General features: G+C 45.7%; 1 protein-coding gene across 1 annotated transcript; it reads left to right on the forward strand.

Moving 5' to 3' along the window:
- Positions 1–32,933: 32,933 nt before the first annotated feature.
- Positions 32,934–90,316, forward strand: LOC147633228 (ferredoxin-thioredoxin reductase catalytic chain, chloroplastic-like). The gene is made up of 6 exons (XM_086806240.1): positions 32,934–33,131; positions 33,682–33,791; positions 68,302–68,351; positions 68,469–68,540; positions 89,676–89,736; positions 89,885–90,316. Exons 1-6 carry the CDS (start codon positions 33,020–33,022, stop codon positions 89,927–89,929), a joined length of 450 nt encoding a protein of 149 aa, XP_086662366.1. The 5' UTR covers positions 32,934–33,019; the 3' UTR covers positions 89,930–90,316.
- The last annotated feature ends 14,276 nt before the right edge of the window (positions 90,317–104,592 follow it).

Raw genomic sequence — 104,592 nt, forward strand, 5'->3', positions numbered from 1 at the left:
TGCTAGGTGAAGGTCAAATGTAAGTTAGCAATGGTAAAGACAAAGGCTCAAAAGAACATTGACAACTTGGTCAAGACAAGAACCTTAAAAAAAAGCATTGACAATTGTGAAATTCTCTTACCTACGAACTTTAATATCTCGATACATCTATAGATTCTTGTTGTATGTCATTGCCATATCATGTCATTTTATCATGTGTTATATGGCCATGTATCTTATACATCATGTGTAATACATATCAATCAAAAGAGTAATGGTTTTTCTACTAGTCTTACACCATATATCATGTCTAATATATATCAATCAAGACAATATTGTGTTTTGCTACTACACAAGTGCATGTGAGGTGATGATTATAAAATCTAGAAACAGACATTTGTCCCATTCGCCATGCAAAATATATCAAATTTTATGTTTAAGGGTCATGTGTCATCACGTATAATGTGTCATATGCTATGTATCAAGTATCATGTGTTATCATGTATAATGTGTTATATGCCATGTATCAAGTATCATGTTCCCATGCCATTTGCTGTGTGTGACATAATGTTTAATTTTGTATGCCATGTATTATAATAAGTATTATTTGCCATAGCTCATGTGTCATGTTGCATTAAAATCTAAGAATGATTTTCTTTCTATGGGTTGTTGCTCATTATGATTGATAAATTTTGAAAATTAACACTTTCTTACTGGGTCATCTTCTTAAGTTGTGTGCCATAAATCAAGCAACATTTCATGTGGTTTTTTGTGTGTTAAAATATGTATAAATTGAAAAAATGTTGAAGTAATCAAAGTGATACCTACATCTTTACACACCTTTTTTTGTTGCTTAAAATAACACAATTTATCACAGTGAAAATGGATCAAAGCATGTTGAAGGTCTACACTACTTCACAAATATATTTATTAGAACGATGCCTCTTGAGTTCCTAAAACTAATCTTGTAAAGAAAAAGCCACTTTTGTGCCTTTTGGAGACTTTTTTTTAAAAAAAAATCTTTAAGTATATTGTTTCAAAGATATTCCTAATACTCAGACATTGCTTGAAAAAATGTATCATGCCAAAAATAATTAAATAGTCTTCCATGGTCATCATTTATTTGCTTTTTGCAAGAAAGATCTAGTTTTATGTTCTACTTTGAAAATGCCTTAAATAAAAATTTATACACTACACATGCAATACAAAAATACTTGTGTGTATTTAGTCCATTAGCATATACCTTCTATCCACTAAATATTTTTTTTATACACATCTCCTTGAAGATAATAAGGTTATTACAATATTTTATGCTATTTTTAGTAATTTCAAAAATATATATTTGTGGGGTGTATTTTGTTTGGAAACTTTTAGCATAGGTAGAGACATGCTACTAAACATTGTGAAAAACGTTCATGGAATTCTAAGTTGATTTTCCATTTCATTTCTTTAAAATTCATAAATTAGCATTGAGCCATTTTTTGCAGGACTATAAAGAGCTCAAAAGCTAGAGTAGTGTTCCAATAGTAGAAGTGTTATTATTTTTATAAGTGTAAAGCTTTGATCACTTCAAAAACTAATGCAATCCACCTTCAAAGACAACTTGATACATGTAATTATCTATTAATTAACCACTTTTGTAGTTTTGTGCTAATTTTGTATCACTCAATGGTTTCCACCAACCCTGCTGTACCTAGCCCTAGCTATTCTCTTACACAATATAGAACTATTTGGCATTTATGAGTTACCATTTAAACCTAATCTTAGTTCTCAAGAAAAATTTACCTTTTAATGACTTGCATATAGTTATTTGACTATTGTTTATGTAAGCACCAAACCCCCCGCCTCCCATGCCCCCCCTTCGCGCTCCCAAAAAACACGCGCACACACACACACACAGACACTTGCTTGCACAAATACGCACACGCCTAGGCGCACACACGTACAGATTCTCTCTCTCTCTCTCTCTCTCTCTCTCTCTAACTTGGACATTTATATATTTGTATTGCTATAAATTAATATCTTTCTAATTCAATTATATGTCTCACTTAAACTAATACCTGCTTTATTATTCATATTAAATGCACATAAATTTATATACTAATAAGTACACACACACACACACGCATACACACGCATACATGCATGTGCGTGTGCTCCCCAACCCCAAAACTCTCTCTCTCTCTCTCACTCCTCAATACAAGCATGCAACATATAAGTATAGAGAAGGCACAAGTGCTAGAATGCTCTCTCTCAATCTCTCTCTCAAGACAAAAGCAAGAACTCTCATAGCACAAAGGGGGATTGTGTCCATTCATTTATGAGAAAATGCCTTATATACAATTGGCCTTATTCACACATGGGCATCCAAAACTTACTTAACTAAGGCCTTGGGTGGTCAATATCTCATAATGTACAACTTTTATAGTGCCTTTGCATGACACTTATTAATGTCCTCAAATGGAGGAACATATTTGTTAATCCAAAATGGGATTAACATAGTCATCAAACTCGTGGGACGACAAAAGTTTCGGCTTAACTGAAGCTTTTTCAGGGTTCTTCTAAATGCAACATGTGATCTCCAGAACCCAGTGTCGACCATATCCTCGAATGTGACATGTATATATGATGGTAGACACCTTAGGCGATGATAATATAACATCATGCCTCTATCACTTGGTCCTTGATTCATGTCAAATTGCAGCTAATCAGTACCATATCCATCATATCTTTCTTTGGGTTGATCTATCAAGACCACAAGCAATTTTAGGAATCGAACACTAGCTACAATTGCCGAGTCCGAAATAGGGCACCATGCATGTATCCAATTCAGCATTTTCTTTCTTTGCTCTCCTATATCTGTAAATGTTGCTGGCATGAATACAGGGAAGTTGTAACAGACATGTGAATCTCTTTGCTTTACCTCTTGAAATTCTAATGGTGTCCACCTTCTCTTCAGTGGCATCATGTACAAAGTATCTACTCTTTGTGTTGGTGGTGCACACATATATTGATGGCTATATTTTGGAATTGTAAGGTACTCTTTCCTCCAATCCGGCTGTATACCGAAATTCTCCAGTTTACGGTTGGCATGATCTGTGATAATTCTTGTGTGGACTGGATTAGCCTTCCTCCACCTGCAGAAGCAGTAAATATAACTGATCATAAATGTAACAATCCTTATTTCCAGCAGATCTGCCAAATGTGGATTTGCAAACTTTGTGTGTCGTGCCACATTGGACCATAACATGCCCTCTTCAGCCAAAGGTAGTAGCTCTTCTAATTCTGGTCTTGGTGCTCAGAGAGGGTACGGTACATACTGCTACGTCGTTGGTGTGACATCTAAGTAAGCTTTGGGTAGAATCCACCGAGTAGGTTCAAAGGGTGTTATTTGCATTAACACCTTGAACATGAGCTTTGGTTTGAGTAGCGAATTCCCAGCTCTTATGAAACCTTCGTACCTTGCAACAAACAAGGACTCAAGAATAGAATCATCAGTAAATGGCTCAATTGTATCTTGTGGTAGAGTGTGACTAACCTCTTGAGTTGGCCGTGGTGGAGACGAGTCAAGTGCCGGCAGCAGCTCCTCGGGGGCCAGAGTGTTAGTGGGATGAAGGGATAAACTGGATGCTTCTTCTTAACCTTCTCCTAAACTAGGGGGTGGGTGGCTGGGTTGTGGAGCTTCATAAAGTCTTGTAGCTCAGTGATATCATTTGGAGATATGTTAGGATACTCAATATGTGTTTTATCAAAATTATAGAGTACGGTGGTTAACATAGCTTCTAGATGCTTGTGGATATTTTAATATAGTTTGAGAATACCAAAAGGATGATATAATGAGGACTTACATAGATTTAAATGCTGGTGAGCATTATATACCTTTAACCACCAATGGCTTATGATCCATTGATAACTTTGAGCTACAACCTCGTAGTTGGCCGATGGTTCAAAAATATCATCTGGAACAAATATGTCTAATTTATTGACGCTATTGTCTAGGATGTCGGAGTTTTGTAGCACCCGACACCAACTACTACGAAGGTTGAGCACAATGGGGTGCAAAGGATAAAAGTAAATATCTTTAGGATCAGTTAGTACTAAGTCCCCCCGAAAAATTTCCATGATGATGGTAGGATCAGCATCACGTTCTGTGTTTTGTTTAATTAGTGTTAGTTCTCCTAGGCTCAAGTCATCAAATAGGTTTATATCATATTAAAGCAGAGAGAGGGTTAGTGTAGACAAAAAGAGAGTCAAAGTTTGAGGAGGGGCCCGAGGAGTTACTGGCATGAACCTATCTCTGAGGCTCGCTCAAGGAGTAGTCCATCTCGTCTATTGGTTCTTGTCATTGGCTGCGTTCTTGGATAGCCAGCTCGTGTTCCAACTCGTCTATTGGTTCTTGTCGTTGGCTGCGTTCTTGGATAGCCAGCTGGCGTTCCAACTCTTGTATTCGCGAGTCCTTGGTGGTGAGAAGGTCGAAAATAGCGGTTTCTCTTACCATCCTTGCAGCATCAAGCTCTTCAAAGCGCCTTGTTACTTCTTCTTGTGCTCGTCTCCCTCCCTTGAGCCTTTGTAATCTTGTGAAATCTTTCTGCGGCCAAATTTTGACTTTCTCAAAGAAGCTGCTATGTTATTTGCACCACACCTTCTTGGTGTGTAGCCATCATTTTCTACATTTTGGACTTATTGGTGCTAATGGTCTCATTGAGTGCTCTAATCGTTTCTGCATTTGCTTTGTTGCTTTGTTCCCTTTCTTATTGTAATTGTAGCACTCTTTGTTCAGCTTCATTCAGAGTTAAGGATAGTGAATGTAGTTGTCCTTGTAGCTCTTCTTCCTTGGCTTGGGAGGTGTGCTTTAGCTCCTGTAGTTGTTGAGCATGGATAGCCACTTCTTCTTTGTTATGTGTAACTTCCTTTTGAAGTTTCTCCTTGGCTTGTTCCCAGCTACACTGTCAAATCTGTATTCTCTTTTATCTTTTGAACAATGGTTTGGCTCAGAACAAGATTGTTGTTTTCTAGTGCTTTAGTATATGGCTTCCTGCTCCTCGGCCACCTTTAAGCTCTTCAAGATAACATCCTTGTGGGTTGCTTCTGCTTCTGATGTTAGGTGCTCTTGCAATGTCTGAACTTGATTGGTAGCCTCTTGAATCTGCTTCCATCATAACGTTGCATTGCGGTTATGAAGCATGTGGGTTGTGAGGAGATGGCATCACCATACACGTTGCTCTTGCTCCCAAAGGGAAGCACTTGTTGTTGTAGCCCCTTCCAGTCTAGCATGTGGCAAGTTCAAGAGTTTGTCCAGTCCTTCCACATTCTTATGAAAGAATCTTTCATAATCCAAATTATGGGAGGAAGAATGTCTCTGGTATGTCCTCCTCATCCTCCCACATGTTGCCTTTTACTAGGACTTGGTGTCTCTTCAGCCCTTGGTTGTTTTCCTGTATCTAGTGGCTCTTCTGTGAGTCGTGCTAGGATGATGTGGCTTCTTCATGTCCTTGGGGCTCTGCTTCTAGCAATGCTTCCAGTTCAGACTCTTTCTGCGGCCTAGCAGAAGCAAGTGTATCTGACATCGTTGAATTCTTGAGGGGAGAAAGATTCTTGAATATTAGTTGTGCCGAACTTTGAGGAGGAGTGAGATGATGTACTTCCGTCCTCTCTTAAGGTGCTGTCAAGATGATGCTTGCTTCCTGCTACCCTAGTAATTCTTGGTATGATGCAATTTCTTGGGCTACCTCAGCCTCGATCCTTTGTGTCTCTTCAACGACATCCGATATAATGCCTCTCAGTTTTCTTCTTTCTCCCTTTCTTGATCTCCTTCATGATCTCTTTTGTTTCCATTAATACGACCTGTTCTTCCTGCATTTCTTCAGTAGAGTAAGTGGTGGTAGTTCTGTCAGTACTACTAAGTAGTGCCAGTTGCATCCTTTCTTCTGGTTCCGGATCTGGAAGAGGCCTCTGAGCTACATAATTCAGCACCTGTGTCATTAGGTACGGGTTGCAGATCTTTGACTGGTGGGCCTTTAGATAATTTTGAAGAAGCAAGCATAAGTGAAATCTGGGAGCAAGAACAAAACATCTGGCGGTGCCACCTCCTCACAACACACATGCTCCACGACCGTAACGTCGCTCTTTGGAAATAGGTTAACGATGCATGCACATAAGTGCAAACATTAAAAGACCACTTGGCAGCAGCTGAAGCTACCCATAAGGATGTAATCATGAAGAGCTTGAAGGCCACGGAGGAGCAAGAGAATAGGTATAAAGCCCTGGAAAGCAATAACATGGTCCCCAGCCAAACAATTGTGCAAAAATCAAGAAAATTGTGGACCTCAAGGCAACATTAGAACAAGCTAAGGAGCAGCTTCAAAAAGAGGTCACCCACACCAATGAGCTCACTACACTTCATGCCCAGCAAATACAGGAGCTCCAAACCAATGCCAAGGCCAAAGAAGAAGACTTGCAAAGCCAAATCCAATAGCTAACCTCACAGCTAAAGGCAGCAGAGGAGAGGGCAACTCATTTACAGCAAGAGCGGGAACAAACAAACAAGGCCCATGTAGAAAAGATTAAAACACTTAATGACACAATAAGTGCAAGCCAAGCCAAAGTACAAAGAAAAGAGTTGGCACACCAAGAGGCAATGGTGCAACTTACACAACAACTACATACATTCAGAGGCTGGCTACCCAAAGGCTCCAACAAATCACCGAAGCTCAAGAAAGAGAAGCAACGGCCAGCGTGCCCAAGAGGACGCAACCAGAAGATTCGAGGAATTAGATGCTGCAAGGATGGTCCAAGAAATGGTAATTTCAAACCTCCTTAGCAACACTAACTCCCGATTACAAGAGTTAGAGCGTCAACTGGCAATCCAAGATCAAAGTCAGCCGGAGATTAATGATGATCTTCGCCTCCTCCTTGAGCGTGCCTCCGAGTTGGGTCAGCTGCTGCCAATAACTCCTCGGGCCCCTCCTCAAACTCTCACCTTGTTTTTGTTTACACTAACACTCTCTTTACTTCAGTATGACATAAATCTATCTGAAGATATAGGCCTAGGAGAACTAACCCTAATTAAATAAAATACTGAAAGAGATGCTAACCCTACCATAATAATGGGAATTTTGCGGGGAGACTTAGTATTAACTAATCCACAAGACATCGTCTTCTACCCTTTACATCCTATAGTGCTAAACCTTCGTAGTTGGTGTCGCGTCCTCCAAAATTCAGAAATTCTGGACAATAGTGTCGAAAAATTAGACATGTTTGTCCCAAATGACATCCTGAGACACCAGCCAACTATGAGGTAGTAGCACATAGTTACCAATGGATCATGGGTGGCTTGAAGTATATAGCACTCACCAGCATCTAAATTTATGTGAGTCCACTTTATATCATCCTTTTGGCATTCTAAAACTCTACTCTAATATCTACAAGCACTTAGAAGCCATGCTAACAGATGTACAATACAATTTTGATGCTACCCACATTGAAATCCCACTATCAATTCCGAAGAGATTTCGAAATTACAAGAATTTATTAAGCCTCACAAGCCTAGCCACCCACCCCTAGCACAGGTCAAGGTCAAGAAGAATCCTCTTTCTCATCTTCAAAATCAACTTACCCTGTCTATTCTAATGTCGCTAGTAAGCTACTTAACCCCTATCCTAACATGCCACCTTCTAACACATCTCAAAAGCTGACTACATTTTCTCAACATTCAATCCTCCAGAAATAGATTATCCCACTAGCGCTCTTGCCCCCGAGGAGATACTGGCACCTCACCCGTCTCCACAATGGCACTCTCAAGAGGTACGACATCCTATCCCGCAGGATAATATTGAGGCATTCACTAATGACACCATTTTGGAATCTTTGTCAGGTGCAGAGTACGAGGGTTTATTCGTGCGGGCAACCCTCTTTTGAAGACAAAACTAATGTTCAAGGTCCTCATGCAGATCATTCCATTTGAGCCAACTAGATGAATCATTCCAGAAGCTTACTCTAAGATCACCCCAACAAAACAACGCAATGTGCCATATCCTCTCCGAGTTCCATGCCCTGATTTAGAAGAATTAATTCCTTTGGCTAGAGAGGGCATATTATGGGCGAATGTGGCTAAGCACACAAAGTTGGCAAACCCCCAGTTAGCTGATATGCTGAAATAAGGATCGTTACATTCATGATCAGCTCTACTGCTTCCACAAGTGAAGGAAGGCACACCCTGTACACACAAGAGGCGGCTATGCCACCATAGTCTCCTATGAAGGGCAACCCAAATTGAAAGATTTTAGTATACAACCAGACTGGCGGAAGGAGTGCTTGACAATTTTGGAATACATCCAGGTCTATATGGGCACAACCAACACAGCAGGTTGATCCTTTATACATGCCAGTAAAGAGAAGATGGACACCGCTGGAATTTCAGAGGAAGACAAAAATCGCGACTTACATTTTGCTAAAACTTCCCAATCTTCATGCCAGCAACATTTACAAACATACAGAAGCAAAGACAGCAAATGCTTACATGAATACAGGCATGGCGCAAAATTCCAAACCCAGCAATTGTGGCTAGCGTCAGATTTTTAAAATTGTTGGTGGTGCTGATTGATCAACCCAAGGAGCCCTACGATGGCTATGAACTTGAACAATTGAAGTTCAACATGAACCAAGGGCCATCCGACAGGGGCATCATGCTCTACTATCACCAACGCATGGAGATGTCTTCTGGGCTACATCCATGTAACATTCGAAGACATGGTGGATACAAGATTTTGGCTATCCCACTCAGCATTCCGACGAACACTTAGAAAGCTTCAGTTCAGAAGAAATTTCTATCGACATGAGTTCGGTTACCAGGTCTTTAGACCTCGGTAACAGGTTCTGCGGACAGAACCTACATTAGGAAGGGGGGATGTTAATCCTATTTCGAATTAATAAACATGATCCTCCAATTGAGGACATTAATAAGTGTCATGAAATGGCACTATAAAAGTTGTACATTATGAGATATCGACCGCCCAAGGCCTAATTAAGTAAGTTTTGAGCGCCCAAGTATGAATAAGGGCCAAATGTATATAAGGCATTTTTTGATAATGAAAAGACACAATCCCCTTTCTACTATAGAGAGCTCTTCCTTGTGTCTTGAGAGAGAGAGAGAGAGAGAGAGAGAGAGCATTCTATCATTATTCCTCTTCTATGCTTGTGTGATTCATGCTTGTGTGGAAGAGTGAGAGAGAGTGATTGCCTTATGATGATGCGACAGTGTGAGCGACTCTACATGACAGCGTGGAGGTGGATCTTGGAGCTTAACAAGTGAGCTTAGAGGCCTCAAGGGACTCAAGTTTGAAGCATTGGTAAGTGCCCTATGACAGTTATGATCTATTGCTCATCCTTTAGGTGAATGCATTGAGTTCCCTCTTGGAGGTGTGGTAGCCCATAATAGGTGTTGTGAGAGGATGCTTCCTATTAAGTATGATATTGCTACTTGGAGGACAAAAAATGGGGCTTAGATTTTATTAGCCCTATTAGTCTTGCTGCATGTGGCGGCACACAAGCATGCTTCATCATTTTGTTGCCACAAATTATGTGACCAAATGGGCTGAAGCAAGAGCTTCATGAAAAGTGGATGCCATGGCGACTGCTAAGTTTCTCTATGAGAACATCATTACCCACTTTAATTATCATTTTGAGCTAGTGAGTGACCAAAGGAAACACTTTATAAATGATGTAATCCAACAACCCACCACAATGCTCTTAATCTCACACCCGCAAGTCCACACCTTACTACTCGCAAAGCAAATGGTCAAGCAGCTGAGAGCACCAACAAAGTCCTCATTTCCATATTTAGAAGTTCAATTCTCCCCAAACCTGTAGACCTCTCTTATTTATAGAACGTATGCCCATGTCAAAAATTATACTTGACATGCAGGTCTTAATCAGCAGTGCTCATCCTTTCTTTTAGTCACATAACCACTTGAGTTTGTGCTTTAAGGATTCCTAGGCTCTTCAAATTCTCCTCATCCCCTATAATGTGTGCTAAAATTGGCATTTAACATCGATAACTAAGGAAGGCCTTTTTAAGCCTCAGCTAGTGGAGGTAGAAGCCCAGCCCTGCCTTGCTAGGCCACCTTCTCCCCCCTCCTCCCCCCTCCAACCCATCGCACCTAAGTCCTCTCTCTCTCTCTCTCTCTCTCTCTCTCTCTCTCTCTCTCTCTCTCTCTCTCTCTCTCTCTCTCTGATTCCAAAAGATTTTTTCCTTCGGGACAATCTTCTTTCCAAGCTCCCCCCATCTAGACTGGAGGATCACAGAATAGATCACCTTTTAACTGCATCTTCCTGGCCTTGGTACTTGTGTTATACACCTACCAAGTTAACCTATGCAATGCACATGGACATGCTAATCCTAGGGCTAAATCCCTCATTTGCAGTAGTAAATAAAACATAAGATTTTGGAGCATTAGCAAAACTGGAAGGCATGGTTGTGGACCAAGACTCCTATTGGCTAACATATGAGCATCTGACTAGGTAGCTGATGTCAGTAGTAGCAATATGATTATTTCATGTCCATGGTGTTAAAATATGTGCATCTCTATATGTGGGAAACAAGTTTTGTATAAAGGGCGTGGCCCATTTATTGTAGTCGTGGCTGATTTATTTACAATCGGCCAGGTGCATGGAGCTAGTCGGCCAACTCCCACTCTTGCATATATAAGGCCTCTCTCCCACTATTGTAATCATTCATTCCCAGCACATTTGTATTGACGCCCATCTGGTTACTACCCCTTCTAACCTCTTTGCTATAATAATTGAACTTGATTATTGCCTACTCTCTCTCTCTCTCTCTTTCTAATTCTCTTCTTTGTCTATTGTGAACACTTTCAGCGCAGGAGAACCTCTTTAGTTATACAGATAGTTTCTCTCAATGTGCTTCCAGTCAGAGGAGACTTGTGGTACGGGAGAGAGGGACCAGCTCCTCATGTCTAGTGCATAGGACATGTGTTAGAGTTCCAAGCATAATAATCTGGCATGTAAAGGTCATTTTGACAGCTATGGATCGGTTGTGTTCCAGATTCACTACTTGGTGTAGAAAAAGATATGGACTCAGTGTGTTTCAAGTTCATTGATTCAAGGTTTTAAGGGACATGATGTGTTCATAGTTCATTGTTGAGGTGAATGGAGTTCACTGCACACTAGTGTGGGAATTCGGAGCCAAGCAGATTTGTTTGATGTTCAAGGTGTGGCATTTGTGTTTTGAAGAGACAGGTTGGCAAGTGCATCTTCCACGGTGTATTCAGTATCCGGCTAATACTAGAGTGTCCATGGGTGCATCTTCTTGGCATTGGAGACTTCAAGGTTGAGTGGCATATGACAGGTGACCTCAAAACTCTAAAATGTATGTATAACATTTCAAGTAAGTGGTGGTGGTGGAGCTGGGAATCTTAGAGGCTAAACTGCCTTTCGAAGCACATACAATTCTAGATTTGTTAATACATCTTCATTCTTAAACACTTTGAAGATGGCTTGTAAATTAACATGATCTTTCACATTGAAGGCTTCCCCAGCACACAATTGTGACAAAATAGATAAGTGGGTCCCATCACCCAATTCTATGCTAGCATCCAAGCTGTGCCACAAAGTAGACACGATTAATTCAAATAACATAAACCCAACAATTAACACACAAGAAAAGAGACATTTAACATTGAGACTATGATGGCACCGAAAGTAAGATAGTATGCATATTCGTGTTTTTGGTAGACCATTAGGGACTTCTTTACTTGGTCAGTAAGCCTTGCGCTATGGGTGGGATAACCCGATGGCTCCTGATCTTGCTAGAGTTTGATTTCATGATGGATCGTGATCCTAACATGTGTATGCCAATCACTTGTCATGCATCCCTAATGGAGAACTGCCCAATCAGGGGTGAAGGATGAACTATCTAATGCCCCATTATTCAAACTCTACATTGTTTTAGAATGGGCCGAAGAGATTGCCCAATACTTGGCTAATGGTTTTTCGTAAGAGAGACTCCTAAATCGAGATAGATCATGACACCTTATCAAAATGATAGCCCTTTACCAATGGATTGTGGGGCAATTATACAAGTTAAGCTAAGAGGGAATGCGCAGAAGAGATTGTCTAGTATTTGGCTAAGATGGAGTGGGTCAAAGAGATTTCCCAATGTTTGGCTAACAGTTTTTCCCAAGAGAGACCCCTCGATCGAGCATGAAACCTTATAAAAAATACAACCCCTTACCAATTTTTTGCAGGGCAATTGTACGACATTAGGCCTATTTATATGCAAATAAATCTATGTTTGTGTGTGTGTGTGTGTGTGTGTGTGTGTGTGAGAGAGAGAGAGAGAGAGAGAGAGAGAGAGAGAAGGGAGAAGGGGGAAGAAGAGAGGAGGGAGAAAAATAAAATGCATGGTTAGAGAGTGAGAGAAGGTGAGAGAGAGAGATATAGAGAGAATGATAGAGAGAGATAAATAGGGAGAGAGATACAAAGAGAGAGAGAGAGATACAAAGAGAGAGAGAGAGAGAGAGAGAGAGAGAGAGAGAGAGAGAGAGAGAGAGTGTGTGTGTGTGTGTGGACATAAGAGAGAGGGAGAGAGGGAGAGGAAGAGAGGTGGCGAGGCATGGTTTTGGTCTATACACCAACTTGGATTTGACTTTCGAGGGTGTAGTTATTGCGAGGGTTCGAGGCATAGGTTTCTTTGATTTCGGCACCCAGATGTGGGGATATCCTTTGTAGAATCCTTGTTCTTCTAACAATTTTATCCATCCCATTAGAGGCACCTCCTACTATGGAAGGGTTAGTCACATCCCCTACACATTAGTAGGTCCAAGCCCCTACACATTAGTAGGTCCAAAGCCCCTCTCTAAGAGTGATTTTACAAGCCAATTGAGTGTGAATATTGTATGAGGGACATAGCATGTCTCACTTCTTTCTTATCCTCAAAATTTTAGTCCTGATAAGCTCTCATTTATAAGAAAATTCTCCACTTTGGAGAGACTTTATGAGAGTCGATGTGATTGGGAACCTAAAAGCCCACACACCTAAACTTAAAGAGAAGGAGGATGAGCCGTCCCACATTGAGATCTTATACCCATGACAAAAGGAAAACCAAAAGTGCCCATGAATAAGATGGGATTGAAATGAATTCCATGTTACCTATTGTTTGTTGTGAATGAATGACAATCTCTACAATCTTGGATGGTGGTGTTGAAGTCAACATAATCACCAAGGATTGCTAGGAGAACTGGGAAAGCCCACCACACTCATAAGCACAAGCCTCATGGTCAAGCTTGCCGATGGCAATGCAACTAAACCTCTGGGCATCCTTCAGGATGCAAAGATTAAGAACTTCGGGCTAAGCTTCCACACATCCGCCGAGGTGATGGATTTTCAGAGAAGAGGGTCATACACTCAGATTCTCGGAAGGCCTTACGAGAGAGAGGTAAGGCTGGTCCACGATTGGGAAGCCGATCACATTTATTGCTTTCTTGTATGCTATTGGATTCATGCATGCTCGATGGATGCTTGCTTGAATAGGTTGTATATTTTCCTCTTCCATTAGCTTCTTTTTCCCTCACCTTTTTTCTTTCTCAATGGATGCTTTCTTGGATAGGTTTACTTGTACATTTTCCTCTTCCATTAGCTTCTTCTTCGCCTACCTTTTATGAGAGAGGGCCATCACCAAGGACCATCTCTTGTTACCTCCATCTAGGCATACGGAGCTCTCCCTCCACCCCATTGGCAAAGGAGCATTCCGGTGTGACAAAAGAGTGAGGATGTGATGGACGAGCTAGCGCACCCACATTGGGAAGTTACATTTGTAGCTCTAAGGCAAGACCCATCACACGTGCTTTGGTACGACTAAGGTAAGGTCTTGACTTAAACAATAGTGGGGATGAGATGGACTACCTCTGTCAACTAATGGATCCTGCTTGGATGTTCCGTGTGCATGGATTAGGTCCGTGTTAGTGTGTGCACAATCGTTTTGTGTGAATTGTAATTCCAAGGAAGAGGGCTGGATGTAGTAGAAGATAGAACTCAATGAGAATGGAAGGGGTCTACATGAGAATGGAAGGGGTCTACATGAGAAGAATGATCACAATGCACATAATGGGGATACAAGGTTAGTGGTGGTGAGCCATATGTGAGATTAGAATGGCCTTGGTGCACTTAAGCATGTTCAAGAAGAATGGGTGGGCTAGATGTAGCAAAGGATAGAACTCAATGAGAATGGATAGGGTCTACATGAGAAGAATGATCGCAATGTAGATAGTGGGGGCACAAGGTTAGTGGTGGGCCATATTGAGAGCTTAAAAGGTCAGTTGTGTAGAAAGTGGGGGTACAAGGTTAGTGATGGGTTGTATGTGATCTTACAATGGCCTTGTACACTTAAGCATGTTCAAGAAGAATGGGTGGGTTGGTTAGGTTCATAACATAGATGTGTGCATGCTTCGGTGTGGGGTTTTGGACTTTTTGGTTAGAAGCCCTTGCTTTTGGATTATTTGGGCATACATCTACAAATGATCCCATATTTACCTTCCATGATGGTGGGGGATTTGTCTATCCACTCAGGTGGTGGGGAGCCAATATAAGTAGTAAAGGAGGGCTTAGAGAATTCTTACCACACTTACCATACCACACTTACCAGTATAGCATGAAGAGGGTTTCTTTGTGGTGTATTTACCATGTCGTTGATGCTTGTTGAATGCTTAGGTGGTGTTATATTCTTCTTCTCGGCTTCTTGGTGGTGGTGGGCAACTTGGGATTTTCTAGTGATTGGATTGGGTCGATCGATTGGTTTGTGTATTCTTTGTTAGTTGCCTGTTCGTTTTGCTAATGTTGTCAACTTTTGCTTGCCGTCTCATCAATGCTTGCCGAATGCTTAGGTGGTGTTGTATTCTTCTTCTCGACTTCTTGGTGGAGGTGGTAGGCGACTTGGGATTTGCTAGTAGATGGATTGGGTCGTCATATTGGTTTGTGCATTCTTTGTTAGTTATGTTTGCTTTGCTGGTGTTGTCGACTTTCTTTGCTTTTGGTCATGACTCATCTTATTAAGTTCCTCAAGTCTTCAACTTGGATTTGTGTGTGGTTGGCCTCTTTGCCCTTAGGATTTTATTCACCGATTTGTTCTTTTTGTGTGGTTCCAACCTTGATTATGGATTGCTTGCTTGTTGGCATCCTTGTGTTAGTTTTGCACGATTCCTCAATTGTGGCTTTGCCTTCCAGCAATACAGTTGCATTACAAGTTGTTCCTCTTTTCATTTGCACTCTCTTATTATGGTTGTGCTAGATTTTTAGTTGTGGCTTTTATTTTTGTGTGGATTTAATGGGTGTCTACTTGGGGGTGTTATTTCTCTCTCTCTCTCTCTCTCTCTCTCTCTCTCTCTCTCTCTCTCGGCGTTCTATCAAGCATCCTATATGGTCTTTTAAGAAACTATATAACCCAAGGTAAATATGTTTAAGCCTATATCAATTGATGATACTATTGCTTTAGCTCATGATGTAGAAAGAAAGAAAGGCTTAAATAAGCATGCTCGCCAATTCTTCTTATCTAAATGCCAATTCTTGGGCTTCACAATAATCAATAACCTTTTCCTCATCCCTTCATGCTCCTATTAGATCTCGTTCTTTTAATGTTTTAATATAACTAGGAAGCCTTGGGTAGGAAATAGCAATGCACTCACTCCTCTTGTTCAAAATGTAAAGAACTCTAATGATAAAAGCAATGTAATTTACCCCAAGCTAGTTCAACACTAATATTGCCAAAAAGCCTTGCCCTGTGTGCTACAAGTGCAACCAATCGGGCCACTTTGATGTCGATGTTGAAAGAATTCTAAACCACCAGTCGCTCAACTTCACAACATTGAAGAAACATCCATAGCAATGATGGTGGTGACTATGTAGATTGCTCTTAGGGTACGCTACACTACATGATGGCGATAATGGAGACCAAAGGGATATGTCATATAACCTATTTTTGCTTATTTATTGATTAAAATGAAGACGAATCAATGATAATGATGTAATAGTGGTACATAAAGATAGGAGTGTACACCCAAATTTTCATTTATGAAAGTGTTGTTAAGACAAAGCTACAATTAGAGATGCAACTAGCTTTTTATAATGAAATGACGTCATAGTATTGCAAGATGATAGGAGTCCTAACAATTTCATTTCTAAACATGTAGTTAAGAAGTTGCAATTAAAGATGCATCCATCTTTTTATAAGGTCAAGTCTACATTTTAAGGTATACATTATCATGCCACTAACGAGGTTTGTCAATTAGAAATCATGGTAATTGTAGCCATATTTGGTAGTGATGTGTGTGAACACACTAGGACCAGCCGGGACACTTTTTCCCTCTTTAGGAGGTTTTTCCCCCCGCGCTAGTATACACCCATCTTGGAGTATACTTATCATCTTTTGTACAACACACATTCATTATCTATCTATCATCGTATTGTGTGATCCCTTGAGCTCTTCCATTGTGTGTGTGTGTGCGTGTGCGTGTGCGTGTGCGCGTGCACGTGCACGTGCGCATTCCTGCAACCCTATTTCCAACATTTGGTATCAGAGCATACACTCCTCACCCCTGTATTGTTGTGCCTACCCTTCACCCAAGTTGCATGTCTTCTTGAATCGGATCAAGGAGCCCTTCTGGGAGAAGAAAGAGAACCGTGAAGTGTGAAATACTTTGTACTACAGTTTTGTGGCCATAATTTCGTTCGAAGCGTGTTTTGGGGATCGTTTGCACGATTTTTGGTTTTTTGCATACAACTTTGGGGACCGAATTTGCACTATCTTCATCAAATCTGGAGTAGTTTTGTCAAATCTACTACAAACGGGTGTGTAGATACACAAGAAAGTATCAACAGACTCTCACCACACCGGATCTAGTCTACAAGCTACACTTCAGCGACATCGATCTCCATAGCTTACAAGTAAAATTTCTACTCACTTTGCTCTGTATTTCTTTCATACACCTTGCAGGTCTCCATTGTCAGCTAATAAGGCCACATCAAAGGAGCACTCGGTACTTTGCACGTTATGTGATTACTTTCTTGGGTATTATCAAATAGCAGACAGTGATGTATTTCTTCAGATGTTATCAGTAGCAATTGAGGATAAGCATGATGGGACCAACTACTCATTATGGTCCTATATGATGTGGCATGTATTAGTAGCCCAAAGGGCTATGGAATGTTGAGGTTAGTATTGAGAAACATCCTAGTTCCTCTAATGAACACGATGCAGAAGGCACATTTGCAAGTACCAACTCATTTTCACATGGTGCATTACCACGTTATAGCATACCTCCTACATAGGAGCAAATAAAGTGAGATAGAAGAGATGCACAAGCACATGTGTTACTTGCTTTGTCAGTAAAGAGGAGATCATTCCTCACATTCGATCATGTAGGACTGCTAAACATGCTTGGGATACACTTACGTCTTTGTACTAGGTACATAATGAAGCACGTGTTGCCTATATATGCAAGCAAGTAGAGTCAGAGCATATGGATAAGGGAGACTCCATGGACAGTTTCTTTATAAAAATAAATGATTTTAAGGAGCAGTTGGCTAGTGTTGATGAAATATATCATGACAGTTCATTGTTGCCTAAATGCATTGCCAAACTCGTATCAAGGTTTTGCTTCTACCATCAGACTCATGTGATGAAAGGCAATTCAAATGCCTTGAAGTGTGAGGAGTTGGTTTATGTGTTTGCAAGAAGAAAAATCTGGGCAAAACATACATGTCACGCGTATAGGAGATCAAGCTTTTGTTACTAGTCAACAAAGAGACAAAGATAAATCCTTTCCTCATGGTAGTTACAAACCGAAATCAGAGTCATCGGGCAAGCCTACAGACAAGGAAGGTGACAAGCCAAAGAAAAATACCAAATGTAACTATTGTAGGAAACCTAGTCACTACATTAATACTCCATTAATGAGTGTAGGAAACAACTGGAGAAGAAGAAAAAGAAAGACTCAGATATGGTTGTAATAGCTGATGCATCAGCATCTAATGTAGAAAACAAAGAATCTGCTAATTGTGCACATGATGATTGGGCTTTCATTGTGCAATGTAATTTTATGACCCTTCGCATAAGGATGTATGCATGGCTATTATTTACAGATGTACATGTGTGGTATTTTAATAGTGGTGCTAGTAAGCACATTACTTCTCATCGCAGTTTGTTCTCATCACTTGAACCTACTCCATGAGACAACACTGTAACATGTGCAAACAACTCCTCATATCTTATAAAAGAAATTGGTAAAATTGTTCTCACTGTAGGCAAATGGTGGAACAATCATGCTTTCAGATGTATCATATGTACCAAGGATCAAGAAGAACTTGTTATCTGTCTTTGTCCATTACCAAGGCTGGCTTAGTGGTTCGGTTTGAGGATGACGGATGTATTGTTCATGATTGCAATGATGTGGCAAGACAACTATTTGGTGCTTTATCTCATGGTCTTTACGTGCTAGATACATATGAAAGACAAAGACATGCTATATGTACAGTTTCTACCACAAAGGCAATGGGTGATGCTAAGCTGTGGCATGCATGCTTTGGTCACTTGAACTTTGGTAGCTTGCTGCATTTTCATAAAAATGACATTGTGTCTAATCTACCACATTTTGAAGCCCCTATCAAACATGTTTGTAAGAGTTGTATTCTTGGAAAAATACAATGGGCATCATTTCCCAAAGATGATTCAATTAGAGCTATCCAAAAATTGTAGCTTATACACAACAATGTATGTGGTCCTATTAGGACACTATCTATTGGGAGCTACCTCTATTTTATCACATTCATTGATGATTATTTTAGACATACCTAGGTATATCCATTGAAACAGAAATAAAAGGTTTTTATGTGCCTTAGGCACTTTGCTGTTATGGTTCAAAATGCTTCTACATGTAAGATTGGTACCCTGCGTATTGATTAAGGGGGGGAGTATATGTTTAAGGAGTTTCATGCATACATGGTTGATCATGGGATAAAACACCAATGTATTGTGCCATGTACACCTCAGTAAAACAGTGTATCCAAATGTAAAAACGGGTCTTTCATGGAGATGGCACATTGTATGGTCAAAAGTCAGGAGTTACCTCATGGTTTTTGGCTAGAGGCAGTCATGTGTGTAATATATGTTTTGAATAGGTCTCCTACAAAGACTTTGCATACAATTATGCCTTTTGAACTTTGGAATGGAAAAAAGCCCTTTGTGGCTCACTTACGCATTTTTTTTTGTCTTGCTTATGCACTTTATGCTTGCCTGAGCGACTTCGCCAGCAAGGTTGATGATAAGGCTGTTAAATGTATTTTTGTGGGATACAGCTCGAAAAGTAAGGGATACCGTCTTTATCATCCTGCTACCAAATGGATTCTTGTGAATATAGATGTTGTATTCATGGAAGATGCAATTTAGCCCTTGCTTTCATGTAAAAAAATAGCAAAATGTATGCTCGCAGGACATATTCGACACTCTCTTTCCATTGTTCAATGCAAGACACATCGATATAGAGCATTTGGGTAATCCAAGGAATGCTGAAAATCAGCCCACACAGGTTATGTCACGTAGGCTGTAATGCCTGTGACCGACGGCGGCAGACCGGATGGCCATGTCCGGGGTTCAGTGGGAGAGGACGCCCATGCAGAGTCATGGGCGGCCAGGCTAGTGTGGACGGCAGGCCACACACTATATAGCCTGGGGGATGAGGGGCAATCCTCATTCTTCCTCTATGGTTGGGTGGTGAGCCAGAGGCCGTCCCCTCTTGTGGTAACGCCCGTAGAGCGGCGTTACGGATATCTAACACTGGTATCAGAGCATGGTTCGAGGGGATCGTGAGAGTCCGCGCGTGAACGGGGGACCGGAGCCCACTCGATGGTTTTCAACCATTCATCTTCTCACCTTATCTCCACAAGGGAGTGTGTGGAGGGAGGCGGCCAAGATTTTGAAGGGAAGAACTCTTTCTCTCTCTCTCTCTCTCTCTCTCTCTCTCTCTCCCCATCACACACAGTAAGTCTCCACGCAGGTGAATGGCTGCGAAGGAATCGTTGAATCCTCTGTGTGGAAGGGGGGGCGCAGACCCGAAAGCTTTGAAACACACGACTGTGTGTGGGGGTGGGGCGGCGAAAACCAACGCTAAATTAACTCTGCGTTGTGTGGGGGGGCGAGACCAGCCCCACGAAACGCCACCAGCAACATGCCGATGTCCGACAAGAGCAGCTCACGCGGAATGTCCAGGCGGCAGCACACAGTACCGACATAGTGAAGCTCCACAAGGAGAGCATAGGTGTCCAGGAAAGAGCAGCGCGGGGCTCGTGTGTAGGGGGTGAAGGCCAGCCCAGGCCCGACGACCTGTGTAGAGAGCGGGGGGCGCCTTTGCTTGTGCGACCTGGCCTGCGTAGCCAGCCAGGCCAGCCAGTGGGGCGGCGCCGGCCAGCCAACGGCGGGGGCAGCCAAAGCAGCCACAACGGCCAGCCACCAACGACCAGCTAACGACCAGCCAAACAACTAGCAGGCGGCCACCAACGACTAGAAGAAATTTTAAAAAAATATTTATTTTTTTTAAAAAAATATTTTCATTATTCATTTTTATGAAATTAAAAATGAGAAATTTAAACGGATCCTCTCTCTCGACTGGGGAGGAGGGATAATCCCCACAAGAAATAATCCCGGGCGGCAAGGCACAGCCTCTCGATAATTTTAATTTTGTTATGAGTTGCAAGCATTATTTTTTTTCTCTCGGATCGGAGAATCCCGGAGTAGCGTCCTTGTAGAGGCTCGCAGTGCAACGCAAATCGACAGGCGACCGTAAAGGGGGGTGACTATTTTCTCTCCACCACTGCTCATTTTATTAGCGTTTTTTTTAGTAATTTCCGAGTTCTCGCATTATTTTTTGCAAGAGTTAAAAATGTCTGCTAGGCGTAGTGTGTCCCCACCGCCTTCTACTTCTCTAGGTTTTTCCAGTCACTTGTCCTCGGTCGTCGCGGGTTTAACCCCGACCGAAGTCAGGCCGTACACACCTGACCGTTGTTCGGTCCGGAGTGCGCTTGTCGATCACGCGTGATCCGCCAGCGCCCTCCTCGTCTATTGACCCGCCTTAGGACCCAGCGAGCCCGCAGCGGCCGCATTGGCAGATGACCCCTTTCTGGCCAACGAGCCAGAGGACATGAACACCGACGTCGTCGAGGGGACCGAGGAGGACCTCTTGGATTATGACGACAATGACTATGACCTATTGGACCCTGCTGATGTCCTGACAGAGATGGAGCTCTCTAGTGGACTGTTTAAATATCTTAATGCCAAACTGAACACTATGGGTAAAGTCCAGGCTGATTTAGTCACTCACGATGCTACATAGCATCTCCACACGGTTAGATGCACTAACAGCTGCCTCGGCTAGTACTCCAACTCCTCGTGGTAGCCGAGCTCCTGCGGCACGGGTGAGCGTAGCCTCGCCAGTAATTGCAGGAGTACAGGCCGATGCGCCTGCGGGGCCGTCCGTAGCGACAGCTTCGTCGTTGTTAAAAGACTTAAAGCCGCCTAGTTTTGGTGGCGAGGAAAAGAAACAAGGACTCAGTCAATATGTTTCTAGCGAAGTGGTCAGATTTGCACGCGCTGCGACAGCAGCCTAGCCGTATACAGCCCGTATAGAGGCTAGCCTCTCATTAACCGGCAAAGCATACAAGTGGTGGATGAGTTTGACAACTCGCCCTGCCACTTGGACGAAATTTGAAACAATGTTTCGAAAAGAATTTTTACCTGTTAATGAGGCAGAGAGAAGCTGGTAGTTATGGGACAAGTACTCGATGGAGAATAAATCCCTAACTCAGTACATCTCAAACTACAGGGAGATAGTACTCAAGCTAAAGGGAATCGATGCATTCCAGACATTGCGAGGCTTTAAGAGAGGCCTCAAAGATGATTACCTTGAGTATGTAGAGCCCTTACAGCCTAAAGACTTAGCAGAGGCAATTCAATATGCGCAGATATTTGATGACATCAAGCGCCGTAGTGCGCGTGGTGGTTCTAGCAGGGCCGAGGGTAGTGAAAAGAGGAGGTCAGGCCTCAAAAGAAAAGGGTTCCGCAGTGATAAACAAGGGGATAGGACGGACCAAGAAGGACAGGGTGGTCATTGGTCTAAAAAACCGCGACCATCCAGGAAGAAAAGAGACACCGAAATCCAAAAGAAAGAGCAGTATATTAAAGCGCGAAAGGAAAATCGCTGCTTTAATTGCAATGAAGTAGGGCACACGAAGGTTGAGTGTCCAAAGCCTAAAGCCAGCACGAGTGGCAACGAGCCCAAAAAAGATGGTAAATCTTCTAGGCAGTTGCATACAATGCAAAGACTACCTCTCAGTTCCGCAGAGTTCAGAGAGGTGACAGTGTGTCATTGTGATGAGCATCACGCTTGTTCAGTGACACCAGCGATGTGGCAGCCTACTGTAGGTCCGCATGACATGGTGCGCATGTATGGCACCATAGGTGGCCGTAGAGTCACAGTTTTTATTGATGATGGAGCTAGCCACAACTTCTTGAACTACTCGTTAGTCAAGAAGTTGGGGTTGACTGAGACCCGAAGTGATCATGAGTATACTGTTGGCCTAGCCAATGGATATGACAAAACGGTATGGAATACCGTAGTATTGGGGGTCCCATTATCTATGCAGGACTACGAGGCTCCGCTTGACTTTCAGGTCATGCACTTAGCCAGAGCAGACGTATATCTAGGCAGGGAGTGGCTGTATGGCTTGGGCCCTAGTCTAGCTCGGAATTACTTACATAATACGCTATGTTTTGAGCACGGAGGTAGAGTCATCACCCTGCAGGGCGACCGTACTATCCCTGCCACACCACTTATTTTCTCCATGGAGCTGTGTACAGCGGTCCGCAGAGACCAGATAGCAGAGGTATATGCTTGTTACCCTCTTTTGAATTCTGTTTCCGTAGATGAAACGATAAATGATGTTTGCGTAGACAAATAAGGAAAACAAAATAACCTTGGACGAGACCCACTGTTTGAAAACCCTGTTTGGCATGCATGTGATTCAAACAAGAAAAAATCCAAGGTGAATGAGACATTAAAAAAAAAGTATGTAGATACTTTAATGAATTTATTAGAGGAATTTCAGGATGCTTTTTCTGATGATTTACCAGATGGTTTACCACCATCTAGAGAAGTTGACCATGGCATCGAAGTTATGCCAGGATAAAAACCTATAAGCAAACCTGCTTATAGATTAAGCCACTCCAAGGCACATGAGGTGGAAAAACAATTGACGGAATATCTGAACAAAGGCTTTATTCGGCCTAGTTCAAGTCCGTGGGCATCGCCTATTCTTCTGGTAAAGAAGAAAGACGGATCTATGCGGATGTGCATAGACTATAGGGCTCTTAATCAGATAACGATTAAGAACAAGTATCCAATGCCACGCATGGATGAGTTGTTTGATCAACTCTATGGATCGAGATACTTTACAAAAATAGACCTGAGATCTGGGTATCATCAGGTTAGAATAAAAGCAGAAGATGTTGCGAAGATAGCATTTAGGACCCGTTTCGGGCATTTTGAGTTTTTGGTTATGCCATTTGGGCTAACCAATGCTCCAGCGATGTTTATGACGCTGATGGATAGTATTTTACGTCCATATCTGGGAAAATTCGTAGTAGTTTTCCTAGATGATATTCTTGTGTACAGTAAGACACAGAAAGAACACATAGAGCATTTGCGTCTAGTGTTCGAGTTGTTGCGAGAGCACAAATTATTTGCAAAGAAAAGCAAATGTGAATTTTTTGAAACAGAAATTCACTACCTTGGCCATATTATATCCGCCAGATGGAGCCAGAAAAAGTAGAGGCTATTCTTAAATGGCCAGCGCCGAAGAATCTCGAGGAACTGCAGATTTTTCTTGGCATGTCGGGGTTCTACCGATAATATGTGAAGAACTACGCGAAGATCGTAGTCCCGTTGACTGACCAGCTATCTACGGTCAAAAACTAAAAACATTAGTTGGGGGGACGCCCAATAGAAAAGCTTTGATAAGCTCAAGGTGACCGTAGCAGCTGCACCTGTTTTGACTATTGTGGATCCAAATGAGCCGTTTGTTTTGGAAACAGACGCTAGTAATGAGGCCATTGGGGTCGTACTTATGCAAAGGGGACGCCCAATTGCATTTGAAAGTAAAAAGTTAGATCGTGCGCAGCGTAACTACTCGGCTTACGAGCGAGAGTTACTAGCGATAGTTCACGCACTCAAAAAGTGGAGACACTATTTATATGGTGCTACTTTTGAGGTCCGGACGGACCATGAAAGTCTGAAATGGCTTTCAAGTCAAAATGAACTAAAGGGTAGAAAAGCTCGGTGGTGGGCGGAGATTCTATAGGAGTTTGACCTTCAGATACGTTACCAGAAAGGTAAGTATAACGTGGTGGCAGATGCACTTAGTCGCATGCCACAGATTAATGAACTTAGTTTCACAGTCTTCAAGAATGATTTCTTGGAGTCACTACGTGGTTTATGTGAGCATGATCCATCTTTTACAGAGGTCTGGCGTGCTGTACGCATACGCACTTCTTCACAGACGCGACCACCTCCCTCGTTGGCACGTATTGCTAGTCCGGAGAGACTGGCCAAAGGTGCAACGAGAAGGGAAGCGAGAGTTAGTCCGGAGAGACTAGCCATGTCTTTTGGGTATAGTTTGGAGCCGGAGAGTTCTGACGTAGGCCCTTCATCACCTTTGACTGCCACGGCTTCAAAGGGGAGTGACAAACTTCGTCGGGGGGAGAAATATGCTAATTACTCCATTGACGACGGGTACTTACTCTACAAGGGTAGAATATGTGTACCAACTATTGGTGACTGTCGGGCCCAAATTCTTAAAGAAAGTCATGATAGTCCAAGTGCGGGTCATCCTGGGATTCAGAAGACCTATGCACTAGTAAAAAGACAGTTTTATTGGCCTAGTTTGTTTAAGGACGTCCAGACTTATGTGCTGAAATGCAATAAGTGCCAGGTCAATAAACATGAACGTCTTAAGGTTGGAGGACTACTCCATCCACTAGAGATTCCTCAAGGGAAATGGGAAAGCATTTCCATGGATTTCATTACCGGTTTACCCAAGACGAGTCGAGGGAATGACTCGGTGTGGGTGGTAGTGGACAGGTTAACTAAAATGGCAAAGTTTATCGCCACGAAAAAAACTGTAAAAACGCTAGAGTTGGCAAAACTCTTTATTGAATATCTCTACAAGCTATATGGCTTGCCCGCAGATATAGTGTCGGATAGAGATAGAAAGTTCAACAGTCATTTTTGGAGGGAAGTCTTCAAAAAGTTGGATACTACTCTGAGTATGAGTACGACAGATCATCCGGAGTCTGATGGTCAAACTAAAAGAGTTAACCAAATTCTAGAGGATATGTTGCGTTCTTATGTTAGTAAGAAGCAATCTAATTAGGAAGAGTACTTGCCCTTATTGGAGTTTACCTATAACAGCTCCAAACACTCAGCGACTGGATTTACACCATTCATGTTAATGTATGGATTCCAGCCGAGATCTTCGATGGCTGTAGGCCTAGAAAAGGAGAAGATTCAATCTGTCAAGGATTTCCTTGAAGATATGAATGATATGCTCAGAGCCGCACGTGAGAGCATTCGTAGCGCCCAGGATCGCGCTAAAACTTATGCGGATAAAGGACGAAGAAAGGTGACCTTTGCAGAAGGTGACTTTGTATTCCTCAAGGTTCGTGCGCAGTCAGAAACCATGAAAACGGGAAAGTGTAATAAACTTTCTCCGAGATATTGTGGTCCTTTTAAAATCCTTAAGAAGATTGGGGACGTAGCATATAAACTTGAGTTACCGGAGAGTTCTCAAGTCCATCCTGTCTTCCATGTCAGTAAACTGAAGAAATCAGTTCACGGGTTAGAGAACGCAGTTTCTCCAGAGATTTTGGTGGACTTGATAGAGCCACCAAAAATACCACATAAACCTGAAAAGATTCTATAGTATCGTGATAGACAAACCCGACATAAAGTGTACCAAGAGGTACTTGTTAAATGGACAGATAGGGATGAGGAGGTGGCAACCTGGGAACATCGTAGTGCAATTTCCAAAAGGTTTCCCCAGTTTGTTTTCGAGGACGAAAACTCTTCTTAAGGGGGGGTAATGTCACGTAGGCTGTAATGCCTGTGATGACCGACGGCAGACCGGATGGCCATGTTCGGGGTTCAGTGGGAGAGGACGCCCATGCGGAGTCATGGGCGGCCAGGCTAGTGTGGACGGCAGGCCACACACTATATAGCCTGGGGGATGAGGGGCAATCCTCATTCTTCCTCTATGGCTGGGTGGTGAGCCAGAGGCCGTCCCCTCTTGTGGTAACGCCCGTAGCGGCGTTACGGATATCTAACAGGTTACAAATCAACATGTTTCTCAGCTCACATATTAGTCTATTGATGAGGCAAATGTAGATGATCATTTATGAGGAAACAAGGGAAATTGAGGAGTCAAAGAGTATACCAAAATGGTGGTGCAAACACTATGTAATAGTAAATTGGCCACTCCTTTGCCTAGCAGAACACATGCAGGTTCTCATTATGTATCTCATGTTGATGCAGGTTATGCTCTTATTACCAGTTTATGTGATGAAGAGGAACTTGTCTCCTTTAATGAAGCAAAGGAATCTGAAAATTGGATGAGTGCTATGCAATATGAGTATGATTCGATACCCAAAAATGACACATGGAATTTGGTAGACTAGCCTCTTGGCAAGAAGGCCATTGGTACAAAATGGATTTACAAGCTCAAACGTAGAGTGAATGGCTGTGTTGAGCAATACAAAGCTAGGCTATGCAATCTAACTATGATTAGACACTAAAAAATGATACATGAAATTTGGTAGACTTGCCTCTTGGTGGCAAGAAGGACATTGGTACAAAATGGGTTTAGAAGCTCAAATGTAAACCGGATGGTAGTGTTGAGCAATACAAAGCTAGGCTTGTTGTAGAGGGTTATGCACAAGAGAAAGGCATTGACTATGGTGAAACCTTTGCACTCACATGTCGTATGACTACCATGCGGACTATCATTGCATTTGCAGCACATAAAGGTTGGAATGCACGTCAGTCGGATATATTAAAACTACTTTCTTGAATGGAGATTTGCATGAGTAGGCTTCCAGAGCATGGTACGAAAAGATACATGCATACTTGGATGCACAGGGTTTTTGCAACAACCCAACTGACAGTAACCTCTATATTAAGGAGACTAAGGATGTTTTATTAGTCATCATGTTATACGTTGAAGACATGCTACTCGCACAGGCCATAATGATGATGATCATATTTTAGCTTTTATAGCCGATTTAGAGAAGTCTTTTGAGATGTCAGATCTTGGACTATTGCACTATTATTTGGGCATTAAGTTTTGGTGGCATAATAATGGCATTGTTATACTATAGAGGAAATACATAGATGCATTGTTGAAGAGGTTCAATCTTGAAGACTGTAAACATGGCTACACCTATGGAGCTAGGTTTATGACTAAGTCTTGAAGATGAAGATAACCCTTTTGATGCGGGCTTGTATCAAGAAGCTATTGGATACCTTATCTTTTTGTGTAACACCAGGCTTGACATTCAATATGTGGTCTCAATATTGAGCACCTTTTTGCATAGCCCATGCACAAAGTGTTGGCAGTCTATCAAATGGGTGTTCCATTACCTAAAGGGCACTAAGCACTTTGGATTATTTTATCTTAAGGGGGGTAAATCACAACTGCATGCTTTCACAAACTCATACCTAAAGGGCACTAAGCACTTTGGATTATTTTATCTTAAGGGGGGTAAATCACAACTGCATGCTTTCACAAACTCATACCTAAAGGGCACTAAGCACTTTGGATTATTTTATCTTAAGGGGGGTAAATCACAACTGCATGCTTTCACAAACTCATACCTAAAGGGCACTAAGCACTTTGGATTATTTTATCTTAAGGGGGGTAAATCACAACTGCATGCTTTCACAAACTCATACTGGGCTAGATATTATGACACACAAGTGTCCACGAGTGGTTTTTACTTTTGCCTTGGTGATTCATGTATATCATAGCTCATCAAGAAGCAACCTATTGTGGCCACTTCTAGCTGTGAAGTTGAGTACAAGGCAACATTTACAGTTGTATAGTCGAGTGTGTTTAGCTCAGGCACCTTATTGCTAATTTGGGTATTGGCGAGTCCTTGGCCACCACTACCATCTTCATTGACAGTCAGAGCACTATGGCAGTTGGCGACGAGGAATCCAATTTTTCATGCTTGCACAAAGCACATTGAGGTGCACTATCATTATGCTAGGGAGAGATGCTCTACAGGGGAAATCAGCTTAGCTTATGTGCCAACACAAGACAACTTGGCAGATTTATTCACGAAGGCTCTCCCACGAGAGAAGTTTGAAGCTTTTTGCAAAGCTTTAAACTTACTTCCCTTTGGAGACTAATCTAGGCTCCCTATCATAGTCCAAAGAGCATGACACATCTTTGTACTTCTAGTGCCAGCTTACCCTTTGTTCACATCATCATTCCCAGGGAGGATTTGTAGCCATATTTGGTAGTAATGTGTGTGAATACACTAGGACCACCAAAGGCACTTTTTTCCTCTTTAGAAGGTTTTTCCCCCCGTGCTAGTATACACCCATTTTGGGGTATACTTATCATCTTTTGTACATCACACATTCATTATCTATTTATCATCTCATTGTGTGCTCCCTTTAGGTCCTCCACTATGTGTGTGTGTGTGTACATTCCTGCAACCCTATTTCCAATAGTAATAAAGAGAAAACAAATTTCTTAATTGCACCTTTGCACACTAGTGATTTCATCCATCCATTGTTATCACACACACACACAAAAAACGAGCACTAAGAAAACGTGAAAAAGCTTACTTGATTTATGTAAATGAAATTAAAGCAACCACGTACAATTTATTACCTAGTTAGCAAGCTTTTCTCGATCAATTTAAATATTCTTTTGTTAATGATTTACCACCTGGCCTACCCACCTCTCTCCTAGAAGGCCATATTTTATAGCTCATTCCTCGTACTAGTCAACCACCTCATAAAGGCTCTGGCAAACCTAGATTTAACAAAAATAAATTTAATGGCAAACAAAACAACTCTTGGATCGCATACTTATTCAACATAGCAGTTCATCACCCTTTGGTGCCCTAGTCATTTTAGTATAGAAAAAGAATAAACCCTATCGTATGTGCATAGACTAGGTCATTGAATAAGATCTATTCCTCATCATGTAGATGATTTGTTAGATAATTAGCTTCATGCTGCATGTGTTTTTAGTAAAATTGACTTGAAATCTAGATATCATTCAGTTCGTATGCATGATTCTAATGTGTATAAAACTACTTTTCGCACACAAACATGACACTATGAATTTCTTGTAATGCCTTGTTACATTTAGTAGAATAATGAATCACATATTCTTGAAATAACAACATTTTATCTTTGTTTTCTTCGATGATATCCTATTATTTTGTCAAAATTAGAACAACATAAACAACATCATTTAGTGCTTATTTTGAGACTTTTAAAAGAAAACCAATTATATTTGAGAAAAGTTTCTTCTTTCAAAAAGACTCTTGAATATCTAGGTCATATAGTCTCTACTGAAGGTATTAAAGTAGACCCAAAAAAGGTTCAAACCATAAACACTTGGCCTACTTTTAAGAATGTGAACACAGTTTGCTTTTTTCTAGGTCTTTATAGTTACTATAGGAATTTTATTCGTAATTTTTCTTTGATTGCATTTCCTTTGACTATGCTCCTTAAAAAGTATATTGTTTTTCATTGGGAAGCACACCAACATAAATCCTTTGACATGGTTTACCATATCTTGACACATGCTCTTGTGCTACAATTGTTAGATTTTTTAGGACCCTTCTTTCTTATAGTTAGTGATGCTAGTGGATTAGGCATCAGTGCAATCCTTATGTAAGATGGACATTATCTTGCATGCGAGAGCTGAAAGATGCAACCTTTGTACATTACTTTACAACAAAGAACTTCTTACTTTATTCATGCACTTCGTATGTGCAAACATTATTTGATGGGTTTGAAGTTTATGATTATAAAATTGACAAATAGAGTATAAGGCAGAAAATTGACAAACATTATTCATGCTGAAAGATGCAATTGTACATTACTTTACAACAAAGAACTTCTTACTTTATTCATGCACTTCGTATGTGGAAACATTATTTGATGGGTTTGAAGTTTATGATTATAAAATTGACAAATAGAGTATAAGGCAGAAAATTGACAAACATTATTCATGCTGAAAGATGCAATTGTACATTACTTTACAACAAAAAACTTCTTACTTTATTCATGCACTTCGTATGTGGAAACATTATTTGATGGGTTTGAAGTTTATGATTATAAAATTGACAAATAGAGTATAAGGCAGAGAATAAAGCATCTACTTAGTCAACCATTCATCTCTAATCATATAAATGGGGATCATCATTCAAAGTTTTCATCCTCCTCATTCAATATCAACCAGGAATGTTGTAGGTGATGTAAGTAGACACCCTTTCATTGCTAATATTTTCGTTCTTGAATTGCATACTCTACTCTACATGGGTCATAGAGGAATACTCACTACTTTGAAAGTGAAGATGATTTTTATGTAAAAAATGATGTTGCCAAATTTGTCTTTGAATGTATAATTCGTAAACGAGTTAAGTGGCATCATGGAAAATAGCATGGCTTGCTTATACCGCTATCTATTAATATGCCCCTTGGAAAGAAATCTGAATGGATTTCATTATTGGTTTACCTATTACATTTGCATGAAATGACATGCTAAGGAATATCATTGTTAGGTTTAGTAAGCAAGCATATATTCATTGCATGTAGAAAGACATTATTTACTTCACAAGCTGTATATATGTTTATCAATCATGTTTTTAACCACCATGAATTGCTAAAATTTATCGTTTTAGATCATGATTCTAAAATTTTTAATCATTTTTGGATTGCTTTATTTTCTAATATAAGATTTAGAATTGATTTCATTTCCATTTTCCATCTTGAGAGTAATGGGCAACCGAAAGCAATAATTAGCACTATTTTAGTTTTGTTGAGGTCTTATACCAATACCTTCATTTGCTCCCATTCTCTTATAATAACACACCACACTATGCTATTGGTAAAGCTGGTGAAGTATAAAGCCACCCCTTAGAAGAGGGTCAATCGCCCCCTGATCGTGCCCTCATCACTTATTGTCTAGCTCCTTTTGGTGTATTTATACTCCTTGCACATTAGTCTATTTTGGGATCATTTCCAATACAACCAATTTATGATGATCCCCTTTTACTAGAGACTATGAGGTAGTAGAACATGAATTCTTTTTAGACCATGAGTAGACAACAACAAGAAGAGGTAATATTTATCATATAAATATGGTGAAGTATAAAAGCCACCCCATAGAAGAGGCTCAATGGCTCTCCCTAATCATGCTTTCATCACCTATTTAAATGTCTTTGATTACATCTTACACCCACACTTGCCCATGATCATTTTAGGTTCTTTTGTGACAACTGTGGACATTTGCTTCTCACCCCCCTGGGATAATTTATGGAAATTATATTCCCATGTTTTTTTATTAATTATGAATTATTGTAGATGGGTTTAGATTAGGACACCTTTCTAAATTCGGATAGTTGTAGTCTACTTTGAACGTACACGGGTGACTTCATATATGTACTAGTTGCATTTTCTCAATTAGTTGGATTTATGTCATTATTTCTATTAAAAATTTAATCAATCAATTTATTAATTGATTGGCATAGTTGATGTAAGTGCAAGTCCTTGGGTTGGATAGTGGAGGCGAGCTAGTGGCTGGTCAGGAAGATTTTGAGACACTCGACTTTGGGCGTTGGCTTCATCTTGTTGAACACTCACTATTTATTTCATTTTGGGCGCCGTTCATATTTATTAACAGCGGACATTTATTTAGACATATGAAAATTCTCTTATGGACATTTGATTTTATTGCAAAGGTTGTAAATATTTTTTTGATTAAAAAAGATACTCCAATTGAGTAGGTAGACATGCATGTAAAGTAAATATATGCACTTAAAGTAAAGTAAACTATTTTGTTTGAGATAAACACGCATGTAAAGTAAAAGCTATTTCAAGTAAGAGATGAATTAAAATACAGTAAGAGGAAGCGTGGGTTCACTCTTGTGTAGGGGCAAATTGGACCCAATCTTGTGTATTGGTTTTTCTTACTCTATACTTGCAAGTGTCATTTTGTGATTTAACATGATTGGGTATTTTGTCTTCCAACAATAAACCCAATGCGCTTCTTCCTTGAGCAAACTATAGCATAGGGAATCAGTCAAACCATGGGGAAACTCCAATGTGGATATTAATCCATTCCAATCCACATGCAAACTCCAACATGAATATTAATCCATTCCAATCCTTGTGCAAATTCCATTGCGGTTACCATATACACGAACAATTATGGGAAGACTCCAATGTAGCAAATTATGTTTGCTTATGAGAATCGTCCATCATAATGGCCATACAAACTCTATGAGAAACTAGTATAACCATAATTTGGGAGATTAAAGTCTAACTTGTGACAAAGACCATGTTGTTATGCGCTGGTGGGTAGGCGCGAGCGGGAGAGAAGGGCCTTGAGGGGGCAGGTAGGTTTGGATTTATCATGGGCCTATTCATGAACGATGTAAATGTAAATGCGATGCAATGACCCAACACCCATTCAAACCCTTGGCTATCACTTTTAACAATTCTTTGTCAAAAGAAAGAAGATGAAGAAACCTTTTTTTTATGTGCGTGTGAAAAGGTTAGACCGAGCGTGCGGACTTGTCTAAACGTGACGGACCCTAGATCGATGTGTGGGCGATTGAATGCCACGTCAACACATCCCTGGTCTCACCCCATCGTTGCTAAGCTAACTATTCACTCACACAGTAATGGCGTCAACCCTGGACTCCTCGCGGTTTCTGGTTCACAAGGTCCCCTCTTCGCTTCACCAGCAACAGAAATGGCGCTCCACTCGCCGACTCTGCACTCCGCGAGCATCTGGTATGGTCTTCTCTTCACATGTTTTCCTCTTTGCTCTCCTGTCTGCTATGTTAGTATTTAGATGACCATAGCTGTTGGTTTACTTAACGAGCTATGTGGCCGCAGTCCATGCTTTGGTCCTAATTTGGGGTTAACGCCCCCATTGGTATGCGATTGAAGCTTGTCAGAATGTTGCGCTTGTCAGCGTTTGATTGACTCAGTGGTCGCATCAAGCTGATTTCTGTATGCGGCCCTTGCTTGTCAAAGACTGTGAAGCTGCAAGCTCCCCCCCCCCCCCCCCCCCCTCCGGCCCTTTTGGAAAGTGCCGTACAGAGCCCTCATAAGCTGTTGCCCATACAAGTGCCAATCAGATGGCCATGCACATATGCATTCATGAAGCAGAAACAAACAAAGTTCACTTGGAATACAAACAAGAAGACTCAGTGAATGCAGGGCCATCAATTTGGGGCTTACTCTTCAACTTTTGGATGCCCTCAAAGTATCATCGTGTGAAAAAATAGAGGGCACTTAATGTCCCTACTCTGACGCCAAGGTTTTTTTTTGGATGCAGCGGATCCTCAAAAGTCTCTAGAAGCCATGAGGAAATTCTCAGAGCAATATGCACGTCGATCTGGGACGTATTTTTGCATGGACAAAGGAGTCACAGCCGTGGTAATCAAGGTCAGGATCTGTACTAATGTGCTGCACTTTAATAGGTTTGGGAGATGCTTATAGTCTCATTTTTATTAAGATCTACTTTTTCCCCGTACATAAATAACCAAAAGAAACTGGCCTAAAAGGAAGCCTAGGCAAAAGGATATCATAATAGGTCCACTAGAACAATGCTCTAGTCGTTTCTACGGTCGTAGCAAATTCACTTTGTAAGTTTTCGTTCCTGTCTAAATGCTTGTCACAAGCATCCGTTCGCATATGCCATGACCTTTGATGACACTTGTACAGGTAGTGTATCATGTGTCCAAGTAGGGTAGAACAATAATAAATCAAGATGGTGTAGAAATGGAATTTTGGACAACCTATGTTGGTTAATAATGCTCCACCCTTGTAATGATTGATTCCGTGGCTACATTGTTTAAAGTTGTCTTTATGAGGAGAAGTCATTGTGTCGTAGACTAGCATGGATGCTCAACAAAGTATGGTTTGGACTTCGAGATGAGGCTATATGTGGTCAGATGGTTAAGAGATGGCTTGCGTAGGCTTGGCATTGTGCCAAGCATGCTACATATATCCATATTGGACTGCACTAAAGCAAAAGGAGATCTTTTCGAGACACAGTTCTCGGGTTGTGGGGCTCTCGAATGGGTGCCTTGGGTGGGTCTAGAAGGTGTGCCAAGTCACCATTTGGGCGTCCAAATGACCTCTTGTGCTTTGAGCCTTCGGGCTCTGGGCCAAGTCTTTGGGCTCTAGACTGGCACTATTTTGTTTGGAATACAAAACACAAAAAACATAGCTACCTCTAGTACGGGGTAGGGACAAAAAACAAAACACAAAAAATGGTACTATCACGAGTCCGGGGTTGTCACATGCACGCCCGTGCCATGGCTAATCTTTGGCATGAACAGTCTTAATCCCTGATTAGTGCAGCAGTTAGGACATCATATAGTGTGCACTTAGGACAACATATAGTGTCACCATCAGTATCAGAAGCATCTTTATCACCATCAGTAGCATTATCAGCGGTCCCGGCATGCAGGCGACTGCATGCTGGCTTGCCGACCAGTCCTTCTGAGCATATATATAAGCATCTCATCATATTCAACATTCATCAAGTGAAATTTAGTAGTTCATCATTCATTCATCTCAAGCATCAGTATAAGTCATGTAGAAGGGCCAAGGTCACCCCTATGGGACTAACCATAGGCCTAAGTCATGTACAAGCATTAAGCAACCTTTTTGTACCATATGAATAAAAGAAAACCCTGGCACCCAATCTCTCTTATTCTCTCTCCTCTTTCTTAATCATGTTAATTAGTATCAATGCTCATAATCAGGCTTAGGGCTGTGGATAGTACAGCAAGGCTCCCAAGGCTCCCGCGCATGCAACATTGGTATCAGAGCATTCAGGCTCAACCCACTAAGCAAGGTCCCAAGGATGGTGCACAGTTCCAGTAGAAAGGATGCAACAGGGTGGCAGAAGAAGTGTTCTACAAACAGGCAAAGCGAGGGGAAGCATTTCCTTAGGGTAGGTACGCATACCCAGCACCTCATTAAGCTCTCAGATCATTTCCAAAGGCCTAGCAATAGGCATGATCAGTTCCAGTAGGTGACCCGACATTGTGTTAAGGTTAAGGGAAAAGCAGGCATGGGGATAGCAATGTGTTAGCACATTCATCCCCAGTTTTTGCTCATTTCTGGTGCCCATTTGGTCCCTTTTGTATGGCCCTTGATTGTGGGATGGCCACCCCTTTTTTCTCTATTTTTCTAGGATTTTTCCCAGCCTTTTTGGTGTTTTACCAGTTGGCCAGCATACATGCCCCAGTTGGCCAGCATTAGCATCCCCAGTCGGCCAGCATACCTCACCTATAAATAGGAAGTGCTGGCCTCTCATTTCTCATTCAGTCTTGTACATATTTGCTCCCTCACTTATGAGACTTCTAGTGTCTCTGGCTTGGGACTGTTTTGCTTCAGTATATTCAGCATAGTTTGCTCCATATCTTTCTCTCTCTTGCACTCTCTAATCAGCACACTCTAGTGCTCCTTTGCTTCCGCTCTGTGTACTCTTTCATGGTATCATTGCTCCCGGTTTAGCAACCTCTCCAGATTCAGCCCTATTTTCAGCACCCTCTCCTCTGCGTTTTTCTCAGATTTGCAGCCCCTTTGCTGCTGCGTTTTCTGGACAGCACCTGCTGGTCACTTCTCCTACAGATTGGCTTCACCGATTGTAGCCATTAGGTATTATTTGATCAGCGTTTTTCTTTCCACGTGGAGTTTGGACATAGGCAGCCTGTTTTTTCAGGACAGCAGCCCTTCTTGTGCTGCGTTTTCCTCTCGAGTGGTCTTTCCCCTTTGCAGAGGGGGTCTGGTGTTTCGGGCTTTGGTGGCACTCTTGGTACTTGTGGAGGACACTTCTTCTTTTGAGTTTGTGCATATTTCTTGAGATTGAGCCCAAGCTTTTGTGATGGCTGCACCGACTTCTCTTCATATGTTCTCTGAGTCTGCAAAGTTGGATGGTTCCAACTACACCCTATGGAAGGTGAAGGTGAAATCGACCTTGCGTGGCGTGGATCTTTGGGATTGGCTTGTTACCCCGGCCAATGCCACCCCTCCCACCCTTGCTTCCGGTGGTGCAACTTAGGCACAGATTGATATTTGGCAATTTGGCAGTCGAATGATCGACCTGTTTTCTCCTTTCTGATATTGAAATGTCAGGATTTTGTTCTCTCTCATGTGCGTACAACAAATGCTGCACATGAAGTTTGAAAGGCTTTTGCAGATCTCTATGAGATTAAGTCTCCGGGTTGGATTTTGGCGTTGGAAAAGCAACTTATGAACTTATCAGTTTCTGCCTTTCCATCTTTATTTGCTTTCATCTCGAAGATGAAAGATCTCTGGGACGAGCTTGTTGTTTGTGGCAAAGACATCTCTACAGAGGACATGGCTATTCGGCTTCTCTCCAAGCTTCCCGAGAGGGTTGATATATACTTTCAGTCTCTTGTTTCTTCTCCTCGTCCTGTTCCAGTTACTTGGGAGGAAGTTCTCCCCTCCATTATGCAGATTGAGTCCCGCTTTGAGGAGCGGATTGGCATCTCTGGTGGCCTTGATGGAGCTTTGGCAGCGCGAGACAAAGGGAAGAATCAACAAAAGAAAGGGAAAGGGGGTTCTGACAAGAACTCCAAGGATTCCGACAAGGATAAAGACAACAAGAAATCTTCAAAGAATAAGGACATTGAATGTCATTATTGTGGCAAGAAGGGTCACAAGTCACCCAAATGTCACAAGAAGAAGCGTGATGAAGCAGCAAAGAACTCTTCCTCCACGGCGGTGTCTCAATCCAAGAAGGATGATGGCATCCTTCTCTTAGCAGGTACTCGGCGTATACTTGCTCTTGTGACTTCTCAGTCACGGTCTTGGATTGTGGATAGCGGTGCTACTGCTCATATGGCACCCCATCGAGATTGGTTCGAGGACTTCACTGCCAGGTTAGGCGAGATCACTCTGGGTGATTCTTCTTCTGTGCCAGTGCATGGACATGGCACTATCCCTATCTTTCGCTCTTCCAAGGATGAGGTAATTCTCTGACATTCTTTATATTCCAGATTTGGCTTTTAACCTTTTGTCAGTGATTGAGTGCTCTTATAGCTCAGGGTGTAGAGGTGATCTGTTCTTGTTATGAGATTACCATTTGTGATAAGGCGACCGGTAGCATCTTGACTCAGGGAGTCCAAGATAGTGGTCTCTACAAGTTGACCGCTCTGCTTTCTTCTGGTGCTTCTGCTCTTTGGCATGCTCGGTTTGGCCATTTGAGTTATTAGCTTCTGCAGCGAGCTTCGAAGGATGGGCTGGTTGAGGGATTACCAACCATCAAGGCTCCGTCTTTTGCTTCTCCCTCTTGTTTACAGGGAAAGCAACACCGAGCCGCCTTTCCGAAGGAGGCGACACACAGATATTCAACATCACTTCCTCTCATTCGTGTAGACTTACGTGATCCTATGAGTACCGCGTCTTTAAGTAAGGCGTACATGCTCGTGATGGTGGATGATTTTTCCAGATATACTTGGGTTTTTCTTTCTAAAGACCAAGGATGAGGCTTTTCAACACTTCTGTGATTGGAGAGCTGAGGCGGAAAAAGAGACCGGTCACTCAGTCAAGGCTCTTAGGACCGATGGAGTGGGTGAGTTTACATCCCAGGAGTTTCGCAATATTGCAAGACCCACGGCATTCGGAGACAACTTACTACATCATATACTCCATCTCAGAATGGAGTTGCCGAGAGGAAGAATAGGACCATTATGGAGATGGCCCATGCTATGATTGAGCATTCTTCATTACCTCGACGTTTCTGGGCTGAGGCGGCTTCCAATGCTGTCTACATTCAGAGCAGGTCTCCTACTGTTGCACTTCCTGATAAAACTCTATATGAGGCTTTCCATGGTGAGAAGCCCTCCGTTGTTTATTTCCGGATATTTGGGTGTTCGACGTATGTTCATGTGCCTAAGGAGCATCGCTCCAAGTTGGACTCCAAGTCTTAGCGCATGTCTTTTCTCGGATACAGCATTGTGTCCAAGGCATATTGTCTTGACTCTTTATGATCCTCAGGCCAGCAAAGTTGTGAGGCGTGATGTGGTGTTCGACGAGACTCCTACATCTTCAGAGGGGGGTGGTGAGCTTCTTCTTCCTCCACCTCTGTCTCCTCCTCCTCCTCCTCCTCCTCCTCCTCCTCCTCCCTCTACTTCTGTTACACGTCCAGCTGTGGATTCTCAGTTAGATGATGATGACTCTGCTCCTTCGGCGAGTTCAAGCAGATCTGTGCGTGGATGCTATTATCAGATAGTTCGTGATTCTGGGTTACGTGAGCTTCCTTCTACTCCTCCGCTTGGTTCTCTCCGGCATTCTTCCAGAGTTATAGGGAAACAAATTCATGAGGGCAACATGTTTGTTAATTATGCTCTTATGTGCTCTATCATTAATGGTCCTTCCGATCCCACTTCTGTGGACGAGGCTCTTTCACATGAGCCTTGGCGTCGTGCTATGCAGGCAGAGCTGGATGCTATTGAACGGAATGGCGGCTTTGAGATTTGGTAGACCTCGAAGGGCATTTTCTTCTCTCAGCAGAAGTACACACGGGAGATTCTTGACGATTTCAGATGATTGGGTGTAGACCAGTATCTTCTCCTATGGATATTGGTGAGAAGCTTTCTCTTCTTGATGCTTCTTCGGGGATTGATCAGGGACAATATCGGGTTCTCATCGATTGTTTGGTGTGGTTGACCTACTCCCGATTGGACATATGTTTGGCAGTAAGTTTATTGAGTTCTTTCTCATCCAAACCCCGTCAGTAGCATTGGCGGTGTGCTCTTAGAGTTCTTCGGTACTTGCGTGGCACTCTGGACTTTGGCATCTTTTATGGCCAAGGATGCACTCTTGTTGGATGGTCTGATTCAGACTGGGCTGGAGATCCAGATACTTGGCGTTCGACCACTGGTTGTGTTTTTACACTTGGGTCTGGAGCCATTTCATGGAGCAGCAAAAAGCAGCGTACTGTGGCGCTTTCCTCTACCGAGACGGAGTACCGGGAGGTTTGTTATGCTACATGTGAGGTGATATGGTTGCGGAGATTATTGGAGGAGCTCGGGTGTCCTCCTACCGGATCTCCTCTTCTTTGGTGTGACAATCAGAGTTGCATCGCCATCGCCAAGAACCCTGTGTTTCATGCTCGTACGAAACACATTGAGATTTAGTATCACTATGTTCGTGAACGGGTTCTTGCTGGAGATTTGTGTTCGGAGTATTGTCCTTCAGCGGAAAATGCTGCAGATTTGTTCAAAAAGCCGGTTTCTCAAGCTTCCTTGGCTCATCTTCGGCTTCTCGGAGTTTGTTCAGCATCTAGTGCAGAGAGGGGGTGCTACCACATTCATCCCCAGTTTCTGCTCATTTCTGGTGCCCATTTGGTCCCTTTTGTATGGCCCTTGATTGTGGGCTGGCCACCCCTTTTTTTATCTATTTTTTTGGGATTTTTCCCAGCCTTTTTGGTATTTTACCAATCAGCCAGCATACATGCTCCAGTCGGCCAGCATTAGCATCCCCAGTCGCCCAGCATACCTCACCTATAAATAGGAGGTGCTGGCCTCTCATTTCTCATTCAGTCTTGTACATATTTGCTCCCTCACTTATGAGACTTCTAGTGTCTCTTGCTTGGGACTATTTTGCTTCAGTATATTCAGCATAGTTTGCTCCATATCTCTCTCTCTTGCACTCTCTATTCAGCACACTCTAGTGCACCTTTGCTTCCGCTCAATCAATCTTTCACAATGAACAGACGCTCACTTCTTTAGCAAGACTTGGAAGTGGAGATCATGAGTGAAGGTGTTTAGACAAAAATATCAGTCAGTTAAAGTCAAAGTCAATAAGGTAGATTTTGAAGTCAATAGCATTTTAAAGTCAGTCGTAGTTTAAAGTCAGTCGCAGTCCAGGGAGGAAGGATGACAGAGTGTTCATCTCGTCATCAAGTTAGCAGAAGGGAATGTCATGTGCACGTTTGTGCCATGGCTAATCTTCGGCATGAATAGTCTTAATCCCTAACTAGTGCAATAGTTAGGACAACATATAGTGTCACCATCAGTATCAGAAGCATCTTCATCACCATCAATAGCATAAGCATTAGCATCAACAAGCACTTCATCTACAACAACATCATCTTCATCATCATCATCATCACCACCATCTGGGGGCATGGAACCCTGTCGGCAGCCAGCATAGGGGTCCCAGCATGTAGGAGACTGCATTCAAGTTGGCCGACCAGTACTTCTCAGCATATATATATAAGCATCTCATCATATTCAGCATTCATCAAGTGCAATTTAGTAGTTCATCATTCATTCATCTCAAGCATCAGTAGAAGTCATGTAGAAGGGCGAGGGTCACCTAGAGTCACAAGGGACGGGGATGAGGACGGGAACGGGGGACGGCCGTATGTAGGAACAGGGACGGGGGTAGGAACGACACTTAAGAATTACTTTGTCGGTGCCACCCACTCGCCTATACGGGCAAAGCTTGCATGCCCATGGCCGTGTACTGCCTCCATGAGGGGATGGGGTGTGATTGACCTCATCCCACCTTGTCCATCCCGTTGTCCTTCTACGGGAACTTGAAGTGCTGCCTCCACGTGAGGAGGATGCCATGGATGATGGATGCCTCCTTGTCACTTGATAGCTTGAGCGAGAGAGAGAGTCAGTGAGGCTTGAGCCTTGAAAGTTGAGGGAGAACTTGAGTATGAGGGTTGGTTGGGGGGGGGTGTGAAGCTTGAGAGAGTGTGTGTGAGGGAGAGAGTGTGTGAGTCTTGAGAGGCTAGAGCTTGCTTGTGTGAGAGCTTGAAACTTGAGACCTTGGCCCTTGAGGCTTGCCGCTTGAGGGAGAGAGTGTGTGTGTGTGTGTTCTTATAGGGAGGGAGGCAAGAGAGAGGCCAAGTCCCAAAGCCTCAAAGGCACAAGGCCTCTAAAGGCCCACGAAAAGCCCCCCCACAACGGCCAGAAAAAAAGGGTAAAAAATGTGACCGTTGCCCAAACCGTAACCTTGGGCATTCTCATTCAGCCATCCCCACTTAGATCCGTCCCTAGAATGCCGTCTCTTGTCAGGGACGCCCAGTTGGGGACTGCTAGAAGTCATCTCCTGTCTTTACGAGACACTAGGGCCTCTGTTGTGGGTGTGCCCGCCCTTTGTAGGTGTTTTCTCATTTTTCCTCACTCCTCGTATTTTTTCCCCATTTTTCCCTATTTTCTTGGCTTGCGTGGTTGCCATGTGTTGGCAGGAGGGCCCATGAGCTGGCCGACTGATCATTCAGGTCCACGACCTCTCACAGCTGCTGCTGGCCGACTTGATACAGCTGGCTGATTGGTGCATTTTGCTGGTCGTGGAGAATTCAGTCCTTGTCGGCTGCCCCTTCTACTGGCCGACTGCTCTCTTGGGGCCATATAAAATGGCCCCATAGCCCCCTTGCCATTGTATCTTGTTTACACTTCGGGATCTTGTGTATATAGAGCAGAGTTACATGCATATCTCTCCTTTTCTCTTGTGCTGTCTATTTTCTGCAATCTACTTGCTCTTGTGGTCTGCGATTTGGTTATCATCTCCGCTGCGTATTTTGACATGGTCTTAGAGCCCTAGGCTCTTGAGAGATCTTGGGAGTTTTCTGAGCAAGAGGGGGATTGTTGCATTGCTGATTGGTGGATTGTTAGGGACTGTTCGGGAAGAGAAGAAGCAAGAGGAAGGCGGGCTGAGTTGCTGGACAAGCCACTTGTAGGTGTAAGGTTTTTTTTCCCCCCCACCCACGCACCCTTTTCAGTTCCCGCAATGGCAGATTTGTTAGAGATGGCTGAGAAGCATGTGAAGATCCCAACACTCCCCACGTTCCCAGTGGACCGTCAGTTGGACGGGAACAATTATGACATATGGAAGGTTATGATAGAGTTTGTGCTGGAGTCATATGACCTTGTTGATTTCATTGTTGTCGGGGTTCCACGGCCGGAAGTAGAGAAGGGGAGTTACAGTCAACCAGAAAGGACCGCGAGGCACAGGCAGAGATTTGGGATCGTGTCAACGCCAGGGTCTGTTCATTTATCTTCCTCAACTGCACACCGCAAGTAATCAATCACGTAAAGCATATGAGGCTGGCTAGAGGCATATGGCAGCACTTGTCTTCTCTTTATAACAGGGTATCGCCCATGAAGAGGATTTCCTTGGAAATACAGATGCGGGAGCACATTAACAAGCTGCAAGCCCTTCAGCAAGAAGTCCTCCAGGCTCGGAAGGAGATATCATCAGAAGATATGGCCATTACTTTGCTGTCCCACTTGCCTGCTCAGTACTCCGCTTTCTACTGCTCTTTGATTACTAGTGGTAGGCTCAGCATCATTACATGGGAGGAGCTTGTGCCCATGGTCTTGGACCAGGAGGAACGATTCACGAATCCTCCTCACAGTGGAGGTTCGGAGGCCTTAATTGGCCAACGGCCGAAAGGCCGGAATAACAACAAGGGCAAAGGGAAGGCTTCACCGGAGAAGTCTTCTGAGAAGAAGCCTGACACAGATCGAGAGAAACTGAAGGCCGAGAGGTCCTGCAATGATTGTGGCGAGAGAGGTCACTATCGGCAAAAGTGTCCTAAGCGGACTGGGAAGAGTGCTGATTCTTTGGCCTCAGCTGCAAAGACTCCAGCATTTGTGCACTTAGAGATGATGGACTCGGATGCTTCATCGTCGAAAGTGTCCTAAGCGGACTGGGAAGAGTGTTGATTCTTCAGCCTCAGCTGCAAAGACTCCAGCATTTGTGCACTTAGAGATGATGGACTCGGATGCTTCATCGTCTTCGAGCGAGGAGGCAGTTGGCTTCACCGCAAAGGATACCTGGGAGTGGATTCTTGACAGTGGTGCTTCCAAGCACATGACTCCTTCCCGAGACTTCTTTTTGGATCTTAAACGACAGTCAGGTCGCATCTTCATTGGCGACAACTCCACCATTCCGATACACAGTGAGGGCCGGATGGAGATTATTCCCGACGGCAAGGGGGGTAAGCATTCCTCCCGTGTTCTTTACGTCCTTGCTCTTGGTTTTCATCTTCTGTCAGTGCATGAAGTATGCAAGACTGGCTTTCGGGTGGAATTTGAGGAGCATTTAGTTGCTCTACGGGACCGTGAGACTGGCCAGGTTGTTTGGGAAGGCGGTGTGGAGAAAGGTATCTTCAAGCTCTCTGCACTCTCCTCATTGACAGGTTCTTAGGTCGGAGATCTGTGGCACTTTCGTTTTGGCCACTTAAATGTGGATGCACTGCGGCGAGCTTTCCGGGACCAGATGGTGGTTGGCTTGCGAGATGTTGGTGGCAGCAGGCAAGTATGTTGCAGTTCTTGCATACGTGGTAAGCAGCAGAGGGAATCCTTTCCGAAGCAAGCTTCCAGGTGGGCTTCAAAACCATTGGAGTTGATTCACACTGACTTGTGTGGACCTCAACAGACACCATCATTGGAAGGATCTCTCTATTTCATGCTACTTGTTGATGATTGTACCAGATTCACTTGGGTCTACTTTCTTTCACAGAAGGACCAAGCTTTTGCACGGTTCAAGGATTGGCACGTGATGGTGGAAAAAGAGTCTGGATTGCAGGTAAAGACTCTTAGGGCTGACAAAGGGGGTGAATTCTCTTCGAATGTTTTTGTCAGATTTTGTGCAGATCATGGCATCAAGAGGGAACTGGCCAATACAGGATCGCCTTCAGAGAATGGAGTTGTAGAACGCAAAAACAAGACTGGTGGTGGAGAGGGCGAGGACCATGCTGGAGCATCGTGATCTTACTTTGGGGAGAGGCTGTGGCAACGGCTGTCCATACCCTCAACGACTTCAGTACCTAATATGACTTCGTTTGAGGCATACTTTGGTAGGAAACTTGATGTCTCCCACTTCCGTGTTTTTGGGAGCGATGCGTATGTACATATTCCGAAGAAGCAGAGGGGAAAGCTTGACTCCAAATCCCGTAAGCTTATATTTGTGGGGTATAATTCTCTTTCCAAGGGATACAGATTGTATGATCCAGAGAGGAATGAGATTGTTGTCAGCCGAGATGTGGTCTTTGATGAGCATGTTTCAGTATCCACTGTCGAGGAGCCGCCACTTCTTGGAGATCCAGAGGAGTCTGATGATGATTCCTAGACCATTGTTCCAGTTGGTCAACCACAGTTAGTACAGGAGGTTGAGCCCGCAGCTGGAGCAGAGCCCTTGGAACAACAGGAGGCTCCACGATCTGTTCGAGTACCCAGGTGGTTGATGGACGCCCTTCGGGAGTCAGGTGTCACAGAGCTACCCTCCGAGTGGACCACAGAGGACGGCCCTCGAAGATCGCACGGAGTCCGCAACAAAAGCAATACAACGGAGCTTCTTCAGGTAAACTATGCTTTGATGTCTCGTATTATGCGGGACAAGGAGCCCACTTGCATTAAGGAAGCCCTTTCTCAGGATACTTGGAGGAAAGCCATGCAGGTGGAACTTGATGCCATCGAGAAGAACAACACACGGGAGTTGGTACCGAGGCCGTCGAAATGGTCAGTCATTGGTGTCAAATGGGTCTTTAAGACCAAATATGCGTCAGATGGGTCGGTGGACAAACACAAAGCCATACTCATGGCTAAAGCTTATGCTCAGCGGCCAAGCATCAACTACAAGAATACCTTTGCATTGACAGCAAGGATGACCACGATTCGGACCGTTCTTGCCCTTGCTTCTTCTCAGAGGTGGCCTGTGTATCAAATGGATGTAAAATCTACGTTCCTTAATGGTGACCTGCAGGAGGAGGTGTATGTTGAGCAGCCTCTAGGCTTTGTTGTTCCAGGATCAGAAGGGATGGTTTACAGGTTACCTAAGGCCTTGTATGGTCTTAAACAGGCTCCCAGGGCTTGGAATCAGAAGATTGATTCCTTCTTTGTTTGGACTGGTTTTCAGAGATCGGTTGCAGATCCCAACCTATATCTCTCTCGGGAACGCGGCATGGTTACGATTATCATCCTTTATGTGGATGATCTCATTCTCATCGGCGGTCATGTGGAGCACATTGGTGTGACGAAGGCTGCCTTTTCAAAGGAGTTTGAGATGACCGACCTAGGCTTACTCCACTTCTTTTTGGGATTGGATATCTGGCAGACCCAAAGGGGTTTTTTTGTCTCTCAGCAGTGGTATGTTCATGAGTTGCTTGAGGCCTTTGGGATGGAGAACTGCAAGCCTATTACTTCGCCGATGGACCCAAATACAAAGTTAACTGTTAATGATCCTTGTAAGCGAGTTGATGCCTCGCAGTATCGGAAGTTGGTTGGTTCATTGATCTGGTTGCTGAACACCAGATTGGACTTGAGCTTCTCCGTGGGGCTGTCGAGCTCTTTTATGCAGACACCATTGAAGTCTCATTGGGACGCAAGATTGCGGATCTTGAGGTATCTGTAGAGTACGAAGGATCTAGGACTCTTCTACACAGGAGGGGATGAAGTCAGACTCCAAGGTTGGAGTGACTCAGATTGGGGAGGAGATCCAGACACGAGGAGATCTACTTCAGGTTACAGTTTTACCCTTGGCTCAGGAGCAGTTTCTTGGAGCAGTAAGAGGCAGCCAACTATTGCCCTATCTTCGACAAAGGCAGAGTACCGGGTTGCTTGTGGTGCTGCTTGTGAGGTTGTGTGGCTGTGGAGGCTGCTAGGCGAGATTGGGTTTCCACAGAAGGAGCCCACAGTCATCCAGTGTGATAACCAAAGTTGTATAGCTATTACTCGGAACCCGGTCTTCCATGCCCGGACCAAGCACATAGAGATAGAGTATCACTTTGTACGTGAGAAGATCTTGGCTGGTGACATCTTGCTACTTTATTGTTCGACGGAGGACAATGCGGCGGACCTCTTCACACGAAGTCTCTACCTCGCTATGATCAGGCGGCACTTCAGCTCCCTAGGGTTGGTTTCATAGCCAGGAACTGAGAGGGGGTGTTAGAAGTCATCTTCTGTCTTTACCAGACACCAGGGCCTCTGTTGTGGGTGTGCCCGCCCTTTGTAGGTGGTTTCTCATTTTTCCTCATTCCCTGTATTTTTTCCCCATTTTTCCCTATTTTCTTGGCTTGGGTTGTTGCCCTGTGTTGGCAGGAGGGCCCATGCGCTGGCCGATTGATCATTCAGGTCCACGACCTCTCACAGCTGCTGGCTGACTTGATATAGCTGGCCGACTGGTGCATTTTGCTGGTCGTGGAGAATTCAGTCCCTGTCGGCTGCCCCTTCTACTGGCCGACTGCTCTCTTGGGGCCATATAAAATGGCCCCATAGCCCCCTTGCCATTGTATCTTGTTTACACTTCGGGATCTTGTGTATATAGAGCAGAGTTACACTGCAATCTACTTGCTCTTGTGGTCTCAGATTTGGTTATCATCTCCGCTGCGTATTTTGACAGGGGCGCCCATCCATCCCCGTCCCAAAGTGTTCCCGGGATGGCGTCCCCTTGTTCCAAGGGTTCGTCCCCTCCGTCCCCTGTGACTAGTCACTATGGGGTCACTCCTATGGGGCTGACCATAGGCCGAAGTCATGTACAAGCATTAAGCAACCTTTTTGTACCATATGAATAAAAGAAAACCTTGACAACCAGTCTCTCTCTTCTTCTCTCTCCTTTGTCTTAATCATGTTAATTAGCGTCAATGTGAGGGAAAAAGGATGCAAGGACCATTGGATGTACGAGAGATTAGAGCAAATCAACACGGCATGAAATGGGTAAATGAGTGTATGTATGATGGTGAATGAAATCATGTACAAGAGGCCCTCTGATGTGAGGAGACTCTCGAGGACCGGCGAAGAAGCAAAGACGATGTTGGATCTGAAGCACGATCGGTGACGAAGGTTCACGTCGATGTGAGGCGAAGGCACTCCGAGGTGGTCAGTGTTGAAGGCTTGCGTTGGTGGATGCAGAGGCACTCCGAGGTGGTAGATATCTGTAGTGGGCAGCGGAAGGTGAAGTGGTGGAGACTCTGGTGACAAGGGTGCTACAGTACCAGAGGGGTGGTGAGTAGCAGAGAGGGCTGCTGTCCCGAGTGAGGAAGGCTCTGGTGACGAGGGTGCTACAATATCTGAGGGGTGGTGAGGAGCAGAGAGGGTTGCTGTCTCGAGTCGATGTCGAATGAGCAGAGAGGGCTGTTGTCCTGATGTCGAATAATGATGATGAAAAGAGAGGGCTGGCAGTTGCTATCCCACTATGTGTGTTGATGAGCAGAGAGGGCTGCTGTCCCAATGATGTGATGATGATGAAGCAGAGAGGGGACTGCTGTCCTGAGGTAAGTTGCAGGAACAAAACGCTGATGTGATGGAGCAGAGAGTGGGGGATTGTTGTTGGAGTATGCATAGGCGAAAGCTGTTAGCAATCATCTCCTGTCTGTACACTATGTCAGGGCCTTTGTTGTGGGTGTGCTCGCCCGTATTTGGTGTCTTTCCATTTTTCCTCACTCTTTGTATTTTTTTCCCATTTTTTCTGGAGCTGTGTGGGCTGTTGGCTGCCCCGAGGTGTCTGGCCGACTGAGTCTGTGCTGCCCGACTATACCATACTGCTGGCTGACTACATAAATGCTGGCCGACTGGGTATTTCTACATGTCGTGGGCACCAGGGCATCAGTCGGCTGACTTTGGGCTGGCCGACCAGCAGCCAGGGGCCATATAAAATGGCCTCTTGCCCTCACACTTATTCATTATGTATTCCGGGATTTTATTGGTGTATATAGCAGAGTTACACTAGCTTCTCTCTTTCTTTCATCTGTGTGTTGCTCTCTACAATAGTTGTCTTCATTTCCGCTATGCATTTTGACATGGTATCAGAGCCCCAGGCGGCGTGAAGCTTGGAGATAATGGGACGTCGAGGGTTTGCTGATTGAGGTGCTGATTGGAGACTGCTTGGGCTGTACGGGACTTGGAGATTAGGTAGAAGGCAGCCATCACCGTTGAACAGCCACCTTGCATTCTATTTGCAGCCTCCTCTTCTTCTTTTTTCCCACCCACCCTCCCTTCACAAGACCTTGTGAACCCTTGAGATGGCAGATTTGCTTGAGATGGCTGAGAAGCACGTGAAGATCCCGACACTCCCCACGTTCCCGGTGGACTGCCGGTTGGACTGGAACAACTACGGCATATGGAAGGTAATGATGGAATTTGTTTTGGAGTCCTATGACTTGGCTGATTTCATTGTTGTTGGGGTTCCACGACCGGGTTGGAAGAAGGGGAGTTACCCTCTATTCGGAAGGAACGAGAGGCGCATGCACAGTTATGGGATCGTGTGAATGCCCGAGTCCGTTCTTTCATGTTCCTCAATTGCACACCACAAGTGATCGATCACATAAAGCATATGACGCTAGCCAGAGGGATTTGGCAGCATTTGGCTTCTCTCTACAATAGGGTATCACCCATGAAGAGGATCTCCTTGGAAGTTCAGATGCGGGTGATGAATCCTGCAAAGTCGTTGACGATGCGGGAGCACATGAACAAGCTACAGGCTCTTCAGCAGGAAGTTCTCCAGGCAGGGAAAGAGATATCGACAGAGGATATGGCCATAACATTGTTGTCACATTTGCCCTCTCAGTACTTAGCCTTTTACTCCTCTTCGATCACCAATAGCAGGCTCAACACTATCACATGGGAGGAGCTACCCATGGTCTTGGACTAGGAAGAGCGATTCATGAACCCTCCACAGGGCGGAGGTCCTGAGGCCTTGACTGGCCAACGATCGAAAGACTGTAACAACAACAACAACAAGGGCAAAGGGAAGTCTTCATTGGAGAAGTCTTCTGAGAAGAAGCCCGATTTAGACCGAGATAAACTGAAGGCCGAGAGGACCTGTAATGATTGTGGCGAGAAAGGCCACTATTGGAGAAAGTGTCCCAAGCGGACTGGGAAGAGTATTGATTCTTCAGCTTCAGCTGCAAAGACTCCAGCCTTGGTGCACTTGGAGATGTTGGACACCGATGCTTCATCTTCTTCGAGCAAGGAGGCAGTTGGCTTCACCGCCAAGGATACTCGGGAATGGATTCTTGATAGTGGTGCTTCCAGGCACATGACTCCTTCTCGTGACTTTTTTCAGGATCTGAAACAAGAGTCTGGTCGCATTTTCATTGGCGACAATTTCACCATACCAATTCACAGTGAGGGCCGGATGGAGATCATTCCTGATGGCAGAGGGGGATGTATTTCCTAAGGAACTGCTATCGGGCTTACCATCTGAAAGGGCAGTAGATCATCGTATTGACCTGATCCTTGGTGCTCATCCTGTTAGTATTGCACCTTACAAAATGAGCCAAGCTGAGGAAGATGAGTTGGCTTAACATCTCGAAGATTATCTGAGGATGGGCTAGATCCGTCCAAGTAAATCACCTTGGGGTGCACCTGTGTTGCTTAGGAGAAAGAAGGACAACACCTGGAGAATGTGTATAGATTACAAGAGATTGATCAAGTTGACAATTAAGAACCATTATCCTCTTTCTAGATCAGATGACCTGATTGACCGGTTAGCAGGAGCAAAATATTTCACGAAGATAGATTTACGTACTGGCTATCACCAGATATATATTCATGAAAGGCATGTCCAACGAACCGCCTTTCGGACTAGGTATGGCCATTACGAGTTTCTCGTATTACCTTTTGGGTTAACCAATGCTCCAGCCACTTTCCAGCAAATGATGAACGATCTTTTTCGTGAACATTTGGGAAAATTTGTGGTTGTGTTCCTGGATGATATTTTGATATATAGTCGTACTCTTGAGGATCATGTTAGACACCTCACGATAAGTTAAGTAAATGTGAGTTTTTTATGACAGACATCATTTACTTGGGACACAAGATCACTAGAGATGGACTGAGCATTGTCTATGACCGAGTTCAGAAGGTTCTGGAGTGGGCTATACCACGAACAGTGAAACAACTTCGTTCTTTTCTCGGTTTTATTATTTTTCTTCGGAAATCTGTGCGGGAGTACTCTTAGCTCACACTACCGATGATCGACTTGTTGAAAGGTCGTGGACGTAAGTCAAATCAGCCTATCACTTGGAATAACGATCTGGATATGGCCTTCAGACTTTTGAAAGATAAAGTCAAGGAAGCACCTATCTTAGCATTACCCGATCCTAGTCGGCCTTATGTTCTTGAAACTGATGCCAGTGACTATGCCATCGGGACTGCGCTATTTCAAGATGGTAGACTTGTTGCTTTTGAAAGTAAAAAGCTAGACGATACTCAATCTCGTTGGCCAACCCTTGAGAAGGAGCTTTATGCTGTGATTCACGCTCTCAAGATTTAGAGACATTATTTATATGGCTCCAAGTTTGTGGTATTGACTGATCATCAGTCAATCAAGTATGTGTGTGACTGATCATCAGTCAATCAAGTATGTGTGATGCGGATGATTTGAGAGGAAGGAAAGCTCGTTGGGCTGAGTTAATGCAAGATTTTGATTTTGAGATTCGTTATCGAAAAGGGTCCATGAATAGTGTTGCAGATGCGCTTAGTCGAATTAGAGAGGTGAATACTTTGTCGTTCACCGAGATTTCTATTGACTTATTTCAGTCATTGAGAGGGCTTTGTAGGACTGATAGTTATTTTGGTCCACTTTGGTAGAAGATCTAGGACGGGAGCTCATTAATTGACCAAGGCTCGATGACTGAGCAGCCTACCATTCAGGCTGCAAGAGGCCAGTGGATGGTTCGGAATGGTTTACTATTCCGTAATGACAAAATTTGTGTACCACAGATCCTAGACATTAGGTCCAAGATTCTTAAGGAGTGTCATGACGCCCCTTCTGCTGGACACCCTGGGGTACACAGGACACTATCGTTAGTGAAACACACTTTTTATTGGCCAAAGATGAAAGGGTATGTAGAAGATTATGTTCTCAATTGTCAAATTTGTCAAGCAAATAAAGCTGAACGCTTTAGACAGGCTGGGTTGTTGCATCCTTTGCAAATCCTAGGTAATAAATGGAAAAGTATTTCCATGGATTTTATTACCGGATTGCCAAGAATACATCAAGGCCACGATTCTATTTGGATTGTGGTAGATCGCTTGACAAAAATGGCTAGATTTTTACCGACCCGGAAGACTATTATGGCTACGCAATTAGCACGACAGTTTATCGAGCAATTGTTTAGACTGTACGGGTTACCGCAGGACATAGTCAGTGATAGGGACTCTAAGTTTACGAGTGATTTTTGGAAACTTGTTTTTGAGAAGTTGGAAACAACTTTGAATTTGAGTTCCTCAGATCATCCTCAATCTGATGGCCAAACTGAAAGAGTGAATCAGATTTTGGAGGATATGCTTCGAGCATATGTATCCAAAAGACAGAGTTCATGGGAGGATTATCTTCCTATGTTAGAATTTGTATATAGCAGTACTAAGCAAACGAGTACAGGTTTTAGTCCTTTCATGCTTATGTATGGGTTTCAACCTAGATCACCTGTTACAATGGGATTCTCAAGACTTCAGCATGATGTAGCACGTAATTTTTTGCAAGATATGCAAGAAATGTTACAAGTTGCGAAGGAATCTATTAGAAGTTCTCAAGACCGAGACAGATTTTATTCTAATAGATATCGTTCACCCAGAGAGTTCTCTGAAGGAACGATCGTGTATTTGGGAGTTCAGAAGATTACGAGACTTTACGGACAGGTCGATCTCCGAAATTATTCCCTAGATATTGTGGACCATTTTGTATTACACGACGGATTGGTCCAGTTGCATATGAATTGGATTTGCCTTCTCATGTGAAAGTTCATCCTGTATTTCATGTCAGTAGACTTAAGTACTGGGTGGAACAAACCAGTTAGTTACTCCTCAAGAAATCATAGATGTTGAGGACATGACATTTGTTCCACACGAACCTGAAAAGATTCTTGGATTTCAAGAAAGAAGATTGCGTAATATGCTTCTCACGGAATACAAGATCAAGTGAAAGGATCGTGTTGAGGAGGACGCTACATGGGAGACTTTGACTACTCTTCAGAGAGATTATCCTGGCTTTTTAGTGAGCTCAGGAGTGAGCTCTTAGAGGAAGGAGAGTATGTCATGTGCACAGTGTGTATCTATCGTGTGCTACACGCACACAAGACTAGCTTCGAGGTTTGGGGAAGCTTGGAGCTAGGCAGGCTGATTGGAGAGCTGAGTTAGGGATAGATTAACGGGTGGCCACCCAAGTATGGACGGGCGGGCGCCCAAGTGTGGACGCCCGATGACCAGCCAAGAGCCTGTAAAAGGGTGGCCAAGGTTAATTATTAGTTATATAGAGTCTCGCGTGATTTGTGAGAGCTCTATGGTCTGGAGCCTGGATCTAGTCGTGGCTCGGTGGGGACAACCAAGTCTTGTGGGCTTGCCCACGGCTGTCGTGGTTGGGAGGTGAGTCAAGTCTACACCCCCTTCTTGTTTGTTTGGTTTATTTGCAGGTTTCGAGTCTTGTACTAGGAGCGTTCTACAAGGAGATCCTATGGGGATTTGACATACAGCAAGTGGGGAAAAAAAACGCTGGCTGATAGTCTTCTTGTAGAGTATAGAAGCAAAAGCTTGAGAATCTCAGTGCTTTGATACCATGGAAGAATGCGGAACCGTCGAGTACCGCGCGCAGAGTGGAGGCACAACACACAGACAAAGGTCAACAACCGGCTGGATTCCCCTCACCCGAAGATCCCCCACCTTTATTGGTGGTTCATGACATCTTTCTTGAGATACTATAGATCAGCTCCTTACCCATATGGGAGTAGACCACCATGCCAGAGTTGAGAGGAGGTGTTGGAATGATCATCTCTAGTCCCGTTTGATCCTTTTATGCCACCTTTTATTCAACATATTTATGTAATATTTTTCCCACCTTTATTAGGCATTTTTCCTAGTCGTGGACTTTGTCGGCATTCGTGGGTTTTTATTCTGTCGAACAGCTCCTTCATGATGTATATAAGAACAGGCTTTTTGCCATATAATTCATTCATCATTTTTCCTCAAGTGTTGGATCATTGTTGGCTGCTCCAAGTCTCTCCTTTGCTTCCTCTTGTTGAGTTCAACTATTAACAAAGGTCACATTTAGTATGGTTGACGCAAGAAGAAGAAGAGAAGGTGATTCTGCAAAGAAGCCCACCAACCAATACCAGAGTTCCTCTTCTACCAAGGAGATTATCTTCATTGGCATTGAGGAGCTTCTCGCGGACTCACATGTTCTTGCCACCTCACGTCTTACGGATTGGGTGGTTGATAGTGGGTGGTGCTCTACTCACATGACTCATGAGAGGTCCATTCTGCATGATATTAAGCCTAGCTCTTCGAAGGTGTCCCTTGGCGATGCTTCCAACCTTGAGGCCTCTTATGTGGATAACGTGCGACTTAACTCTTGTCCTGGCGAGTCTTCTATTATCTGGGATGTGCTTTATGTTCACAAGCTCTCTAGCAATCTGCTCTCAATGTTTTTTTTTTTCCGAGAAAAGATCCTTTCATTAGTTATGTAGAAAAAACGCCCGTAGGGCTACAAAAGAGATCTCTCCTGCTCCTAACAGAGAGAAGAGCAGTGAATACATCATGGCAGCCCGGGAGACTCTCCCTAGGTGCTGCAAAATACAAGCATCAGTCTAAAGGACTGAGCGGCTAAATCATACAATGGGGGGGGGGAAGAGCCAAACAGGTGGCCTGTAGTGCCAACGGGGGGATCCCGTGTGTAGGGTGTAGAACGGGCCGCAGCGCCAAGTGGTATGAAAGGCCTGGCGCCGTAAAATCGCCTCATCCGAGTCTCCCCGGATGCGGTCGTACTGTCCTCGCAGGGTGTGGATCAACTCCTGCCAAATCCCCCGAACAGTCTCTGCTGGTGGCTCTAATCTCCCCTCAAAGGCCGTGAAGCACCGGGCCCTCCAGGTGAACCAGATGGTGAGGCTGCTGAGGAGCTCCCATCGTAAATCCCTCTCCTGTGTCCAGCTGTCGGACGAGAAATCCGGTGCCGGAACCAGGCGAGGCTGGCCCCTAATAAATCTGATGGCCTGACTGCCCTGCTCCATCTCATAGCCCATAGCAGGCCCTGACAAAGTCGACCAAGCAGCGGCACCCCACGTAAACATACCCTCTGGAGAGAGGGGGGCTAGAATACGCAGCATCCGCAGCCAGATCTGCTGTGCCTGAGGGCAGTCCCAAAGGCAATGTCTCTGTGTCTCCATAGGGTGGCCGCATCGGACGCAGGCCGCCGGAAGACCGCTATAAACAAGCCAAGTGCCAACTGCTGAGCCCCTGTGGGCGACCAGCCACTGAAAAGCCGAGATCCTGCGGGCCTGTCGACTAGCCCAGAGTCGAGCCCAGAAATCCTCCAGGAACTCCTGTGATAGTCCCTGCAATCGCCAATGCCCAGCTGCCGCTGGAGAAACCGTCCTCCTCGCCGTCAAAATATGCCGTCCCAGCCGAACAGTATACTGGAAAAAAGTGATCTCTGTGGCCTCAAGGGATGCATAAGGATCATGCCACTCGTACTCTCCGGGGTCCCACTGTAGCCGGGCCAAGGGGCGTGCTGCATATGCCCATATACGCCAATCCGGGAGCACGTCAGCAGGGTCGGGGTCAATATGCCACTTCCGAGAAGCGGCAGCTACTACCCGAATCCTCTGAAAGGTGCACTCTGCAACCAAGGGCGACTCCACCTCCACTCTCTGGAGTCGGCCCTCATCCTGAATCTCATAATAGAGGCATCTGCCATCCTCAGTGCTAGCTCTGACAGCAATCAGGATCTCCAACTGTGTGAAGGCACCCATCCACCGTGGGGCCACTGGCTCGAGAGGTGTGAACCACTCCTCTGAAAGTGCCTCCTGAATATCATCCCGCATAATCAACCCCCCTCTGAAGTGACTCAGCCTCTCCACCTGGGTCTCCTCTGGTAGACTGCAGAAAGCCTGCCAGTCTCCAAAACTACGAGCTGGGCCTGCCGCTAAAGGTCCCCAGGCTAGACGAGGCCGAGAACCCAGCATATGACCCTGCTCTGTACGAACCGCTGGGCTCCAGATGAGCGGCTGCCTGGCCCGCTCCTCAACACAAGACGGAGGCCGCTGAGAGAGCCCCGGTCTCAGCAACTCCCAAGCTCTCAGGATACTCAAAGCAAATCTGTCCTCCCATCCTCTACTGAGGCCTGTCCTCCTCATCTCTATGAATATCCAGCGAATCTCTGGTGCCCAAGTACCCCCTGCAGGAGGCGCCCGGGCCTGCAATCGCTGCAAGAGGAGCTCTTTCCAAGGCTCAGCGCCTGGAAGCAACCCCCGAACAATAAGCTTCCCCAATAAGGCTCTACTCTGATCAACTGGATCTATAATGCCCAAACCGCCCTGAGCCAGCGGGAGTGTAATAACTGCCCATGCAACCTTTGCCCGAGCTGGCTGACCGTCCCGCCCAGACCACAGAAAGTTCCTGATCAGCCTCTGTACCTGGCTGATGCAAGAGCTCGAAAAAATCCAGCAAGACGTAATGTACCACATGGTCGCTAACAGCACCTGATTTGCCACCACCACCCTCCCAGCCAAGGATAGTCGAGCTGTACTCCAATACAATAGCTTCTTCCGAATGCTCAGAAGAAGCGGGGCAATCTGCTGCTCAGGTGACAAATCGAGGCCAATCTGGCATCCCAAATACCGCACTGCTGTGCCGGGAGGAATCCATCTAAAACCGGGGTCCGGACTCCATGCCGGAGTGGGAGCACTACTGATCCAAAAGGCCACTGTCTTGCGCCAATTGATCAATGCTCCCGAAGCTGCACTAAAAACCTGGAGCGACTGCTCTGCCCGAATAAGATTGGCCTCTTGGCCATGCAAAAATAAGCCCGTGTCGTCTGCAAACTCAGCATCAAGCAAATCCTCCCCCCGGACTGGGAGCTGAAGTCCTCTCAAACCAACCTCCTCTGCCGTCAAATACATACTCATAGCCTCCGCAAAGAAGAGAAAAAGGAAAGGGGCGAGAGGACACCCCTGACGGACTGATCTGGTCAGCTCAAAACTCGGCCCCCGACCTCCTGCAATCAGCACCTGGCTGCGAGCTGTGGAATACAAAGCTGCCACCCCTCTGATCCATCCTGGCTCAAAGCCCAGGCGTAGCATAGTGCCCTCTAAGAATCCCCAATCAACTCTATCGTATGCCTTCTCAAAATCGAGAAGCATCACGACCAAGTCCTCGCCAAGAAACCTAGCTCGGGCCGTCGCCTCCCAGAAAGTAAAGATGTTGTCAAGGATACTGCGCTCCTTGACAAATCCTGTCTGAGTAGCATGAATCAACTCCCCCAGGAAGGGCTGGATCCTCAAACTCAAGGCCTTTGCCAAGACCTTGTATACAGTATTGAGGATCGTAATAGGCCTCCAATGCCGAATGTCATCCGATACTCCCTCCCCCTTGGGGATAAGATAGATCAAGCCCTCTGAAAAGCTCTGCGGCATCACCCCAGTGTCCAAAACATGCTGAAAGCCCCTGCGGAGGCCTGGCCCCAAAAGGTCCCAATAGCGCATAAAAAAGGCCGGCGTCAGTCCGTCCTCCCCTGGGCAACTATGTCGCGGCAGGACCCTCAAGGCCTCGGCAAGCTCAATCTCTGACAGAGGCGCACCTAGAACTGTGCGCATATGGTCTGTGACCCTCCTCTGCACATGGGCCCACACAGTCTGTCTGCATACATCTCGATCCTCAGTGGCTGGCTCCGCTGAAAGCAAGTCACGATAAAAAGCAGTGGCAATGGCTCTGATCTCCCCGAGCTCAGTAGCTATCGATCCATCCGGTCTAGCAAGCTGGCGAACCCCTGCTCGCGCATGACGGGGTCCAGTGATCTCAAAAAACTCCCCAGTCACTCTATCACCAAGCTGCGTCCACTGAGAGGCCTGACGACGATAGTAAAACTCATGTCTCTGCTCCTCTGCCTCTCTAACCTCCTGGCGTGCCTGGCTCAGCTGGGACGCCACCCACTCACATGCAGGCTGCTGCTCCTGAAGGCGCTGTAGCGAAGCAAGGCTGCGTCTCAGCCGTTGCTCCCGCTCGCGAATCTCTCCCAGTCGTGTCAAAGCTGCAGCGTGTAGAAAAGAGCTAAGATCAATGAGTCCCTGGGCACACTGGCCCGCTGCATCCTGGTCAGAGCACTGACTATCATGCCAGATCCTCTCAATGTCCTCAGCGAGACTGGGGTCTGCAAGTACCCTCTCTGGGATCCTCAACTGCAAGCTGGGCTCCCGTGTCCCCTCCTCCAAAGTCAGTATAACTGGCGCATGATCTGAAAATGAGGTGCCAGCAAGAATGCCGACGGAGCCCCCTCGCTCCCCCAACCAATCGCCCACATAAAAGCGATCAATCCGAGATAGATTAGTCCCTCCCTGCCGGCGATCCGACCGAGAGAAACTAAGACTGTCCTGAGACCGGGAGAAAGCCCCATGCTGCCATGCATCAGTGATCCTCAGTGTCATACAAAACCGGTCCCAAGCTGCAAGCTCCGTGCCGTGCACTGTAACATGACTGCCTCCCACCCTATCTGCCGGGTCCTCAAGCATGTTGAAGTCTCCCCCAACACACCAATGTGCGGCCTCTGGCAATGCATCTGTAACCTGAGTCCAGAACTCTGCTCTGGCACTAGCATGATTGGGCGCATAGATGTTGAGCACACCCAATAGCTCATCATGCATCCTCAGAATGACATACTGTGCTCTACCAGGCACAATGATCCCTCGGTCCACAATGGCCTGCCGCCATGCATCTGCAATAACCATGCATACTCCTCCCTGTCCACCCAACGGACCAAACCCTGCAGACCAGAAAGTGTCCCATCTACCAGGCATCACCGAACCATATCTCCGGATCCTGCTCTCACCCAAGTGGTGCTCCTGCATCATCAGAATGTCAATGCTGCCACCAACCAGACATCTCTGTAGCTCCTGCCTCAAGCAGCCTCGATAGCGTATAAAGTGTGCTCCGCCAAGGCCCTGTACATTCCATGAGATGATCCTCATGGATGTCCTACTGAGGTGGATGCTGTCTCAGCCGTACGGCGGGCCTTCGCAAGCGGCTTGGATGGAGAGTAGTCCCCATCCGAACGGCTGCGAGTCTGCCCACCCGGTGTACTGCAAGAATCCCGGATCAGGCGCCAGTGGCTGTGACCCATGGCGACTGCCTCCTGCTCTGACATAGTAACCTCGTGAATGCTCACATATCCTGGGTCGCGCGCCAAATCTGCAACTATGCGCACGACCAAATGTCGAATCCCGGATGTATCCACACCCTCGGGATCCAAGACAAAATGAGCCAACTCCCAAAGTCGGCCTAGCACATCTGTAACCTCCAAATCGCTCATGTGATGTGAAAACTCAACTGCCTGAGTCTTCAACGTGCTGAGAGCGAGCTCTAGAGTCCACTCCCGGTCACAAGGTCCACATAGAGGGAACGAGAAGGCCACTGCTGAGTCTAGTGCCTCCTCCCCGCGGGCCGGAGGTATCACTACATGCACTCGGATGGGTGCTGGCTCATGGGGGCCCTCTGCTCCAAAAAGCCGTGTGAAGGTATAATCAAACGCCGCCGAGCGCTGTCGAATGCCGAGGCGACTCAGCCGACTACGAATAGAAGAAATCCGTGAGGCCCTAATCGGCATAGGTCTCCTCTGTGATGCTCGAGCGAGGTCAGTGCTCAGCGCCCTCCGGACTGCAGGTGAGCGCCAGGGAGCTGCCAGGACCTCCTGGGAAGGCGAGGCGGGCGGAGGGGGAGGAGGGGGAGGCGAGGGAGGAGGAGAGGGAGCCGCTACCGAGACCGGAGCGGGGGCGGGAGGAGGCGATGGTGGAAGCGAGGCGGTGGGAGGGGATGGGTGTGGAGGAGGTGAAGGAGGGGGAGCTGGCATCTCCTGGTCCTCGGTCGCTGCAGGGGTCTCCTCCTGAAGGGGAGCAAATCTGTTCCTCACGGGAACCCAGTGAGGCTGAGACTGTGGCTGCTGCTGCAGCGGTACCTGGGCGTGCTGCGGTGGCTGTCTCCCTCGACGGCGCCCCTGTCCAGGCTGCCACTCCGAGGTCTCTGTGGCCTGAGCAGGTGTCCCTGAGGCAGCCTGCCGAGCCGAATCTGTGGGCGGGCCATCCGTGGCCTGCTGCTGTGGTGAGGGCCGAGGTCTCCTGCGAGGGCAGGCCTTGGCCAAATGACCGACCTGCCTGCAAATGAAGCACTGGTTCGGGAGCCCCGAGAACTCCACTCTCTGATCTATCCACCCCCCCCCTATCCTAGGTAGCTGAATGACCTTAGGAAGGGAGGAGATGTCAGATACTAACACTCTGACCGAAGGTAGCCCAGCTGCTCTGGCCACCACTGAAGCTGCTGAGGGGCCCGTCTCAAGAACCGAGCCCACCAGTGCTCCGAGCCTGGAGAGGAGCGGAAGATACTCCCGGCGGAGACCAGGGAAACAAACTGTAATGTGGAAGAGGCGCTCTCCCTGCTCCGCCGCAGCTGGGTCAAATCCATGCTGCCAAGGCCTGAAGAAAGCCCGAGCACCCCTGATATCCAGAGGACTCATGGCAATGACCTTGGCAACGCTCTGGGCGGCCTCGAACTCGATCTGATAATGTCCCCGGCCCAAGAGCTGTACATCAAGGATCTTGCCCACATCTGCAAGAAGGCGAGCCTGAAGTAGATCCCTGATCTCCCCTCTGCTGGGGCGAGTGCCGACTATACGGCAGATGGTGGAGTGAGCCTGAAGGCGTTCCACCTCTGCGGTGAGGCTCGCTTCCTCTTCCGGCGAAAGAGAAAGCCTGATGGGGAGGACCTCGGTGGCGGGCGAGGGGGCTGCGGAAGAGTCCCTCTGAGACGAGGCGGGAGGAGTCTCCATCAGAGTCTGAAGCTCAAGCGAAGGCGAGGCGAAAGCGGAAAACCTGCAAGAAGCGGGCTGCACACCAAGAGGCGGAAGGAAGGAAGACGAAGAGGGAAAAAAACACAAAAACCCCCAAGGGGTGAGAAGCAGGGAAGGGGGGGGCGGCGAAAAGAGGAAAGGCCCAGAGGGGGGGGGCGGCGACAACGCGAGGAGGAGGAGGGAGGCGGGGCGCTGCTGATAGGAGGCGGCGAGAGCAGGCGAAAAGGCGGGGGGGCGACCAGGCGGCAGCGGGGGGGGGGATGGCAACAGGCGACAGCGGGGGGGGGAAGGCGAACAGGCGGCAGCGGGGGGGAACAGGCGGCAGCGGGGGGGTGAGGCGAACAGGCGGCAGCGGGGGGAGGGTGGCGAAATGGCGAATAGGGGGGGCAGCGGCGAGGAAGGAGGGGGGGCGGCGCAGCAGCGAAGAAGGAGAGGGGGGGCGCAGCGGCGAGCAGAGGGAAGCAAGCGGGGGGCGGAAGGCAAACAGGCGCGAGGAGGGGGGGGGAGCGACGGTGCGCAGAGCAGGGTGAGGCGGGGAGCTTCAGCGAGCGAAAAAAACGTCGTGGGACAATCTGCTCTCAATGTTTCGGATTGTAGAGAGAGGCTATGGTGTCTACTTTGACAGTTCAATTTTTGAGATCATTGACACGAGCACCTTGCACATTGTTGCCAAAGATGTACAGGTTGAAGCACTTTGGTGTGACTCTTTGAATGAATCAGAGTCTCATTTGCTACAACTTCTTCAAAGCTGTCATGCCTTGGTAGCTTAGGAGGATACAATGTTGTGGCATGCTCGCTATGGGCACTTGAACTATGCTTTCTTCAGCAGTTGTCTTCTCAGCAGATGGTCGAGGGTCTTTCACAGTTGAAACCCTCCCACTCCACTTGTGTGGCTTATTTGATGGCAAGCAACATAGAGAGCCTTTTTCTCACGAGGCTACTCATCAGGCTTCTCACATCGCGAAGCTTATCCATATGGACTTGTGCGGTCCCATGCAGACTACCACCCAGGGTGGTGTCAGGTACTTCATGCTTATTATTGATGATTTCTCACATAAAGTTTGGGTGTATCTCTTGGCAAAAAAATTTCAGGCTTTCTCCCGCTATCAAGAGTAGGTGGCTCTGGTCGAGAATGTGACCACACAGAAGGTTCGACAGATGGAAACATGGTTTCAGTCGCAAACAAGACAATTCTACATGAAGTTCAAGGATCGAGGCACTCATGAATCCGTATGGCTAGATGAAGAATTCTTCTAGGAGTATTTGGAGAGAATGGTGGTGTCACCAAGTTAAACAGGAGGGAACGTCATATGCACCCTGCATTGTGGTGCTGTGTGACACACTACCCAACATTCAATGTAATAGTATACATGAGTAGTACCCTTTCGTAGGAATATTTGTCGTATGTTGTGACCCCATTGTGAACCCCAATCCGGGATATGCCAGGCATGAGCTACATAGGTCATTGTCCCAGTCGTAGGTGTAGGGGTCAATTCTACATGCTTGGAGAACAAGCATGTAGAAGGCATGTGAGGCTAGGCATGCATAAGTTAGTCCATAGAAGCATATAAAGCATGTAATGGGCCAGCCCATTACATGGGCTTGGCCTTGTCTTGATACATAGCATCATAGATGTCATGTGCAGGCTGATCTAGGGCTGACCCTTGAGGGCAACAGATAAAAAGACAAGATTAGAACGAGACTTTGTAGCGTACATTGTTGATGTGGGCAGGGAAAGTCTAGTGGAGGATTTATGAGGCTGTCGGCCAGCACATGGAAAGGGATTAAGACCAGTCAGTTGCAGCAAGTTGGCATGAATTTGTCTAGGACTTGGCCGACAGCAGGTCGGCCAGTCCTCTAGGTTTTCCAAAGCCTATTTAAAGCATTTGTTGCTTATCGTTTTGATCATTCAGCCCTACCACCACAGGCTGAGTCATAGAATAGGAATTAGATTAGGTATTTCTACCTTTTGAAGGCGTTGACCAAGACTTGTACACCTTTTTGTACATTATGAATATGCTGAATACTCAGCTATCTCTCTCTCTCTTCTCTATCTTTTGTATGCGTTTTGCATCAAGCATGGTCCAGGATGGTGTTTGGGGCTGAAAGAAGACTCCTAGAGCTGTTAGACATCATCCCCTACTTGCTGGCTTCCTATTTGGTGTCCTATTTTAGCCTCTAGGGCTGACCATGTTAGTCAGAGGGGCTGGTCACCCCTCACTCATATTTTACCCATATTTATTCCCCATTTTATGGTCTTGGGATTTTCCCCAGTCGTGGAGGTATTTATCCCTAGTCGGTTGCCTTCATGTAGAGGTATATATAGCCGGCATGCCTCCCCCATATTTTACTGCTTGCATTGCTTGCCTAGCTGCAGTCCCTCACTTACGAGGTTCTCCCCTCTTGCTTGGGACATGTATTCCTTTTGATGATGATATTGAGAGCAGGTTCTCACTTGTGTTTCCTCTCCATCTTTCTCTCTCTCTCTCTCCCTCCTGTGTTTCCACTTTCCCTTCTTCCGCTGCACAATCTATCATGGTATCAGAGCGCCGGTGATTTTCAGCGTTGGATGCTCCCTCCTATACCTCTTCATATCTGCGTTTTTTTTGCCCCTGGACAGACCTGCGTTTTCAGCAAGGACAGCAGCACATAGGTTGCTGCGTTTTTCTTCAGGTGGCTGTCTACAGCAGTTCTCAGCGTTCATACCCCCCCTGTAGTGCTGGTCGCCTATTTTGTACAGGCCAGTAGCAGCATATTTGCTGCGTTTTTTTCTTCTACAGGTTTCTGATGCTGATTTGCTGATCTGAGGCTTGGGTGTACCTATTTCTTCAGCGTTTCCATATTCAGCCCCTCATACCTCTGCGTTTTCAGATTTGCAGCCATGATTGCTGCGTTTTTTCTGAACTGATCTTGCTGGTAGCTCTACCTTCAACTGGGCTTCATCTGTTGGACCCGAAGGTACCTTCTCTTCAGCGTTTTTCCTCACAGGAGGTGTGGACACTGGTTGGTCTGAATTTTCAGGTTTGTAGCCCTTGTTTGGCTGTGTTTTCTTCTCCAGTGGACACAGATCACTTGCAGAGGGGGTTTCTTGATTGGATTGTGGCTTTGGAGGCAGTTTGGTACTTGAGGAGGATTCTGAATTTCAGATTTCAGTCAGCGTTTTGCTGATTTTGGAGCATCTATACCTGTGTTTTGTTCCTGGCCTACACAGTTTCCCGGTTTCGACATGTTCCTTGCCTTCTGTTGGCGGTGGAGTGCTATTTTTGTTGGATAGCAGTGTTTTGGCTGCGTTTTGCTTCCCACAGGAGTTTTCTACACTCAGAGGGGGCCTTTCTCCAGCTACTTCACTTGAGGATCAGTTTCGGGAGCTGTGTGGAGACATTCTTCTTTGACAGGAGTTTACAGTTATTTGGAGGAGAGCAGTGATCTTTTCAGAGATCCTGAGCAGAGTTTATTTTGTCCGAGCTTGTGTTCTTTGCAGTATTTGCAGAACAAGGAGGGTGTTTTGCCCTTTTGCGGTGTGATCCTTTCACATGGATCTTTTATCTGTTGCTGATTCTTGGGATCTGGTTCTACTTCTGGAACAGTCTTCTACTATCTGTGATGCTTTTGAGGACTTTGTTGCCACTGCAGTTTATATTCCTGCTTCCCTTCCTCATTGTGAGGAGTCTACCTCTGCCTCTCTTTGTGATGCTTCTGAGGATGCCCCTCCCCCTGCCAGTTCTGATGGCTTGTTGTTTTGGAGGATGGTTTTTTGGACCCGATGGGATGCTTTGGATGTGTGGTTGCTAACCGTGCCTGGGGCACAGTGGTACTTCCAGAGTTTTTTGGATTTGGATCAGAATCAGGTTGGGCTTGTACCAGTCCGACGATATCTTTTTTTTCAGAGGGGGATGTGGAGTCCTTTCATCTTGCGATGCCCACCTTAGTGTCGTGTACTTATGTATAGCATTGGGAAACTCATGTTATGGAGTTTGAGCAGATGGACCCCATATTTTCTACAGAGTCTTTACATCTTGCGATGCCGACCTTTTCAGAGGATGCTTTTATACAGCATTTGGCTACTTTTGGTACAGAGTTGGAGCAGATTGACTATATTTCTTTTGAGGGTTCCAGTGAGGAGCAGTTTGCTTCTCCCAGGATTGATTATATACAGGATCTGATCTTGGTTGGTTATGAGGTTTTTCATACTTTCTCCAGGCTGGATACACGACATTCGACTTCAGGGAGTGTTCTTACACTTGGGTTTGGAACCATTATTTGGAGCAGCACGTCGCAACCTATATGGTTGTTTTCTTCCAGAGGAACGGTGTACCTGGCAGCTTGTTCTGTTGCTTTTGTAGCTGAGTTGCTAAGGAGATTGCTTGTGGAGCTTTCTTGGTACCTGTTTCTACAGTCTTTCATCTTTGATCGAGGACGGCGTCTCTGGCTTCTTGGAGTTTGCTCAGCATCCGGTGCTGAGAGGGGGTGTTAGACATCATCCCCTACTTGCTGGCTTCCTATTTGGTGTCCTATTTTAGCCTCTAGGGCTGACCATGTTAGTCAGAGGGGCTGGTCACCCCTCACTCATATTTTACCCATATTTATTCCCCATTTTATGGTCTTGGGATTTTCCCCAGTCGTGGAGGTATTTATCCCTAGTTGGCTGCCTTCATGTAGAGGTATATATAGCCGGCATGCCTCCCTCATATTTTACTGCTTGCATTGCTTGCCTAGCTTGTCTAGCTGCAGTCCCTCACTTACGAGGTTCTCCCCTCTTGCTTGGGACATGTATTCCTTTTGATGATGATATTGAGAGCAGGTTCTCACCTGTGTTTCCTCTCCATCTTTCTCTCTCTCTCTCCCTCCTGTGTTTCCACTTTCCCTTCTTCCGCTGCACATTCTATCAAGAGCTTCCGCATGTGACAATAGACCCCTAACACATACCTGTCGTCCAACAGAAACACCATAGATATTGCTGGCCGGTATAAAACATCATCCAACAGCTGCTGGCCATCATCAGGCAGTCTGCTAGCATCAAGACAATGTGCATATAATTTATGTAGTAGTTAATGATGATTTTTACAAGTTGTGGGCTGGAAAACAGACCGACAGTAGCATGATAAAACTGACCAGCAGAAAATTCACCTATATAAGCAGCCCATAGTTTCATTGCCTAAAAAGACATCATTCATCAAGTATTCAGCAAAGCATTTAAGAGAACATGTGTGCTTAAGTTACATAAGGGTTTTTGGAGCATACAAACAGTTGTGCTTGAGTCCAAGGCAGCATAGAAGATCCTCTCATCTTCAACCAGCATTTGTGCATATCCTTAGGAGTTATGGATTTGCATAAGTGGCTTCATAGTGTCTTCTACAATGCTATTAGTTTAGCATATGGTCCAGCTTGCAATCGGTCTTCCTCATCCTTGCATTTGGTAGTCCACATTCATCATTCACATCATTGTACCAAGTTCTCCAAAGTAATACAAGCAAGTACTAGTGCCTTGGATTGGTGGATACTCAGTCGACGTACGGTCTCCCTTGTCCTTGCGTTGGGTAGTCATATCGCTTGTTCTCAACATAGTTGCATCCAAACTACGTTTGGATGTAATCCAAACGTTCCAAACATTTCCATTGTTCTCAACATAGTTGCATCCAAACTACGTTTGGATGTAATCTAAACGTTCCAAATGTTTGGAAACGTTAGTGAATGTGCACTTCTGATTTTATAAGTTAAAAAAACGAACGCAAGTCAACACCATTTATTTTTTCGCTTTTCCTTACGTGCGTGTGGCAGCCTTTGTGCAGCACTCAAGTCTTCTCCTGTGGGCGTCTCTATGCGGCATTCAAGTCTCTCTGTCTCTCTCTCTCTCTCCCCCCCCTTGCACACGCTCAAGTCTCTCTCTCTCTCTCTCTCTCGGTCTTTTGGAAGACGTTAATAAAATCTTTCTTTCTTTCTTTCTTTCTTTCTTTCTTTCTTTCTCTCTCTCCCTCCCGCAAAACTGAAACTAAAGGTTGTATAGTATTAGTAAGTGCTTTAATGTTCATTGATGAATCTTCAAACTTCATATTTCAAAATTTTTTAAGTAAACTATAAATTTTGTATATATATATATATATTGGGGGCAGCGTTCACTATGTTTGGAATCTTTTCAGCACGTTTTCCAAACGTACTAAACATATCGTTCACTACGTTTGGAACCACCTTGGTTCTCAAGCATTGTACAACATTCTCCATTCTCTCCTCTCTCTCTACTCTGTGAATTGAATGCTAAAGATCTCACTAAATAAAGGTATAAAAAAAGCCTAGTTGTGCGTTACCACGATCAACCTCAGTGCATGTAACAAAAGCTGTCTTTGAACCTGCGAGTTTATGCAATTCACTTAACTTTAAGAGAGAATAGTTGAGAGAGAAGATGAGAGTCGACACCAGATTGGGTCCCAATTACCCACTGAAGCCCCCCCCCCCCCCTTGCAAGGAGACTCTTTGGGGCACTTATGCAAGTCTAGATAGCCGCAGGATTGCACATATGCTGGCTGAGAATGGAAGAGGAGCTTCATTGATAGCCTGGAGAGAAAGGAGACTTTATATGCTGCGTCTACTAGTGAAGACCTTTGCTGAAAACTGAATGATTAATGATGATTTGATGCATTTGTTTGTATATGGCTTCGCATTAATGATGATTTGATGCTTCGCTTTGCTGTTCCTAGGCCTGGCCGACTCACAGCCCTTTGCCATGCTGTCCGACTGATGCCAATGGGCACCTAATGCTGGCTGACTGCAAATAGGGGTACCTACAGGCTGCCAATTGGCTGCCTTTGGTCCCCTATGGCCTATTGATTGCCCCTTATGGGCTGGCCCATAGACAAATCTACAATGCTCTACATGCTTGCTAATGAAAGACCTAGGCTAAAGCTGGTTAAGAGGACTGACTCCTGACTGACCTCTATGGCTTGGAGACTGACCTAGATAGCTTGTGTGTGACTGTCCTTGGACTGAGGGCTCACAACGGGGTCCTGTCGCACGACAAATATTCCTAGAAAAAGGTATCACTTCTGTACAAATGTTTGCACTGATGATCATGCCATTGTGTCACTGTGTACCCAGTGCAAGGTGCACGTGACAGGTTTGTTGCACGTCACGAGAGTCAACCTATTGCATGCTGCAGATCGTTGATGGTGTAGACTTACGGAGCCTGGGAATGTGTTAGCTTCCAACTGTGTTGGGTGTAGCAAAACGCTAACCTTCATCAAGTATTCGATCGCCTACAGTAGAGGGCTGTCTACCACTGTCCTAGGGAGCCACAAGGAGGTATGGTTGTCAGTGGGAAACCTCCATTTCTGGTCAGTCGCTGGCTGGGGCAGATTTGCTCATTTGTTGTACTTCATTCTCTCGCAGCATAATAAGTAAATACTCTAACAATTGTTGGGGCCTTTAAGTGTGTAATTGGGACCCCAGATTGTGTACCGTGCAAAGCTCTCTACCTCTACTCCCTCTCCTCTAATCTCTTCCAAATCAATAATTAACACATGCCTTAATCACCATTAAAGTGTTTCTGCTACCACTCATGTAACAGCTTTCTAACTACCAGCCACGTGCTTGCATTCATGTAGGGATGTAAAGTGAACCCACCAGGCATGAGATAGCTCTGCATGCTTCAAGAGTTGGGTAGAAGAGCTAGAGTTTTTTTCTAGATCTTGGGGCGACCCCCACTTTTCATCTCTGAAGCGACACCACAATGCTTCTACATCCTTGTGTCCTGAGAAGCGCATTTGTCTTTGAACCTAAACATTCAATTAATTTTCCCGTGGAGAGCCAAATAAAAAAAGAGTGTATTTATGTGGAATATCCTGTTTTTGAGGGTTTAGTCATATATTTAGCATAAACAACAGGCAGCGCCACATGGGTGTAGGTGGGAGGATTTAAATCCAGGTTCCTACCCTGGCTTTCGAATCCCCTGAATGCTAGGCTACATGCCCGTGGGTATTTCTATGCCATCATGTAATCCTTAAATATATGCTGCATAAGCAGCAGGCATAGTCCACCATTCGTCTTGCAATTCTGCTTTTTGTTGCTAATGGTGTAGTAATCAGATACCTTGTCTTCATATTTTTGACTTTTGGTTTGTTTGATCTGGGTTGACTTGTAGGGCTTGGCGGAACACAAAGACAACCTTGGGGCTCCCCTTTGCCCCTGCAGGTATGTCTCAACTGTTATGGACTTACTTTATTCTGGGTCTACAATAGAATACTTTCAGAGTGGCTGTGTGAAAGAAGGATTCATCAAATTAAGCTGCATCTTTTTGGTGTGTTGTAGGCACTATGATGATAAAGTGGCTGAGGTTCAACAAGGGTTTTGGAACTGTCCCTGTGTTCCAATGCGTGAAAGGTAAACTTTGCACAACATCTACTTGATGAGAGCAAAGAGAAGATTTTGTGTTGTCCCACATATCAGCGGCTGTAGTTGAACTAACGCATAAAAGTTAATTTGTAAAGGTAGTCTTAGAGAACAAAGAAGAACCTACTTACATCACTTTCCAACATGTTTTTTTTTGTTGGGTACGTTGTGTCGCACCATGTGTCTAGGGTGGTTGCAGAATGCCATGAACCCGTCCTGTCACCCTATCATCAGGTCTGTGGGGAGGCTGCTATCCTCATGGACAGCTTGTATCCCATCAGATCGTGTCAAAGTTCCTTTTTGCACTTGTTGAGGAGAGGGGGGGGTCTCCTTTATTAAATATTTAGACGCATTGGCTTTTTAGTTTAGGAACGAATGGTGAGAAGTATGAAATGGGGGCCTGGTGTCCCACATCTTTGGAGGAATGGAGCTGGCTCACCATTTGGAACAGCTATGTCCCGTTACAACAATGATTTGACGGTGTCACAGTTGGGGATCCCTCACTTACCTTAGCAGCCGGAACAAGCAGCACAGTCATGCCCTAATTGGTTCAACAATCCAAAAAAAAGAAGGACAAAAAGAAAAAGAAAAAGTAAAAAACAGAAATAGAGGCGAAGCAAGGAACCAATATGGAGGGAGGGAAAAATGGGACCAGCAAGCAAGTTTTGATGTTCCCAATGCATGAAATAGAGTTTTGTGGTAACTATGTTCCTTGTACATGTGGAGCTGCCCATCGAACTGCCTGGACGTGCCCATCAAATTGCCTGCGTTCGAGTTGCTGTGTACACCGTCCACTTCCTTGCACGTGTGTGGGCCTGCGTGTTCTTACTTTCAGCCCAGCCACCCCTCCAATCAGCCCCCTTGACGGCGCTAGTGTGGAGGGAACCACCTCCTCCAGCCGTGATTGAGTGGCACTAGTGCGGGGAGAGCCATGGCCACCCAACTCAGTGGGGGGTGTTGCAATCTTAGCGGGGGTGGCGCTCAGCCCAGTCTTGGGCTTACGTGGCAAGGAGCCATTTTAGAGGCAATTGGATACTCTTTCTATGGATGAGGGTGACCCTACGACGGATCACCTCACCAAGGCGAGATTTGTGGGAACAGTTGTTGAACTTTGATGAGGGTATCCCAGACAAACAGTTCATCTACCAGTACTTTGGATTATTTGCCTCCCTCGTCTTTGGGCTTTCACACCTCTCAATCTCTCTACGAGAGGAGGTACTGAACTTGTCACTTTTGAAGAGTTAGTGGGTTTGCTCTTGCAAGAAGAACAAACAAGAGCAAGTCTATCAAGCAACTGTGGTGGTGACAGGGCAATTTCAGCCGGGGACAAGTGGAAAGCAAAGAGCTTTAAGCATGGAGGACATTAGTTCAATAAGGCTACTCATGGACAGCCCTCTACTGGAGGTGATACCTTTGAAAAAGGGGATGCCAACAAGCCCAAAAAGAAGGGCAAATGTCACTACTATCACAAGCCTGGCCACTACATAAATGAATGTAGAAAGTGGATGGCAAAAGAGAAGGAAGATACAGGTAATGCAGTAGATGTGTCACATGCACTCGGCACTCAGTGCATGGTGACAAGATGGCTCATCATCAGAAGTGCAACAGTTGTACAGTTTTAGAACCCAATAGGATGATAATTGTCGTACGCCGTGACCCCATTGTACATCCTCAGTCCAGGATAAGTCAGGCACGAGCTACGTAGGTCATTCCTCAGCCTTAGGGGTCAGTCAATCAGTCAAGTCCCTTAACCCACTTATACTCTCTGCTCCAGAGTGGGGATTGACGTGCTCGTTGAAGCTCCCGCCCCCTCTCCCTGCTCGCGTTGCTGCACAGCGCCCGTCGCCCTTCCTGCCTGCTCGCCCCCTCGCCTTCCCCTCGCTCCTCGCGCCTCTCCTTGCCCCCCCGCCTACCTTCGCTGCGGCGCCCTGCATTGCCCGCCGCTTTTCTTTTAGCCCCCCCCCCGCATTTGCTTCCGCCACCCCGTTTCGCCTGCCTTCGCTGCCGCCGCCCTGCTCTGCTCGCCGCCCTTCCTCTCCTTCGCGCCTCCCCCCCTTGTCTTCGCGCCCTCCTCCCCTCTGCAGCGCCTCATCCCCCCCCCCCCCCCCCCCTCCGCCAGCTCGCTTTCCTCCTCTCCCTCTTGCGCGCAGCTCCCGCCCTCCCCCCCCCCTTTAGGGTTTCTCCTTCACCTGCTCCCCCCCCCCCCCTTCCCTGCTTTTTCTTGCTTCCGCCCCCAGGGGGTTTTGTTTTCCTTTTTGCTCTGTCTTCCGTCTCTCTGTGTGCAACTTGGTTCCAGCAGGATCCCGCCTTCGCCTCGCCTTCACCACAGCTTCAGAATCTGATGGAGGCTCCTCCCGCCCCGCCTCAGAGGGACTCATCCGCAGCCCCCTCGCCCGCCCCTGAGGACACCCCCATCAGGCTTTCTCTTTCGCCAGAAGAGGAAGCGAGCCTCACCGCAGAGGTGGAACGCCTCCAGGCTCATTCCACCATTTGCCTTATAGTTGGCACTCGCCCCAGCAGAGGGGAGATCAGGGATCTTCTTCAGGCCCGCCTTCTTGCAGATGTGGGCAAGATCCTGGATGTACAGCTCCTGGGCCGGGGACATTATCAGATCGAGTTCGAGGCCGCCCAGAGCGTTGCCAAGGTCCTTGCCATGAGTCCCCTTGACATCAGGGGTGCTCGGGCTTTCTTCAGACCTTGGCAGCATGGATTTGACCCAGCAGCGGCGGAGCAGGGAGAGCGCCTTTTCCATGTTACAGTTTGCTTCCCTGGACTTCGCTGGGAGTATCTTCCGCTCCTCTCCAGGCTCGGTACTAGAGACTGGCCCCTCAGCAGCTTCAGTGGTGGCTAGAGCAGCTGGGCTACCTTCGGTCAGAGTGTTGGTGTCTGACATCTCCTCCCTTCCTAAGGTCATTCAGCTACCTAGGATAGGGGGGGGATGGATAGATCAGAGAGTGGAGTTCTCGGGGCTCCCGAATCAGTGCTTCATTTGCAGGCAAGTCGGCCATCTGGCCAAGGCCTGCCCTCGCAGGAGACCCCGACCCTCACCACAGTAGCAGGCTACTGATGGCCCGCCCACAGATTCGGCTCGGCAGGCTGCCTCCGGGACTCCTGCTCAGGCCACAGAGACCTCGGAGTGGCAGCCTGGACAGGGGCGCCGCCGAGGGAGACAGCCACAGCAGCACGCCCAGAGACCGCTGCAGCAGCAGCCACAGTCTCAGTCTCAGTGGGTTCCCGTGAGGAACAGCTTTTCTCCCCTCCAGGAGGAGACCCCCGCGGCGACGACTGAGGACCAAGAGATGCCAGCACCCCCTCCTTCACCCCCCCCACCCCCGTCCCCTCCCACCGCCTCGCTTCCACCACCATCGCCTCATCCTGTCCCCGCTCCGGTTTCGGCAGCGGCTCCCTCTCCACCCCCCTCGCCCCCCCCTCCTCCCCCACCGCCCGCCTCACCTTCCCGGGAGGCCCTGGCAGTCCCCTGGCGTTCACCTGCAGTCCGGAGGGCGCTGAGCACTGACCTCGCTCGAGCATCACAGAGGAGACCTACTATGCCGATTCGGGCTTCACGGATTTCATCTATCCGCAGTCGGCTGAGTCGCCTTGGCATTAGACAGCGCTCGGAGGCTTTTGATTATGCCTTCACACGGCTTTTTGGAGCAGAGGCCCCCCATGAGCCAGCACCCATCCGAGTTCATGTAGTGATACCTCCGGCCCGCGGGGAGGAGGCACTAGACTCAGTGGTGGCCTTCTCGTTCCCTCTGTGTGGCCCTTGCGACTGGGAGTGGACTCTAGAGCTCGCTCTCAGCACTTTGAAGACTCAGGCAGTTGAGTTTTCTCATCACATGAGCGATCTGGAGGTGACAGATGTGATAGGCCGACTTTGGGAGTTAGCTCATTTTTTCTTGGATCCCGGAGTGTGGATACCTCAGGGATTCGGCATTTGGTCGTGCGCATAGTGGTAGACTTAGCACGCGACCCTGGATATGTGTGTATACACGAGGTTGCTCTGTCAGAGCGGGAGGCAGTCGCCATGGGCCACAGCCACTGGCGCCTGATCCGGGATTCTTGTAGTACACCGGGTGGGCAGATTCGCAGCCGCTCGGATGGGGACTACTCTCCATCCAAGCCGCTTGCGAAGGCCCGCCGTACGGCTGAGACAGCATCCACCTCAGCAGGGCATCCATGAGGATCATCTCATGGAATGTACAGGGCCTTGGCGGAGCACACTTTATACGCTATCGTGGTTGCTTGAGGCAGGAGCTTCAGAGATGCCTGGTTGGTGGCAGCATTGATATTTTGATGATGCAGGAGCACCACTTGGGTGAGAGCAGGATCCGGAGATATGGTTCGGTGATGCCTGGTAGATGGGACACTTTTTGGTCTGCAGGGTTTGGTCCTTTGGGTGGACAGGGAGGAGTATGCATGGTCATTGCAGATGTATGGCTGTAGGCCATTGTGGATCGAGGGATCATTGTGCCTGGTAGAGCACAGTATGTCATTCTGAGGATGCATGATGAGCTATTGGGTGTGCTCAACGTCTATGTGCCCAATCAAGCTAGTGCCAGAGCAGAGTTCTGGACCGATGCATTGCCAGAGGCCGCACATTGGTGTGTCGGGGGAGACTTCAACATGCTTGAGAACCCGGCAGATAGGGTGGGAGGCAGTCATGTTACAGTGCACGGCACGGAGCTTGCAACTTGGGACCGGTTTTGCATGTCACTGAGGATCACTGATGCATGGCAGCATGGGGCTTTCTCCCGGTCTCAGGACAGTCTTAGTTTCTCTCGGTCGGATCGCCGGCAGGGAGGGACTAATCTATCACGGATTGATCGCTTTTATGTGGGCGACTGGTTAGGGGAGCGAGGGGGCTCCGTCGGCATTCTCGCTGGCACCTCATTTTCAGATCATGCGCCAGTTATATTGACATTGGAGGAGGGGACACGGGAGCCCAGCTTGCAGTTGAGGATCCCAGAGAGGGTACTTACAGATCCCAGTCTCGCTGAGGACATTGAGAGGATCTGGCATGATAGTCAGTGCTCTGACCAGGATGCAGCGGGCCAGTGTGCCCAGGGACTCACCGATCTTAGCTCTTTTCTACACGCTGCAGCTTTGACACGGCTGGGAGAGATTCGCGAGCGGGAGCATCGGCTGAGACGCAGCCTTGCTTCGCTACAGCGCCTTCAGGAGTAGCAGCCTGCATGTGAGTGGGTGGCGTCCCAGCTGAGCCAGGCATGCCAGGAGGTTAGAGAGGTAGAGGAGTAGAGACATGAGTTTTACTATCGTCGTCAGGCCTCTCAGTGGACGCAGCTTGGTGATAGAGTGACTGGAGAGTTTTTTGAGGTCACTGGACCCCGTCATGCGCGAGCAGGAGTCCGCCAGCTTGGTAGACCGGATGGATCGGTAGCTACTGAGCTCGGGGAGATCAGAGCCATTGCCACTGCATTCTATAGAGACCTGCTTTCAGCGGAGCCAGCCACTGAGGATCGAGATGTTTGCAGACAGACTGTGTGGGCCCATGTGCAGAGGAGGGTCACTGACCGTATGCGTACAGTTCTAGGTGCGCCTCTGTCAGAGATTGAGCTTGCCGATGCCTTGAGGGTCCTACCGCGACATAGTTGCCCAGGGGAGGACGGACTGACGCCGGCCTTTTTTATGCGCTATTGGGACCTTTTGGAGCCAGGCCTCCGCAGGGGCTTTCAGCATGTTTTGGACACTGGGGTGATGCCGCAGAGCTTTTCAGAGGGCTTGATCTATCTTATCCCCAAGGGGGAGGGAGTATCAGATGATATTCGGCATTGGAGGCCTATTACGATCCTCAATACTATCTACAAGGTCTTAGCAAAGGCCTTGAGTTTGAGGATCCAGCCCCTCCTGGGGGAGATGATTCATGCTACTCAGACAGGATTTGTCAAGGAGCGCAGTATCCTTGACAACATCTTTACTTTCTGGGAGGCGACGGCCCGAGCTAGATTTCTTGGCGAGGACTTGGTCGTGATGCTTCTCGATTTTGAGAAGGCATACGATAGAGTTGATTGGGGTTTCTTAGAGGGCACTATGCTTCGCCTGGGCTTTGAGCCAAGATGGATCAGAGGGGTGGCGGCTCTGTATTCCACAGCTCGCAGCCAGGTGCTGATTACAGGAGGACGGGGGCCGAGTTTTGAGCTGACCAGATCAGTCCGTCAGGGGTGTCCCCTTGCCCCTTTTCTTTTTCTCTTCTTTGCGGAGGCTATGAGCATGTATTTGACGGCAGAGGAGGTTGGTTTGAGAGGACTTCAGCTCCCAGTCCGGGGGGAGGACCTGCTTGATGCTGAGTTTGCAGACGACACGGGCTTATTTTTGCATGGCCAAGAGGCCAATCTTCTTCGGGCAGAGCAGTCGCTCCAGGTTTTTAGTGCAGCTTCGGGAGCATTGATCAATTGGCGCAAGACAGTGGCCTTTTGGATCAGTAGTGCTCCCACTCCGGCATGGAGCCCGGACCCCGGTTTTAGATGGATTCCTCCAGGCACAGCAGTGCGGTATTTGGGATGTTAGATTAGCCTAGATTTGTCACCTGAGCAGCAGATTGCCCCGCTTCTTCTGAGCATTTGGAAGAAGCTTTTGTATTGGAGTACAGCTCGACTATCCTTGGCTGGGAGGGTGGTGGTGGCAAATCAGGTGCTGTTAGCGACCATGTGGTACATTACGTCTTGCTGGATTTTCTCGAGCTCTTGCATCAGCCAGGTACAGAGGTTGATCAGGAACTTTCTGTGGTCTGGGCGGGACGGTCAGCCAGCTCGGGCAAAGGTTGCATGGGCAGTTATTACACTTCCGCTGGCTCAGGGAGGTTTGGGCATTATAGATCCAGTCGATCAGAGTAGAGCCTTATTGGGGAAGCTTATTGTTCGGGGGTTGCTTCCAGGCGAGCGCTGAGCCTTGGAAAGAGCTCCTCTTGCAGCGGCTGCAGGCTCGGGCGCCCCCAGAGCAGGGGGCACTTTGGGGCACCAGAGATTCGCTGGATCTTCATAGAGATGAGGAGGACAGGCCTCAGTAGAGGATGGGAGGACAGATTTGCTTTGAGTATCCTGAGAGCTTGGGAGCTGCTGAGACCGGGGCTCTCTCAGCGACCTCCTTCTTGTGTTGAGGAGCGGGCCAGACAGCCGCTCATCTGGAGTCCAGCGGTTCGCACGGAGCAGGGTCATATGATGGGTTCTCGGCCTCGTCTAGCCTGGGGACCTTTAGCGGCAGGCCCAGCTCGTAGTTTTGGAGACTGGCAGGCCTTCTGCAGTCTCCCAGAGGAGATCCAGGTGGAGAGGTTGAGTCACATCAAAGGGGGGTTGATTATGAGGGATGATATTCAGGAGGCACTCACAGAGGAGTGGTTCACGCCTCTCGAGCCAGTAGCCCCACGGTGGATGGGAGCCTTTACACAGTTGGAGATCCTGATTGCCGTCAGAGCTTGCACTGAGGATGGCAGTTGCCTCTACTATGAGATTCAGGATGAGGGCAGACTCCAGAGAGTGGAGGTGGAGTCGCCTTTGGTTGCAGAGTGCACCTTTCAGAGGATTCGGGTAGTGGCCGCCGCTTCTCGGAAGTGGCATATTGACCCCGACCCTGCTGATGTGCTCCCGGATTGGCGCATATGGGCATATGCAGCGCGCCCCTTGGCCCGGCTACAGTGGGACCCCGGGGAGTACGAGTGGCATGATCCTTATGCATCCCTTGAGGCCACAGTGATTACCTTTTTCCAGTATACTGTTCGGCTGGGGCGGCATATTTTGACGGCGAGGAGGACGGTCTCTCCAGCGGCAGCGGGGCATTGGCGGCTACAGGGACTCTCACAGGAGTTTCTGGAGGATTTTTGGGCTCGGCTTTGGGCTAGTCGACAGGCCCGCAGGATCTCGGCTTTTCAGTGGCTGGTCGCCCACAGGGGCTCAGCAGTTGGCACTTGGCTTGTTTACAGCGGTCTTCCAGCGGCCTGCGTCCGATGCGGCCACCCTATGGAGACACAGAGACATTGCCTTTGGGATTGCCCTCAGGCGCAGCAGATTTGGCTGCGGATGCTGCGTATTCTGGCTCCCCTCTCTCCAGAGGGTATGTTTTGGGGTGCCGCTGCTTAGTCGACCTCGTCAGGGCCTGGGATGGGCTATGAGATGGAGCAGGGCAGTCAGGCCATCAGATTTATTAGGGGCCAGCCTCGCCTGGTTCTGGCACCGGATTTCTCGTCCGCCAGCTGGACACAGGAGAGGGATTTACGATGGGAGCTCCTCAGCAGCCTCACCATCTCGTTCACCTGGAGGGCCCGGTGCTTCACGGCCTTTGAGGGGAGATTAGAGCTACCAGCAGAGACTGTACGGGGGATTTGGCAGGAGTTGATCCACACCCTGCGAGGACAGTACGACCGCATCCGGGGAGACTCGGATGAGGCGATCTTGCGGCGCCAGGCCTTTCACACCACTTGGCGTTGTGGCCCCTTCTACACCTTACACACGGGATTCCCCCGTTGGCACTACAGGCCACCTGTTTGGCTCTTCCCCCCCCCCCCCCCCCCCCTATTGTATGATTCAGCCTCTCAGTCCTTTGTGCTGATGCTTGTATTTTGCAGCACCTAGGGAGAGTCTCTCGGGCTGCCATGCTGTATTCACTGCTCTTTTTTCTCTTATGAGCAGGAGAGATTTTTTGTAGCCCTACGGGCGTTTTTTATATAACTAATGAAAGGATCTTTTCTCGGGGAAAAAAAAAGAAAAGTTCCTTAACCCACTTGGAGAGAATCATTCATGCATGTAGAGTCAGTAGAAGCCTTAGGGTTTGCATCAGAAAGCACTCTGCATCCTGCATAATATGCATTCATATGCCTGTGCATCATTTAGAACATCCCCGAAGCCTTAGGGAATTTACTGGGATTTATCTGGTATTTTTTTCATATTTATTAGTATTTATTTAGCATTATTTGCATTATTGGGCATTTATAAATATAAACTTTATTAAATGACCAACCTCCAGTTAGTATAAATAGGCTTGCCTAGAGCCTATTTTCTCATTCAGTCTTCATTGTGCTAAGAGCTCTCCTCCTCCTTGCTTTCAGCCCAAGACTAATCCAGCCCTAGAGGCCATAAGCTTTCTTCTCCAGCCCCTTGAGAACCATAGCTTCAGCCCAGCCCTAGGCGCCTGCCTTCAGCATCCATTCAGCCCTGATTCAGCATCAATTCAGGTCCAGATTCAGCACACAGCTCTACCTCAGATCCACGCCAGAAATCAGCTTGCAGTACTCTGCGTTTCTGTCCAGCAGCCTTAGTACTGTACAGTTTCTGTCCATCAGCCCCAAAACTGCTGCGTTTCACTCCATCAGCACCCCTACAGGCCTGCGTTTCTGTCCACAGCAGTTTCCAGCCCTGAAGATTCAGTCTACAGCAGTTTCGAGCCCTGAATCTGTTGTTTGCATCAGTGTCCAGCCTTCTGTGCATCATCCACACATTCAGCAGTCATCTGGTGAAGGTAACACAGCATTCATATGTGTTTTCAGCATTTTAACAGTGTGTAGAACAGTCCACCTTCTTCTTCTCTCAGCCTCAGGTGTGCAGCCCTTCCTCATGCCCTTGGGAAGAGTGCATAGGCTCGAGATCAAGTCATTGAGGTGTTTCTACAGCAGTGTACAGATCAGCCGCTCTCCGATCCTCCGAGATCTTGCGTTTGGCTTATGTACAGTCCAAAGTCATTCTCTCTAAAGAAATAAAGCAAATACTATCTCGTTATCGGGATAGGGGGCCCTTCAGTGGGTAATTCGGGACCCAATCTGGTGTACAGTTCTCATATCTCTCTCTCTCATCTCTTTAAAGTTTGAAGTAATGAAATGGATTGCTAAACTCACGAAACTCAGGATACAGAAGACGGTGTGAGCATTTGTGTGACAGGATTAACCAATACAAAGACTTCCGTTGCATATCACATTGGTATCAGATTTAGATAGTCCACACACACCGTATCCTAGCGTGGGAGCATCCTTGGATGGTTAGATTGCGTTCCGGCACCACCACCGACTTCAGCATCATGTCTACAGGAGAGAGTACTCATCAACCGGAAGACATCTCCCCCGAAGGAGACCTTGTTCTTCCGCCTACAGCAGACACCATAGCTCTTCTTAGAGCTCAGAACCAGCTACTCATGGAGCGTCTCCAACTCTTGGAGGCAGCAGTAGCACGTCCTTCTACACCTCCAGCAGCACCCGACAGTTTGTAGTCCTTTTCGATATGGGTAGTTCTGAAGACGCCATCTCTCCCCAGTTGGCTAATAAATTGAACTGCACTTTAGTCCCATATCATCTGGATGTGGACGGGTTTACACCTGGTCTTCGCACCCACATTTCCTAGAAGGCACAGCAGTTTGCCTTTGAAGTTCAGAAGGCCTCATTCCAGCGAGATTTCATTGTCTCTCCTCTTTTGGGATGTGACATGATCTTAGGAATCCAGTGGTTTCGTCAGTATGAACCTATGCCCAATTGGGGGCAGGACACCTTTATTATCTCTAAAGGTTTTCCTGAGCCTGTCATGATTCGGGGGGATAGGAGCATTCTTGGCGTTCCTATGATTTCTCATCTCCAGGCCCAACGAGCTATATGCAAGGGAGCAAAAGGAGCATTAATTTATGCTCAGACAGCTTCTATCTCATCAATAACCGCTGTCTCATCATCTTTAGTCCCTCAGTTAGCAGATCTCCTTTCTCATTCAGACATTTTTAAGGATGATCTCCTACCCAGTATCCCACAGTTAGCAGAATCTCCTAGCAAGTTTCCCTCTTGTCTTTCCAAGACTTTCAAGGGCAAGCTAGAACAGCAGTCAGTTCTCAAACATTTCAAACATGTTCCTTATGGACACATTTTCACAATCACCACAGACCACCAAGCACTTAAGTGGCTCCCGACGATGCCAAGTGCCCAGTGGAGTGCTCAGCACAATAGACAGGGTCAGCTCTTCCACCAGGTTGGAGGAATGATCAAGTACATCCCTGGTCAACATAATCTAGTAGCAGATGTTCTTAGTAGAAAGACCAGCATCCCGACCAGTCAGGAGTCTACCATTCTCAACATCTCTGGAAAAGACTTAGAAGATCAGTATGTCGATTCCGTAGAGTTTGGTACCCAACCCAGTTTGGCCCTCAATTTTGAGCCTGGCCATCATTCAGTTCACAGACAGGCATGTAAGTTTAGACGAGATATCCATTTCAAGGAAGGGGATTGGGTCTCTCAGTGCATCATGAAACAAAGATTGAAACAAGTGGGCAAACATTGTCCCAAGCTTTCATTCCATAGTTTTGGCCCTTTTCCAATAGTTAAGAAGATAAGTGATGTCTCAATGAAGTTAAAGTTGCGTGCCAGTTGGACAATGCATGATGAGCCTGAGCAGATCCTTCTTCATCGATGGAAGCATGGTTCCGGTCGACGGATTCGTCAGTTCTATACGAAATTCCGAGATCGAGGCACCCACGAAGCCGTATGGCTCGACGAGGAGTTCTTCCAGGAGTACCCCTAGTTATTGGCGGACTACTTGGAAGCCATGAACCTGCCGCCAAGCTAATCAGGAGAGAATGTCACATGCACTCTGCACTCAGTGCATGGTGACAAGATGGCTCATCATCAGAAGTGCAACAGTTGTATAGTTTTAGAACCCAATAGGATGATAATTGTCGTACGCCGTGACCCCATTGTACATCCTCAGTCCAGGATAAGTCAGGTATCAGCTACGTAGGTCATTCCTCAGCCTTAGTGGGTCGGTCAGTCAGTCAGTCAGTCAAGTCCCTTAACCCGCTTGGAGAGAATCATTCATGCATGTAGAGTCAGTTGAAGCCTTAGGGTTTGCATCAGAAAGCACTCTGCATCTTGCATAATATGCATTCATATGCCTGTGCATCATGTAGAACATCCCCGAAGCCTTAGGGAATTTACTGGGATTTATCTGGTATTTTCCCCATATTTATTAGTATTTATTTAGCATTATTTGCATTATTGGGCATTTATAAATATAAACTTTATTAAATGACCAACTTCAGTTAGTATAAATAGGCTTGCCTAGAGCCTATTTTCTCAGTCAGTCTTCATTGTGCTAAGAGCTCTCCTCCTCCTTGCTTTCAGCCCAAGACTAATCCAGTCCTAGAGCCCATAAGCTTTCTTCTCCAGCCCCTTGAGAACCATAGCTTCAGCCCAGCCCTAGGCGCCTGCCTTCAGCACCCATTCAGCCCTGATTCAGCACCCATTCAGCCCTGATTCAGCATCAATTCAGGCCCAGATTCAGCACACAGCTCTACCTCAGATCCACGCCAGAAATCAGCCTGCAGTACTCTGCGTTTTTGTCCAGCAGCCTCAGTACCGTGCAGTTTCTGTCCAGCAGCCCCAAAACTGCTGCGTTTCAGTCCATCAGCACCCCTACAGGCCTGCGTTTCTATCCACAGCAGTTTCCAGCCCTGAAGATTCAGTCTACAGCAGTTTCGAGCCCTGAATCTGTTGTTTGCATCAGTGTCCAGCCTTCTGTGCATCATCCACACATTCAGCAGTCATCTGGTGAAGGTAACACAGCATTCATATGTGTTTTCAGCATTCTAACAGTGTGTAGAACAGTCCACCTTCTTCTTCTCTCAGCCTCAGGTGTGCAGCCCTTCCTCATGCCCTTGGGAAGAGTGCATAGGCTCGAGATCAAGTCATTGAGGTGTTTCTACAGCAATGTACAGATCAGCCGCTCTCCGATCCTCCGAGATCTTGCGTTTGGCTTATCTACAGTCCAAAGTCATTCTCTCTAAAGAAATAAAGCAAATACTATCTCGTTATCGGGATAGGGGGCCCTTCAGTGGGTAATTCGGGACCCAATCTGGTGTACAGTTCTCATATCTCTCTCTCTCATCTCTTTAAAGTTTGAAGTAATGAAATGGATTGCTAAACTCACGAAACTCAGGATACAGAAGACGGTGTGAGCATTTGTGTGACAGGATCAACCAATACAAAGACTTCCGCTGCATATCACAAGATGACACTTCTAATAATAAAGGAGAGTAATCTGCTAATGTAGTTCATGAGTAGTGGACATTTTTGGTCACATGCAATAGTGACACACCAAGTGCTATAGAACAAAATATGTCTTTAATTGCATCCCACAGTAAGGATGTAATTTGGTATTTCGATAGTGGTGGTTCGAGCTATATCACTTCGTGCAAAGATATATTTCTGCACTTGGTTTATGCTTGTGATGGTTGCACCATACCATGTAAAGATCATGCTACTTATCTAGTGAAAGGGATAGGGTAAGTTCATGCTTGTTGCAGTCAATGCTGCAAATATATGCATGATAAATGTATTGTGTGTTCTAGGGATAAAGAAAAATCTCCTCTCTGTCTCAGCCTAACGGATCAAGGTTTGGTTGTTGTATTTATATATATGATGTGCTTAGTCCAGGACCCTTCAAGGGGTTATGTTATAGTCATTTTTGGAACATGATGCAATGACTTGTATAAGTTGGACAGCTATAACTGTTGGAGAATGCACAGGCAAAAGCATAAACTGAACAAGAGAGAGTAGAGAGAGCTTGTGGACAAGATCACCTTTTATAATAGCAAACAGCTTTACAATGGCAATAGCCAAGAAAAGAGTTGAACAAGGATTGGATGGATACAAGTGAATATGAGGACCAGTCTTATATAGTGGAGATGTGACTTGGCCGACTGTCTTTCGAAGCAGGCCGACGTGCTCACGACTCACTACACAAGAGAAAAATACATAAAAGCCCATAAAATATGCACAACCCCATGACATTGAGATGCACAAATTCTAACACCCCCTTTGCAACTCATAGTGTGCAAGAGTCTGAAGAAGATAAGCTGATGAAGATGCAACCATGGACCCTCCAGCGCCGTGAATACTGGAATCACCTCGGAGAGAGCATCTGCCAACATGTTTCCTCGAAACAAAATGCCACCACGAACAACAAGGAACTTTGATTGGCTATGAATTCCCACATAAGTGTGCATGTCCATAATCTGCTACACCAAAGATGACCATGTCATGCTAGATGTCTAATGCTTGGAACTCCGAATCACGGTTCCCATGCACTTGTAAGTGGAGCTGCAATCAGTCCCCTCTCCCGCCCACAAGCCTCCTTTGGTTGGAAGCATATGGGGGGAATTGTATGTATACTGGAGAAGTACACCATCTTGGTCCTCCCGAGTCGGAAGCGCCCTAGGAGCCCTATATGTGTTACTAGAGGAATTTGAATCAGTGTCGTTTGTTGTGTCTTTGCCCTTTTTTTGACATAAAGACTTGCCCTTGGTCTTGTCCTTCTTCTTGGACAAACAATCATCGAACAGATGTCCTCTCTTTTCACAACAGAAGTAGCGACTCCGACTTTTCTTTTGAACTGTGGAAAGTGCCTGGTAAGAACTGTTGAGAGACACCTTAATCTTACCCTGAGAGATGAGGACGAACTCTTCCTCCAAGAGTGGGGAGCTAAGATCATCAAAATCCAACTGAGTGGTTGTGACTTGGCACCTCAAAGCTCGAGAAACCACATCATACTTGGGGGGAAGCTTGGTGAGGATAAGTGCAGCCAGCTGAGCAGAGGACAAAGCAGTACCCATTGCCAGTAACTGGTCATGAATAACCTTGGTCTTCATGAGGAACGACTGCATAGAATTGCCTGCAAGAAGTAACAAAGCGTAGAGCTGCCCTTGCAAGGTAACTTCCCTTATTGACGAATCTCGAGCAAAGAGATACTCCAATTTAGACCATACCTGATGAGCACCGGTGAGAGTTTGCAAGGCTGGTGAGACCTCCTGTGTGATGGTCCGCACAAGCATTGAATGCGTCTTCGAATCGCGATTCCCCCAGTCTTGTAATTCCACAAGGAATTCATCCTCTTGATCCTGAGTCCACCTTCTAGAGTTTTGAGGACGCTCGGGCTTCTTCTCACTGCGCTGAACAATCTCCCACAAACCCTTGTGGATGAACCAGATCTGCATTTGTAGCTTCCAATGGGCATGGTTGGGTCCATTCAACTTGTCGTCCTTGTTTGTACAGGTGGGAGCCATATCCATAGCAACAAAGTACACAAATCTTAGCACTCCAAAATTCCTCTCGAGTGCTTTCCAATGAAGCAAGACGCCAAGACCAATCAGCCCCCTCTCAAATTTGAGAGAGAAAGAGGCTGGACAGTAGCAAAACAGTCCTAAAATCACCGGGAACCTCCTACTGGAAGGGCAGGGACTCGTGGAGGAGGAAGATGTAGAGCCACTTGTTTGGCAACATCTCATGCAAGAAACTCACCACCAATAGATCCTGAAGTAGAAAACACAGCCACAACTCGTCAACTTACCTATGTGAAACAAACGCAGCCCATAAACCTGGCGGATAGCAAGAAGATGATGGTTGGGCTAGAAAACGCAGCTGGGTAGTGAAACGCAGCCACTATAGGAGACTGATCTGCAGCTAGGAGAAGCTATGGAAGCAAAACGCAAGGCACAGAAGAAGACAACGAGCAGAATGCAGAGTGTTGGAGCAGCTTGAACCTAAGCGAATGATACCATGTTCGAGAATGCACAGGCGGAAGCATAAACTGAACAAGAGAGAGAGTAGAGAGAGCTTGTGGACAAGATCACCTTTTATAATAGCAAACAGCTTTACAATGGCAATAGCAGTCGATCGATGTGCAAGGGATTGGATGGATACAAGTGAATATGAGGACCAGCCTTATACAGTGGAGATGTGACTTGGCCGACTGCCTCTGGAAACAAGCCGACCTGCTCACGACTCACTACACAAGAGAAAAATACATAAAAGCCCATAAACCCCATAACACTGAGATGCCCAACTTCTAACACCCTCTTTGCAGCTCATAGTGTGCAAGAGTCCGAAGAAGATAAGCTGATTAAGATGCAACCATGGACCCTCCAGCACTGGGAATAATGCAATCACCTCGGAGAGAGCACCTGCCAACATGTTTCCTCGAAACAAAATATCACTACGAACAGCAAGGAACTTTGATTGGCTATGAATTCCCACACAAGTGTGCATGCCCATAATCTCGAGTAAAGAGATACTCCAATTTAGACCATACTTGATGAGCACTGGTGAGAGTTTGCAAGGCCGGTGAGACCTCCTGTGTGATGGTCCGCACAAGCATTGAATGCGTCTTCGAATCGCGATTCCCCTACTCTTGTAATTCCACAAGGAATTCATCCTCTTGATCCTGAGTCCACCTCCTAGAGTTCTGAGGATGCTTGGGCTTCTTCTCACTGCCCTGAACAATCTCCCACAAACCCTTGTGGATGAACCAGATCCGCAGTTGCAGCTTTCAATGGGTATGGTTGGGTCCGTTCAACTTGTCATCCTTGTTCGTACAGGGGGGGAGCCATATCCACAGCAACAAAGTACACAAATCTTAGCACTCCAAAATTCCTCTCGAGTGCTTTCCAACGAAGCAAGGCACCAGGACCAATTAGCCCCCTCTCAAATCTGAGAGAGAAAGAGGCTGGACAACAGCAAAAGAGTCCTAGAACCACCGGGAACCTCCTACTGGAAGGGCATGGACTCGTGGAGGAGGAAGAAAATGTAGAGCCACTTGTCTGGCAATACCTCATGCAAGAAACTCGCCACCAATAGATGCTGAAGCAGAAAACACACCCACAACTCCTCAACCTGCTTGTGTGAAACAAAACGCAGCCCATAAACCTGGTTAGAAAACGCAGCCGGGTAGTGAAACACAGCCATTGTAGGAGACTGATCTGCAGCTAGGAGAAGCTATGGAAGCAAAATGCAACAGCCTGAACCTAAGCGAATGATACCATGTTGAAGAATGCACAGGTGGAAGCATAAACTGAACAAGAGAGAGAGAGTAGAGAGAGCTTGTGGACAAGATCACCTTTTATAATAGCAAATAGCTTTACAATGGCAATAGCCAGCAAGAGAGTTGAACAATGTGCAAGGGATTGGATGGATACAAGTGAATATGAGGACCAGCCTTATATAGTGGAGATGTGACTTGGCTGACTGCCTCTGGAAACAGGCCGACCTGTTCATGACTCACCACATCCAATAGCAAAGGCGGAGCCGTCGATGTGGACATGAAAGATAATGTCCCAGTTAGGGGACGTTAGGGGCTCACTCGTCCGGTGATGGACTCATACAGGGCGATGATGCTCCAAACCATGTCAGATGGGACTCCTATCTCCTGTAGACGGTGTAGGATGTGGGCTCGGGGTACAATATCAAAAGCTTTGTGGAAATCCACAAAGCAGCAGTAAATCCTATGATGTTGTGCTTTACCCTCCTTGATGATGGCACTGAGGGTGAAGATGTGGTCAAGGGTAGAGTAGCTCCTCTGAAAGCCTGCCTGTCGTGAGGCTCTACATCCTTGTCTCTCTGCAAATGAATTGAGCTCTGCCTTTAGCACGGATCCACATAGTTTGGCCAATGTGTAGCTAATCATGATCATCCTGTAATTATTAGGATCAAGTGGATCTCCGGCTTTGAGGATGGGCGTGATGGTGTTGGTGGACCAAGAGGGTGGAAATCCTTCACAAAGGGCTCTATTGAACATGTAGGCTAGTAGGGGCGCTAGGGTATCATCTGCATGCGAGATGTACTCGGCAGTGAGTCCCTCATGATCTTGGGCTCACCATTACGTAGTCTGTGTGACATGAGGGGGATTGATCGTAGTAAAACAACCTTAGGCTAATACTGAACTTCACTTAGTGATACTTTAAGAGACAGACAAGGGTGTCAATGCAATGCAGCTATATTAATTGGGTGAGTTACAATGAAGATCTATAAATAGATCTATGCTGTCCGTAGATGAGTGTCTATCTCGGGAAGAGAGAGATAAGCTGAATGCTGATGATGGACTGTTCCCTTTCTCCAATGCTGAGTTCCACCCTTGGATGCCGGCTTTCCTCTATGTAGGAGGTAGGAAGGTGAACTGTATGCTGCTGATTATGCTGATGATGAACTGCTGATCTGCTGTCTTCCCTTTGATCCCTAGGAAGGAAACGCTTAGAAGAGAACATATGATGCTGACTGTATGCTGAATGCTGAGTGCTGGATGCTGAACTTCACTAACGATGAAGAGATGATGGAGATGAGATGGACTGAATGATGCACTTCTATTTATATAATATGCTTTGCAGCTGGTTGGGTACTGTACAGCAGTCGGCCAGGTGTAGGAGACTCCATGACTATGTTAAATGCCCAACAACCTGCTGTCGGCTGCTGAAGACAGCTGTCAGCTGCCATAAATGCTCATGACCTGGTGTTACCTGACGCTTAATTGCCTTAAATGCTCTTGTTGTCTTAGGTGCTGATGTGGGTGCTGTAAAAGCCCCAAACACATGCTTATGTCGTGCTCTATGCTGTAAATACCCTGGATAAATGGATTAATGCTTGCTAAATGTTTATGGATGCCATGTCACTTGTACAACCCATAGGGTGTGCACGTGACACTACAAATGGCCTCGAGGACTGTGCCCTTTATGAAGAAGGTGGAGCTGTTTGGGCGGGGATTTGGTGGTGGGGCCTGGGGGTAGGGGTGGCTGATGGGGGATATGATAGAGGGAGCGTGCATAGGAGTGCCATGTGTCCGCGCAATTGATAGGTATGGGGGGGTGATGTTCTTAGAGTTTCCTCCAAACCTCTTTACAGTTTGGTCCTAAGAAAAATTGGTATAACTCATCCTCTTTCTGAGCGTAGAACTCCCGTTTCTTGCTTTGGGTGAGCCATTGAGAAATCCGTTGTCGCACTTGGCGCTTCGTGATTTGCCCAATCCATACCTCATGCTTAAGACGGGAGCGTGTGGCTTGGCATTCGTCATCATACCAACAGTTCTGGGCAAGGAATCACAAGGTGGCTTGGCGGTAGACCGCCACGTGGAGATGAAAGAAGTGATGGTAGATGTGTGGAGTATGGTGGTGAGCTGTGATGTGAGGGTGGGTAGGGGGACAGTAGGTTCCACATCCTGGAGTTGGCAGTAGATGTGGTTGGAGTAAACAATGTCAAGCTCGTGATCAAAATGGACCTGGGTGTAATGTGAGATGGGGGGGGGGGGGTGGTGGAGGGACGGGTGGTGTGCAGGCGAGAGTGAAAAAGAGGTAGGCATGGTCAGCTTCAAAGGGAGGTGGCGGGATGGAGAAGTCGGGGAGAAGGTGTGCCAAAGCCGGAGATCCCATAAGGTACTCCATGGTGCCAGTACCTCCTCATTGAGGGAAGGAGGTGAGGGCGTCGGAGGATGGCCATCGGGACATCCCATTATAGATAACGAGACCATGTGCAGCTCCTAGCTCTAAGAAATATCTCCCATACACTGTGACCTCCTCACGGTCCTGCCATGATCTCTGCAGCCCCGTGTTAGTGATGTTCAGCTTGTGTAGTCTGATAGGGTTGTCGAGATAGAGTAGGACTTGCTGACTCAGTTGAAGTCCCCGAGAAGCAAGACTTTCCCTAGCTGTGAGAACTCCATAATATCCCCATATAATGGTAAGTACGGTGACTGACCATGCTGTGCAGCATAAGGGGAGTGGCGCGGTGCAAAATAACACACAACAATGTGGATGACTCTGTCACTACTAAGTTGTAGCCGCACCCAAAGATAACGTGCATCCTCGTCCCTCTGGACGATGTTGAGAATCTGTCGAAGATGGGATCGAAAAAGAACAGTTACCCCTCTGGAACCACGTACTCCTCTTGATGTGCAGGTCTCGCCTCGGAAAGTTGACTCCCACTCATACCCAGCTATGTACGGTAAGCCCCTCTCAGCACTCTAATGAGTCTCTGTATAGAAAATGACATCTGCCTATGAGAATCTCGTTCAACCCTCCTGGATTCGACCATGGGGTGCCATTGCAGTTCCATACTGCTATCCTCAGGTGTTTGGTCTCATAGACCCCGCGTCCCTATTTGGGACAGCGCTCAGTGATAATGACCCTACCATCTCTGTAGATAGCCCACTTGGCTGCTCTACGAGCCTCATGAACAGTCACCATCACCTCACGTCGGTGTGCCACCTGTGCTAGGGTGAGATCATCTCCCATGTACACGTGTGTGCCCTTGAGGACAGCCCATCTGTCTAAGAAGGCATGTCTGTTGGTGGCATAAGGGAATTTGATAATGAGGGGCCGCTCTCGTGTCATATCCTTGCTTGCCCTCCATGTATATGCAAAGAGGGGGAGGCGGGGGATCTTATCTTCTCCTATCATCTGGGAAAGCGTCATAACATCCGCCTTGGGGGAAGCCCCCACCTGTAGCCCTTGCACTTGGACAGGGAGGGCCCTATCCTTCCTGCGTTTCTCCTCCTTGAGAGTCTCATGTATGGTCTGTGGGGGTTTGTGCTTCTTCACCACCTCCACCCCATCTTTCTTGGTGGTTTGCAATTCTTCCTGCAACTTATCACTTGTAGCCTTCAGCTGCTCCAAGTCCGTCCTTGGACCCTCCTAAATATTCAGTTCCCCTCTACTGTATGATCTTTGACCGTAGCCTTTAGGGCTTTCATTTCTGCTATAGAGCAGAGTACACAGCTTCTCTCTCTCCCTCTCTCATCTGCGTTTTGCTCTCTACAGCAATTGTCGTCATTTCCGCTGTGCATTCTGACATGGTATCAGAGCCCCAGGTGGCTTGAAGCTTGGAGACAGTGGGGCCTCGAGGGTTTGCTGATTTGAGGTGCTGATTGGAGATTGCTTGGGCTGTTCGAGACTTGGAGATCGGGTAGAAGGCGGCCATCATTGTTGGACAGCCACCTTGCATATTATTTGTAGGCTCTTCTTCTTTTTTTTTCCCACCCACCTTCCCTTCAAAAGACCTTGTGAAACCTTGAGATGGTAGACTTGCTTGACATGGCTGAGAAGCACGTGAAGATCCCTACACTCCCCACAGTCCTGGTGGACCGACAGTTGGATGCACAGCAGGCGCAAGGCCCGAACAGAAGAGGGGGGGGGGGGGGGGGCACAGCACAGCAGGCGGATGGTGCGAACAGAGGGAAAAGGGAGGTGGAGGGGGGGAGAGAGAGAGAGAGAGAGAGAGAGAGAGAGAGAGAGAGAGAGAGAGACATGCAATGGTAGCATCATTTGTGCAAACATTTCTGTTCCTACTTTTTTCTTTAGAAGTCATTGATCCTCCTGGATACTTGATTGCAGGAAGGAGTGCCACTGCATGCTTTTTTTGACAGACGACAATGATTTTGCCGGCAAAGAACAGGTAATAAGGAAGCTTCAAAATCTCCTGTGGTTGGTGACTGTTCTGCTGTGGGGTTTTTGCATGTGTTATGGCAGACTATATTCTGAATGTGTGGGCTATTGTGGTCTGTCAGTGTACGGTTTTGATTGTATTTTCCCTATGTTTGCAGGCTATCACCATTAATGAAATTGATGAGTTGACCGCCAATGTTTAGTCCCAGTACATAGTAAAGCAATGAATGATATACATATGTGTATGTTGTATGGCATTTTTTGGGGCGCAACAAATGTCCAGGCGGAATAGCATGATGGGAGAAGTAATGTAAAATAATATAAGAACAATGTGTCAAGTGGGTGGTTGGGTTTCCTACTCAGATATAATGCCTCGATGTGAGGTGGTGAAGTATGCTCAGTCCAAGCAGGTGGATATTGCTCGGTACATGAGAGAACTCCATGATTTTCATTGCATGCTTTTTGGAGGCTTGTCCAGTTCTCTCACAAGTTTGCATTGGATGTCGTGGAAGTATGCACACAATAGTTTCTATGAACTATGAATAGAGAAAGGCGCTCATTGAGATAATGACGAACCTCTCTCTCTCTCTCTCTCTCTCTCTCTCTCTCTATCTCTATCTCTATATATATATATATATATATGTTTAACGAAATGTTAAAAAGTATCTTAATGATGCAAGATACAAAATGTAGGGATCCAACCCCTCGATCATCCACAAACTAAATATCTACGACCACGAAAAAATTCTTTGTATCTATGTATCAAGATAGAATCCTATGATGCTCCATCCAAACCATCTGGCTCCTCACGATCATTTTGTCTACTCCACAAGGCACCCTCATTACACTAGCCTCTTGCAATGGTACAATGCTATAATTAGTGTTACATATTTACGAGAAAAAAGTTACAAATATTATATAATAACCAAGAGTTGAAAATGTCTCTTGGAGTAGATAACCGGCTAGCATCCGCTACGCGTTGCTGTATCACATCATCATATTCGTCAGCACCATCTCCATCTCCATCTCCCTAGCCTTCATCATCTCATAAGCACGAGGGTGACCATAGTTTGTAGTCCGCTTTTGTTTGATCAAAGTATATGTAAAAACTATTAGCGTACTTAACTAATATAAAGTAATATTAACCAAACAAAAAATATGAGATATATCTTGACTTACAAATCGAGCTTTGAATGATCGTATTCTTCCTTTGTCGAAGTGGTAGAATTTTTCTCTCTTTATTCTCTCGTAAGTTGCATATTGTTGATGGAAATTTATTTTTTGACCTCACTTACTCTAAAATACTCCCACGAGGTCTTAGCTATATTGTGTAGGCGAGACACTTTCTTCACTGTAGTGGCTTTTCTTTTGCTTCTCTTGCATTTATTGTTAGTTAATGGACATGCTTCATCATGCTATGGAATCAACATGTATCATGGGCATGGTTTGGAATCACACATGCTCTTGATATTTGGATCTTGTATGCCTAAGGCTACTTGTATGGATTAGAAGTACATGAATATATTGGGAGCACCCGATTTCCATACATTGGGTCTCTTGCATGTTTGTAGATTTCATTCTTTATAACAAGATAGTGACTAGTTCTTTTGTGCACATATCTCTTCTACCTACTTTTATGTGCTTGTGTGTCTCATCAGAGGGTGATCACATATGGTCTCCTCACAAGAGTTTGATGATCAATGTAGATTTGGATATTGGAGGATGTGGTGGTATTGTGATTGTTGGGGCTAAATTTAGCATGTAGGTGATATCTGTATCATACATGAGTCTCTAGAGGCGTATTTGTATCATACATGAGTTTGAGAGTCTTATATTAACATCCTTAAATACTATTGCTCAAAATTTTTGTTTTGTTTTATACGTAAGACTTTTGTTGATAATTTTTTGCCTATAGCTTAGTTTTTATGTAAAGGTCACAGTAGAGCTCAGATCGAGTTTCCCTCAAGTTGAGGAAAGAACACTTTATACTAGAGGATATATGGCACATCACTCCAATGCTATTCATTGTTTCCTTTGAAGTTGAGGAAAGGACACTATATACTAGACACACCGCTCCAATGCTATTAAGTGTTGCTAGCTTGAGTTTCTCTGAAGGCGAGGAAATGATACTTTATCCTAGAGGATGTATGAAACACAGCTCTGATGTTTTTCGTGGTATATGTAGTAGTCTACTACGACTCAAAGTGGATGTGGATTTACCATCAGCACAAATTACAAAGACACATAGGGACTATGAGTCGCTTCCTCATTTGGCATCTTGGATTTGTAGCCTTAAGATTGTAGAGCAAGTGGTGTCTAGATTGAGCAAGAGCTTCGTGCACATTGGGAAGAGTTTTCTTATTCAAGTCAAGAGCTTATCTTAGTCTTGTGAAGTATGTGGCGTTGGATCTTGTATTGGAGCCGCAATTGTAACATTCCTATGTGGGTGCACTAGCTTCCCCATCACATCCTCACTTTGTTCACATCGGAGTGCTCCTTGTTGATAGGGTGAAGGGAGAGCCCTCTTCGCCTAGATGGAGGTAAACACAGATGGTCCTTCGTGATGATTCTCTCACAAAAGCTGGGAAAGGAAAAGGAAGCTAATGCAAGTAGAAAGTCTATAAATATTCCTATATAGCAGGCAATCCATGAAACATGCAAGATACAATAGAGCACAAGCAAGCAAGATTAGAGAGAAGAGGAGGAGCTCACAAGCATTGTGTTGCATGGAAATGATTGTGTATTGTTTATTATAAAAAGCGTCTTATATATAAGGGACTAGTTTTCACACTAGGCTGACCAAACTTAAAGATGGTTTGGCCTATATTACTAGTCTTAAGTATGTACACAGAGTGCATAGACTTTTCTTATTTAACATTACACACAAGGAAAGGTAGCTTTATATATTCTAGCATCGTCTCAGAAAGGATGAGTGCTTGTTCAAGTGGATAAGATGAGAAAACGCCTTATGATAGGTCGGCATGTGAAACCATGTTAACCTACAGAAAGGTTAACATACTCCTCTTCCTAATGGTGAGTGACCACGTTCTCACGCGAACCAAGTCGATGGTGAGACTGTTGCTATGATGGAAAGGTGTGGATGGTCTAGAATACGCCATGAATTTGGATTCTTCTAGCACCGTCTTACAGAGGATATGTGTCTCTTTGAGTAGGTAAGATGGCAAAGCGCCTTACAATAGGTCAGACAAGTGAAACCATGGTAACGTACGGAGTCGCTAACATAACTCTCTTCCTAATGGTGATCACGTCCTCGTGTTACCCAACTTGATGTGAGGTTGTTGCAAGGGTGGAAAGATGTGGATGGTCCAGGAAACACCATGAATTTGGAATGCGAGGTTGAGTGGTATGATTCGGGATTGATCCATAGTGAGATGCACGATAAAGTGGTAAGAAGCTTCTTTGGATAGCCTTGGTAGTAGGCAACATGTCAAGGCAGAATAGAAGGTGATAGGTGATGTAGAAGCTCTTCATGCGAGGCCTCTGGTGGTTGTGGAAGTGGCATGGACCCTTCAAGCTTAGGTAGTGGGCTAGAAGATGTTAGCACCCTATGATTGGTGAAATGAGTGCTAGGACCGCCATGGAATAATTTGCATGGGAAGATGTTGGTTTGGAGCATCTTGGCATGACCAAAGTATGCTTGGATCTGATAATGTTAAGAGATTAGGCTTCTTTGTGGTGAACACGTCAATTCTAGGGCAAGGTTTTATTGGTGTTGAATTGAAACCAAAAGCAGAGGTTGCATGAAATGAAACTCTTTGGAAGGATCTACAAGGTCGGGGGTTCTCGAGAGACGATGGGTCGTACCATGGGCCAAGCTTGCTCCTATGATGATCCCCCCATCTAAAGATGCTGTTGGAGGATTGGCATTGGTGAGGTTAGCTGCAGGAACATGTACTTATGTATGCCATGAGATGTAAGATATAAAAAAATGTGATGCCCCTAGTAAAATATGATGGTGATGTGCATGGAAAACGGTGGGCGAAAGGTGTGTCCCTGTGTGTGTGTTCCTCCAACTTAAAGATTTCTGCAACTTAATTGCTTTCTTCGACTCTCTTTGTTGCTTTCTTTGATATTTACTCGACATCTCTGTTCTTGGGGAATCAAGACCATTAGAATTGTGATGTAGGAGGGCAATTGGCTTTGTCCATATCTATAATGGAGCTGGGACTCAAGGGATTTGGCATTATCAAGCACTCATGATAGAGATAGCGTGGATCAATGGGTGGTGTTATCGAAGTCTAGGTTACAGTAGGCTCTTGCTAATTCTAGGAAATTCTAGGCCATGCGTCATACCATGGGCCATGGTCTCCCCATTTACAACATATTCGAAGGATTGCTGGCGATTATGAAGGTTCTCGAAAGAGTGGTGTCTGTGTCCACTATATGGAGAGCCCCTATATATATATGGTACGTGCCATGCATAGGCATTGGACAAAAGTCGGGCTCGTATAGAAGCTCCTTCTAGTAAAAACTCCAACACATTGCTTTCTTCGATACTTTTAATTCTGTTTACTTCAACTCTTTTTTGCATGCAACTTGTATGCGGTACCCCTAGACAAGGGTTTTGTACCGAATGTGGGTCCTTAAAAGAATGTGGAAAGTAGTAAATATAGGGTGCAGAATGGGGTGACACGTACCAACCCGCATTGGTTCTAAAGATACCATTGGACTCGTAGAAAGATGTGATGAAGGGCTTGTGAGAAGCCATCAACTGGATTGATGCATGATCTCAAAGTGGGGCTTCCAAAAGCCGATATCTGGCATGTCTTTGAAAGTGATTGATTTTGGACCGTGCAAGCGAAAGTTGGTACCTTCATTGAGACCAAAGACTAGCCGCTCTTTGCTTGTCCATTGGTTCTTGGGCACCTCTTTAAGGATGAGGATGATAAGCTAGAAGAACTGAGATGTGGCAATGATAGCAGGGTAGGGACCTTGGTGTCGTAGAGGTCAATGAAGTTCTTCATTTAGAGCCACATCTCCATGGTGGTAAGGGGTGTGGAGCCATATATGTATGGGAGGTTATAGGCGGGTCCTTTTTCTTACATGCGCGAGAATGTGTGTTCAAGGCTACCTTCTTTTGATTCACATGTATTTGGTGTCAATGGGTTGTGTCCATGTATTCTTGCCACATTTGGTGGTCACTGAGGAGATAGGGCATGTGCCACTCGGGTTGGACTCCTATATGACATGCGGTGGTAGGGTAGTCATTGGGATCAACAAAGTGCTAGTCTCCTCTAGCGTGCCGTAGGTGGTGGTGGATCTTCCATTGTGCAAATAGGTGATCGATGTGTTGATTCACCAGTAGATGGATTTTGACCATCTCAATGGGTCTTTCCATATGGTTATGGAAGCTGCCTTTAATGTGGAATCTCGCAGAGTAGGCAAGTATGTGAGCTGCTATTCTGTTCAGAAAAGTGGTACCAAGCATAGCACTAGGAGATTCCACAAAATGGATAGAATTGAGGTCCTCCATCACCTTAAGGTGTTGGGGTCTGGATGGCTAGACCGATTTGTGGAAACCTTCAGTTAAGCTTGCATGGGTGTTTTATAAAGTTGGAAAAAAGTAATCTTCACTACTCAAGGGGCTTCATGGCTATCATGGTCGAGTGAAGTGAGTTTGCGTGGATGGGGAAGTTGAGGTCGAGTGGTGCCGTCAGATGGTACCATGAGGTTGAGGAAATAATCTTCCTTGGTAAAGAGTGTCGACTCTACGAACAAGTGACACCAAGTGGCCAAGTTGTGTTAAAAATTGCTAAGATAAGGAGGTTCAAATATAATTAAAGTCATAATATGACTTAATTAATTACTAATAAGGAGGTTCAAATATAATTAAAGTCATAATATGACTTAAATAATTAAAACTTGATTACGTAAGCAATTAATTACTAATCACGAGAGCAAGAGATATACATACAAAAATCACTTACATTAGAGTTGATCCAAATACATCATTATATAGCTCTCATGGAGCTCCATCCCATAAGATATGTGTATCCTTGTGCCATCCATGTGCACATAGATGCTCACACTACAAGTGCCTTCATGCACATTCCGTGTGCTACCTTTTTGACCATTAACATCACCATTAAGATGTAACCACTATACAAATCAACCTTTGAGCTAGGACCCTTAGTCTTTATTCTTCCTTTTTAATGCGCATGCTCTCCCCCTTGCCCTCTGTTGCACGCTCACATATTGCTATTTCAACACTCCCCATCAATGGTGATGAGGATCTATCACCTAACATGCTACACTGGAGCTACACTCCTAGTCATATGTTGGAGTGTCAACATGCCCTGTGGGCAGTGTTGGCTTTGACTTGATACTTTACAGACGGGAGGACGGGGCTACACCTAGGGGTGAGTAGCGAGAGCTCTTTCTTTGTTCTTACATACATAAATTTATTCCATGCGTGCTCATTGGTCACGTTAACCTAATCTTTTTTCGAAGCATGGTTGACGCTTTGCCTGCTCATATTGGTGGCATTTATAAAGGTTACACATTTTTGGTGAAAAGATTTTGTTGGTGATGTAGTAGTAGATGCCTAAGCTTTTGCCTATTTTGATGATGATGTGAAAGATGAAGAACATGTTGATGATTTCCTTGCCAAAGACATGGAAATCGAGCCCATGATATTCATGTAGATTAGGATTTTATTTCCCATGTGAGCAACCTTTTATGGAAGAGCCTTCACACCAAAATTTTAAAGCATTGGGTTTTGACCTTAGTGATACAAAAAATTGATATTTCTTATCTTCTTCTCTCAGTAGTGGTCTACTCGCAGTGCTGATGAGCCAGTGACACAAAAAATTGATATTTCTTATCTTCTTCTCTCAGTAGTGGTCTACATAAGCTCCTTTTCCCGTCTCACGATGCTCAAATCTGCGCACTACTGCTTGTGTGTGCAAGGAAGCATCGGAGATGTCTTGCTTATAGTCGTTTGAAGTCGTGGAGGTGCTAAGGACACTATGTATGCCTATACTGCTTGTGGTTGTTACTTTGGCTGTTGATCCAAGCTCTCGCTTGACAGAAACCTTGTCTTCTTCTACTTAAAAGAATAATGCAGCATTTCCTACTGCTCAAAGCAGTTCTTCTCTCTCTCTCTCTCTCTCTCTCTCTCTTGTTGATAGAATTTTCTCCTTTCAACAAGTAGCTGTCACTTCGTTCTTTGTCGACTGCTGTGACTGCTAACGCTTGTTTCTTTTCGTCTGTTTGCTGCTTCCCGTATAGAAGTTGCCTATTTTGTTGCAGCTTTTCTGCTACTCAGACTCTCAGAGATGAATGTTGTGTGTTATTGTCATAGATTGCCAACTTGGAGCGCTACGAATTGTCATCTTTTTTTTTTCTACTCGGACTGCTTACTCTCTACTTTCTCTCTCAAAGATCAAGGCTTCACAAAACTCCTGTCCCACTCCTCACAAATTTCAGTCTCTCTCTCTCTTGGTTGTTGAGATTGTGATGCAGTCCCCTAATCTCCTAATGAGAGAGATAGACACACAAAAACCACTTACATTATCTAAGTTGATGCAAATACATCATTGTATAGCACATCGAGCTCCATACCACAAGATATGTGCACCCTTGTGCCGTCCATGTGTCCATAAATTCTCACACTGCTTGTGCCTTCATGCACTTTCCAAGTGTTATCTTTTTAACCATTAACTTCACTATTTACATGTAACCATACAAATCAACCTTGATCTAGGATCCTTAGTCTTTCTTCCTTTTTAATGTGCATGCTCTCCCCCTTGCTCTACAGTTGTTGTACCCTCATACATTGCTATTTTAACAAGTTACACGCTATTGAATACGATTCAATGGAGTATAAGAGTGTAGTGTCCAAAAATGAGATGGCTTGGTCGAAGAAGAAAAGGGTAGTAAGGGTGGGTTACAATGTTGTGTTGATGCAGGCTAAGATGGTGTGGAAGGTGGGGGTTGAAATTGGGTCCAATAAAAAGATATTACATTGAAGTAAATAAAGGGCCATGGTTCAGTTGATGAGGGTACGTGTTTTGAAAAGAGACTGGCTCATGGTGGAAAAGGTGTCATGAGACCGAGATTGATAGCATGCATCAACATTGTTGACCCATTGAGCTCAGTATCTACATGTCTAGCTTCCTTTTGGTTACACCCTCCCATTAGGGTATCATCTAAGGCCACGATTTCCATCTTATGAATTTTGACATGTGCATGGCTGATGAGGGCTTCTTTGTGGCAGAGGAGGTCTTGGTAGGTTGCTTCTCGAGTGATCACTTTTCTCACTCTACATGATTGTACTTCTCATGGAATGCACTAAGGAGAGCTTGCTTACCTCATTTGTTGTACTGAGGGCATCATCACACTCTATTGAAAATTTCTAACTCTGCATGATTGTACTCCTCATGGAATGCAGTAAGGAGAGCTTGCCTACCTCATTTGTTGTACTGAGGGCATCATCACACTCTATTGATTAGCTACACGGATCGCTTGGGCCTCTTCGGATTGAGCTCAGCTAGGAGTTGGTCCTCTTTGGGCCTCTTCGGATTGAGCTCAGCTAGGAGTTGGTCCTCTTTGGGCTTCTTCGGATTGGGCTCAGCTAGGAGTTGGTCTCTTTGGGCTTATGTACCTGGGCTGACACAATCTTGGGGGTCTCTAGGGCTTGGTATTATTGAAGTCGTCCATGTCTTGCTTATGATTGTGGGCTAGCTCCTCTTGGGTGGCTTCAAATGCTATGAGCTCATCGTCGTGAAGCTGTCATTGTGAAGCTGATAGATTTTATGTGTGGCTTTCATGAGCTCAACTTTGAGCTTGGCATTCTACTTCATGGGTGGCCTGAAGCAAAGTTTGAGTAGCTTTATTGAGCAACTCAACTTTGAGCTTGGAATTCTTCTCATGGGTGCCCTAAAGTAATTGTTGGGAATTGCTAAGCTTCTAATGCTCTCACGGATATATCATATCCCGGCTCTTGAGATCTTGTTTTTTCTAGAGTATGTAGTGTTTGGAAGTTTTGGCTACATGGTTGATAAGCTCGATCCATTGACAGTTGAGTGTTGTGACGTGTTTGAAGTATTGGAGGGAGTTGCAAAATCATGGGTTGGTGTCAGTGGAATGAGATGGTGGTCCATGAGAGACCAATCGATGACATTCTTGAGTGTGGCGCAGAGGTGGGTATGGAATTTTCTTAAGGGTGGAAGGCCGATCGAGGCGAATGTGGTAGAGGCTAGGATGAAGTAGGAGTTGGTGAGACAGGGTGGGAGTTGGCTTACGGGTTAATTGGTGACTCTCTTGATAGACATATTTGGCTTGGGCTCCATGCGGCGCCGCCTCCAATGATATAAGTACAAAATCTATCACCTACGAAGGTCACATCAATATCTATAGCACACTAGTTGAGCTTAATAACTCAATAGTCTTGTGGGGCTTATAGAGAAAGATAGATATGTGTAGTGTAATCTACAAGGCATAATGAGGTACAATAGGTTCACATCCTCTCAATGTGCTTGGCTATGTGAGACTTGAAGCACACATCCTTTTCTGTTGGTTTATTCTTTTGAAGTCCCATTCTTTGACAACAACTGGTAGGTTGAAAGATTGCTTGTTTATTCTTTTGAAGTCCCATTCTCTTTGGCAACAAGTGCTAAGTTAAAAGATGGCCTCACCAATTCTCGTGTTAGCTCTATGGCATGCATTTTGTTGCCTATATTGTGTAATGGCCATTGACACTGCGATTTTCATATGAGAATATGATTGGGTCAGGTGCGAAGAAGTCTAGAGGCTCAAACATATCACTTGCAAAGCTAAGAGGAGCTTCCTCTTGAGTGGACTGGGGAATGGGGATGGTGGTTGGTGGGAGGTTGAGGTTGTGGTTTGGCTAGATCCAATGACATGCGAGCGGTTAAATGTTCCTCCATGGCTAACATTGGGGAAGAAACAAATGGGTTGCAGGATGTCTCCCGTTTGTGTTTCTTTGGAAGAGGTTGTTGGGGCTTGGGGTTGTTGGTGAGACAATGCACCATGAGCCAGGAACATGCTGATCATGGCACGAGGGGTGGGATCTCTTTGCCAATGGCATAACAATTGTTCTTTTTTAGCATATGGACATAATGGAGTTTGCATGATGGGTTCTTGTGTAAGAGCTTTGGAGCTGGACTTTGGCTCAATTTATTAGTTGGCTAGAAAGCATGTTAGGCCTTCGTGCAAGCTGCCCTAGCTCTATGAATCTAGCCTCATGCAAAAAATGTGAAAGAGAAGAAGAACTCAAAAATAGCTAAAACAAAACCTAGCATGTTTAACCACCCAACCATCATATATACCAGTGACCCTAGGTGTGTACCTTACCGGCCACACACCATACTCATGCCCCCTTGTGTCCCTGGGTACCCCATGCTACACATCACTGGGTTTTTGTCCTACAACCATCACCCATGAACACTACCCATTCACACTTATTATTATAATTGATGATGTAAAATAGTATGCCGCCATTGGGTTCCCACGCAACACCTGCATGTCCCGCACATTACTAGCATGTAAATCTTGCATATCAGTGTGTACATATCCCACATGTTGCCACATGTATGTCCCATGTGTTACCACGTGTAAGGGTTGTAAAATTCTTTCTTTATTTTAGGAATCATTATCCTTGATGACAAACTGAGGATAACACTTATGAAACTAAAACTCCATTTCCTAAGTGGCATTTGTCAAGGGATGTCCTTTCCATTTTACAAGGAACTGCTCAAGAATACGATTTCATAATCATCTTTCTCTTCGTTCCAAGATCTATTCTGGTCCATGATCTTCTTAATCATGTTCCTACAAAGAAATCATACCATCAACTAAATTATCGCCACCGTCGTGAAGATAATGCTTCAATCGACTCACATGAAAGACTGGGTGGACACGACCGTCTTGTGGAGCAAGTCTAACTTATAAGCCACATCTTTGGCTCATTTCAAAATCGTCCATGGCCCACAATATGTAGGCAACAACTTAGTAGATTTACCCGCACGAAGCGTAAGTAAGAAACACTTTCTCCCCCTCTGTAAAAGAACGAGCTATCCGCTTGGGATTAGCATACTTGACCGCTTGATCTATATCCCGACGGATATAAACTCGAGCTCTAGCTAAATTTAACTACATTTAAGATAGAAATTCAGCTGCACTGGGAGTCTTTTGAGGTAATTCAATTGTACCTGTCATCAATGGACTATACCTATAATTCAATTCAAATGGAGAAAAGTTTGTAGAGGAATGCTTGTGTGAATGATACACAAACTCCAATAAAGGCCCAATCCCTTTGTCATTCCCCAACATAAGATCTCAATATATCCTCCAAGAATTGGTTGGGTCTCTTGGTCTGACCATAAGTATGTGGGTGATCATCGCTACTCATGCAGAGTTGCGTGCCAAGTTTACTAAAAAGATGCTACCAAAAATTACCTGTAAGCTACGGATCTCTATCTGACACAATGTATTTTGGCAAGCCATGTAATCTAAACACATTGGCAATAAGTATCTTCTTCGGATCCATCTTGGATTGTGACCCTTGTGTCACCCTTACCCACTTTTTTCACTCGTCTCTTGCGGCCAGTTCTAGAAATAGTCGCATCCACTCGGTTCTTTCCCTTGTCTCCTAATTGACCTTGAGCTCTTGTTAGGACATTGAGTGGTGTGATATTTCCAGGTTGTACACTAATGGTTCAGATGGTGGCCTGATTGGTACTAGAAGTCGAACCACTTGCACGGTATGGATAATCTTTGATCAAATGATCAATCCCACAATTAGTACAGGTGAGTACTGGCATGTCATTGGCATAGCCACTTGTTGGGATTGGTGCGTATGAACCATATTCTTGTTTGGGCACTGGACGACTCGATGTGGCCCTCCGTAGTAGCTAAAACATTGTAGCAATCCTCTTCTCAAGTTTGAGTTTATGTCCTTGCCCTTCCATGTTAAAATTACAGCAATGTGATGAGCTATGGTGGATCAAATGCTAGAATCAACATCATTAACAAAGTGATTAGATAATAATTAAGACGTAATTAGTGAGCAATTAACTAATAGCTTAATGTAGGCATGGATAATCAAAAACCAACAAATTCTCATTAGGCCAATGCCTCAATTTATAGAGTTTACATCCAAGTATCTAATCCCACTGATTTCTCCTTGATTCACTCCATCTCTTTTGCTTGATTCTCTCCACCAAATATCTCCACACTTCCTAAATCTTCTCATGCTACCCTTTATTCTCTCCCAATAGATTCTTCTCACCTTTTCACAGGTTCTCTCACATTTACACATTCTCTTTTACAGCCTCTAACCAAGGGCTTGTTCCCGCACACACACCCTATTCACTTGTATATTTCAACACCTCCCCTCAAGTGAATACTCCTAGCACACCTGGACCCTATACCAAGTTTCCCTCTTACTTGATAGTCCGCGACCAGTGCCTAGCACACCTCCCCTCAAGTTAACTTAGCACACTTGGACCCTGTACCAAGTTTCTCTCTTACTTGATAGCCTGCGACCAGTGTCTCAAGTCCCTAAACTCATAGTCCTTGACACTCTCTCTCTATATGTGTCCAAGGCTACTACAAGTGCCCGTGACCTTGACTAAAGTGCTCACACATACATCTACCACGTGGCCTACATCATCGGTGGCTCAGAGGTGGTTTTACTTTGTTGGGGCAGGTTACATTGGGTTGTGGGGTTTCTCTCTCTCTCTTTCTCGCAGAGATTTTCACATGGCTCCTCACTTCTTGGAGCCTCACATCTTCTCTTGTCTTCAGTCTTCTTGTCGTGGCAACTTCTCTTCATGCGTCCATGTCTTCCTCTTCTTTCAGTCTTCTTGTCGTGGCAGCTTCTCTTCTCGTGTCCATGTCTTCCTTCAATGCTTCCTCTAGCTTTTCTTCTTGGTGTGGATCTTCCTCTTGGAAAGAGATGTTCTTCTTCTTTCATGGTTGGGGCCATGAGCTTGTCCGTCAGGTCTTCTTGCTCCATGTGAGCAACATGTTTAAATGTTTTGCTGATAGTTCTTTTGGGTTTTTGATGTTTATCTTGTATCATTATGCAATGCAAACCCAAATCTATGCGGGAGGTCTTACCTCTTGCCTTATTCTGGACAAGGGCAGTGTCTGATCCCATTTTTACACTGATGTAATGTGCCCAATACATAATGCATATAGCACTCATTCTTATGCACATTCCCAAATGCAACTCTGGCTATGAATAATCTTGAATTTGAGTGTGATTTTCAGGCATTAACCAAGGGTTAAATGCAAAATGATGATTACCACAAATTTATCAGCATAATTTTACTAGAAATTATATTAAATCAAGGGTAACCAATTTGTACGAAATGGTTGGAGTATCAAACCAACTCCGAATTGCAATCTGAAGTTATAGGGATCTGTATCAGATACCTAATGGTTAATTTGAACCCTCAATTGCATCAAAATATAGTGATTAGTATTGATTAATCATTGATTAGCAAATTAATCCTCTGTTTTGTGTGCAGAAAACAGAGTATGCGAGGAGCCCAGATATAAGGCCTTAGAGTTCAAATGAGCTCAAATCCTTTCAAGGCCATCAATAGCAATTAGTCTAGTAGAGGATTAAGCCAAGAAACACAAGATTTGACTAAACATTGACTGCTTAATCTTTGTTTTACCAAAGTCACCTGCAAATTAGATGAAGAGCTTGGATCTCACTGTAGACTTGATCAAATCAATTTCTGACTTCACCAGCTTGTAGAGCATGCTTGAAAACACTTGGGGCTAAGAGGAATTAGACCCATTTGATTTGGAGCAGCAGCAATGTCAAATTCACCTCAGAAAAACGGCGCCTCTTCATTCGCGATTTTCTTCACCTTGCGTTGGCGGTTTGCACTTCTGATTGAACTGGCTGGAGCATAAATGAGTTGGCTATCTATGGCTAGAAGGGTTTGGGCAATGGTTGAGCCTACAAGGAGAGGGAGCTCCTCCACTGGCTAGAAAGCTTCTTGAAAATAACTAAAAATTTGATTATTTTCTAATTATCTACTAATCTTAATTAACTAGATAATGTGCTCATAAACTAGATGGATTCTAGGCTTGGCTCTGATACCATGTTAAAATTACAGCAGTGTGATGAGCTATGGTGGATCAAATGCTAGAATTAACATTATTAATAAAGTGATTAGATAATAATTAAGACGTAATTAGTGAGCAATTAACTAATAGCTTAATGTAGGCATGGATAATCAAAAACCAGCAAATTCTCATTAAGCCAATGCCTCAATTTATAGAGTTTACATCCAAGCATCTAATCCCACTGATTTCTCCTTGATTCACTCCACCTCTTTTGCTTGATTCTCTCCACCTCTCCCAGAATATCTCCACACTTCCTAAATCTTCTCATGCTACCCTTATTCTCTCCCAGTAGATTCTTCTTACCTTTTCACAGGTTCTCTCACATTTACACATTCTCTTCTACAGCCTCTAACCAAGGGCTTGTTCCCGCACGCACCCTATTCGCTTGTATATTTCAACATTCCACTGTACCATGGTTTGAAACATAGGTACTGTCATGTTATTCTATAGGACGTAGAATTTAGGTGTGACCTCCATCGTTTCCTCATAGTACTCTCTGCTAAGTTCTACTTTACGCACCATATCATTTCCTCATAGTACTCTCCGCTAAGTTCTACTTCACGCACCATATCAACATCTTTTGACGGCTCTTCAATCAATACTTGATTGATTTTAGCCTGTGGTGGTTGTGGTGGTGGCATAGGTGAAGCGTCTTGTACTCGGAACATTACTCTAGGCAAGTAGGAAGAGTTGGGTTGTCCAACAGTAGCGGTGATCTGTACAGGTGGGGTAA

Source organism: Cibotium barometz, chromosome 12 (assembly GCF_041138505.1).
Source record: "Cibotium barometz isolate CiBa-2024 chromosome 12, ASM4113850v1, whole genome shotgun sequence".
In the NCBI taxonomy this organism is placed as follows: domain Eukaryota; kingdom Viridiplantae; phylum Streptophyta; class Polypodiopsida; order Cyatheales; family Cibotiaceae; genus Cibotium; species Cibotium barometz.

What these genes read in the sequence shown, in the direction of transcription:
- LOC147633228 (XM_086806240.1), top strand. Translation starts at nt 33,020, where the DNA reads ATGGCGTCAACCCTGGACTCCTCGCGGTTTCTGGTTCACAAGGTCCCC. An exon ending in CTGCACTCCGCGAGCATCTG is followed by an intron (nt 33,132 to 33,681) that starts GTATGGTCTTCT and finishes TTTTGGATGCAG; the next exon opens with CGGATCCTCAAAAGTCTCTA. An exon ending in TCACAGCCGTGGTAATCAAG is followed by an intron (nt 33,792 to 68,301) that starts GTCAGGATCTGT and finishes GTTGACTTGTAG; the next exon opens with GGCTTGGCGGAACACAAAGA.